General features: G+C 33.2%; 1 protein-coding gene across 1 annotated transcript; it reads right to left on the bottom strand.

Annotated features, from left to right (window-relative positions):
• Window positions 1–17824: 17824 nt before the first annotated feature.
• LOC148274723 (uncharacterized) lies at window positions 17825–116468 on the bottom strand. The gene is made up of 6 exons (XM_088236741.1): window positions 115042–116468; window positions 72608–73333; window positions 45826–45937; window positions 37693–37946; window positions 32974–33141; window positions 17825–18054 (listed from the first exon to the last, which is right to left on the bottom strand). Exons 1-6 carry the CDS (start codon window positions 116078–116080, stop codon window positions 17825–17827), a joined length of 2529 nt encoding a protein of 842 aa, XP_088092867.1. The 5' UTR covers window positions 116081–116468.
• Window positions 116469–126740: the final 10272 nt, after the last annotated feature.

The raw sequence follows: 126740 nt of genomic DNA, 5'->3' as shown, positions 1-126740 counted from the left end.
TTTAAGTGAAAAAAAATTAAAATAGTTTTTTTATTACTTAAAAAAAAACTTCAAATTGGCTATTCTGTAAAGTTGGCTACATGTCGCTTAGGAATTTTTTGCTTTCCACCGTCTATATTTCGTCGATAAAACCTTTATCGATGTGGGTGAAATTCTAACGAACTATATCACATACTAGAAAGCGATTGAAAATTGTTTCAAGATCAATATGTTACAACAGAGACAGAACATATTAGATAAGGTAATGAAGTCCAGACAGTCATATTGCCTTGTTAAAGTGGCCTTTTTATATAATGTGTAACATTTACTTATCTACTTATGTTTGAACATCCATATTTCTTCAATTCAACGGATGGAAGAATTGAAGAAATACAGATGCTCGAACAAAGGCGGTGAATCTACACAATACCACAGTCCGGCCCATGACAGGTTTAAAGCCCTGTAAATACCTTGACTTTCATATTCCTTCTCTAAAATGTTCTTCATCTCTGTCGGTATTTGTACCACTTAAAAGTAACTCCGAAATTTTATTGGAAAAAAGTCTTACCTATTTAATTTATAGCGTAGTTAGAAAAAAATTATTTCTTTGTGAGTCGATCCCTCTTACGAACAAACATATTTGTATCCATATTGTATGTAAAAATCTAGATTATTATTATTTGAATGTGTAATTAAAATACTTAATTTTAAATAATATTTATCGGAATTTAATAAAATATCGTGTTGTTTCCTTATATTTAATAAAGGTTATTAAATCATTATAAAAAATAATGTATTTTATTTTATAAAAATACTTTTTAAGATCATAAAAAAAAGTCACTTATTTATTAATATTTTTTATTGTATCGTTTTTTTTTTTCAAATTTTAAACTAAACACCAAAAAAGTAAAACAAAATGGTAAAGCTTATATGCCATTCAAAAGATATTGTGTTTGCTTTTACGTTACATGCATTATTTATTTTTATTACAAGCCTCAAGTAGTAGTAGATTAAAGTGAGCATTTTTGACACCTCGTTTTGTTCGCGTTCAATCTAAAGATGAAAGGAGAATACATTATCGACGAATTTGTTGGAAAATAATGAAAGATATCGGGGTTATAATAAGTAAAATAAATATATTCTTCTTCATTCTTTTACAACAAATTAGTCAATAATGTATTCTCATCATTATTTTACAACAAATAAGTCAAAAATGTATTCTACTTCATTAGTTTACAAAAAATTAGTCAATATTGTATTCTCCTTCATTATTTTACAACAAATTAGTTAATGATGTATTCTCCTTCATTATTTTACAACAAATCAGTCTATAATGTATTCTCTTTCATTATTTTACAACAAATAAGTCAATAATGTATTCTCCTTTATCATTTTACTACAAATTAGTCAATAAGGTATTCTCCTTCATTATTATACAAAAAAAATAGTCAAAAATGTATTCTCCTTCATTATTTTACAACAAATTAGTAAATAATTTATTTTCCTTCATTTCACAACAAATTAGTAAATCACGTATTCTCCTTTATCATTTTACTACAAATTAGTCAATAATGTAACGGGAACAGAAATAGGGGTCGAAAATGCTCATTTCTTGACATTCCGTTTTGAAGGTTTTTTATCAAATGAAATAATATATGTAAAGTAAAAGCAGACACAATATCTTGTATAACAGAAAATTGTCTTTCGAAGTATATACAACCTTTACGATTTTCTTTTGGTGTTTGTTTTTAAATTTGAAATAAAAACTGATACAACTCGTGTTAAAATCTAGTATTTTGTAATTTATTTTCTTATTTCTCTGGTGTTTTGGTTATTTTTGTGTATATATTATTTTTCCTTTTCTTTCTATTGTCTGCACTCGCTGGGATGGAGGATAGACGGCCATGTTTTCACTTAGCTTCCCGCATTCGCTTCATCACACTGTTGGACATTTATTGTGTTATATTGTCTTATATCATTCGTAAACGGTTACCTAGCTACATACACGTAAGTAAAGTAGAATTCCAATAATCCGAACTCCGATTACCCGAATCGCTGATTATCCGAATCGCTTTCGGAATGCTCAAGTTCAAGAAAAGGAAAGAGAAGAGACAGGAGAATCACTCGATGAATGCAGAAACATTATTTTAAAAATTCCTGGATGTTTGAAAGTTAGTGCTGAAGATATAGCAGAGTGGATGGTGTGTGATTCGTCAGACCCTGGGTTTCAAATTCTAAATGATGATGAACTCATTGAAAGCTTTCTTTCATTACCGCATGGTACGTAATACTGTACTGTAACGCTTAACATGTAAAAGTTTTGCCTTTTCATTTAATCAATTAAAAGCTCCTTTTCTTTAAAAATAGTATTTTCTCCCATTTTCAACATACATACATACTGTAACTAATTAAAATAGACCATTTTTTCGGAGAAAATAAAATTTTCCGAAGTTTTGACTATCCGAATGGAGTCCGGTCCCAATTGATTCCGATATGATCCGGAAGCAGCTGAAACCTTTATCATGTGTTTGAGATTCATCCAGCTGAACCAAATCACTTACTAGGCAACGCCTGAAAATATTATTCCAATTTTTATATTTCTTCTTTTACCGGTAGTTAATTCAACAATGTTTGAGTATGTCCAAATGCTTGCAGACTGGTTGGAATTCCTCCCTAGGGAGTTATTGAACTTCCTTTACTTCATAAGAGACAACAGATAGAAGAGTCGAGGAAATGTGGATGTTTAAACATGGGCAGAATGGTAGATGTTACACAGTGTGTAAAGTGCCACTTAAGCCAGTCAATGACAGGTCATAAACCCTGTAAATGCCTAGACTCCCATATTCCCTTCTCAAAAATGTTTTCCCTCTCTGTTGCGACAAATTTAATTATGAACAACTCCCTAGGGAGAAAATCCAGCCAGTCTGCAAGCATTTGGACATACTCAAAACATTGTTGAATTTATTTATTATTTATCACGCTATTTATTGCATTAAGCCGGCGGTTGGCGAGCCAAATGTCAAGAAAAGCAGTCGCCATAGTAATTGTAATTTAAATTTCACTTTTTTGAATTAGATACTCGTTACTATTTTGCAAATGCAATATATTGTATTATTTTTTATAGTAAACGCCGATTTTTCGCCAGTGAACTGTATTTATTTACGAGGAAACAAAAAACAAACCGACACACGTGTTGACTTAGAGATTACACACGCGTCGACTTACGACTGCGATAACTTAAGCATGCTCATTATTGTTCATTGTGATCGCTCAAATGCTTAGCATGTTTTTAAGCACGTCGATATGTGGTGGGCAAGTTGTTCTAGTGGGATAACCCAGGGAGAAAATACGGGGATTCGTTTGTATGAAGAATTGTCAGACCGCTTTTCCTCTTAAGAATCACTCGTCTTACATTTCTGCAATAAATCGCAGCGAACTCTATTTAAAAAATAAAATAAGCAACAATTTGAAAATTATTTTACGTAATAACCATAATTATATTTTTTCAGACACGCCTCTAGAATTCATTACACAGACATTTGACACTGCGGTGGATTCGACAATTGTACATAATCTTCCTCTCTCTACACACAATGGTACATAAGGCACTATGTAGTCTTCGTGGAAGCGTAATAAGCATTGAATTTGTGAATTCATATTGAATTTACAAAATCAAAAACTGCTAAATATGTCAATTTTTATAGTTTGTAATAAAATTTTATTGTGACGAATGAGGAAGTTCAGTGGATATTTATATATTTTTTATTTCTTAATGGACTATTAAACTAAGTCAACTTTTTTATGGATGTAATGACTATGGAATTCAACTTCCAAAAGCATTTTATGGTGCTTATACCTGATAGGGAACAATGGCTGTCCAATATCCCCCTACCAGGGGCGAACCGTGTGAGAAGCGATTATGCGCAGCTATTTGACCATCCATAATAATGTTTTAGGGTAACTTTGTTTACAGAAAAACAAACAAATAATTACTGTTTCTTATAAATCATTGCCACCATTTGTATTTTTCTCCAAATATAAATAAAACTATTAATAAAGCACGCCCAGCGCCAGCAATGAGCCAAAGAACTTGTCAATTACTCCAGCTTATTTCTTCATACAAATAAGTGTACTATATTTTGAACATTTAAAACCCAGTGGCCGGATTTTTCTCCCGGAGTAAACTTGCATATTACAAAAATTCTTTGAAGATTCTTGATTTGGAAAACAGTATTTCTAACATTATTTCTTAAGGACTATTTTTCTTTGAGATGATACTTTTGACATATGACTCGCAACACTCGTGGCGCTCGACGCGGCCGTTTTTGGCACTATTCATTTCTAGAACAAATCGGCCAGTCGACATTTCAATCGTAATGAGAATACGCAATACTAACTAAAATAATTGTGCTATTTTTTATAAACTTTTATGTAAGTTGTATGTTAAATTAATGGATAATATAACTACACAATATAATATATCACGAAGTTACGTCGTTTGAGTTGATTTCATAGATGAGAGTTGTTGTATCACACAGAACCACAGAAAAAAAGCAATTTATAGTATACCTATATACATTATATTATGTACCTAAAGTTATTATTTTTTATTGAATTTTTCTAGAAACTTCGCGCTGCAATTAAATACTCCTTTTTTTAAAACTTTGAAAACATTATTTCTATCAAATTTTCCGTAACACTGAACTTCCTCGTCAGAAAAACGATGATAAATGTAGGCTGAATGCTGTCGAAATGCGATCTCTGTGTGGTCAAACTATGTGCTGGGCTCAAATGTCAAGTTTGAGTGCATTATGTAAGGCTGAGACGAGTACTATCGACAAAATCAAGAAAGGCGGCGAAAGAACGGCTAAAAAGATTTACCATGCGAATGTTGGTGGATGCAGAAATCGAGGAAGACCGAGAAAGACTTGGCATTACCAAATCCAACAAATACTTAAAGATGGACGTGTCAAAAGTAGGAATAATCGGCGCGCGTGCTTGAGAAGATGTATGCGAATAGAAGACGCGAGGTTTGGTGGGCCGATAATTTTTTTTCGAATTTCGAAATGAAAGGGGTCTAAAAAGTTGCATTTTGGCTTACTCGGAATGCAAAAAATATTTAATACTACTTTTGGCCCTCAACCAGAGCTTAAAGTTATCGAAAAAGTCAACTTTTTGCGCTAAACCGGCTGTCATTTCGTATTTAAGTAACCAAATCAGTCCAATTAAATTTTAAATTGTGCATTAAACCTTATCAAATAAGCATCTAAGGGCGTGAGTTGCACTTTGTTTTGTAATAAATGGGTAGCATTGTTTTAATTTCGTCAATACTAGCCAGGCGCTCAACGGAATCAGTTCCGCGGAGTGTAAACTTTTTGCATTTCGGTAGTTTTAAAACGTGTTCGAATTTGTAATGTGATTAAGTTATATCTTTACTAACAAAAACTAATTTTATCTTCATAGATAATTAACAAAATATTCAGACAGTTATAAACTTCAAACCTCGGAAGAGGGCCAAAAGTAGCATGGAATATTTTTAAAAATAATTTTTACGTTTAATGTGATCCAAAATGCAACTTTTTAGACCCCTTTACTTTGATGTCTAAACAAATAAGAAAACTTCATACATCATCGGCCCACTCTAATGCGAGGTCTATATGCAAAGACGGTCTGGCGTTCTATCCTTTCTGTCTATCCTTACGCGGAAACGAAATGGTTAGTTTGTTCACGAATAAAACTGAAAGATTCTTATGAATATCCTAAAAATGTTTAGGATTTCCCAAAAAATACCAAATTTAATTTATTTATTAAATAAGAAAATACAAACAATTCCGTTCTGATTTTTTATTTACCCTATCTCTGTCCAGGCGGATGAAGAATACAGTTCTGAGTGTGAAATGGCGGTCTCAGGTAAAAATTCCAAGAATGGAAATCATGTACAGGTAAGTCCGCATCATTGTAAAGTAGTTAGCGCGTTAGTCCACCATTATTGAGGTTCTGGGTTCGATTCTTGGCAAGGTGGACCGGACCGTGAGACGTCGATTTTACAGGTTGTTTAAATAGTTACATTTCACTTTTCCCGGAATGACATCTTAAGCAGAAGACTTTATTTTATTTATTCAATTTTTTTTTATTTATTTAATTTTACAATACGCCCAAGGGGCATTTACAAAAATTATACTGGTAAGTACAAACATAGTAAGTAATAATTTTAAAAATAAACCATACATAAAAAATACATACATGAAACAATAAAAAGCATACTGCAATGAAAAATAAAAAGTGAAACTTTGCATAGTAAAAAAGATAAAAAATATGGATATAAGAAAAATATTGGAATTAAAAAAAAAATCTTTAATTTAAAGAGCTCTTTAATTAAAGAGAAAGAAACCCGCTGAGCCTCTATTTTGAGGCCTGTCAGCAGGTGGGATAGAGGGGATGTGGAAGGAGGTAATGAAAAATACACCATAACACCCAGACCAATCGAGGAAAAAATCTTTCTTGGATTTTTTTCTTGCAACTGGCGGGAATCGAACCCGCGACGCCAATTTCACAGTTGGCCGTCTAAACAACTACGCCACGGCGCCTGTCTTGGCGAAAATGAAAAAGAAAGTTTTATTACGACTTTAATAATTAGTTTTAAACAATGCATTTAAGAACGTTTTAAAATGAATAATTATTTTATTAAAAATGTCCACATCACAAGTAAATTTGTTGGCTAAGGAATGTAAACGCAGAATAGGCGAGTGTCGTGCATAGTTAGTGCCTATTTGTGTAGGGTCAAAGCACCAGTAGATGACCACCCCCCAGTAAATCAACATTGGTTAATAAAACACAATATAATAAGAATTGCTGCAAGTGTCCAGTCAAAAAACTTTTAACACTAGAAACTATGACAAAAACAGTAGACGGACACATCTTTAAGTAAGAAACAAATCTACCAGTTTTGAACTGTAAGTTGTCAAAATGTGATAGTGCGTCTTCCCGTTATTGTTCTGAGATTGATAGTGTTTTATAAGGAAACATGTGGTAAGTGTTTTGTTTGATGCTATTTTTTATGCAATTCTATAAATATATATATATATAGTTGGATAATTCATATAGCGCCATTTTTGTGAAAATCACCTCAAGGGCGCTGTACAATTAATAAATATCCCAGTACGTCTTGCAGCTACAGAGCGCATGGACGGTTGGGATTCTAGTTCCTCGTTTTCAATTAAGATCAATCAAAAATTAAAACAGATAGGAGCTAGATTACAGGACGTCTTGCAGCTACAGAGCGCATAGACAGTTAGAAATTTAGCCCCCATTTACACATTAAAAAAATTGACAAATAAATTTAGTGTATTAATGATTCTAAAAAAATAAAAATAATATGAATAATAAAAAGGAGTAAGATTACAACACGTCTTGCAGCTACTAAGCGCATAGACGATTGGAATTCTAGACCCCATTTACAAAATTTAGGTATTTTGAAGTTGATATATGAAAGCTAGATAACCAATCATCGTGCAGCTACAAAGCGCATGGACGAGTGGAATTCCAGCAAAGTTAGAATGATATCAATAAAATTACAAAAAATAGAGCATAGTAGTAAGTTTGTCAAGTGTTCATGCCAATAAGTAAGCAATAAATATATCCATATTCTAATGTGTTGGGTGTTTTATAATGTTATGATGTAATTATATCTGAGTATTATTTTTACTGAGATATTAGTGGTCATTCACTGGTGATTCTGCTATTTTTTTAAAAGTAAAAGTACTTTATTGTTTTCTTTTATTTTGTACGCTTATAATAATGAAATTTATACCTTTGATGTGGATTTTACTACAAGCTGAACCTTGAATGGTCATTCATTGGTGCTTCGACCCTATTATAATTTTTAAAATACCTATTTTATACATATTTTGATTTCACTGCACAATTATTTTTTTTAATTTAAATTTTATTGATAAACCTTTACGGGTTACATACATTTAACAAAATATTTTCACTTTTAAAATTCACATTCTACTGTTAATAATAATATTTTTAACATCTTTTGTAAAGGTTGTCTGAGTATTTTGTTTAGTTTTGTCTGGTAGTTTATTGTATAATTTCAGTCCATGGTTTATAAGTCTCGATTGTCATTTTCTCGTTTTAAAAGATTGTATATGATATTTTTCTGATATTCTCGTATTGTGTTCATGTTTACTACAGTTTTTTTCAAGTTTTAATTCTTCGTCTACAATTACATCAGTGGCTAATTTATGAATAAATTTTAAAGATTCTAGTTTAAAGAGTTTAGTTACATTTAATTGTTTAGTTTAATAATTGTATTCAACACACTATAATAGGCTTGTTTTTGCGTTTTTATATCAGTTTTTGGAAACATAGTTTCACGTTTGCATTAAAAAATGATGAAATCGGTACATGATCAGTAATCAGTAATTTCCCATCACTAATGACATTAGTTTGGCAGCTGTCATTTTAATCAAGCCGTATTTCAAGGACGATAGGTTAAGGTTCTCCTGAGGCGTCCTCATCATGTGTCCAAGCCGGGTTCAGCGCCACGCCGCACCCTTCAGCTCATTAGGAGGCTGCTAAAGTAAAATAAATAAGTAATAAAAACGCTTTCGACATTTTCAAACATTTATTGAAAACTAGCATTTAAAAAAAACTACAAAAACATATTTACATAGGATTTGCTACAAAGAGGTAAATTTATAAAAATATTCTATTAATTTATGTACAGAATTCCTTAAATTACATGAAAAACACTTAAAATACATTATTTACATTAAAAATATTGATAAGTTATTTTACGTTACATTGGTCATATTATTTTTTCATAAAATTAAATACAATAAAAATATTTTAACTGAGATGGAAGAATTTAATATGGAAATAAATCATATCAATGACGTATAACTCTTGGGAATAATTTGACGCCATTGTGAGTTAGCTGACTGTTGTGTATGCTTCGTGGTACTTGTTTGAAATGCCGAATAAGATTGGAAATTCCGCCGCTTGAGAGATAAGGTCTATTCGGATCCTTAAAGCGAAGAAAAGTTTCCTTGAGGCCTTGTCGGTCTCGTGATGTAGTGGTCAGCGCATTTGTTTACTATGCGAGCGGTCTCGGGTTTGATTCCCGGCATGGTTGATGAAGCATTTATTTAAAAATATTTTTTTCTCTAAAACATTTCATGGTCCTTGGATTGGCACCCGAAGCGTGAGACTGATCATCTTACCTTCATATAACAAAAAAAATTCAGGTAAACTGCGATTGGTGTAACAATGTAGTGCCCTATGTATCATTAGGTGCGGAAAAGAGAATGGTGATGAAAAGCGGAGAACGTTAAATCCGTCCTCATTCATCAACAGATCTGTGAGGTGTATGTAGAATGGGTGAGACAGTTCAACGATGGTCGTGATAATGTCCACGACGATGAACATAGTGGGCGTCCACTTTGATGAAGAGGGCGGCACCCTTTTATGAAGAGGGAATACAAAAGCTTGCGCCACCATAGTGCGTCATAACAATGTCATGACGAGTACATGCAAAATAGTTGTTGTTTAAATTAATATGTATGAATATGCACTTGTTTTTTGTCGAATTGTCAAATTTTGCCGAATTTGTTAAATGTTGGCTTCGTGGTGTAGTGGTTGGCGCGCTTGCCTACCTTGAAAGAGGTCTCGGGTTCGATTCCCAACATGGTTGACGTGAAATATTGATTTAAATCGCCTCTGTTGTATACACCATGATTTGGTTTGACACACGTTTTGTATATCCGAATTATGTTTCCAATATTCATGTGTTCATTGTATTATACGACATTTCTTAGGCATCCAGATGTTTACTAACTGAGATAGATATGTTCTCATCATCACTATGGCAGCATCATCTGCATGGCATGTGATGTTAATGACCTTATCTCCCTTAGTGGATTCACTACTTTTTTTATTCTCAAAAGCGTTTTTTTTTATATATATTTATTCTGCTTGTGTAAGAAACGGTTTTAGGCGTATATATTGTTGTTGTATATTTAGTTATAAAGGTGCTAAACTTTCTTTGTTTCTTTGTTGTTCTCAATATGTGTTATTTTCTAAATGCTAATATTATTTATGTCCCGAATTGAGTTGTTGTAACTCCTGGGAATGTAATTCAACGTATTATACTTGTAAAATACTTTGTGTTATATGATTTAAAAATTTAAAAAATGGGTGTTTTTACACTAGAATAGTTTATAGTCCCTGGACTGGCACCTGAAGCGTAAGACAGATCACCTTTTCTTCAAGTAATAAAAATAATCCCGTCACACTGCGATTGATGCACCAATTCGGTGCACTATGCTCCATTAGGCGCGGAAAGAGAATGATGACTCGTCTAAACCTGCCAAACGGGACTTCATTTCTAGAACCTCGTATTATGCTCTTTATGAGACACAGTATAACTTCGTTTACCCAAACTCCAGTCATCCGTGTTTCCAAATATCCAGTGGTGATATTCTAAATCTTCTCTACCCCCTAGAGAGTGATTAATTTGAAGATTTTTTTTTAATGCGACGATACTTTGCTTCATATAATGGCCACCCTGATGATTAAACGTCAAATGGTGTATAAAACTGTTTCAAAAACGGAAATAAAACTAAAACGCTTAGGTCAATTCAACCTAATTTTGTGTTTTGGTTAATGCTTAAGGTCGCAATGATGTTCTAAATTAAAATTATCATGTTTGATTCTACGTGTTCATATTTTTTGACGATTGATCATCAGTGTGGCCATATATGAAGCAAAAATAAGTCTCATGGAAAAATAAATATCCCTAAATTACCACTCTCTACGGGTAGATAGACAGAGAAGATTCATAATTGCACCCCAGATCCAGGAAATAGAAAATAAAGGATCTTTTGATTTTGATTCTTCGTCATCTTAAGATATCCTCAGATCTGTGTTACACAAAACTAGTTGTTCTCCTGAGATTATGGGGTCCAACTGTTCCTTCATCTTTTGGGTGGTCTTCCAGGCGGACGTTGTGCAGATGGGATTTTAATGGCTGCAGTGTACACAAGTCTATCGCTGCTCATTCTGTCCACATCGTCCCTCTAGTATCTTTGTCTAGATCTGCTCCATCGAATGATATCCTCTATTTCACACCTATCTCTAATTATAGTAATACGGATTCGGTCTCAGAGCGTTTCTCCAGTAATGAACCTTAACACCAAAGCCTTGCCAAAAGTGCTATGAGTAGGCTAGTGAAGATTGGAAAGAATTGCAGTATAACCAAACCAAAAAAAAACTGGTGAAGGCATTGGTTTTCTCAGTGTTCATGTACGGTGTGAAGTGTTGGACACGGAAGTAATCTGAAAAGAAAAAAAAATCGAAGCTTTCGAAATGTGGCGTTGGAAGCGAATGCTGCGGATTCCGTGTACGGCCAGACGTACGGATGTATCTATACTCCAGGAGCTGGACATAAGAGAAAGACTTACATCCATGTGCCAGAAAAGAATCCCGCAATTCTTTGGACATATTTCCAGGGGGAATTCTGATAGTTTGGAGAAAACTATTCTTCTGGGAAGTGTCGGAAGTGACAAGGTTGCGTGAACGTCAACAGACAAGATGAAGCGGCCTAGTCACTGAATTATCAGCATTATCACTGACGATTGCCTATAGAAAACCACAAGACTGTTCCAGATAGAGGGAACTATCCAGGCATGGTCCATACCTGGAGTCAGGCGTAATCACGCATGCAAATGCAATGCAATCAAGCATGGATTGAAGAGAGAGAGACCTTAACACCTTCATTTCAACAGTTCTGAGTAGTTTGGTACGAACAGTGTCAGCCCGCCTTTCCACAGCATACGTCATGTTGAGTCTCACACGTGTCCTGTATATTCTGACCTCGCTTTCGATACATATATCCTCATTTCTCCATGTTACATTCCTCAGACACCACGACAGATTTTATGCTTTGTTGACCTGTTCTCGGTTTTCAGTATACAAATCGCTTTGACTTAGTATTTCTACTCCCAGATACGAGTATCTGAAACTCATAACCTGTTCCAATAGCTTGTTGTCAATAGTCAGCTTAGACTTAATAGGCTGTCTGGATACTGTAAGATTTTTTGTTTATCTGACTGATATTTGCGATTTTTGGCCTTTGCGATACCAAAATGAACTTATACAGCATCCATTGTAAGCTATTTTAATTTCATTGTGTAATTAACTTTGCTGGATACGTTTAAGTTAGTTTTTAATGTGATTCCAATTCGCTGTATTATTCCAAGATTCATCTTAATTTTTTATTTATTCTTAGTAAAATTATTAACAATATATTATAATTAAGAAATAACTAACGATAATTGACTCATTGTAATATTTTCCATATATTATATTATAAAATACGATGAAATAATTCGTTACCTACCTATTCAAAACATAAAGATACATTTTCATACACCTTACACTATTATTTTCCACGCAGAAAAACATTGATAATTTTCTAATTAAAACCAAATATTTATTTTTATATGCCCGTATTTCAAAATATTCTAAAAATCAACAATAATATTTAGAAATATATCCATCTTTGATAAAATCAATAGACATTTTCAAAATTTAAAAGATTCACTAATTCAATTAAAGTTTGGGAATATTTCTAAAAGCTTAAAATGTCTGCTTCCATACAAATTTATTACACGGCGCGCCGTGGGATTTTGAAATAATTCCAACGTATTTGTCTGCTTCGTGATGTAGTGGTGAGCGCGTTTGGTTACCATGCAAGAGGTCACGGGTTCGATTCCCGACATGGTTGACATGAAATATTCATTTAAAAAAATGTGTTTTGCACTAGAATATTTTATAGTCCCTGGGCTGGTACCTGAAGCGTAAGACTGATTATCTTACCTTCACGTAACAAAAATGATCAAGATACGCTGCGATTGGTGTACAATGCAGTGCCCTATGCATCATTAGGTGTGGAAAGGGAATGATGATGATGATTAATTTATTTATCAGTTCGTAGACGAACTTTGACTGGACGCACGTCGGTTTGAATTAAAATTTGTATAGGGCGGGTTGGAATGTTAAAAAGCCTAGCATTGCCAGCGGCCCGCTGGATTGTGTTTTAGACCTTTATACTTATATATTTTTTTAAAAAAATAATTGTGGAATGCGGTAGAATAAAAAATTGTGTAAATTATTTAAAGTATTTACACTTTTTATTTCATCCACCTCATATTAATTTATTAAATTTATCGACAAATAAAAATATTTGTTGAAAGGCAAGTCGTGTTAATGTAATTTAAAGTTAGGTCCGCAGAGGGACAATACAATAGACAGCACAATGTTGTACTGTCTCAGCTTCGTGAAGAGTTACGACTACGCAGGACAGAACATTGGGACAATATAAACATTCTGTCCTAGTTCACACGTGGAACGCTGCGAAAAAGAATATAATATTATTGAATAATTTTAAATTCCCGCCAAATCGGTTTATTGCCACGTCACTAATACGTCACGTTTCGGTAAAATTTTGAACTTTGTTTGTGACCGCTTAAATTTAAATAGAACATCGTAACGAATCTTGATGTCACAATTCACAATTGTCAAGACCAAACATCTCGCGTTTTTGTAAAAACATATTTTTTTAACAATTTTATTTTTAAAATCATGCATGAATTGATTTTAAAAATACAATTAATTTTTTTAAATCCATTTTACATGGTTTTATCAGTATTCGTAGTGTGATATTTTCGTATAGAGGACGGACTCAATAATAAAAATGCATTTTTCTGCCACATTTTCGGCAGAAGAATGCGCGGGAGCGACACGCATGCGCCAAGCAAGCAGTTATTGTCCTACTGTCTTGTCCGTGCATGTTTAAAATCTTCAATCTAATCTGTAAAAAAAAGTTAGGACCATTAATGTTTTATTCCTCGACCTACATGATTGCATTCGACAATAATGCACATACTAAAAAATTGGGAAGATGTAATTTTTTGCTAATAAAAAAAAAAAATTCAATGTTTACAAACGGCATTCGCTCTTAATATATCTCAATCAGATTCTTTCCTTAAATTCCTTATAATTTTTACTGGATTTTTGGCAAAACTAAAATAATTTTAACCGAATTTTTTAAAAATCGCAATCCTGAATGTACGCCCCTGTTTGAAGAGCTGAGCGTGACATTTGCAAATACAATTCTGAATTTAAAAAATGATAATTTTTTGTTTTGGAACTAAACCATTAAAAAGTACCTAGGTACCTACTTAAATTCAATATTTAAATATTAATAATTTTTACTTTTGGAATTCAATTATTAACAAGTACCTAGGTACCTACTCATCAATGAAAAGTATTTTTCCAAGCTAATAGCAGGAAAACCACCGTTCGGGCAGGACAACGTCTGTCGGGTCTGCTAGATTAACATAAAATCTTAGATTATCACCTTATTATTTCGATTATAAACAGTTTTCAACGCTATAAAAAATTGAGCAGATCTGCCATAACTAAAACGCGGGCGCCGCCATTTTAAAATGTGCCTTAAACAGAGGAAATGCGTCTAGTTAACTTATGAGATTTACAAAGATTGTAAATTTGATTTTTAAACTTAAAAGCGATTTAGCAGGACTTAAGCTAATCAGGATTTTCAATGAGTTGGTAAAATACCCCCTTAGGGTGAAAACTTTCGTTTACACTTGCAACGCTTAACAAAGTTGTAAATAGAAAGCACGAATGAGGTAAGCAATGCATGAATTCATTTCAAATCTTGAACATACATATTTACAAAATCATAACTTAAAAAATAAATCATTTCATCGCCTCTTCATCACCGGATTTGTTCACTTTATTGTTTCTGAAAGATTACTAACGCACTGGTATTTATTGCTTAAGTTTCTTAACTTTCACTGGTGTCAATTACTGCTTATTCTACATTAAAATAATCACTCGAAAAAGTGACTTTTAAAGAGATATACAATACACATAAATATGCAGAATTTGTCTCTATTTGGCACTTAAAGTATGACTTAACCGAATTTATAACATTTTATTAACACAATATAACGTGTCCTACATAATATTATATACAATCCATCGCTTAAATCACTTTAATTAATATATTTTATGAAAACTGCGTAATTTTTACCCTTTACAAATAAGTTTCAATTTTGCTGGTATAATTTTCATTTAAGCTTTTAAATTGATTCATTTTTTTCACCCTATGAACTTTCTCATTAAATCAATTTGTTCAATCGTCTTATCTAATATTTGAGCTCATTTTACGAAGATACCAATTTTAAACATGTTTAAGATCTTGGGACGGTTTCAAACACGATTGAGATCTTGGTTGTTTTAAAAGTGCCTAAGATTCTGATGATTCAACAAGCGCTTTTGTCACACATGCTTTAGATCCTTAAATCCTGACTCTGATAACGCTGATTTTGCACTTTCTTACGGTTTTCACGGCTTCAAACGTGCTTTGTTTAAGATCTCAACGAATACGAAGGTTGATTGATACGATCCACCTCTGACCAGTGCAGCTGATGTGTATGCATGATGTAGTATAATATGGCTGTAAAGTACCGAGCGACAAGTTGAAAGTTGAAACCTGTAACGGTTTAGTTACAACAGGCCGCTGACCACTGCAAAATTCTGGTCAATGCTCCAGCACACAAAGCGTTAGTGTCAATGGCTGCTACTTACGAAGCTGAATTTGAATTGGTTGTACACCTTCCATATTCCCCTGATCTAGCTCCCAGTGACTACCGGCTATTCCCGAAACTCATGGAACATTCGCAGGGAAGTAAATTTTTAGGCGACAATGAGGTCATGAACTGTGTAGATGAGTGATTGGTAGGGTTCATATAAATGTTCTACCTGGAAGCTAAAGAAATGACGGAGAATCGTTGGAGAGGTGCATGCAAGTCCGGAGGAAATACGCCAAAAGTAATAAGGCATAAAAAAAATCTCATGCACTTCAAAATAGTTCGGGGGTCAATCAACCATATCAATCAACCTCGTACAGACATGATAATTTGATGCTAATTACAATTCCAAACGCATTAAAGATCTTGACAATTTTACGGAAGCCTATTTATATTATTGGCAATTGCCGACATGCTTAAAATATTGACGATTTCAAATGTGCTTCAATATCCTGAAGAATTCACACGTATTTTCTATTCAAGATTCACAGGTACTTTGAGTTTAAAGTGTTGATGATTTCGAAGGTGCTAAAATCTCGACGATTTCACAAGTTCCACCAAAAATTCCGACAATTTCACATGCTTAAGATCATTAGAATTTTACTTCACGAGAGACACAAACAGATCCGTGACCCCAGATACTCCCTTTACATCCATTGGATGGCTTCTTCGATACTGGTATTGATAAACACTTATAGAGGATCTGTAGAGAGAGGAACTGCGATAGGGTCTGGATATCTGAAAGCGCAAATACCGTACACAGTTAAGACTTCCCTATGCGGAAAGCTCTGAACAGACTGAGCATAGGGGTGACTAGTTGCAAAAATAATTAACAGAGGTGGAGTGGGCTTTCTGGGGGCAGATTACTCGAGCTGCGATTGCGGGGAGGTGCAGGGTGATCCTCATCTGCTGCGCTGTCCGCAAATGTGGATGACTTGTGGATGGCAAATGACAAAGCGATATCCGTCGCTGCATACTGGAGTGGCAATGTCTGAGGTCCGTATCAGTTTTGTAAATAAGTAACGTCACACGTACTTAAATCGCAATTTAGACTGCAAGAAAACGGTTTGCTTTTGACGAATTCTCATCATCAGTGGCGCTACAGCTCGTTGTGGGCCCTCCAGAATCTGTCTCCATTCCTCCCTGCACCCTGCGGCTCTTCTCCTGTTCTTCGGGCAATTGCTGTTACTTTCTACGTCATCCAGCCATCTTCATTTTGGTCCGCCTCTGCTTCGTTTGCCTTCCGGAGTGGTATAAATAATTTCATTGGCGGAACGATTATCATTCATTTTGTGCACATGGCCCAACCGTCGTAATCTTGTTATTTTTGTGAATTGTACTGGTTACGCCACATTTAATATATGTGTTTGTATATAGCACATTCACTAGTTTGCGGCGTTAGATTTATTTGCTACCTACTGGACCCTGGTAATAATGTTGTAATTCCTACGGTATATAATAACAACCGAACTGTCACCGAGTGAACACGTTCTTTCAAAATCCCAGCGCGATCGCAAATAATTTATTTTAGCGATCAATAATCCACTGTGTCTTATCGAATATTATAATCAAGAAACGACAAGTGACTTTCTTGACCATAGGATCTGACCCGTGAGAGAAGTTCCGAACAATAAGGGGCCAGAACCCCAGTACAAGGTAGGCGATTGCATTCATTTGTATTAGGGTTCGGTAGCAAACGGAGTAAAGATAACGCAATTCCGCGAACCTGTAAGTCGAGTGTCCACAACTTCTGGCTAGTGGCGCGATCAGTACAATGTTGGGTTCGCCTTAAAGTGCCTTTAATTCATGATTCTCGTCTCCTTCACACTCCATTTTGGTTGACAGTCCAAAGATCTCCCGTCCAAAACCCAAATTGATTACGAAACCAGAAGAAAAAGAATCCGGACGGAACTTCAAAAGACTTGGCAAATAGAATAAGGATAATGATTGAAAATTTCTCACGTGCTCAAAATCTCGACATTTTCGCATACTTAGTTAATGACTTCACACGTTCAACCCTTAATTCTACACAAGACGATTCCAAGTTCACATGCGCGTTCATCGCAATTACGAATCAATGCATGATACTTGAAGAACGTTTGCTGCTTTATGAATGTCTTCGATAATTTTCACTTCAAATCCCTTCGCGTCTTTGTCTATTACTGTCCCACTATGTGCGATATCCAGTCAACCGTGTGGGCGACCCTGTGGTAGATCCCGGGCTGCTGCCTGTTGGCGCAGGAGTAGCCCGCGGAGACCACCCCAGCGAGGTACCATCGTCCGCTCCTCTCCAGCATCAGCGGTCCCCCGCTGTCTCCCTGACAGGAGTCCTTCCCCCCAGCCCTGTAGCCGGCGCAGAGCATCTCGGGGTAAATCACGACGTTGATACCTGGAAAATCATTTGAATTATCAGTATGATGAAATTAAAGACAATGAAATAAAGAAAAATGCGACTGCGCGTGGTTGATGTAATTCATTGTCATGCGGAGATAACCTGCCCGCCTATCTCTGGGACAATAAAGAAGTTGATTAGTTTTTATAAAACTGTTTATTATAACAAACTAATAATAATGTATATAATTTCTTGAACTTTTTTCTTCGTAAAGAAAAAATAAAAAACCTGCTGATAAGCCGGTTTCGCGGTTTAGTGGGTTTCATTATTTTTCCTTTTATATTTTCTGTTTATGTTTACCTTTTTAAATAATAAAAAAAAACTATGCCAAATAAAATATTTTTATTTTAACGTATCGCATTTTTTTCCATACATATATATACTGTGACGAATATATTTAAGTACTTCGTCACATTTTTTTTGTTTCTTGCGCTGGCAATACTGTTGGCGGTGGACTAGTCACGCCGCACGATTTACTTCTAGAAAACAGATCAAAATGGCGGACACGTAATACGACGTATATCGGCCGAGACAAGAGAGGGATTCGGTTAATCCGGATCTCTTCTCCCTTATCTTACAATATATTCTTTAGATAGAACTGTTATTTTATATGACCGCGTGAGAAATTAATCTATCAGCGTGTCTGCCGACAGCGTATAAAATGTCTGCTTGCATTTTCTTAATACACGCGTATTCCTTCAAGTCACTGATACGATGTTCATCGGGTTATTAGACTCTTGATTTATTTGTTCGGAAACTACCAACAGAATTTGAAGACGCAGAGTAGTGCAGTTCATCGCCATATTGGTTCTTGACGGAAGTTCTGGTCTTGCGTTTGCAAATAATGACGAGAAAAAAATATAAAGAACACGAGGAATTCACTTTCGTCCTTTCAAATCAAGATGCAGACTTTCTTACGAGATATTGGTGCTTTGTAAATTAATCTAAGAACCCGTAATAAAGTATGTATTTTTAAAATATATTATTAAAGTAGAATTGAATTATATCCAATGATTTTTTAATATTAAATGGAGAAAGTGTTGTATAAGATTTTTACATACTTTGTGAAAATCTAGAAATGTCACCAATAATCTTGGAAATTAAATTAATTAATGTTTTTGTTAAAATCATCACACTTATATTCTATGCAAATCATTCGAATCATAAGTATGTATCTATTATATTGAAATGTCTGACTTGACATCAAGGAAGATTTTGTTTCCAGAACTAAGTATTAAAAACGTTGGATTAAAATAGTTATCGTAATATAAATTTATGTACTTTTGTAATCAATAAAGCAATAAGCTTTATCTACTGTATCTACATTGTGATGCTTCATTAAGAAGCAATCAGGGTTATTTTTTTTATTTATTTTTTATTTATTTACAATTTTAAAAAACCCGTTAGGGTTACATTCGAAATTCAATATTGTCTAGTCATTTTATGTCTCGTCTAGTCTAGTTAGTTCAGTCATTATGTGCTTTTTCAGATGGATTTTAAATTTGTCTCCAGTAAAAGTTTTCAAGTAGTAAGGTAGGTCGTTGTAGTGTTTAAGTCCATTATGTAGTATTTTTGACTGTCCTGTGTTTGTCTTTGCTTTTTCAATATGATAGTGTTGTTGTTGTCTGGTGTTATATTTATTAATAAACAAATTAAAATACAATATTACAACCAAATACAATTGTTTTACAATAATCACATACATATATTTACATTAACGTTTCCCATTACGTAAAAGAAATAAACAATTCTTGTGAACATGTGAGTATTGCTCAAATAAATGATGCATTAGGGCTTTCAAATTTGAATATAGCATTAAGTTATCTTTGTCTCTGTCGAGGTCTATATCTTGTGAATACAAGAATAAAATGAGTTTGAATTTAAAAATGTATTTCAATTCGAGAATTCGGGTGGTGCATAGGTCACTTGGGATGGAAGGGATTTGCCTGGGTAGAAGGTTTTAATGGTCTCATGTTTTATTCGGCTCTGCTGGTCGGTGGATGAAAAGGCTCAGGTGGGTGCTTCGCCCCCCGGAACTTCTACATCACAATACAAAGAATTTGCATTACAAAAGTATACTTGTATAAAAAATGCATCTTAAAATTAAGCTATACCGTAATTTGGAAAAAATGCTCTCAAAGACTTCAGCGTCTGAACGTGGGCCATTCGTTTTTTAATATTCATTATTGGCGCTATGATTTTTTTAAGTTTTGAAATTTTGAATTTACTCCGCCTATGACGTATTAAGTTCTCGTCTGGCAGTTCTGCCGATCAGTTGGCTTCCCTGAAACAGGAAATCTATCACATCGCTCTATTATTGGTTGATTTCGGAGGACTAGTGACGTTGTTCAAAGTAGTTCTCTTTATAAAATCGTTTTTATGAATTTTTACACACATTTCCGAAAAACTTAGCCGTACAATAACTTTTACCAAGCGTAAGAAAACATTATTTATGTTCAATTTCCCGTAAAAATGAACTTCCTCATACTCGGTATATTATCCTGTCCTTCAGATTCCCGTTCACACGAGGATAACGAAGACAACGATAAAATATTGTGTTGTCTTCGCGTGAACGCTACGCAACGCGCTCTGTATAAACTTATCACAATAAGTTAGTCACATTTGTCAAAACCTGACAGTAGCGAAAACTTTCTTACATCATTATTTAAAAAAATATTAACAACGGGTATTACGAACAAATTCAAGTAGGGCCGAACAAATGTTGCCCGGTAGGCATAATTACCATAATTTAGTAACAGTATACTGTCGATGTAAAACTGTTAACAAACAATTAACAATAGTTGATAATGAAAGATAATTTGTTGTTATTTCTGTCTGAATGTCTGTAAGCATAATTTGGAAAATAGGTTATTATGCCTTATATTTGACAATGTATTATTTTTGTCATTGTTAACAATAATTGCTAAAGTAGGTGATAAACAATTTTAAACTACGTAAGCCAGCGGTTTCTAAAAGGTGTTCCGCGGAGCCGGGTGGAACCTGGCTTGCTTCCTCATCCGTCTTGTTTACCATCTACTAAGCTATGATACATTCCCACCTGTCCTATCTATCGTGTATTTGAGGTTTCGTCAGCAAAAATCAGATCTCAGATATACAAGTTAAATATGAATACTATAAACTTAACGATAGAAGAAAAATTATAGACCTTTTAAATTCATTCAAAATTGTAAATTGAATATGGGATTGCCCTGAACTATTATCTCTCATCAACTTCAGGCTGCTTGGAAGAATGACTAGACAGGTGCCACCGTTTTGTAGCAACAATTCATGGACAGTGTATACTTGTAATGCCGTATTAAATAGACTTCATGAACTCGGCAATAGTTATTCCCACGTATCCGATATATTTAGTGTAGGGTATTGTTCTTATATAACAAACCTTTTGAACTTTTTTAAAGATGGTGAATGGTAATTATATTTATTTATTCATGCATTTCATAATACATACAGTTTTTTGTTCACTTTGCCCAGCTGTATGAAACAGTACTTATGATTTTCTTGTTGTGTTACTGTAGAATGTTTAATTAATTAAACTTTCTACTGAATACGCTGTATTATTTTTAGGTTAATTTTTAAAATATAAATCTTGTACAATTTTTAGGTTTAATTTTTTTTTATAAATCTCGGGTATACCCAAGGAAATTTATGTTTAAATTTTTTTATTTATATACTAAGCAAAATATGCTAGTATTTTAAATGTTTGTAAAACACAGATTTGCCGTTTATGTTAATAAAATAAAAAAAACCTTGCAGTCGTTGAGAAGTCTTTAGTGGTTCTGCTTCCGTTTGTATCGGCTTACCGATCCAAGACTGACTTTTCAATTTATTATTTAAGGTGGGGGTCACTCCTCTATCTCCTTTACACTAAAGATATAGAGAACATTATCAAAGAATGTGGATTGTGGTCTCACTGCGAGGCAGATGATACTCAGATTTATTTTTATTGCAAACCAGGCGAGAGTGCTTGTCAATTTAATTGATGGATGCATCGAGAAAATAGGAAACTGGATGGCTGAAAACAGACTAACATTAAACCCATCAAAAACTGAACAACTATGGGTCGCTTCAGCCAGACGACAGAATTTGATCCAGGATACGGCCCTACCCAATGTAGGGAGTACCGCTTTACCCACCGTTACTAAACTACTGGGAGTTTTACTCAATTCTGACCTTTCTCTTGACGCTCAAACTAGTAGAACGATAAGTTCATGCTTCTACCAGCTGAGACAAATTAAATGCATACGCAAAAATTTGCCGGTTGATGCCGCCCGTCAATTAATAAATGCGTTTGTAGTGTCTACAGTCGATTATTGTAATGGTATCTATGCAGGTCTACCAATGAACAAAATGACTCGCCTACAATCTGTATTGAATGCCGCAGCGAGACTTATTTTCGGAATCTCTAAGTTCAGTCATATCTCTCCACTACTTCGGGAACTACACTGGTTACGTTTTCCACAGAGGGTCGAATACAAACTCTCTTGGCTTATGTATAAGTCACTGCACAGCTCTGCTCCGGAATATCTAAGGGAGCTATGCATTCCAGATGAACTAGCTGACAGGCGTCTAACGCTTAGATCAGCTACGTCTACGGCGAGAGGAAAAGTTATTATACCTCTACGCAAACGGCGCACTAAATTTAGTGAACGCGCATTTGCGGTCGCAGGCCCTATGGCATGGAATGCTCTCCCAGCAGAGTTGCGAGGCTGTGAAAGTGGAGTGATGTTTTGGAAAAAGCTCAAAACCCACTTGTTCTCTAAATCATTTGAATAAATCCGTGGCATGTGACAACAAAATTAATTATTTTAATTAAATATTAAATTAAAAAGAATCACTATGTAAAGCGCCCTTGAGGTATTTTGTTACGAAAATGGCGCTATATAAGTTATCCATAATAATAATAATAATCAGTGCTATTTAAGCATCTGACGTCAATGCGACTTGTGAAAATCTATTGTGACGGGTCCCCGTTAATAGTTCTCGTCCTCCAAACCCTGATCTTTAAAGTATCGGGCTATTAGGAAGGGGGCGAACTCTTTAACATCCTCAAGTTAAACCAGTGGTCCCCCGAGGGTGCGGCTTTTTTGTGATGTAAAGCATCACATTCAGGGGTGGGCTACAGGGACTCGGAGGGGCTCGCGCGAGCCTCTTGTTAAATTTGACTTGGGCCGGCGAGCCCCCTGTTAAATAAGGAGAAATCAATATTCTCAGATCAAATCAGTGCATAAATGCAATTTCAGTGGATGGTGTAAATGTATTATGAAACATAAAATGTCGTTGCCTTTTGTAATTTGTCAAGAAATATAATTATTAGGGATGCGCAATAAAAGAGACCTATCCGTTTTTTGTCTATACAGAGTGTTATATAAACCCTGTCACATCCGAAACCACAATGATCAGGATGGGCAAAAAGACATATTATTATATAAAAAAAAATATTTAGGGCAAAGAATTTTTTTAAAAATAAAATATTTAAAAAAAACAAATGGTTGCTTACTTCTGCAGGGGAAAAGTTAGGGAAGCACGGCACAGTATCAGATTCCCCCCCCCCCCTCCTCGTTTCTCCCCTGCAGAAGTAAGCAACCATTTGCTTTTTTTATATTAAAAAAAAAAAAATTGTTTTAAAAAAATATTTTAATGTGCCAATATGTCTTCTTTCTCATACTGATCATCGTGGTTTCGGATGTGACAGGGTTTAATGAACACCCTGTATAGTGTAACGATTGCCTGCAATCGTCTAACAATGCTTTAAAACGCCGATGCTAGATAAAACACTATATTGCTTCCATATGTTCTTAGATGTTCAACGCAACATTTTTGCGATTCTTTGAACGATTATCCGTCCAGCTTCACACGTGCACATTTTTCTTCCCTTTATTGTAATTGGGCACTGTTTTTGGGCACAAATGATTACACACACATATATATATATATATATATATAGCATTTAAGTTAACACTTAATATTTTAAGTAAATGTTATAAAAAGTATTAGTGTTTTGGATAGTTAGGACAAAAAACTTGGTTTTTCGTATTTTTTATTTTCTCACTATCTATCCTCGCCTCTGTTATACACCATAATTTGGTCTGACACTCGTTTTGTATATCCGAATTACGTTTCCAATAATCATGTGTTCATTGTACTATAAGACATTTCTCAGGCATCCAGATGTTTACAAACTGAGATGGATATGTTCTCATCCTCACTATGGCAGCATCATCTGCATGGCATGTGATGTTAATGACCTTATCTCCCTTAGTGGATTCACTACTTTTTTTTAAAACTTAAAAGCGTTTTTTTATATATATTTATTCTGTTTGTGTAAGAAAAGGTTTTTGGCGTAAATATTGTTGTTGTAAATTTAGTTATAAAGGTGCTAAACTTGCTTTGTTTCTTTGCTGTTCTCAATATGTGTTATTTCCTAAATGTTAATATTATTTATGTCCCAAATTGAGTTGTTGTAACTCCCGAGAATGTAACTTAACATATTTTTATTTTTGTTATTTATTTAACTTTTTGTACATAATGTTATTTGTACATTGCAGGGCTTATTGCCAAATGGCAATTTCTTCCAACCAACCAATAAAATAAAAGTTTTATTTTTATAATTCAAGTTACAGAACATATTCAATAGAAAAAAAATTAAAAAGCTAAAGATATATAAAAATAGAAATAAACGTATTTGTTTATAAATAACGTTAAATCAAAACTATTTCTCAAGGAGAAAAAGGAAAAAAAAGGAAAAAGGAAAGGAGGAGAGATTCAGGAAGAGAAAGGAGATGTTTCTTCAGACGTGTTTAAACAGAGATAATGTAGTAACATCTTTGATGGTGGATGGGAGATGATTCCACAGTCGAGCCGCATGAACACCACATGAGTTAGAGAAGAAAGAGGAATTGTGGATGGGTACTAAGAGAGTGCCTTGAGAATTAGAACGAAGAGGTAAACCATGAACTGATAAGCGTTGAAATTTTTCACGCAGGTATATAGGAGCGTTAGGACTATGAAGTACATTGAACAGAAGTGAAAGGGAGTTATAGTCTCTCCGCTGTCTAATTTTGAGCCGGTTCAGTTGCCTACGATCAGAAATGTGGTCATATTTCCTAAGACCAAAAATGTACCTTATGCATGTATTCTGAAGTCGTTCAAGTTTATCGCGTTTCTCACAGCTTAAATCAGTCATGGAAACATCAGCGTAATCTAGAATGGGTAGTAGTAATACTTGTACAAGGGTGCATTTATATATATAATGGTTAGTTACTGCCAGTACTGAAATGACTTAAGATAGTACTGATTTAAGATAGTGGCGGTAACGCTGTTTTGCTTAGCTTAAAAATAATATGTCAACATATTAAAAAAAAATTAAGAGTGGAATGATGCGGAGTAATACATAGAAAACTATGATTTTGGTTTATTTGTAAATATTGTATTTTTTGTTATTATAATGGCTGTTGTTTTTTTTAATAAATAAAATAAATATCCTTATATGTGGCAGGAGAATTTTGTAGAGCTATGATGCTTTTAACACTTGCGTAGGGGCCAATAAGGAACGCTTTCCTTAATAAAATACAATTTGCCAAATATGTCGCTTACGTTGTTCTGCCGATTATGGCTCGATATTATCTTCTTTTTTTTCTCCTTCTCTATTGAGATTTTTTTATTGTTAAATTTCACACCTGTTACACTCTATTTACAATATTGACTATGCATTGTGCGATTTTTTAAACACGTCAGCGACGTATTCATTATAAATAAACATAACGTCAGCACGCTGCAAGAAGTCACTAAGTCACGATGAGGAAAATGAGTTTTTTTTCAAATTGTTTTTTTACAAATCGTAAAATACAAAGTATACTTCGTACGCATTACATTCCCAGGAGTTACTTCAACTCAATACAGGACTTAAATATTTTTATCATTTTTTTTTAAAAACACATATTCAAAACAACAAAGCAAGTTCAACTAAATATATAAGCCAAATAACTTTTCCCACGCAAACAAAATAAATATATGTAAAAATGCTTTAAAAATGGAGGATATGGTAAATCTAGAACTTAGAGAGATAAGGTCGTTAGCATCACATGATTCAAACATGTCTATCTCATTACAATATTTGATTTTGTCCAAATGTTCGTAGACAAAATACTGGATTTCACCCCCTCGGGGGTCATTAAGATTAACAAATTACAACAGGGATGGAGAATACCTTAAATAAATGAATATGGAAGTCAAGGCATTTACAGGGCTTATGACCTGTCATTGGCTGGTTTAAGTGGCCACTTTACACACTGTGTAATATGTCTATCTCAGTTGGTAAAATAAATATTTTTAGTATTTTTCAATATTTTTGTTTTGAAATCTTGAACCACGGCGTCCTAAACTCCGAAGCAAACGAGTAAAGCCGTGGCAACACTTAAGAAATATCTCATTTAAAATTATTGTACACGAGCGGAACCCGGCAATGCTTTGCTATTGCTAGATTTAAGTACATACTCATTTATATATTAAATTAACACAATCAAAAGTTTGATATCAATTATTGTATTTAGTCCAAACTAAATACGCATGTATACATGATTGTTTTTGTGTTTCTGGTTAACATAAATTGTGAGGACAGAGAATATTGATAAATAGGTATTCGAACATTGTTTTCCTGTCGGCCTCGTGGTGTAGGGGTCAGCGCGTTTGCCTACTATGCAAGAGGTCTCGGGTTTGATTCCCGACACGGTAGATATGAAATATTTATTTAAAGGGGAGTTTTTACACTGGCATATTTCATAGTCCCTGGACTGGTATCTGAAGATTGATCGTCTTGCCTTCATGCAACAAAAATGATCAAGATAAGCTGCGATTGGTGTACCAATGCAGTGCCCTATGCGCCATAAGGTGCAGAAAGGGAATGATGTTGGTGATGTTTTCTTGTCGCTGTCTTGCAGATGCCTCCCCGATACTATGCGAAAAAGTGACAAATACTCCAACTTTGTACAAAATTTAATGATATTTATTTTACTATTTAATGATATTTATTTAAACTGTACCTTCTGGATTTACAAATTACAGCAGGGATGGAGAATGCCTTAATTCTCCATCCCTGTTGTAATTTGTTAATCTTAATGACTTCCGAGGGGGTGAAATCCAGCCTTTTGTCTACGAACTTTAGACAAACTCAAATATTGTAATGAACTTTCTAGGTTTTTTATATTGTTTGTTGACTAGTGACAATAATGTTGGTAGCTGTATTTCTGAAATGTCAGTTACGAGCTGTCAACTTATGGCTATCGATATAAACTTATATTTACGTTTCTGATGTTTTTATTGTTATGTCAATTTATTCCTTGTGTGATATTTTATTCATGTCAATTTATGTCTTAATCTTTATGTCTAAAAGTATCAATAAACTAATGGCTTTCAATAATGGCCATGAACTAAATTTAACTGACAATATTTTGAATAAAAAACTTAAATTAAACTATATGAAAAAATACTTATACAGTTCCCAAAATATTTCCAATAAAAATGAGAACTGGCGTAGAATTTTGTAAATTAATTCATTTTCTAATAATATAGCGCAAATTTTACCTAACAATATTAGGCCAGCTTTTTATACTAATAATAACAAAGGTAAAATATTAACAAATTGTAAAGATAAGGAAGATAAATTAAATCATTCGGGAATTTATAAATTCAATTGTTTAAATTGCCCAAATTTCTATATTGGAAGAACTTCACGTAAATTTGAAGTTAGAATCAAAGAACATATAAGATGTCTGAGTAATAATAATTTTTCGGAATTCGCAAATCATCTTATATCCGAAAACCATGAATTTAATCAAGAAACGTGTGTAGAAATTTTGCATGTCAATAAAAATGGTTTTCGTTTAGATAATTTAGAACGATTAGAAATTAGTAAAGCCATTAATTAAAAACTTCAAATAATAAATAATCAATTAAATTTAACTTCGAGTCCTCTTTTACAACTATTCCCGTTATGATTTATTTTATCTTCTTTCTCTCTTTCTTTCAATTTTCTGTCTCTTTCATACAATATTTTATTATATAAATAGCAACGCGTGAAATTATAAGTTAGTAGTAACCTCGAAACCAGTCGAAGTGTAATTAAAAAAATTAAGTGGTTTATACAAATTTATAAACAAATAAGTGTAAAATGTCATACTACAAAATGATTAATGTTTTTGATAACAATAATGTATTAATAAACCACTAAAGATGTACCAAAAAAGTTGTTTGATGTGGGTTTAAATTAAAACCACGAAAACGAGGTCTATTTGGTCTTTATTACGATTGATTTCAGAGGTCTAAGTTCACACGTGGTTTACACTGCTGGATCCCGCTAATGCCTGGCTCCAGCGGGGCTAAGATGGCTCGGTCCCGCAAATACCTGGATTGAAATCATCTTACGGGATTGCATTCCCCAGTAACACCTAACATATCTTTAAAAATCGATTGAATTAAAAAATATAAATGAATTTATTAGTTATCGTCTTCTTGTACTGAACTGACAATACACGTATACTCGCGATTTAATGTCCCAGATTTCGCTTGGGACACAATAGGACATTGTTTTGAATACAGAAAGTGATCATTATACTGAACAACTACTCGGCGCGAACAATTCAACAACTCTCGCACTCAGTCAACAAAAAAAAACAATAAGTTATAAACGCAAACAGTTGAATAGATACAACATTCTTTCATAGGTACATCAAATCCAAAGATGGTATGATATATTGATTTGGTTATTCATATTTTTCTCTTACAAACTATAATTAATAATATAAATAATGTAACCTCACTGGGGTTACCCGTGCCGAGGACACTTAACAATATACTTTTTTTTAATGTTTTTACATTTTTTTTTTATTTTTATTCCAGTAAAATGGCTATAAAGTGCAGAGCCAATTCTACCATATAAACATGAACATAATTATAAATATAAACAAAAATATAACAATAAACACAAATATAAACATAAAATAAAATTTTATATTGCAGCACTTATGGTGGTCGTAACATATCGCGCCATCGCTCGAACAACGGTGAATGGATCCACCCTGCAGTGGCTTGGAGAATTTCGTTATTAGAGTTTTTTAGGCGTTCCCATAGGCTCCAGGCTTTTTGGCGAAGCAGGGCAGCGAAGGTGTTTATTCGTCCAGCTGTAAACATTTCAGAGGCACTGCAGTACCTAGGCAATCCGAATAATTGTCTGTATGAGTTGTTATACGTGATCCTTAATTTATTCCACGCTCCTTGCGTATAGTTGTTCCAAAGTTCCGCTGTATACATGGACGTCAAATACGAAGTAAATATGATTTTCTTCACTTCGTTACTGCATTGAAAGAAGCGTCTCGCTAGCATAGAGGCCCTGACATTGATGGCTCTTCTCTGTCTCTCTATGTCCTGATCGTCTTTACAATTGTCAGTCAGTATGTGCCCTAGATATTTGACTTTTGCAGTTACCGTTAAACTGTTGTTGTCTAGGAATACAGGTGGTGATGGGTGCACGAACTCAGAAAGTGACGTCTTGTGTTTAAATATAAGTACGGCAGATTTTTTTGCATTGTATATCATATTGTGGTCAATTGCATATTTTTCGCAAATATTGAGACAATCTCATACTATTAATAGATGAAGACATTTGAGAATTAACAAAGAAGACTGACTTAATAAACAGAGATAATTAACAAAATATTTAGACAGTTTTAATAGTGCGTATTTATGTACATCTATATTATTTATATTACAAAACGCACAATGAAAATAACAAAAACCTAACATAAGCTATACACTTGTGGGGCGGTTGATTCAATATTGGTTTGGGCGAATGAGACAATCCATTTTACTTCTACCTAGCTCTACTATCCATTTTTTTATAGCCCTTTTAAACATTTTCTCGTAGGTACCAGTGTAGGTACCAAGGGATCTATCTGCTTCTTGGTAATTTTGTTAGTTATATTAGACGCATGTTTTCCGCTTGAAATTTCGGATTATTATTTTACTTTGATTAAGATGTCAGATAAACATGTGTATTACTTTTGATATTTGAGTAATTTTACGTGATACAGGAAAAACGGTGTCATTTGTATTTTTAAATGAACGTAGATGGGTAGCACTATATTATACAGAAATGGTTTTTTAATAAATTGTTAGATTTCGGCACTTGATCTTCACAAATGAACACATTTTTAAGCAGTTTTAACAGAAGCACAGTTATAAAATCACGATAGTTTGGGGCGTTTGAATATATTTTGCTTAGAACAAAGCGTTGAATATAATAACGTGTATAAAACAATGCTTTAAATGAATTATCTATCTTCTCACTCTTTGTTTATAGCATGGCCACACTTCCACCTTAGCGAATTAACTCTATGTTTATAACAATTAAACACAAATTTTTGTATTTTAAACTAAAGTTGCAGAGAGGAACTATATTTCACACCCAGCCCGCTCGGAGGCTGGGTGTGATATTATAATATTAGTCTAATTTATTAGTGAAAATAATAGGGTTGTGGTTATTTTAGGAAGAGAGATGTATTTTAAGTAGATGCGTATTTTTTTCCTGATTCCGAATATGTATTTAACTCATTTTCGAAAAAAATGTTAGATGCGTCTTTCTTTCTTACGACGGCAGTATAGTGACAAGCTACTGTGGTAGGCACCTTCACATCGGTAAGTTCCCGGTAACCCAACATTCGCACAAATGCCGAACATATATGTAAATGCCATTATTTTGTATATTTGATTATGCATGAATCTAAATTTGTATAATTTATATTTTAATATTTATATCTTTTTTCATTCTATTCTTTGGAATTTTATTATTTATTACTTATACCTTGTTTTTCTAAATTGTTATTCTATTGCATCACATGTCATTATAATTTAATCCAATTAATTTTCCAAGTATTTTCACTGTTAATTATTATGGCTTGACCCGGGCATAGCCTAAAAAGCCTTAATAATTTCATTTATATTTAAACGAGTGTAATTTTAAATGAATAAATAAATTAATTAATATATATAGTTGGATGATTTATATAGCGTCATTTTTATGAAAATCACCTCAAGGGCGCTGTACAATTAATAAATATCCCAGTACGTCTTGCAGCTACAGAGCGCATGGACGGTTGGTATTCTAGTTCCTCGTTTTAATTAAGATCAATAAAAAAATATAACAGATAGGAGCTAGATTACAGGACGTCTTGCAGCTACGGAGCGCATAGACAGTTAGAAATTTAGCCCCCATTTACACATTAAAAAAATTGACAAATAAGTTAATTGTATCAATGATATTTAAAAAAAAAATAATATGAGTAGTAAAAAGGAGTAAGACACGTCTTGCAGCTACAAAGCGTATAGACGATTGGAATTCTAGACCCCATTTACAAAATTTAAGGATTTTAAAGTTGATATATGAAAGCTAGATAACCAATATATGACATGTATTTATCGAGACACGTGTAGATACAAATGCAAAACATTTAATGCAAAAATAATTTTATTTTAACAAGTCTACTGCTTTGGCGGGGTGACTATCTCGAGACAGTTCACGGGACTCGGGAATTAAGTTACGAACGCGGAGTAAAGTTGCAGCGTCAGTTATTGGTTGAATTCGATCATATGACGTCAGATATGACAAGTCGGTAGAGCATACCGAAGTAGATAGAGATAGAAGAGAAGTAGAGTCGACCGTCTCTGTATGTAGGGGGAGGCGGGGCTAGTTGTTACGGAAGAGAAAGAGCAGCTAAAGAAGTAACAGAAAAAAATATCTATTCGAAGAGCTGCCGAAGCATACAAAGTAAATTTTATCACATCACAGCGTTACATAAAACGTCAAGAGAATGGTCCAACCACATCTAACATAGTGGGTGACAATAAACCTCAGCCAATATTTTCTGTCGAACAGAAAAAGGAACTTACAGCATACATAAGCGTATGCTATTATATCATTACATGCTATTATATATTATTGTTAACAATTACATATATGTTTAACAAATTACAACAAGGATGGAGAATACCTTAAATAAGGGAATATGGATGTCAAGGCATTTACAGGGCTTATGACCTGTCATTGGCTGGTTTAAGTGGCCACTTTACACACTGTGTAACATTCACAATTTTGCCTATGTTTGAACATCCATATTTCTTCAATTGTTCCATTTGTTGATTTGAGTGAAGTTAAATAGCTGAAACCTTTATTGTTGTGAAGAGATCCATCTGACTGAATTATTTCCCATACTAGGCAACGCCTGAAAACAATTTTTCAATTTTTACACTTCTTCTTGGACCAGTTGGTTTCATTACAATATTTGAGTTTGTCCAAATGTTCGTAGACAAAAGACTAGATTTCACCCCCTCGGGAGTCATTAAGATTAACAAATTACAACAGGGATGGAGAAAACCTTAAATAATGGAATATGGATGTCAAGGCATTTACAAGGCTTATGACGTAACAACATGCCTCCATCTTGTAACAACTTGCCTCTGTGTCTTCTTGCCCCTACATTGTTACAGTTTTAATATATTTTTAGAAATACTATATTTTTTTTGTGGACTTTGTATGAACACATGTAAATTGTTTTATTATATTTTAATATATGTTTATTAATATGTAACCAATATGATGTGCCTCAAAATAAAAAGTTGTCAGATATTAATTTTTTTCATAACAACTAGCCCCCCCTTCCCCTACATATGAAGATAGCGTTTGTAATTGCCCCCCAGGGTTGATTTTAACGCAATCTGTTTCCGCCCTTCGCATCCATTAAATATATTTCTCAGTCTTTCCATTCCTAGTAAATTGTTCTACCCGTTTCAGAATATCTCGTAATTGTAGGATGTGCAGTTGTGCCATAGAAAGATAATTGGGTTTACCGTTGGCTCGATGCCACCTCTCGCAGGCTCTGTTGTCCAGTACGGGGACGTCGACCGCTTGCAGCGTCTTGGGGCGGAGGCGAGAGCCAGGGCTCAAGGCCCCCCAACCCGCCGCCCATCCGAACTGGCCGAGGAAATCGGCCCCCTTCTCGGGAAGGCAAATAGGAGCTGAAAACAATTTATTGATCTATTACTTGTGATACACTTGTTTTATTTTTTTATTTTTACATACACATTTTTTATTTATTGAAAAAACATGTGCCTATAACATATTATACTCCCGGAGTAATAAAATATCTCCTTTGGGACTGTACATAAAAAAATCTTTTTTATCGGTAGAATTCCATATTAAAATTTAATTAGGTGTACAAAATAAAATACTTGGTGTACACCAATTTATTTAAAATTACTTTACCTATCTTGGTTTATATAGAAATCCTTAATACTTGCTAAATACCCCTATAAATTATTATATCATGCACCTATATCATTAAACAGCAATTATTGTTAGTTTATAAGGAAACTTTGTAAATATGTAGAGCGAATGCACAGCGAAAGAACGGCTAAAAGGATTTACGATGCGAATGTTGATGGATGCAGAAAACGAGTAAAAGACCGATAAAGACATGGCACGATCAAGTCCATCAAACACTTGAAGATGGACATGTCAAGAGTAGGAATGATCGGCGTGCGTGCATAAGCAGATGTATGAAATGAATATAGAGGAAGCGAGGTCTGTATGCAAAGATAGAGTGATATGGCGTTCTATCCTCTCTGCCTACCCCTACGGGGAAACGGCGTGATGGTTTGTTTGTTTGTTTGTTTGTTTGTTTGTTTGTTTGTTTGTTTGTTTGTTTGTTTGTTTGTTTGTTTGTTTGTTTGTCTGTCTGTCTGTCTGTCTGTCTGTTTGTTTGTTTGTTTGTTTGTTTGTTTGTTTGTTTGTTTGTTTGTTTGTTTGTTTGTTTGTTTGTTTGTTTGTTTGTTTGTTTGTTTGTTTGTTTGTTTGTTTGTTTGTTTGTTTGTTTGTTTGTTTGTTTGTTTGTTTGTTTGTTTGTTTGTTTGTTTGTTTGTTTGTTTGTTTGTTTGTTTGTTTGTTTGTTTGTTTGTTTGTTTGTTTGTTTGTTTGTTTGTTTGTTTGTTTGTTTGTTTGTTTGTTTGTTTGTTTGTTTGTTTGTTTGTTTGTTTGTTTGTTTGTTTGTTTGTTTGTTTGTTTGTTTGTTTGTTTTTTTGTTTGTTTGTTTGTTTGTTTGTTTGTTTGTTTGTTTGTTTGTTTGTTTGTTTGTTTGTTTGTTTGTTTGTTTGTTTGTTTGTTTGTTTTGTTTGATCGTTTGACTTCTTTATTTTTTTAAATATATTTGAGTTTGCCGAAAGCAGCCTAACTTAGCCATTTTCTTCTTGACAACTCCGCTGTCTGGTTGTCTTTACCGTGTTTGACTTTGTGTCCTAGATATATGTACTCATCAACCACTTTTTTATTATTCAAATATTAATATATCACTGTCTACGCATAATTTGCTGCGTAAAAACTACAGTAAGTAACTCGATTATATCGTATCATTTAAACTTAGAAGGTCAAATAAGTGCAAGACATATCTTTGTATTAAATTGTATGGAGAAAGTTGATACAATTTGTCTCGCCATCAGCCAGTGTTGGTAGGTATATTTCTATAGGTATAGGTAGAGCACACTCTCACACTACATTATTACCCACACACAAACGCTCACCTACACATGCGAGCGGTACATAGCAGATAATGACATTCCTAGAGTGTGATTTCGTTGCTGATTGCATGAACACCTAAGGCCGAAAGCAGACGGAGACAAAGAGAATCGCTACTTTGTGGCGCTTCTAAGAACTCTATCCTCAAAAAAAATCTACTGTCTGCTCATTATTACTATGTTCTCCTTTTCCGCACCTGCTCCTAAGTAGAGCATGTGGACATCACCAGTTGCCTCCAGGGTCCTGATTACAATGGGAAGTTAACAGAGTTATCTTCGACTTTCTATAAAGAAAAACCAATGTTTGTGTACGAAAATAAGTATATTTTCGAGGACATTTAAAGTACCTTTGTCTTTAACTCTCATAATTGAACAAATAGGCTTGATTCATGATCTTCATTCATAATTCATTAAATCATTAAATCAAATGCAATTTTCCACTCTTACCTTCCTTCAATCATCATTTACAACTCCTTATCAAATTCATTATTTTCCTTTCCATTATCTCCTTGTTCTGTCTATATTTATCTTATTTTAATATAAAGTATATTTAATATTTTTATAGTTTAAACTTTAAGCCGTCGTCGTTTTATTATTTAGTGAATACATATAATTGGATGGCAGGCCCTACTATGTATACATTTTATATTGTTTTTATAAAATCTTATAAAATGTTTATAAAATGTTCATCTGTATTCGAAATAAAATAAATAAAATATTTAGAAGAAAAAAGTAGGGTCGCCGTGAGTCACATCTTGGTGGCGGATGTGATTTTTTTAAATGCTGCGAACGCCTAGTTGCATTCTACCGGCAACACTACTGACTAGTCATACTCGTTAGCGTCCACGTCGCGAACCCCGGGCAATGGGATCACACTCGTAACGGTGTGATCACAGCAGATAACAAGAGGATGAAAGGCGAGTTTTTGGCGCCTCAAACCAAAACCAACCAGCTAAGGGAAGGTAGCCCCAACAGAAAATCCACCAGAGAATACAACGGGAAACCACTCTGGTCATCTTTTTCCAGGAGTCACTACGGTGAGCACATCAATAAGGAGTCGTCCTGGCTGCAAAATGTAAAATTAGCGCAGGACAGATACATATGCTTTCGCTGTAGTGATCGCCAACGTCAAAAGGCACCGGCAAGGCAAAGGCACAAGAAGAAAAAGAAGATAAAATTGAAGATAAATTTTAACCTCCCATTGTAATCGGGGCCAAGGAGACCCTATCGCCACCCAGCACTTTCGCCTCCTCCCACGTCAATCTAAGATTTAATGTCAAATTAGGTTGGTATCCTATCAACAAAATACAATAAATCTCGATTAGAGCTTCTATAAGTAAAAATCATATCCACACGATTTCGTAACCTAGACGAGAGGTACCTCGAGTTAACAACTATCAATAATCAAGTTATAGCGATCTTCTTCTTTTCTACATCCGCTTCTAAATGGAGCATGTGGACATCAGCAGATGCCTCCAGGAGACCGCATCGCCAGACAGTACTCTTGTCTCCTTCCACGTCAATACAGCGCCCCTGAGTTGCTGAATAACGGTGAAAGATTGTCGTCGACGGCCGTCTAGGACGGCGTGATCCCGCAGGTTTAAAGAAGAGGCAACTTGGTTTTAAGTTCTCCTGAGACGTGCGCAGGTCCACCGTCACATCTTCAACACGCTCGTTATTCGTTATACGTCTTTCGGAAGAAAATTTTCTGCTCTACAATAAATTCCTTTTACGCTACAACACGACGCTACTAACATAGCCTCTGTCACTCCAAAACATTTTATTTTTTGTCTGCTTTTAATATGTCTTGCATGCTAAAGTTATGTGTTTGAGTTTTTATAATTTTTTTCTGTGATTCCTCCTGAATTTTTTTGTTTCAACAACAACAATAACAATAAACTATCACGCCGTTTCCCCGTAAGGGAAGGCAGAGAGGAAATAACGCCACATCACTCTATATTTGCACACATATCTCGCTTCCTCTACATTCATACATCTTCTCATGCACGCGCGCCAATTATACCGACTTTTGACATGTCCATTTTCAAACGTTTGTTGGATTTGGTCATGCCATGTCTTTCTCGGTCTTCCTCATTCCTACATCCATCAACATTCGCATTGTAAATATTCCTAGCCGTTCTTTCGCTGTTCATTCGCTCTACACGTCCAAACCGGCGCAGAGCTTCTTTCTTGATTTTGTCGATAATGCTTGTCTCAGCTTTACATAATGATCTCAACATTTGCGCATCTATCGTACATAGTTTTACCACACATTCACCCGAGAGATCGCATTTAGACAGCGTTCAGCCTACTTTCATCCCTGTTTTTCTAAGAAAATAGTTATTTATTTATTTATTTGACACTTCATATACATATACAATATATATACATATACGAGCGGGTATATTGCCTTAAGGCAATTTCTTTCTACCTACCCAAACCGTTCAGTTTGAGAAAATTATAAATACATGGACATAGTGAATCTTACAATTTTATACAAAAATTAAAAGCAAAAATCAACAAAAATAAATATATACATAAAAAAAAAATAACACTCTACTATGAAGAGAGGAGAGGGGATGGGAAGGAAAGAAGAAGGATAAAGGAACAATTTAAATATTTAGATGGTGACATTTCAATCTTGACTTGAATGTAAATAAAGAAAGGGCGTCTCTAACATTAGTGGGTAGATTATTCCACAATCGAGCGGCTACTACTGTGAAAGAGGAGGCAAGGAAATTAGAGCGATGACAGGGTATTAAAAGGGTTCTCTCGTTACTAGAACGAAGAGATAGTCCGTGTTGTGAAAGAGCTCCCATACATCAGGGTCGGGACCAGGACTCTGTTGTGAACTGTTAATTTTGCCTCAATTTTTTTGGTTTCATTTTGTTTACTTACACATGTTTTAATTTGTAAAGTATTTTTTTTTATACTTAAATTGTGTTTAAATTTGACAAAAGAATGAGCCGTCGAATACGTAAATGAAACCAATATTCTTACCAATATGCGGCATATAGTGTACGTTTCTATCCAGCGTCAGGACTGCCACGTCGAATCTGTCCGCCTGGGGTGTGAACTTGAAGTAGGGATGCACGTTTATCCTGCCAACCCCAAAGGTGTACGCTGGGAGGGGCTCCACCGCCGAATTGATGACGTAATCGCCCAGCGTGACGTGCACCTGACGCGGCGTGGCGCGCGCCACGCAGTGGCCGGCCGTGACCACGTGACGCCGCGACACCAGCGAGCCGCCGCACCTAGTGTGAAAAGGGGTTAATTTGGAGATGTGGGGCGGTGCGGTAAATTTACGGTAATTTAACATATTACAACAGAGATGAAGAACTTCATTTCAACAGAGAGGGAAAACATTTTTGAGAAGGGAATATGGAAGTCTAGGCATTTACAGGGCTTATGACCTGTCAATGGCTGGTTTAAGTGGCCACTTTACACACTGTGTAAAATTCACCATTTTTCCTATGTTTGAACATCCATATTTCTTCAATTCTTCCATTTGATGATTTTAGTGAAGTTAAAGAGCTGAAACCTTTATTGTTGCGAAGAGATTCATCTGACTGAATTTTTTCACATACTAGGCAACGCCTGAAAACGAATTTCCAATTTTTAAACTTCTTCATGGACCAGTTGGTTTCATTACAATATTTGAGTTTGTCCAAATGTTCGTAGACAAAAGACTGGATTTTACCCCCTCGGGACAGGGATGTAGAATACCTTAAATAAGGGAATATGGAAGTCTATGCATTTACAGGGCTTATGACCTGTCATTGGCTGGTTTAAGTGGCCACTTTACACACTGTGTAACATTCACCATTTTGGGTATGTTTGAACTTGTTTATTTTTTGAACATCTATATTCCTTAAATTCTTTTATCTGTTGATGTTCGTGAAGTTAAAGAGCTAAAACCTTTATTTATGCGGGTGAGACTCATCTAATTGAATTATTTCACCTACATACTAGGCAACGCCTGAAAATATTATTTTTTCAATTTCTATACTTCTTCATGGACCAGGTAATTTATAATCCCTGTAGATGCCTAGACTTCTATATTACCTTCTCTTAAATGTTCTTCATCTCTGTTGTAAAATGTTAACATAAACAGCTCCCCAGGGAGTTGAATCCAGTCCTTGTCTACAAAAATTTGGACAAACTCAAAATATTGTTAAAATAAACCTAATTATTAAGGACGTTCTTACAAGGTTACATCATTTTGCAAAAAACATTAGAGATGGGACAAATTGATAAATGTAATTTTATCGAATAAAAAATAATTCGTTTGATAATGTTCACGAAAAAGGTATAAATGTCTTTTTTTTGTGAATAATTGTATTCAACACACTATAATAGATTTTTGCGTTTTTATATCAATTTTCGGAAACAGAGTTTCGTGTTTGCATGAAAAAACTGATAAAATCGATTTGATCAGTGATCAGTAATTTCCCATCACTATTGACATGAGTTTGACAGCTGTCATTTTAATCAAGCTAAATTTTAAGGACTATAAGGCCGAAACAGAATCTTCGGGTCGTCACTATAAATCGTGTTCTAATGCAACCGGTAAACACGGAAAAGTCGGTACGTGGTTATCTACAAATATTTTTTAATATTTATTAAAAAATGTAGCATTAAATAATTTGTTTTATAAACTTACCATTTTCACCTTATTTAAAAAAAAAAGTTGTCACTAAAAAAATGTTTTTTTAAATAATTTATTTACATAATTAATGTGCGACCGAAGGCGAAGCGTGTTGGATAGAAGAGATACTTCTACTAAGTAGTTACTACCACTTAAGCTCTACAAGAAAATAAATAAAATAAAATAGTAAAACATTTAATAAATACAACAAAAAAAAATCATGTGATTTAAGAGTGCTATTCTTTTTTCTTACTAATAATATGTAATATAAATTATTAGATAACAAAAGGGCTTAGATAACAGATATAGAAAGCTTTCAGCTGGTTGAAAGGTTTCAGCATGTGAAGGAAAAATAAACAAATATTTTACAAAAATATAAGACAGATGTTTTTTTTGGTATGAAATATATTTACAAGTAATTATTAGATCAATCAGCCACTTTACAATTATGGACAAAGGATTGAGAAAGTTGACAGCTTTAAATACTTGGGAGTTCACATAACTGAGGATGAAAGCATGCACAAAGGGCTCGCAATCTGCCTAGGAATTGCTGGAACAACTTTTATCATGATGCGTGTTGTCTAGAATTCTAGTCTATACTCAGTTGAAAGAAAATTCTGATTATTAAACTCTTATATAATTCCAGTACTCTTATATGGGTGCGAATCTTGGCACCTTACCAAAGCTCAAAACACCAAACTTCTGAGTTTTGAGAGTAAGTGCTTGAGAAGAATATTAGGTATAAAATGGTTCGATTTTATAACTAACATTGAAGTCCGAGAACGGACGCAGTAGCCTCCTATAACGAGCGTCTCGAGGATGCGGCGGTGGACCTGGCTTGGACACGTGCTGCGCATGCCTCAGGAGAACCTAAACCCAAGTTGCATCTTCTTTAAACCTGCGGGCTCACGCCGTCCTGGAAGGCCGTCAATGACGATCTTAACACTTTATTCGGTGGAATTAAGGGGCGCTGGATTGACATGGGAAGAAGCGAGAGTGCTGGCTGGCGATAGGGTCTCCTGGAGGCAACTAGTGATGTACACATGCTCCACTTAGGAGCAGTTGTGGAAAAGAAGAAGAAGAAGAATTATTAGAAAACAAATTGAAAATAAACGTGACATTGAAGCAGTTTTTTTAAGATTCCTGAATGCATAGGAAAGTATTAAATATTGTTGATGAACAACACATGTCCTTATTTTTGAAGATCCTCATTTCTTTATATTTTTGTTTTTTACTGCGTAAATACTAGGTTTTTAAATAAATCTTTTACTTTGTTTCTTACTGTGTATTTTGTTTTTACTGTGTATTTTACTGAGTTTTTAAATACGTTTTTTACTTAGTTGTTTACAGCATATTTTACTTTGTTTTTTACTACATTTTCTATTTATTTTTTCTATGTATTGATTACTGTTTTTTATATGTTTTTTTTTACTGGCTTAGAACAGGGTAAATAACCTAAGTTAGATAGTCAATGCAACTTTGTATAAAAGTATAATTTATGTATATAATATGATAATAAATAAATAATACAAATACATAATAATAAGGGCTTCCGTTTGAAATCCAGGACTTTCGAAATGTCGAGAATCTCGAGACATTTTCGATATCGAACACTGATTTAAAGAGTGTATGTATTTTCAAAATTCGTAAGCATTGTCCGAGTCTAATTTTCGTATGAAAATGATACAAGATCGCGTGCAAGATTTGACCTAATGAATATCGTGTCATGCAATACACAAATTAGGTGAAATCTTTGGTCAAATTCATAAAAAATAGAATACGTCATAACGTTTCCAAAAACATTTTTGTACCGAGATCTGCGCGCGGCCTTCCATTCGGGATATTTTCAATACATATGCTCTCGAAAAGCTAGATCGAAATTGATCTGAAACTCTGTCTTTGCAAACAGACCTCGCTTCCTCTACATTCATACATCTTTTCATGCACGCGCGCCGATTATTCCTACTCTTGGCATGTCCATCTTTAAGTATTTGATGGAGTGATCGTGCCATCTCTTTCTCGGTCTTCCTCGTTTTCTGCATCCATCAACATTCGCAACTTCGCTCCTATACATTAGAGTTGGCACTAGAACTCCATTGAGAACTGCCAGTTTAGCCTCCTGCGATAAACATTTGTTTGCCAAAGTAGATTTCAGTGCATCGTTTACCCTGTTCCCGGCACTCACCCTCCTTTCCATCCCTAGTAAACATACTTCCTAGGTACTTAATTCTTCTATCTGATTCAGAATATCTCCGTTCACACTGATCTCACATTAAGTTATATTTTCATCCCTTTCAAAAACCATCACTTTAGATTTATCGACATTCATTCTCGAACGGTAGCTCAATATAACTCACCTATTGTTAGATTACAGAATACCGGGAATGAATATGCATCACATTTTGATATATTTAGTTTATCTCTGCCTAACTTAAAAAATAAAGTGACCAACATATTTTTATCAAAAAGAGCAAATCAACTTCAGAAGACTGGGTTGGAATAGTTATAATTTGATTGATTTAAGTATTTTGTTATTGTATAATTTCTTTAAAATATATATATGTATTTCAAGTAATTAATAATGTGTACAGTACGAGTATATTAATATTTCATACTCGATTTTTTTTTAAAATTATATTTTTAAGCACTCTTTATACCACATATATGTAAATGGCAGAAATGCCGTATATAAATAAATAAATAAGGAAATCGCTTTTCTTGCACACATCTTGAATAGCGGGTCTTATTTGCTGCTAGCATGAAGCACGCCATCATCATCATACAGAAGACAGTTAACCATGCTTGAATCGGGCTGTGGTCCTGTGGCTAGTGTCTCGGACTCACGGACCAATGGTCTGTGGTTCGAATCCCACTCTACTCCAACTTTATTTCCATTTTCTAATAGTGAGTTATTTACAACTCGTTGAAAATGGCCCTAAAATAAAATATCTGGGTAAATCATACGAACGCAAAGGTTTCTTTAAAAGAAAAAAAACATTTGTACCACTCATTTTCGCTCCTATTTTTAAATCTTTCAGTTGTTTCATGTATTGATAACTGTAGTTATCAATGTTTATTTTTTGAACAACCATGGTGACATTTCACATAACAGGATGCTATGATTTAATTTCTTGACTACATTTACTCTTTTTTTGTACGAATTATCGTTAGTATTAAAAAGTTTCGAAGTCTCGAAAAGTCTAGGTCTAAGCAAAGTTTCTCAGTGAGACTAAAATTTGTGTCGAGACAGAAAGCCCAAATTATAATAAAATAACGTAAGATTACGTGAGTCTAACGAGATTTTTTCCTCAGCCGTATTTCCTACTCGAACAAGTTAGTAAAATAATATATTTGTAGCAAAATAATAAATGAAATAAATAAATAAAGGCCATAGTCTGATAAAAAGTATGGAAATCAACCATTTCAAAATGCCGCCCTTTCAGAATCGCACTGTTAAAAAAATAAAGTAAATAATTAGCATTAGATCGCAAAAATAATTTTCTGTATTTCTCATTTAAAAAATGACTTATAAGTTTTATACAACCGTAAAAATTAACACGTTTTATTTTAAGTGAAATTTGTAATGATATTTTGGTTCGATGAAATGAATTGTTTAGTTTAAAAGCTTGTGCAGTGAATTTTTTTAGCTTATTTTATTTAAAAAATAATAATAATTGTGTACATATGATTTAGCCCAATATTTTTATTTTGGAGGACATTTTAAAAGAGTTCCACTCATAATTTTATGTGCGATTTATAATGTAAATAATATAGGTAAACATATATTAAATATTAACATACATATCAGTACACATAAATTAAATATATGTAATGTTTAAAACTGTCAGAACATTATAATAATTTGTATTTTTATTATCTTCAGTTTTTGATTTTGTTTGTATCTTTGTATATTCTTACATAAAAAAAGCATATTGTTAAGTGTCCTCGGCACGGGTAACTCCAGTGAAGTCACATTATTTTTATTATTAATCATTGTTTCTAACGGGAAAAAATGAATACATCAAATAAATAAGAATGGAACTCAAGTGGTGCGAACCTCGGACCTCTGATCCGTGAGTTCGCGACACTACCCACGGGACCAAAATCCAGTTCTGTAATTTTTTCTGTCATCTGTTATATATGAATGAAACTGTGTTTAATTATTTAAAAAATGAAAATTTGAAAATCTTAATTGATTAGTCGTTTTACGAAGTGAAGGCCAGTAACCGGTTTTGAGTATCATCCTAACTGCCTTATTCTGTGGAATTTTTTTAGATTACCCTTTCATTAGATAAAAACAGTATCGACAAACAGCAATCATTCATATAAATCAAAACGCTTTATTGCTCAACTGTTCGCCCTCTTCTAGAATATGCCTCCGTGGTCTGGTCTCCATTCTATGTCAATCGCATAAGTCACATTGAATCAGTCCAACATCGCTTGCTTCGAAAAGTAGCGTGGATGCTTGGACTAGAGAGAGGTAATTATTCTTATGCTGATATAGAGTCAATGTTAAATATTTTTAGTTTACAAAAACGTAGAACTAATATTGATTCCATATATATGTTCAGCATACTAAATGAGATAATCGATGTTCCATCATTACTGGGACAAGTAAAATTCAATATCCCGACTCGTAGATTGAGAATTGTCTTGATGTCCCTTAAGTTTGTCAAGGTTTTTTTTTATGTTTTAAACTTTTTTTTTATTGTAATATTTAAACCCTATAAATTGTTTACATGGACAATGTCCGTTTATAAACAAATAAATAATAAATAAATCATTTGCTTGGTGGTTGAAAGATTTAGATAAGTCCTAACTTTAAGTTATGTAAAATAGGGATTAAATACACATAAACAGTTTAATAAATTGTAAGAAATACAGATATTTAAAAAAGAATAAATCGGTGTTGTAAAGATTTTAAAAAAGACAGTTCATTCTAGAAGTTTTTTTCCTGCCCGAAGCTCAAAATTATACAGATATTTCATATCAAGATATAGAAAGATGGTACTGGAAGTAGGAAAATTCTACTAGATTTGTGGAGCCTTGTTCTACTGTTCTTTTACCTCTCTATCCAACACTGCCGCCATCCAATAAGCTCGAATAGTGACATTAGAGAGTTGCACCTGAAATTGTAGGAGTAGAAATTTAAATAATACCTCAGTGATTTGCCAGCAGGATAGGCTGACACAAAAATGTGTAAGGCTGTCCCGCTGTATTTTTGAGGGCATATAAAAAATACAATATTTAAATTTAGTGTAATTTTTTATTGTACCTTTAAATAAAGATGTATAGTGTTTTTAAATATAAATTTTTGTATCAGAAACGTGAATGTTACACGTTATTTTTCAGAAATCACTCTGATCAACTTCTTTACGTAAAAAAATTACCTTCTCTGGTCATTTTCAAGAAACGTCGAAAACATTTCTTTACATCCTTAGAACTGTAATCTCTTTACGTTATTTTTTTATTTATATTATTCTCTTTCCTGGTTTCCTGGTCAGCGTCTTTGCCTACCACGCAAGAGGTCTCGGGTTCAATTCTTGACATGGTCGACATGAAATATTCAATTCGATGTTTGTTTTCACACTAGAATATTTCATAGTCCCTGGACTGGTATCTGAAGCGTAATACAGATCACCTTACCTTCATGCGACGAAAATGATCAAGATGCGCTGCGGTTGGTGCACCAATTTAATGCCCTATGCACCATTAAGCTTGCAACAGGAATGATAATGATGAATATTTGCAAACTTTATCTCCCTATTAAAAAGAACAGCTAAACATTTTAATTCATCAGGTTTTTTTGGGTACGTATTTTTTTTCAGCAAAAAATTTTTGACCAATCATATTTTTTCGTCAGTTTTTGGATTGGCTGTACTTATTTTTTGTACTTGAAGATTAAAAACAAATAAATTAGGCTTTCACTAACCAATAGCTTTGTAAATGCGTAAACTTTCAAAGTCCTTACATTTATATAAATGTTCTCTATCTTTGTTGTAATATAATTTTTAAGTATATTTTTTAAGGGTCCCTTAGTTTAACCGACGTTTCTCATAAAAGTCGCCAAAAACAGTATAAAATAAATCAATATTAAGAGTACTCTCTCCACACACCCGAAAACCGTTTTAAAGACCGAAGGACTTTCTATCGGTTTCGCTCATATTAAAAATTATTTTCGGCCCAAACTTTTCACATTTCAATTACATTTACCGCGATTGAAATCAATTTAACTCTACTGGTTTCATTGCCCCTTTCACTGCAAGTTTATCTACTTGTATGGAAGGACGACAGGACATGTCGGATATTGTCACAGACTGTGCCAATTCATTTGTGTAATAATCCAGTTACAAAAATCCATTTTATTTGTGATATTTTATAAATGAATAATTATCAATTAAATTTTTTGTCATCATTTTAGAAGATCATTTAACTCTACTGACGCTCTTCGTACAAGTCATAAAATAAATAGTAAGATGACTAACCTGGACGATCCTATTCTAATATATGCTTGCCATGGGAAGGATCCGAACCCGGCATCGTCTCCGCCAACTATTCGCCTCTGGGCAGCTTGCTTGGCGACTGATATTCCGCATCCTGATTATAAAACAAACAAAAAATATTAGAAATAATGCTGTTACGTGCTGAAAACAAATGAAACCAAAAAAAACATGGCGTAATCAAGTTTAACAAATAATATTTTTGATTTTTTATTTGTGTTTTGTCATTGCTAAATGTATTTTTGTTATATTTCAACCTAGTAAAAGTTAGCTAAAACCGAGTGACGGTTATTACAAGACCCCTAACCAGGCTCTGCGGATAAAATTAGCCTTTCTGAAACTTCCAGATAGGTTCTACAGTTCAGATGATGAAACACCTACACATTATATATAGTGTAAATGTGATGCTTTATATCTTAAAATAAGCAACATTCTTAAGGGATCACTTTAGCTAGGGTTTTCTAGGACAGCGGTGTCCATAAATTATCTGAGGACATAAGTCTCCTTGGCGGTTTATTTCCGTAGACCAGTGACTTTGATAGGAAATAATCCAATGGTGTCAACTAACAGGATCACGTAAGCCAATAAATAGAATCATTTCTGGGAATAATGCTGTCGCCAAACTTGTCGCTTAGTAAAGTCATGGTTTCACAACGAGCGCTGTAAATTTGGCGAACGAACACTGATTTTTAAAGTTAATTCTCGCAATGTGCCAGCGTTGTTCGTGTATAAGGTGTTCCATCATCGATTTGAGTATTGTTACGGAGCACAAATCGTCGCTTCAGTTCGTTTTTGTCCAACAGACTAAGACACAAATCTGCAGAAAAAGAGCTTTAAAGTTTTTTTTCCGAAATAGGCATAAACAATGACCTCAATTTAAATCATAATTCAAACTTAACTTAAGCATGTTCATTATTGTTCATTGTAATCGCTTAAGAGCAAAGCATGTTTTTAAGCACGTCGATAATTATTTGTGATTGAGCTATAGAAGTTTAAAGACTATCATAAGCGAGGCAATGCATACCAAGCATATCTAAAATAAACAATTGTTTTCAGGCGTTGCCTAGTAGGTGATTTGGTTCAGCCGGATGAATCTCACTCACGTCATAAATGTTTCAGCTCCTTTACTTCACATAAGTCAACAGATGGAAGAGTTGGGGAAATGTGGATGATTAAAAATGGGCAGAATGGTGAATGTTACACAGTGTGTAAAGTGGACACTTAAACCAGCCGATGACAGGTCATAAGCCCTGTAAATGCCTAGACTCCCATATTCCCTTTTCAAAAATGTTTTTCCTCTCTGTTGCAACAAATTTAAATATGAACAAATCCCTAGGGAGGAAATCCAGCCAGCCTGCTAGCATTTAGACATACCCAAACATTGTTGGACAATGATAAGTACTGCAATGGGTAGTATCCAAACTCTCTCATGTAGAGAAAACGAAAAAATTTCTTCTGTGTTCTCTCAATCATTAGTGAGTAAATAATATGCATGTGTTTATGACACAAATCAAAAAAATATAGATCCAAGGTACTGGTTTTGTGCCTTGTTGGTTAATTAAATTTCAACTATATGTCGTTATCATGAATCAGGTGTTATAATTATTTGATTTTTTGTTTACTTTTAAAAGATTACAATAATTATACTGTTCTCAACTAACGCAGAGCCACATAGTTCTTGAACTGGCAGTGTTTTGAGTGATACTCGTATATACAGGAGGCATTTGATATCTCTCCTTTTGAATAATTCTACCGGTACAACTTTTTATTGACGGAATATTTTAGACCCAGCATCATTGTAATATTTCTTCTGGTTGAATCGTTCAATGAACCTAAGATTTTATAGTGTACATTAATTATAGACAACTAACCAAAAAATAAATAACCCCCAGTGTGCATTTTGGCAAAATAAAACAAAATTCATTATAGGTGGTGAAAATTAATGGTTAATTAAATATTATATTCGCTTTATTAATACCAAACCACATCGCAAATCGACATACAATTAATAAAATCAATGGTTAGAATTGTTAGTTTTAATATGCTGTTAATTATTATACAAGCTTTGATTAGTTTTGATTTATATTATAAGAGCTATTTAGAAATTTATACAGCACATTCCTCCTCCCACCATTTTATTATTATATTGTTATTAATAATATTTTTTATATGTCTAAAGGCCAATTGCACGAAAATAGTTTAATGACTGTTGAATTTTCGTTAAAATGGACAAAATTAGTTGCACAGTAAAAATAATATAAAATAATAAATATTATTTAATATTCGAATATAACCACTTACCGACTTTTTTATGTCTACCGGTTTCGAGACGTACCCGTCTCTTCGTCAGGACACCAATTAAACCTAATATACACCTTCACCACAGTTGTTGCACTAAAATATAAAACCAACACGCCATGCATTTTTTTTTGCACCACAACAGGCCAGGAGGCCCAATTTTAATAAACTAATAGGAAAGCTTTAAAAAATAATGTTTAAAAAAAACAAAAAAGTCCTTTATACAATGTTCCACTGCAATGGTCACCCTTTTAAACCTATTAAACTTACCCCCTCCCTCCATCCCCTCTATTTTTTTCATTTATTTCTAAAACAACAGAGATTATTTTCAAGATTTAATCATTGCATGTGCTTATTAAAATGCATGTCTTGTTGGTTTTATATTTATGTGCAACAACTATGGTGAAGGTGTATAGAGGGTTTTGCATGTTGGTTTGCACGTTGGTTTAATTGGTGTCCTGATGAAGAGACGGGTACGTCTCGAAACCGGTAGACATAGAAAGGTCGGTAAGTAATTATATACAAATATTTAATAACATTTACTAAAATGTTTGACCACAAAGTTAATGCTTTAAATAATAATAAAATAATATAAAATAATCCAATAAACGTTTAAAAAACTATTAAAACTTATAAATCAGTAAATAAATTCCAAGTAAATTTAAATATTTTTTTTGAACCCGAGTAAAAACAGCTGTGTATTTTAATTAGTATTACTGTATTAATATTATCTATTTTTTTTTGGTATAATTTTAATTTTTCATGTATGTTCAAAATAATACAACTTTAAATTTCTTAATAAATATAACAGTGTAAGTCACTCTCCAAGCACAAGAGCTAGTATCTCTTTTGAAAAGTAACAGCTATAACATTAAAAAAAAAATATAATCGATTTTTTTTTTTAAATAAATATTTGCGTTCTTATGATTTACCCAAATATTTAATTTTGAGGGCCATTTTCAACGAGTTGTAAATAACTCACTATTAGAAAATGGAAATCGAGTTGGGGTAGAGTGGGATTCGAACCACGGACCTTTGGTCTGTGAGTCCGAGACACTAGCCACAGGACCACAACCCGATTTTAAATATACCCACACACATGCCATGGCTATGTGGGATTTTTTTAGTTTTATAAATAAATTATATATTATGTACAACAATATTTTGAGTTTGTCCAAATTTTTGTGGACAAGGACTGGATTCAACTCCCTGGTGAGCTGTTTATATTAACATATTACAACAGAGGTGAATCCAGGTGTTACGCAGTGTGTAAAGTGGCCACTTAAACCAGCCATTGACAGGTCATAAGCCCTGTAGATGACTAGACTTCTATATTACCTTCTCTTTAATGTTCTTCATCTCTTGTAATATGTTAATATAAACAGCTCCTCAGGGAGTTGAATCCAGTCCTTGTCAACAAAAATTTGGACAAAATAAAAATATTGTTGATAAATCCACCTGGTCCATGTAGAAGTATATAAATTGAAAAAATAACATTTTCAGGCGTTGCCTAGTATGTAGGTGAAATAATTCAATTAGAAGAATTTCACCCGCATAAATAAAGGTTTCAGCTTTTTAACTTCACAAACATCAACAGACGAAAGAATTGAGGGAATAAAGATGTTCGAATATGGGCAGAATGGTGAATGTTACACAGTGTGTAAAGTGGCCACTTAAACCAGCCATTGACAGGTCATTAGCCCTGTAGATGCCTAGACTTCTATATTACCTTCTCTTAAATGTTCTTCATCTCTGTTGTAATACGTTCATATATTATGTAATAAAAAATGGACTAAAACGTAAACAAAAAAAGGTTGAATAAATAATTAAGTAGATACTTAATCAATGGTAAAATTTTCTTTTTTTTTTTTCCCCTGAAATTTTATTTTTTTATTTTTTATTTAAGCGTGTACAGACGGATGCATTACAAAACCATTATTCTTTCTAGAATATTCCCTTCTCAAAAATGTTTTCCCTCTCTGTTGAAATAAATTTGAATATGAATAACTCCCCAGGGAGGAAATCCAGCCAGTCTGCAAGGATTTGGACATACTCGAACATTGTCAAAGTAATTTGATTTATTTCTTTAAAATAGATCTATTTTGGGCTGAGATATACTAGGTGATCTAAAAACTGTTTCAACCTATCATAAATGGTTTACACACTCTCATATTTCATTCTTTTTATCGTCATGTTCCTTTTTTTCACAATGTGGTACATTTATAATTTACAATTTATAATAAATAATATTTCGCTACCTTCTTTTGTAGAAGTCAATCGACTTCCAGAAGTTTCCACGCCATGTTCTTTCCTTAGCGAATACTTATATCTATCTACGAGTTTGTTACACTTAACCACAGAACACATTTCTAAAATTATCACTAGTAACACAGATATATTCGTTTTACACATTATTAGCTGGTTTTAAAGCAAGCCCAAAACACTTTTAAAAAATTGAAATGTTGCTGTAATTGAATTAAATTAATTAATTAAAATTAATAAAAAGATCCGATCAACTAAAATTTCAAGACTGGTCATCTTAAAAATAAATTATAAAAACAATCTGACTTAAGAATAGAACATGTCATCCAATAGCATAATCCCCCAGTCTACACACGTGCGTTTCCAGAAATTCTCCAGCAGCCTAGTGGACCACATGGTGACGATATCTACCTACTGTCTACAAAAGATTCTCTTCGGACATCTATCTCCCTTTGTTAACCATGGAGTTGATACAGTGCTTTATTTATTTAGTTTTTATTGCTTAGTTCTTGGCATGAACACTTGACAAACTTACTACTATGCTCTATTTTTTATAAATTTATTGATATCATTCTAACTTTGCTAGAATTCCACTCGTCCATGCGCTTTGTAGCTGCACAATGATTGGTTATCTGGCTTTCATATACCAACTTAAAAATACCTAAATTTTATAAATGGGGTCTAGAATTCCAATCGTCTATGCGCTTAGTAGCTGCAAGACGCGTTGTAATCTTATTCCTTTTTATTATTCATATTATTTTTATTTTTTTTAGTATCATTAATACACTAAATTTATTTGTCAATTTTTAAAATGTGTAAATGGGGGCTAAATTTCTAACTGTCTATGCGCTCTGTAGCTGCAAGACGTCCTGTAATCTAGCTCCTATCTATTATAATTTTTTATTGATCTTAATTGAAAACGAGGAACTAGAATCCCAACCGTCCATGCGCTCTGTAGCTGCAAGACGTACTGGGATATTTATTAATTGTACAGCGCCCTTGAGGTGATTTTCACAAAAATTAGCTCTACATAAATTATCCAACTATATATATATATATATATATAATAGCGCCATATCACAAGCCACGAATATCGATTATAATATTATGTGAAATGGATTTAGAAAAATTAATTGTATTTTAAAAATTAATATGGATATTGCGAAGAAATGTTTTCATACATAACTTTTAAAATAAAATTGTTGAAAAATACGTTGACAAAAACGCAAAATGTTTGGCCTTAATAAAAGGGAAATATCACGTACTACGAAACCAATAAAATATATATGAAATGGATTTAAAATAATTCATTGTATTTTCAAAATCAAATATAAAAAAATATGTCTCTCGAAAAACGCGACATGTTTGGCATTGATAGTTGTGACGTTAAGATTCGTAACGACGTTCCATAAAAATTTTAATGGTTGGGGACAAAGTTGAAAATTAACATGAATCGTGACGTATTAGGGGCATGGCCAATGCAATGACCGTTTTTGCGGAAATTCAAAATTACAAATTTTAAAATATTGTTTATGCTATGGCAAACAATAAGTAGCAGAAATGATTTATTTTACCCGACAGTATTTTATACACCCTTATTTCCATAAATTGAAAAAAAAACGTGATATTCCCTATTCTAAATCAAATTATTTGTACTCGATAAAGGTCGAAAAACATGGGTAGAAAACGGAAAATTGTTTCCGGTTGGCGTAATAACACCATAACTGATTGGTTATTGTAAACACGTGTTTTCATGAATCTGTGACTTTCAAAGAGTTCATTTTTATTAATTTTTTTATGTATTTTGGGGAACTTCGTCGTACAAAATGCTCCAATTGTTACCGCGTGTTAGAAAACATTTTTCATATCCAATTTCTCGTAGTTTCTCATTGAACTTGAGCATCCCTACTCGAACGTACCCAATATGGGCACTGGCAACGCCAAGTGCCAGGCCCACTAACAAACCAACCTAACACGGCACCAACTGCGGCGAGACGGAAACGTAAATCAGACTCTCCGTTCAACGTTAGTACCGGTCGATAGACACGACACCGCTAACGCTATTTATCGTAAACGTAAATTCAATTCGCGTTCATTGAATAATGCTAAAATTAATTCAGTATTGTCTTCATCTCTCGTTAATTATACTGCAATTTTTGTTACAGCAATTAAGCCTCAAAATTAGTAAACAAAATTCTACATTCTATTGAAGGGAATCTTTTATTTTAATGCCATCCATTCGCCTTACTTCACCAACATTCTCATTTCAAATGAACATCCTAAATCAGACACACCTAATGTATTTAAGCAATTTAAATTAAGAGACTAATACGTCATTCTGTCACCTGTTCGGAACAATATAAAAATGCAAATGTCCTTTATTTCTGAGTACACCTTGTAACAGGACGTGACATCGTGAAAAAATTCGTGAATTTGAGATAAAAAGACGATTTCAAGTTCGTTTCTGTGATAAATTAATCAGATCTTCGATCGCCACGATCAAGGATGATCCTTGATACTCCTGCGCATTCTAATTAGCTATTTCCGACGGGCAGGCAGATAAAATCTAACCAACACGATATAATCATTGACTAATGATTGAAGAAATACAGATATTTAAACATAGGCAAAACGAATACATATTACACAGTGTGTAAAACATGCCTGGGTTTACAAATCGATATAGCTAAAACCCATGTACTGTGTAATACTTCGTGCCTTGATGCTCAAAACCCCTGACTCTGTCAAATCAAATCAAATCATCAAAGGGTCGAGAGTTTCAAATACCTGGGAGAATATGTTACAGAAAATGGCAGCTTTCAAAAATAACTGGGAGTGCGGTTAAGAGTAGCAGGCTCCATATTCAACAGTATGAAGGCTGTCTGAAGATCGGATATTTACTCAGTGAAAACCAAATCCCGCGTATATAACGCCTGCATAACACCTATTCTCCTCTACGGATGCGAATTGTTGGACCTCATTAGCGCCCAAATACCGAAAATCTGAAGGGGAAGATTCCCATCGCGATTGCAAAGCATCAAGAAGAGCATTTAACGCCTTTTTTTTATTCGATTGAGACATTCCTTCAGTTGGAGTAGACGGAGGTCACCAATAACAGAGGTACGCCTTCTTTCAGGTGGAAATTTGCAGATCGTCGCTGAACTTCCAGATCCAAACGAAACAAGCCCGTTAGAACCGGAAGTGCATCCGTCGAGCATGTCCTATATGCTCTAGCAAAAGCCATGAGAGGTTGCATTTGTCCGCTTAAAATAACAAACACATTCAACAGTATGAAGGCTGTCTGTAGATCGGATATTTACTCAGTGAAAATCAAATGCCGCGTATATAACGCCTGCATAACACCTATTCTCCTCTACGGATGCAAATCGTAGCACCTCATTAGCGCCCAAATACCGAAATTCTGAATTTTGAGAATGGGTGTCGAGGAAGAGTCTTGGGTGTGCGGTGGTTTGACTTTGAGAGGAATGAGGTAATAAAAGACTCCTGTGACAACTGTCATCAAGCGGAGGCGATAAGGTTGGCTAGGCCATATACTGCGGATGCCTCCTGAGATCCTTGACCACGCTTGCCTACTTTACAAGGCATCAGGTTCTTGACGTCCTGGACGTACACTGCTGACAGTTCGCCGGCAGTTTATGTCAGAACTTTGGAACGAGAACCCGACATTGGCAACTGACAGAGATGCATGGAAGCTCTTTGCGGATACCATATGCTCCAACTCGGTTGCGAACATGGAATGATAATGTAAAGTGGCCACTTAAATCAGCCAATGACAGGTCATAGGCCCTATAAATGCCTAGACTTTCATATTTCCATCTCTAAAATGATCTTTTTCTCTGTTGTAATTTGTCAATACCGATAAATTTTTCAACAGAGGCGGAGATCGAAAAGGTAATATCGTCTACACATACATTCCTTCTACATTCATACATCTTATCTTTCATGTTCTTCGGTTGTGTCTGCTTTTGACATGAACAGACTTGCGATTTTGATTTATCTGACCATACCACCTCTTTCTTAGTCGTCCTCGTCTGACGTTACCATTCATTCTTACCATTTATGTATTTTCTGCCATTCTTTCCTCATCCATTCATTCTGTATGACAAAACTATTTAAGTTATCCTATCTTAATCTCATCAATTACACCTGCCTCATATTTGCACTCTCGCCTGATTTTATTATTCGTAACTCTGCACATTCGTCTTAGAGATTGCATTTTGGCCACATTCACCCCGCTTTCATCCTTCCTCAGCCAGATCAATGTTTCACTTACACACATAACTTTTGTGACTAAAGCTCCATTGTGCACTGCCAGTCTAGCTTTGATTGACATACTTTTGGCAATTACTTCACGTTTTACATTTTTTTAAATTTTGGGCATTTGTTAAGACTTGTGCTCGTGATGAAGATGTTCATGACCGTACCAATACAGCGTGATTAAATTAGAGATCGCTTTCTGCCGTACTCTGCGATAAAACGATGCCTTTTAATATAAAGGCAAAGTTTACAAAACAATGGGAAGATCCGCATTATTGTACGGTGCAAAAAGCTGAACAATATCCAAAAAGCAGGAAAAACAGCTGAATACAACTGAAATGCACTGGGCAGGTGGTGTAACACGCATGGAGAGGATCCGCAATAAGTATATCAAAGGGTCGTTCAAAGTGGCACCGATAGCTGATAAGCTAAGAGAAAGCGGAATGAGATGGTATGGTCACATCATGCGTAGAGATGAAGATAAGAAGAGCGTTCAACATCCTAGCTAAACCTAGAGGTAGAGGCAGACCTCCAGTAACATGGAGGTCTAGTATTGAGAAGGAGTTGACGGCACAAGATGTTCCTGTTGTATTCACCTTGAACAAAGGATCCTGGCTCTTGCATACATGGAGGCCTGTCCCTGGATGAACATTCCTTTCAATATCTTTTTCTACTGCTCCATCTCATGAGATCATGCAATCGATATAAAAAAAAATCTACTCTTCAACACATTCGTTGTTCACATTTATTATGCACTCAGTAACCTCATTTCCCCTTAGTATTAAAACAATTTGAAAAAAGTGTAGAAGGTGAACTTTCTTATTTCATCATCATCATTATATTTCTACACCTCATAGTGCATAGGGTACTGCATTGATACGCCAATCGCAGTGTATCTTGATCATTTTTGTTACATGGAGGTTAGATGATCAGTCTAAGGCCACAGGTACCAGTCCAGGGATTATACAATATTCTTGTTTAAAAACATATTTTTAAATGAATATTTTATCTCAGCTCTGTCAGGAATCGAGCCAGAGACCTCTTATGTGGTAGGCAAACGCCCAGATCACTAAAATACGAGACCAATAATTTCTTTCAGATAAAGATTATTGTAATCTATATAATACATGGGGTTCAAACTGTCAGTAGGGTCGCAGTGAGTCACATCTTGCTGGAGGGTGTGATTCTATAAAATGCTGCGAACGCCCAGATGCATTCCACCGGCAACACTACTGACTAGTCCTACTCGTTAGCGTCCACGTCGCGAACCCCGGGCAATGGGATCACACTCATAACGGTGTGATCGCAGCAGATAACGAGAGGATAAAAGGCGAGTTTCTGGCGCCTCAAAATCAGAACCAACTAGCTAAGGGAAGGTAACCCCGACAGAAAAATCCACCAGAGAAGGCAACGGGAAACCACTCTGGTTATTTTTTCCTAGGAATCACTATGGCGAGTACTCCAATAAGCAGTTGTCCTGGCTTTGGAATATAAGAGTAGCGCAGGATACAGATTCTTTCGCTATTAATTAATTAAATTAATCTAAATGTCCCCTTCCGCGTGACAAGAAATAAGTATTTATTCCATCTGCCAGTCTGTAGCACTAACTACGCACAATACTCTTTCCTCTATCGTTCTTGCTCTAACTATAATGCTTTTTTTTCATCTATTGATATATTTTACATGTCCCTCATATTAGGAATTTGCTGGAGAGACCACATCACTAATGACGAGGTTCTTAACAGAATCAAAGAAGGTAGGCACCTTATCAAAACTATTTCAGAGAGGCGAGCCCGATGGATCGGCCACATTATGCGCCATAAGGGTCTCCTGCATGGCATCATAGAGGGAATGGCTGAGGGGACAAATTATAGAGGGCGCCCCGGCGGGAATATTTGGAGCAAGTGTGCAAAGATTTTAACTGCGCCTCATATGTCGAGCTGAAGAGGGCTGCAGAAAATAGAGACCAATGGAGGACGAGATGCGGGACTTTGCTGCAAACCAATTCCTAGGATTGAGACTGCAAAGAAGAAAACATGTCCCTTAATTTATTTAAAAATAAATTAAGACTCATACTTTCTGGCTGCGATACGATCCCACTTGCTATTTAATGATGCTCACACTTACACACACTTGAACACTTACTTCCACACAAATACACACAAACACACCTCTACACTTACTCTCATACAAATACACAAAAAATATGTATTATTTTCATTTAGAAACTTCGCTGGTCTGTCTTTAAACCGTATCTTTTTTATGTTATTATATCATTGTCGACTGTTTGTTTCTGTAAAGTAAAATAAATAAATGGTGATCAGAGAGATCTGATGAGGTACCGCAAGAAGAAGATAATAAACAAAATAAGCGCCCTTGAGGTATTATATTACGAAAATTGTGCCATATAAGTTATCCATAACAATAATAACCATGATTTTCAAAATTGTTTTACAAATAGACGCTGCTTTATGACACTAAACGGTACTCAAATCACTTTCGATCATCGAATCACTCACAAATCATTAATATTTACACCAAGTACACATTGATTAAGACTCGCGGTCGGAATAACTCTGTTACTTGGAACTTCTGTCGCGTACAAAAGTACTCCGCGGCTCCTAATTGGTACCGGTCACGTAAGGAAGGCGGCTGAAATCGAACTGAGATCCAAATGCCTGCCTCTGGGTTGGCGAACGTAATCGACTCATTAATTGCTAAAAAGGAAATTTAAATGGCAAATGTGTAAACTTGATTTTTGACCCGTTCGCGTCAGGAAATACCATATTTTTTATTTATTTTTTTTACAATTTTAAATTAGTAATAATAATAATAATCAAGGTTTATTGACAAAAATACCAAGAACTTTATCTACTACATTCAATTCAAATGATTTATTTTAAATATAACGTATACATTACAAACATACAGGGTGTTCTTTAAACCCTGTCACATCCGAAACCACGATGATCAGTATGGACAAGAAGACATATTAGCATATTCAAAAAATATTTAGAACGCAGAAATTAAAAAAAAAAAAAACTAAAAAAAACAAATGGTTTCTTACTTCTGCAGGGGAGAAGCGAGGGGGACGTGGCCATGTGGTTGACGGTGTATCAGACTCCCTCCTCCCCTCTCCTCAATTCTCCCTTGCAGAAGTAAGCAACCATGTACCATTTATTTTTGTACATATTATTAGTTCTAAAAATGTATTTTAATGTGCCAATATATCTTCTTGCTCATACTGATCATCGTGGTTTCGGATGTGACAGGTTTTAAAAAACACCTGTTTATTCAACCCGTACATATTATCAAAAAGAAAAAAATACATGGAAGAGATTCATGTCAAAGTAGCAGGAGAATCCTGCTCCGGAAAACCCCTTCGGATACATGAAACAGATCAACATCCAGAGCGATTTTGTTCAGCATAGTGGTAGCCCTTCCAACGGCAGGGTGCTCCTGTATATCGGAATATGAAACAATCTAGTCTGACGCTGTCTTAGATAATTATCAGGAACATACAAAACAATGCTCATCATAATCTCAGAATTATCGATCACGCCGTGCAACAATCGATAAAAATGTGTAGTCAAATACACATTCCTTCTAGTCTCTTAATTGTTGTAGCCAACACACTTAGGTATTGAATTTCTCTGGATCAAGTCTAGTCTGCCTAACTAGGTACAACCTGTTTTAAGGCAGACATTTTAATGCAAAATAAACAATTACATTTCTGCCTACTAGTTAATTTATTATACAGTTATACAATATTAATTGATTCCATTTATAATTTAAGAATGTTTTTCAATAAATTTTCAATTTTTTCTCTACCTAAACCCAGTAACCATTTTTTTTACAAATGTATTTAATTGAATCCGGGTCTCGGGTAGCATATTGAATATTTTGGGGCCCAGAAACCTGAAATTTCTTTGCCCGAATTCAGAGTTTGCGATAGACCCCATGACCCATCCTCTAGTTTGACTTCTGGTAGTGTGGGAGTGTTCCTTTTGGGATTTGGTAGAATAATTTGCTTTCACGAACATTTAAGATCTCAAATTCTTCAAATAATCGTCTAACGCTTCCGATTTGACAACAATTTCACCCAATTTGTGTATTAGACGACTCAATATTCTTTGCTTCAAATCTTTTCTCATCCATATAATATCCGCTTAAGACTAAAGCAAATGTGTAATCAACAAATTAAAACAGAGATAGAATACCTTAAAGAAGGAAATATGGAAGTCTAGGCATTTACAGGGCTTTTGACCTGTCGATGGCTGGTTTAAGTAGCCACTTTACTCACTGTGTAACATTCACCATTTTGCCTATGTTTGAACATCCATATTTCTTCAATTCTTTTATTTGTTGGTTTTAGTGAAGTTAAAGAGCTGAAACCTTCTGAAGAGATTCATCTGACTGAATTATTTCACATACTAGGCAACGCCTGAAAATAATTTTCAATTTTTTAAACTTTTTCTTGTTCCAGCTGGTTTTATTACAATATTTGAGTTTGTCCAAATCTTTGCAGACAAAAGACTGGATTTCACCTCCTCGGGAGTCATTAAGATTAACAAATTACAAAAGGGATCAAACATAGGCAAAATGGTAAATGTTACAAAAGGTGTAAAGTGGCTACATAAACCAGCTAATGACAGGTCATAAGCCCTGTAAATCTCTAGACTTCCATATGACGTTATTTGACGTATAATCCAACCCTGTTGTAATTTGTTAATCTTAATGACTCCCTAGAGGGTAAAATCCAGTCTTTTGTCTGCAAACTTTTGGACAAATTCAAATACTGTAGTAAATATGTAATTAAACGAAAATAGCAAGGATTGAGAATCCAAAATTAAAACAAAAGACTGGAGTTGTAAAGCTCTTTAATTTCAATAAAATCAACAGTGCTCAAACATTGGCAAAATGATAAATGTTACTCAGTGTGTAAAGTGGCCACTTATATCAGCCAACGACAGGTTATAAGCCCTGTAAATGCCTAGAATTCCATATACTCTTCTCTAAAATATTTTCCATCCCTGTTGTAATTTGTCAATATTAATTGAATTGGTTATATTTTTATTAAGATACCAGTTTTAAAGATGTCGCGAAAGCGATGAAATCGGTCGCTGGTTATTCCATTTTTTTAGATTTTATTATCACTCGTATTTTATATCTATACGAGCGGACCCGACAGACGTTGTCCTGCCCGAGAGTTGGCTTGCCTGCCATTAGCTTTGGAAAAGACTTTTCATTGTAAATAGGTACCTAGGTACTTGTTTTTGATTGAATTCCAAAAATTGTTGATATTCAAATATTGAATTTAAGTAGGTACTTATTTATGGTTGAATTCCAAAATATAATTTTTTTTTTTTCAATATGGCATTCTTATAGCAAACGTCAAACTTCGGTCTTCTCACCAACAGAGGGGTGTACTTATGTAGGAATACGATTTTTTTAAATGTATTGAATTTAATATTATTTTAGTATTACCAAAAATCCAGTAAAAAGGAATAAATGGGTAGAAATTATAAGGAATTTAAGGAAAGAATCTGATAGAGGTCCACAAAAAATAAATGCTGTTTGTAAACATTCTAAAACAAACTTTTTAGACAAAAAACAACATCTTTCCATTTTTCCGTAATTGCATTCTCCTCAAATGTAACCGTGATAGATCGATGAATAAAACATTTATGCTCTTTACTTATTTTTTACATATTAGATTGAAGATTTTAATATCTACGAACACGCACAGCGCAAAGATCTATATTTCCTTGAAAACCGCACGTAAATCGGTTGAGCCGTTTAGGAGTTCAGCGACATCACACGTACAGAGAAATGATATATATATATAAAGAAATATTAATCATTTTCATTCATAAACTTGAACAAGACAGAGGTTTTCAAAGGGTTAAAACTTCTAATATATGATTATTTCCTAGTTGGTCGACTGATATTATGAATAATTTCACTTTTCTCCGGATAATCAAACAGATTTATAGAAAATACCTCTTTATTTATTTAACTTTTTGTATATAATATTAATTGTACATTGGCGGGCTAATTGCCAAATGGCGATTTCTTCCAACCAACCAATAAAATTAAAAAATATTTTTATAATTTAAGTTAAAAACAAATTTAATAGAAAATAAAGACAAAAAAAGCTTAAGATATTTAAAAATAGAAATAAATGTATTTGTGTATAAATTACCTTAAAACAATACCATTGCTCATTAGGAAAAAGGAAAAAAGAGGAGGAGAGATTAAGGAAGAGAAAGTTTAACTCTCATAGTTTAACTTCCCTTACTAAACGTAAAAGCATTTCTGATCTGTCTTTCCTCTTCAAAATTTTGAACAATTTTATCGATAGTCCATATCTCTCGGAGCGTATTTCAATCAATTGTCCCGTAAAGTCAACACAAGTTCATTTTTTTATAATTCATTGCCCAAAAAAAAAATATGTTCAAAACCCGTTTATTTATCGTGGCTGCTCCAAATTTAATTTACTTTGTCCCCATTTAGATATTTTAAATACAAAATTTTGTGACATCAAAAAAATCTTTTTGAAACACTGTAAAATGAAACATTTGTCAGTGTGTAACAAGTTTATGTTCCTTTAAATATGTTTATTTTATTATAATATAAAAATTTTGAATTTGTCAACTTTATTATGAAAATCCCTCTCCTCCACTCCTCCACTCTATTTCCTCATCCCTTAACCTTCTTACGAGCTCTTTTTTTTCTCATGTCTTATATAATATATTATTTTTCTCTTTACTGTGTAACATGTTCTCTCATTATATTTGTGAAAAACTATAACTGGATGGATGTACTATTTTTTATATTTAGTATTCTTATATAACAGGTGAGGAAAGAGGTGGAGGAGTGAAGGAGAGGGATTTTCATAATATAGTTGACCAATTCAAAATTTTGATATCTAAATTTAGTAAATGGGGTCTAGAATTTCAACCGTCCATGCGCTCAGTAGCTGCAAGACTTGTTGTTATCTAAATTCTAATTTTATAAATTTGCTTTTTATTTCGTTTTTTAAAATATCACTTAAACTCTAAACTTCATTGTCAAAAAAAATAAATTCAAAATGAAAATTTACATAGGGGCTAGATTGTCCATGCGCTCTGTAGCTGCAAGACGTTCTGTTATCTAGCTCATATACATCATAATTGTAATATATCATAATTGGAGACGAGAATCCCAACCGTCCATGCGCTCTGTAGCTGCAAGACGTGTTGGGATATTTATTTATTGTACAGCGCCCTTGAGGTGATATTCACAAAAATAGCGCTATATAAATTATCCAAACATTATTATTATTATTAAAACAACTGTTGTTTTTCCTTAATAAATATTTTAAAAAAGGAGATGTTCCTTCAGACGTGATTTAAACAGAGATACTGTAGCAAACTCTTTGATGGTGGATAGGAGATGATTCCACAGTCAAGCGGCATGGACACTATATGAGTTAGAGAAGAAAGAGGAATTGTGGATGGGTATTAAGAGTGCCTTAAGAATTAGAACGAAGAGGTAAACCATGAACTGGGAATGGGAAGATAAAGACGTCGTACCTCCACCTTGACGGTTTAGTTAAAGATAAATTCCCTCTAGCGATTATAAAGATATACTACTGACCCCCACCTTCAAGTTTTGGTTAGGTAAATCGATATGAAACAAGGGGAAGCGTACGTCACTGTACACATATCTTTTTTTTTGTATTGATTTTTATTTAAGACGGTAAACATGAACAGAAAATATAAAAGGAAAAATAATGAAACTCAATAAACCGCGAAACCGGCTTGTCAGCAGGTTTTTTTATTTTCCTTTACAAAGAAAAACGTTAAAGAAATTTTATAAATTTAAAAAGTAATATAAAAATTATTAAGAACTACAAAAATTGAAATAGATGACTGTTAGCATTAAATAATAAAATCAATACAAGCCTTGTTACATATTAGCCATTTAATTATTTTTTTCTACGCTCCAAAATGACATAGCTTCAGTATGACTTCATAGTTGAAGATCAAATTCTCCCGACCGACTACAAATATATACTACCGATCCCCCCACCATCAGGTTTTGATGTAACTACATCGGTTTGTATCGACGTGTCTAGAACCCCTCGATACGTTTATCTACGCATTAAAAGTTACACAAATTTTGTTCCACCGAGCAATTTTTAATTAAGTTACGATTTATTTATATTTTTAAACGTTTTGAGGTTGGCACTTTTTTCTTAAAGGCCTATTCAAAATATGAGACAGAAATAAATAAATTTTGAAGTCGAATTAAATTCCGACATAACTGTCAGCTTAATAAAACGAACGCCTAGATGCAAAAAATAATGTCGCTAGGTTTTGCTCTATTAACATATAAGAGTATCTAGGCGTTAAAAGGTTACCACTGTAAAAAATAAATTTAGTTGTTATATTGTTTCTATCTGTTTTACTATCTTTCGAAGAGAACGTATCGAGAAACGGCATTGTAATCGCTCAGTTCTACCTCAGTAGATAAATGCAGACGATCGTTAAGCATATCGTTTTGGCAATGGTTAAGAGTCATATAAAAATCAGTTAGATTAATTGGAGTTTATAATTGCTTTGAAGTGGGTACTTTCTATCACAGAAGCCTATTTAAAATAGAAATGAGTACTATTTTAAATGTTTATGAAGTAAGTAACGCGGACTAATTTTTGCGGTCATTCATTGGTTTGTTTCGATCATATGATGTCGAGATGACAAATAGGTAGAACATACCGAGGAAGATACAGATTGTACGGAAGTTGAGTATACCGTCTCGATATATGCAGATGAAGATAGCGTTCATAATTGAGGCCCAGGTTTTGGACACTCCTTATTCGTTCTTGCAATTAATGATTAATCAACCAGCAGTTATCTCGTTAGTTAGGTAACGAACAAGTGTTTTACGCAATACTTCCTCTCGAATATATCGTAAAAGGATTTTTCATACAAGTATCAACTAGTTATTCTTAAAATAATAATAATAATAAATCTTTATTGATCGTAATATACAATGTGATAAATAAAATAAAATGTATGCATGGTTAAATGGCGGCCTTAGTGCCATTAGAAATTTCGTCAAGCTTAACAAAAAACTAATAATAAATACAATAATAAAATAAACAAATTACAACAGGGATGGAGAATACCTTAAATAAGGGATATGGAAGTCTAGGCATTTACAGGGCTTATGACCTGTCATTGGCTGGTTCAGTGGCCACTTTACACACGGTGTAACATTCACTGTTTTGCCTATGTTAGAACATCCATATTTCTTAAATTCCTCCATTTGTTGATTTTAGTGAAGTTAAAGAGCTGAAACCTTTATTGTTGTGAAGATATTAATCTGACTGAATTATTTCACATACTAGGCAACGCCTGAAAACATTTTTTTTTAAATCCAGTCTTTTGTCTATGAACATTTGGACAAACTCAAATATTGTAATGAAACCAACTGGTCCAAGAAGAAGTTTAAAAATTGAATCATTGTTTTCAGGCGTTGCCTAGTATGTGAAATAACAGAAAATGTCACAAAAACGTTTTTATTTTCTTGTATTTCTTTTCAAAAACAAAAAAATATAATTTTGCTTCGGCCACTTTCATGTTCAATTTAATATCTTCAAACATTTTTTATTTTTTTTATTTCAATACTTAGTCTTTATTGAGATCCCAGATACCTAAGTTTAGTCTAAATTTAAAATGGCGTAATCTGCCAATCTTAAAGTAATTATATTTTAGTTACATAAAACTTTTAAGTATATTTTTCAATTAAAATTGAAAATATTTATTTTTATCTAATTAATTTGTTTTTATTTTTTTATTATTGCGGGATTGAAAAAAAACATTTGTTTTAAAATGGTAAAATCGTATGATTTCCTCATTTTGCGTTCGTTTTACCAGACTTTAAGGTACATATATGTTTATACAAAATCTTTTATTTTTTCTTCTGCCAATAATTGAATCGTAAATACTTTATAATAAAATAAATAAATATTTTTATCTCAAGTAATGTATATTGTTTTGCGTGATGCGTTTATTCAATTCCCATAATGATCAATTAACTCACTGTTATTATGCACTTTGAGTATGTTCGCAAATGCATTATGCATTTTTTAATGTGCGTGGTATAACCGAATAATTCAACTTAAGATGATGTTAGAGTTTTTTAGATAATAAATTAAATTTTAAAATATTTTCGAACCATAAAATATGGACGTAAATCTTCTTATCTGCTGGTCATAACAGTATATTTAATTTATTGATTGATTTGGTGTTTATTTTGTAGAACTCCATATTTAAACTTATAATTAGAAATCAAACACTGATTTGAGTCTACTGAACACTTTATTTTATTTTTACAAATATAAACATATAAAAATAAAAACTTCGTGACAGTTGTTTCGCCTTATTAGGGCATTTTCAAACGAATGTGAAGATTATTTGGACTGAATGTCCTTATATAGTTATATAATTCAAGGTACTTAAGTAGAAAATAAAAATAACCTTATGAACTATAGCATGTAAATTAATCATAATTGAGGGAAAAACCAATGGTTAAGGGTGAGGCTAAGTGTTCAATAGGTAATGGGGAATTTAGGTATTTATATTTGAATTTCGGGGAAAATATAACAAAGTAAGTATACATACCAATAAACGGTGTATAAAAGTGATTTCAAACATGTTTATCAAGGCTAATTTTTTGAGATTTTCAGTTCAAATAGAGTGAAAATAAAACGAATGTACATTAAAAATAATTTTGATTAATTTTTTGGGTCGAATTCGCCTCTTCGGCGGCCAGCTGGTTTGTGTTTTGGGCCTCAAATCTATCTGTCAGATTTTTCAGTTCGTTTTATTTCGGCCGTTGTCGTGCATCTCCGTCTCGCGTGACGGGTTCGTGACGGGTCGCGAACGACAATAGGCGTCATAGAAGATCAGAATGATCGTAATATGACAGAGGAGAAACTCTTGGAAACGAACCACGTGAGGATCGCAAAAACTCCGGCTTGGCACGCCACGCGCTCAGTGGAAAGTAAAATGGCAGACCAAACACGAAAGGTATCTCTCAGACCGATGTGCATTTAATTTGGTCGTATTATACAGGAATGATAAGGCTGTTATACGTATCAATGATAGCAGAACATCAGAAACCCAATTCCAATGGAAAGCTGTATGGAAGAACTGACAGATTTAAGAATTGGAGCAAAAATAAGTAATATACCTGTTCTTTGAGAAAGGAATATAAAAATCTAGACATTTACTTATTTCTGTTCCCTAGTTCGCCCGCACCTAGAATATTCCTCTGTTATCTGGTCTCCATATTATGATGTTCACATCAAGAATATTGAATCAGTTCAACATCGATTTTTAAGAAAGATAGGCTGGAGGTTGGGCTTATCCAGAGACCTATACCTATACGTATAATGAGTTAAAAACTACCTTGAATATATTTTCTCTTCAAGACCGTCGAAATAAATCCGACCATATAGTCCTATTTAAAATTCTCAACTCACCCTTTGATGCGCCTGAACTACTGAGCTCAATTAAATTAAATATCCCAACTAGAAACCTCAGACAAAACGTACTCTTTCATACCGATAACCATAGAACTAACTATGGTTTTCATTCCCCTATGCCCAGAATTCTTAGGTCTGCCAACAAACATACCAGTCTTGATTTCTTTGAAAACAAGTTGTCTTCTTTCAAACGATCACTAAATCTAATTCAATTATAAACACCTCTCTCCCGCTTCCACTCCCACAAAGTCTACTATAAACCATTGAGTCTTTCTAATTTTGTTACAATAATTTTCTATGTATAAATGTGTCCATAAAAATGCCCATTGGGCGTATGTATAAATAAATAAATAAATTTACAGGGCTAATGGCTTGTCATTGGCTGGTTTAAGTGGCCACTTTACACAATGTCCAAGTCAACAGAGTATTTATTTATTTAACTTTTTTTTATTTAAATTTCATTGATAAACCCTTACGGGTTACATGCATTTATCGAAAAATTTTTACTTTTAAAATTCACATTCTGCTGTTAATAATAATATTATTAACATCTTTTGTGAAGGTTGTCTGAGTCTTTTGTTTAGTATTGTCTGGTTGTTTGTTGTATAATTTCAGTCCATGGTTTATTAGTCTCGATTGTCCTTTTCTCGTGTTAAAAGGTTGCATGTGATATTTTTCTGATATTCTCGTATTGTGTTCATGTTAACTACAGTTTTTTTCAAGTTTTAATTCTTCGTCTACAATTACATCAGTGACTAATTTATGAATAAATTTTAAGGATTCTAGTTTAAAGAGATCAGTTACATTTAATTGTTTAGTTTGTTTAAAAAGTTCTTTAGTTGCTGTTAGATAAGAGGAGGTCATATGCTAACTTTAATATTTTATTTTGCTGTCTTTGTAGTCTGTTTATGTCATTTTGATTTCCTGTTCCCCATAGTAGTTGCATATAACATATTTTAGTTTTTACATAGACTTCATACATTACATTTCTTTCCTTTTATTTGTACATTGGCGAGTTTATTGCCAAATGGCAATTTCTTCAAACCAATCAATAAAATAAAAGTTTTATTTTTATAATTCAAGTTACAGAACATATTTAATAGAAAAAAAAGATTAAAAAGCTAAAGATATATAAAAATAGAAATAAACATATTTGTTTAAAAATTACCTTAAATCAAAACTATTACTCAATGGGAAAAAGGAAAAAGGAAAGGAGAGATTAAGGAAGAGAAAGGAGATGTTTCTTCAGACGTGATTTAAACAGAGATAAGGTAGTAACATCTTTGATGGTGTATGGGAGATGATTCCACAGTCGAGCCGCATGGACACTATATGAGTTAGAGAAGAAAAAGGAATTGTTGATGGGTATTAAGAGAGTACATTGATAATTAGAACGAAGAGGTAAACCAGAGTGTTCGCGATCTTGACCCGTTAACATTAAACATTGAATGTTAACCGGAGTTAACTTTTATCTTTAATTTTATCTATTAATCAAAATTTTGTGTATGACAAATATAACATACAAAAATGTTTTTTTTCTAAACACGTTCAATTACAGGTTACCGGCGAAGATACTTTAAATGTTCATACAAATATACAGTATTTCATATTTAACCCTCCCTCCCCGGTGACGTATAGCTAGTAAACATTGCGTCTAATAACTATAATATCTTTATAAATATAATCAATATTGGGTTTTGATCTTAAATGTATTTTCTCTTCAAGCCCGTCGAAATAAATCCGACCTTTATGTCCTATTTAAAATTTTCAACTACTAAGCTCAATAAAATTAAATATCTCAACTATAAACCTCAGATAAAACTAACTCTTTCATACTGATAATTATAAAACTAACTATGGTTTTCATTCCCCTATGCCCAGAATTCTCAGGTCTGCCAACAAACATTTTAGTCTTTATTTCTTTGATAACAAGTTGTCTTCTTTTAAACGATCACTGAATCAAATTTAATTATAAACACCTCTCTCCCGCTTCCACTCCCACCAAGTCTACTAAATACCATTGTGTCTTTCTATTTTCCTTTATATTAATTTTCTATGTATAAATGTGTCCATAAAAATGCCCATTGGGCGTATGTATAAATAAATAAATAAATTTACAGGGCTAATGGCTTGTCATTGGCTGGTTTTAGTGACCACATTACACAATGTCCAAGTCAACAGAGTACTAGTGGCGAGCGGTGATTGTTTAAAATAAGTTATCTAAAAAAATGTTAATTAGTTTGTACGTACATGTAAGTAAATAATTTGTAAGTGATATAATTATAAATGGCTATTTTTTCTGTGATTCTGTAAAAATAAACTCAAAATACAATTTTTAGGAACCACACGATATATGTAGATTTATTTTACACTATTTTAATACACTGAGTCCTTTAGAACTAATGTTGGAAATACTTGTTTCCAGATAGTAAATCTATAAAAAATGTTTGCAATCTGCAAGATTGTTTTCGTACTGAAAAAACGCGACTGGGTTAGCGATGTAAAATATAGTGAACTTTTTTGTATGGAGTAATAAGCTGAGGTAATCGCCTAGTTTCATCGTTCACTGAGAACGGACTGGACGCTGCTCTGGGCGCACTTCATAGATATTTTTTGTAGGAAGATATAATCGGTAGAGGTAATTTATAATAAATAACAATTATTTTATTTATTTTCCCCTAAACTTAGTTAGTATGAAACATTTTTATAGAAAGTAAAATATAATGGTAAACTGTGCATAATCGCTTATTTTGACGATTCGCCCCTGCAGAGTACATTCCTCCACATACGCGAAACCGTTTTAAAGACTATGGGCCTTCCTGTCGGCTTTTCTCATACAAAGAAACGATGTTTTTTTTGTCATAAAAATAAGTTACACTTTTAAAATTTTTCAATTTCACATATCGCGATTTGTATTGAATTTACCTCTACTACTTTCACTGTGGGTTTGGCAAATTATATCAAAGGCGTTTGTTAGATATTGTCATTCATCCTCATGACAATATTGCAAACACGTATGGTAGCAAAAATTGCATTTACTTGTACCAAAATAGCCTTCCTGTCCATCAAAAAGTAGAGCCCAAGTCAACAGACGGAAAACATTGAGGAAATGTGGATGTTCAAACATGGGAAAAATGGTGAATGTTACACAGAAAGTAAATTGGCCGTTTAAACCAACAAGTAGAACATTAATTAACTCTGTAAATGCCCAGGCGTCCATAATGCTTTCTCTTAATTTTTTTTCCTCTCTGTTGAAATAATTTTCATTATTAATAATAAAGTTACAAAAGTAATGTTAATAATTTTAGTATCTATTCTACTAATATAAAGTTCATAACTACATAGTTTAAAATCCAAAAAAGTACAATTATATACACAAATGCGTAATTTTTACAACTAAAATACACAAATAATCATACAGCATCAATTGAATTGAAATTTTAGGACCTAACTTATTTTTATTGACTATAGGATCCTTCGTTTATGTGTGATACATGAGAGGCTGAACCAATTTACACCTTTAAAAAATATGCTAAAAGGTGGGTCATAGAAATTGACGTTCTTGATAAATTTTGCTGAATTGCTAGTGAAATATGTTACGTTTTTGTTTTTATACCAAAATATTTTTATTGTGTATTTTTTATATCTGTTCATGTATATACAAGTATGTGTGTGTATGTAAACATGTATGTTGTGTATGGATATGTGTGTATGCATGTATTTTTTAGTATATATGCGTAATTTAGTTCAACAAATCGTCAAAGTAACACCGCTTAAATCAGAATACCAGCACAGGCTTTAAAAATGTAGGATTTTTTTCGTATCATTTAAATCTATTTTTATTCTCAAACTAAACCTGTGTAATTATAAGTAAAAAAAATCAATAAATTAATATTTTATTTTTATTTTTAAATCATTGGAAAGGAGTAAAGGTAAACGACACTCTTTTTATGTTTGAACAGTAATTTAAATTTTTGAGAACTTAAGAAAATCATATGTTCAAACATAGGCAGAATGATGAATGTTACACAGTGTATAAAATGGTCACTATAACCAGCCAATGACTGGCATAAGCCGTGCAAATGACCATAATTCCATATTCCCTTCGCAAAAATGTTTACTCTCACTGTTGAAAAAATCATAATCGAAATCCGGCCATGTCTACAAACATTTAGAGATTCTCAAAATATTGTTTATTAAACTAACTGCCATAAAAACGAGTGTAAAAGTATTTTCAGGTCTTGCTAAGTGGGAAAATAATTAATCTAGATGAATCCTATCCACTTCAAAAGGGTTTCACATTTTTCACTTCACAAATGTCCACTGATTTAAGGAAATGTGGGTGTTTAAAAATAGGCGGAATGGTGAATGTTACACAGTGTGTAAAGTGGCCATAAAAACCAGCCGACGACAGGCCATGAGCCCTGTAAATGTCTCGACTTAGTTGCAATAAATTTCGAGCAATTTCGTATCTAGCCTGCTTTTCGAATTATAACCCTCGTGTAATACAATCTGACTCAAAACCTGCCTGAAACACGCAATAAATACGTGTAATGCCCAATTGGGCGTACGCGCGCGCAGGTTCTAAATAAAAAAAATAATCAAATCGTCGAGAGAATTTATTTTCAACAATACCGTCGCGGTGAAGGTATGACGTCCTTTACTTCCGATTGTAATCGCGACCCACGGGTGGTATTCTAAATCTTCTCTGCTTCCTAGAGAGTAAAAAAATTCGGGGTATTTAAATACGACGACATTTTGCTTTATGTAATGGCCACACGTCAAATGATGTGTCAAACTGTTAAAAAATGGAAAAAAAAACTAAAACGGTTGGATCAATTTAACCTAAACAAGTGTTTTAAGTACCACTTAAGGTCCTAAAAATGTTTTAAATAAAAATCATCATAATGATGTAATAACTTATATTTACATATAAGTTATTAATTTTAAAAATACTTGGTACACTTCCACTTATTTATGTTGACTAATTACTTGCAATAAAATACAACAAGTTCTACAAAAAAAAAATCTTTTAGTTTCATTTTATAATAAAAAATCTTTAGGCCAAACATTAATAAATAGGTCGACAAATTTGAAAATAGCGGAATATATGAACTAAAATGTACTTGTCCTGGTTCATATATAGGACAGAGCGGGAGAGCTATTAAATATAGAGTGAAAAAACATTTTGCTTCACATAGATTAAATAACGACTTATCAAACTATGCATCACATTTAAATATATTTAAGCATACTTTTGATAAAGCAAAAAACATAAAAAATTTACATGTAGGACATAAAGGTCAAAAGTTAGATAGATTGGAAATTTTAGAAATAAATAGGATAAAAAATAATAGCGATAGAATTTTAATAAATCAGCGGATAGAATTTAAAAACTCATCCTTATTAGCCTTATTAGTTAGACCCTGTACATTGTAATAAAACAATAAATATTTTTCATATAATAGAATATTCTCTTAAAGTACACCGTCAACACATGTTTCAATAATTTGTCTCACTCTGTTCCATTGAAATATTGCATATAGTAACTTTTTAAACTTATTTTTAAATGTACCAACGCTTAAGATAATATTTAGTTTTGTATAAATTATCCTTACACTGTATAATATTCACCAGTCTGAAGATGCCCATTAGAGGGTGAAAGCTCTAATTGGTCAAAATAAATAAGTGGAAGTGTACCAAGTATTTTTTAAATGAATAACTTATATGTAAAAATTAGTTATTACATCATTACAATGGAATTCCATCAAGAATTGTCAATAAATAATTTAAATGAAAAATCATCGTGTTTGATTTCACGTGTTCATATTTGTTTCACGTTTAATTATTCGTGTGGCCAGATATGAAGGAAAGTGTAAACGCATGTAACAAATAAAAATCAACAAATAAGTCACTCTCTAGGGGGTAGAAAAGATTCAGAACACCACCCCTGGAGGCTAAAGAAATGTTGGTGAATCGCTGGAAGAGTGCATACAAGTCCAGGGGAATTACGTTGAAATTTTTTCTCCATCACTTCTAAATGGGTCAAAGAAGCACACCAATTAACCCTCGTAAATAATTTATTAAGTAAAAATGTACACAGTTTTTTTATCTATAAATTTAATAGAGCTTCTTAGTACAGATACTTAAGTTACGTGCATTTTTTTGACAAAAAGTAAATTAATTGTATATACACTAAAATAATTCTTCCATGCTTTTAATAAAGAATCATTATATATTAAGGACAAACGTAAATAATTTACCATACAATTTAAGTATTTTACATAATCCAAAAACAATACTACTAAAGACATCACTCTTAGTACCGATATTAATTTGAATCAACCACCAATCATTACACGTTCATTCTCCATAGTTTGTTCCACTTACTGTTATCATTGACGACGGGGCCGAATTCTAGTGGTTTTAATTTGTCTTCATCAGAGGATTCGAGAGAGTTAGAATCCTGGACGCCCAGAGCCCCCGCTTTGGCCAGTCTGTGACAGCATCCCTTAAGAAGACCACCGCACCCCCCGTCCAGAAGCCCGCCGCTCATCCAGCAGTACAGGAAGAACTCGCATGTCCCTCCCTGGCTGCATTGAAGATCCTGCTTCGTGGTCAGCTGGCTTTCAGTCGTAAATTCAACTGCCTCTTCAAAGGGTGGATTCGGCGCCAAAAACTTTGATGAACCAGCGTCATTTTTGGTCAAAAAAGGCAAGAGATATTGCAGGGTTTTCGGAGTCCTTGATCCAGGTATATTTAAAGGTAAAATCGCTCTGTTTGGCCGTTGAATTAGACCAGGGAACCTTATATCACGATTATAGCTAGTTTGGAAGTAAACTGGATCACCATTGTTAAACTCATCAGATCTTGAAGACATCTGCTCAGAGTTCTTTTCGAATGTTTCAATATTTTTACTCACATTGACTGCAACGTTTTTGAGTTTTATATTTCGTATTTCATTATTAAATTTATTTGTTCTTACTTTAAAACTATCGTCATTTTGTTTCGTGTCATTTTCTGTTGCTTTTTTGGTCGTTCTTGGTCGTGTGTGTGTGTCGTGTTCAATAGTTTCTTGGTGTTGTGGAGTCGTTGCTCTTTTGTCATCGGGAGTTTCTGGGAGTGGTAATTTAAATGTGTGAGTAGTATTTAAACAAATATATCCTAAAATAAGTTAAAAACTAATAATTCATTTTAAAATTTCGTGTCTAACCTTCTTCTTATGACTTAAAAATACTGAAATTAAAACAGCTTGAAAATAACATCAACAATATTTTGAGTTTGTCCAAATTTTTGTAGACAAGGACTGGATTCAACTCCCTGGGGAGCTGTTTATATTAACATATTACAATATGCTATATATGTTTATATGCCTAGTATGTAGGTGATTTAATTCAATTAGATGAATCTCACCTGCATAAATAAAGGTTTCAGCTCTTTAACTTCACAAACATCAACAGATGAAAGAATTGAAGGAATATGGATGTTCAAATAAAGGCAGAATGGTGAATGTTACAGTGTGTAAAGTGGCCACTCAAACCAGCCATTGACAGGTCATAAGCCCTGTAGATGCCTAGACTTCTATATTACCTTTTCTTAAATGTTCTTCATCTCTGTTGTAATATGTTAATGAAAACAACATTTTACAAATATCCTTTACAGGAGGCACCTATGTTTTTTTTCTGCTGATGTTCTTATTTAAATATATTTTTGTAATACTTTAATATCAGAAGATGTTTTTTAATTTAAATACAATATTTTTTCATATTAGAAAGAAAAAACATTCAGAAAAACATTAAGAAAAAGAAATTAAATTACTCATTTTTAGAGCTCTTACCCCTGCAAGGCACTGCAGATTAAATAAACATTCTGGAATGAACTTTTCTGGAACTTCTAGATCTATGTATGTTCTATAGTGCGGATGTTGGAACACCTATACACATTTCATGTCAATTGTGATGCTTTTTTTCTACAAATAAAACCGCATCTTCAGGAACACACTGGTCAATCTTACATCTACTACCACTACTACCATCACGCCATTTCCCCGTAGGGGTAGGCAGAGAAAATGGACCGTCACACACGTCTATTCTGGCATACATTCCTAGCTTCTTCCACATTCATTCATCTTGTCATGCATTCCCTTCGGTTCTGTCTGCTTTTTACATGACCAGACTTAAGATTTTGGTTTATCTGATCATGCCACGTCTTCCTCGGTCGTCCTCGTCTCATGTTGCCGTTCATTTTCGCCCTATATACTTGTTTTACCATTCGTTCCACGCGACCAAACCATCTCAGAGACCCTTTCTTAATCTTATCAATTATGCTTGACTCAAATTTACACTCTCGCCTGATTTCATCATTCGTAACCCTGTCACACATTGCTTTCCCAAACATTCGTCTAAGAGCTTCCAGATACTTCCCAGATACTCAGATTCGTCTACCGGATTCAGAATATCTCCATTCACACCTGCAGATTAAAAAAACAAATTAAAAAATATGAAAACTCATGGTTTGTCTTTCTATTTGGCTCCAGGTCAAACAAACTGTAATTAGTTTATGGTAATTTGATTCATCAACCCATCTTTTGATTACAAAATGGAAATTGATAGCGCCCCAAACTATAGGTTATCTATTACATAAATATTACTAACGATTACAGAATTATTACCTTTGCGTATAATTTATTGTTCGCCTAATCAAAACCCCCTTTAATTGGATAGTAGATAAATACATTAAATCACTTTATTAATTTTGAAGATAAAACATGTAATCAATTCGATTTATTTATTCATAAAAAGGTATTTACATTCACATAATACAAGGCTAGCACAACGTAAAAGCTTGTCAGTACCGAGGTTTGTAAACAAGTATGGCTAAAGAACACTTCATTATACAATTAACATACTACAACAGAGATGAAGATAATTTAAGAGAAGGTAATATAGAAGTCTAGGCATCTACAGAGCTTATGACCTGTCAATGGCTGGTTTAAGTGGCCACTTTACGCACTGTGTAACATTCACCATTCTGCCTATATTTGAACATCTATATTTCTTCAATTCTTTCATCTGTTGATGTTTGTGAAGTTAAAGAGCTGAAACTTTTATTTATGCAGGTGAGATTCATCTGTCATTGGCTGGTTTAAGTGGCCACTTTACACACTGTGTAACATTTATTTATAAAAACGAACCATTTATTCATAAACCATGCCAATCCAACTTCAATTCAATCCCACACTATTTAGTCACGAAGAGATCTACAAAAAGCCTGAAGATCTATCGTAAAGAATTCCAAGTCGTGTGATGAATTGACTAATCTACACATTCTGGACATTGGGGCATAAAAACAAAAGTTGCTCTTAGAAGATTTAATATATGGCAGATTATGACTTCTGGTGACACGGTTGAGAACATGAAAAGAAATTGATTGCAACAGAGATGGGACATCACTTAAAGCATAAAGTATTTTGAAAATGCATATAAGGTCCATCTCAGTTCTACGTCTCTCCAATGAAGACAGATTAAGAGATTGCTCTATTTCAAAATAGGAATAATTACCCCTTTGTAATCCAAGCAACTATGCCACTTTTCTTAGAAAACGGTGTTGGACAGACTCGATATGGTCAATATGAGTCCTGTAGAATGGAGACCAAATAGGAGAAGCGTATTCTAGATAGGGTCGAACTAGTGAGCAATAAAGAGTTTTCATGGTATTAATATTTTTAAAGTATTACCAAGTTATTCATTAAAAATATGACAGTTTTTATTGATTTCTCACACTGTGAGTCAATGGACTTTGCGGTCGTTCATTGGCTTGTTTAGATCATAATATGATGTCGATATGACAAGTAGGTAGAACATACCGAGGTAAGAGACAGATAGTAGAGAAGTTAAGTATACCGTCTCGATATATACAGATGACGATAGCGTTCATAATCGAGGTACTGGTCTGGCGACTGAAGCTGTCATTAATAAATTTGCCTACATGTTCATTGTTCGTGGAAAAATGATTAAGGCTTGCTGCGATTGGAGCACTATCACACCAAGATTATGCACCTGCTGGAGCGGATAAGGGAACGATGATGTTCATGATAAATTTATGAAGTTTTTCAGCAACCTCAGGAAATGAATTCAACAACATGTCTTCCGGAAGCGGTAGGCAGCCATTTTGCCGGTTCTAAAATCAATTTTCCGCTTTTTGCCTCCATTTAACACGCAACCTACACGAACGCAACTCGCATCAGGAAATCGACAAACAAACGATATGTTTGAATGTTTGAAATTAGAATAGATTGCGAGTTTCAAAGGAATTCAAGCGAAAACATATCATTTGTACGTCGTTATTGAGATTTCATGTAAGTTTTTTTAATGAAATGTTTCATAATAAATATTGTAATCTTGACATATGCAATAACTGCGAAAAAATTAAGTCTGAAAGATGCATAAAATACTCGGGAGTAATCATTGACTGTCAACGTAAATGGACTAATCATCTTGACATAATTGTTAATAAACTGAGATATTTAACCTAAGTATGTGTTCGAACGGCTAAGTATTTACGCCCAGCTAAATACTATTAAAATGGTATATTATGCACTTGTACAGTCATCGCTTTCCTATGGAATAATTGGATGGGGGGGAGAACTTACAACAACCATGCTAAACCATTAAAAACTGTTAAAAAAATAATGCTTTACAAAAATCGCACTTTTCCCTCTTTCCAATTGTTCCAAGAAGCTAAACTTTTAGGCATAAGACAAATATATTGTTTTCAATGTTTAAATATATATTTTAAACCCAAAATTTATTTAAACAAGTAATTCAAATAGATCAAGTCAAAGAAAGAATCGTGTGTTAGAAATACCACATTGTAAAACGAGGCTCGCACAGAGACATGCATATTTTATAGGTCCAAAAATTTTTAATTATTTTTTTACCGATAATATTTCATTGCTTTCAAAGTTTCAAAATTTTCCTTCTTTTAAAAAACACGCACTATCCTGGATTCAAACTAAAGATATGAATTCTTTTTTTCTAAGATATATTTCGTTGCCCTTTAATAATAAGAAATATTTTTATGTTTTTTATTTTATTTTTTTTCTTTTTTAATTACTAAAAATAAAAAAAAAACCTTATAATCTTCTACAGAATATTTTGTTTTCTTTTTCTTATGTTACACAAAAATATTATAACTGTCTCTTTATTATAGGAGCAAAAATTCATTAACATTTTCTTGTATACCCACGAACAGGCCATGCCTTTGTGGGATTTTTCGTTTACTATTTTTACTATTAATATGTATTGTATTGCCATGAAATTATCCTTTTTTAATGCACTGTTTTACCTCGTATGTATATTGTAAAAAAAAAAACAAAAAAAAAATAAATACAAAGACGAATGAGAAAGTGGCAACACCAACAAATCATATGGCTCTTCTGGTCTCCTGCCACACGTAAACCTTTATTGTTCCTTATCAGACTTCTTCCAGTAAATATTATTTGCATGGAATATTATGAAAAAAAAAAAATTTTTTTTACTGAGACACTGCAATATTCATAATTAATATTTGCATTTGACATAACACACATCTACATGTGATTAGAAATATTTCATATTCGTTTAATGAATTATATTAACATTGTATAATGTATATCTCAAATACGTATTTTGACATTGACGAGCGATACAATAATTTTGAAATCATGTTTCTAGTGAAACTTCATTTCATAAACAGTTGTTTCAAATTAATAATTCCTTGTCTTCTCCATTCACTGTTACTTTTGGAGTACCTCAAGGAGCCCACCTTGCTCCATTATTATTTAATATTTGTATAAATGATATTATCAATGTTTTTCGAAATACAAAATTCTGGCTTTTTGCTGATGACAACAAGGTACTTACACTGATTGAATCTCCCAATGATTGTCTTCTTTTTCAACATGATATGAATTGTTTTAATGAATGGTGCGACATCAATTGTCTTCAACTTAACATTGACAAATGTAAAATTATATCTTTCTCGCGACGAAAAAAACCTATACAATTCAACTACAAACTAAAAAATACTTCCCTTTCAATGGTTTCATCAATAAAAGATCTTGGCATTACTTTAGATAGTAAACTCTCCTATCGTGAACACATGGATAATATTGTAAACAAATCTCTCAAACTTCTCGGATTTATCAATAGAGTGACCGCGGACTTAAAAAATATTAATACCATCAAAACTCTTTGTTGCGCTTATTACGATTCTCCTATTTGGTCTCCATTCTACAGGACTCATATTGACCATGTCGGGTCTGTCCAACACCGTTTTCTAAGAAAAGTGGCATGGTTGCTCGGATTACAAAGGGATAATTATTCCTTTTTTGAAATAGAGCAATCTCTTAATCTGTCTTCGTTGGAGAGACGTAGAACTGAGATGGACCTTATATGCATTATCAAAATACTTAATGCTTTAAGTGATGTCCCATCTCTGTTGCAATCAATTTCTTTTCATGTTCCCAACCGTGTCACCAGAAGTCAAAATCTGCTATTTATAAAAACTTCTAAGAGCAGCTTTGGTTTTTATGCCCCAATGTCCAGAATGTGTAGATTAGTCAATTCATCACACGACTTGGAATTTTTTGGGATAGATCTTCCGGCTTTTCGTAGATCTCTTCGCCACTAAACAGTGTGGGATGAAGTTGGATTGGCATAGTTTAGCTCAAAGTTTTAGGTCTTTCGTTTTTTAAAATATATTGTATACAATTATTGTTTTGCCCTTGTTTGTCTTTGCTAAATAGTTTTATGTTTTTTTTTGTTCAGTTTCTTGCATTTATGTTTCTTCATGTAACTGTTGTAATTGGCTTAGGGCGTATATATAATAAATAAATAAATAAATAATGGATTTAAAATAAGTACAGTTATATTTGTTGCACATTTGTTGATACGCCATCAGCCTAACATTGATCGGTGTTGTAAATTTTAAGTTAAAATACAACAAAAATATCTACTTTGTTTGCCAAGTTTTACAAGAGGGAAGTTTGACAGCTGAAGTGACGTTGTCGTATTCGATTATTAATGTCGTGTGCTTTGGAGCACTCGAGATAAAGTCGATTGGTTTTCAATCGACTGCATTCGTTTGGGCGGTTCAAGAATGCTGTCACCCGTCGAATTACGGAAGTCGCATAAGATTCTAAAGACGAATGAGTCCAGCATAAGGCTTCTGTTGTTCTTTTCTTCTCGTCTAGATACATATAAAGAATACAGTTGTGTGTAAAATAGAACCAAATTTCTAGACAAGTATTTTATGATTTCATGACTTTTCTCAGGGCCTCATTTACAATGGGATGTTAGAAGCGTTATCTTTGATATTTTCTTTACAGTAAAAATGCATTTACTCAAAGAATACGTGTAAATTTGTATGAAAATTGGAATTGAAAACCTGTATCTTATTTCAGTTATATACGGAAGTTGTGTAAAAAATAAGGTTCTTAATTTTTTTTCAGGTTTAACGCATTTTTTATTTGAAATAAAAAAAACATAATTGGAAAGCTTAATTTCTCAACTATATTTTAAAATAATCATCAAATTTTTCAACGCATTTTTGTTGACGACTAATCCACTTTTGGAATCCAGATTCAAAAGTGTTCGCCGCCAGTCTGTGGAGGAATTTGGTGACCGCTTTCTGGACTCTTTCATTAGTCTCGAAACGTTGTCCACCCAAGTGTTGCTTCAATTTTGGAAACAAGTGGAAATCACTCGGTGCAAGATCAGGGCTGTAGGGAGCCTATTCAACGAGATCCCAGCTAAAATTTTCGATTAAATCCTCGGTTTGGTTCGAGACGTACGGGCGCGCATTGTCGTGGTGCAGTCTAACGCCTTTCGCCAGTCTTCCTCTCCGGCGATTTTGGATGGCTCTTCTGAGTTTTTTCAAGGTCTCGCAATAATTTTCCGAATTTATTGTGGTCCCTCGAGTCATAAACTCAACAAGCAGGACACCCTTACGGTCCTAAAAGACAGAAACCATCACTTTCCCTGCGGATAGCGTTTGCTTGAACTTCGTTGGTTTAGGCGATCCGGTATGGCGCCATTGTCGTGATTGTTGTTTTGTTTCCGGGGTGACGTAGTGACACCACGTTTCATCCCTTAACTTTTCAGCGTGCAAAAATAGGATTACTGTACGAATTTCGCACCTGGTGGTGACGGCGATCAGGGGTTCCATCGCGGATGGCTGTCAGGCCGGCACTGAACGTCGCAGCGAGTTTTACTAAGGCGAGATCTAGAGTGGGGGAACCAGCGCACACAGCGGTGTTGCCGGATTTCGTCTTGCATTTCACGCGGTGAGTTTACAGCGTTGGGAACCTTATTTTTTACACAACCCTCGTATTTGTCATTTTCAATGTCTATATTTATGATATCGGTCAATGATTCAAGTTTACACAATTCAGTCTTTTTGCCGACGATTTATGATGATGTTAATGATTATCAAGACATTATAAATCTTCAAGAAGACCTTAATAGATCAAACACATATTGCATTTAAAACAGATTGTCCACACAGAACATTCAAAAGTGTCAGAAAATGTATTTTTACCGCATTCGTTCTAAAAAAATAAGCTGTTCATATAATATCAACGAGTTAACTATAAATTTTTTTTCGGAAGTCCGTGACCTTGGTTTTGTATTTGATAGTAAACTTACATTTAACCAACATATGGAAAATACTGTAGAAAAAGCTTACAAAATGTTAGGGTTTATCATACGATCAACCAAACCTTTCACAAGAACTGACGCACCAAGAAAACTTTTTTTTGTATTTTTCGCTCAGAGTAATAATGCGTAACCTAGAGAGACGCCCTATCACAATGTTTCATAGAACGCAAGCGATGTTGGTTTGTTGGTTAGCAACCAATTGGTGGCCATTTCGTTTTATTTGACAACATAAACATAACGTTTCGATCGGATGCTTTTGTAGCTGTGCTTGGCTTTGTTTGTAAATAACTTGGATATTTACGTTATAATAAATAAAAATCGACTATGGTGAATTGCAGTATGTTTGGTTGCAGCAGTAGGAGCGTCAAAGGTGTTAAAGCAGTCAGTTTTTACAGGTTATTGATTCCGAATATTTTCCACAACTTACATTGATTTTTGGCATTTATTGTCCCAACATCAACACGTGTATCATGTTGCCAAAAGTGACACTGTTTTTTCTTAATTTAGGGGATAAATTTGTAAATTAAAATATGTTTACTGTTGATAATGACAGTTTATTATGGACAATATGTCAGAGCCGCACTGGGCCTCCACATAAAGTAGTTTTTATCGAGTAAAGGTGGATTAAAATTTTACCTACCAGGGTTACATTCGACGAGAATGCATGTACAAAAAATGGAAGGATATTGTTTTTTTGTGTTTAAAAAAGTTTGCCTTTGAATGTTTACAAACATAATTTGCTCTCTATGGATCCCTATCAAAATCTTTCCTTAAATTCCTTATAACTTCTTCTTATTTATTTCTCTTTACTGGATTTTCGGTAATACTAAACTATTATTAACTCACATTCAATACACTTTTGAAAATCGCATTTGTGAATAAAGTGCACCTCTGTTGGTTAGAAGAGCAGAGTTTGACATTTTCAACAATAATTATATATTTGAAAATGGATTATTTCATGTTTTGGAATTCTACCAAAAACAATTATCAAGGACCCTACTTAGATTCAATATTTGAATAGTAATAATTTATAGTTTTGGAATTCAATCATTGTCAAGTACCTAGGTACCTACTAATCAATAAAAAGTCTTATTCCAAGGTAATAGCAGGCAAGCCAACGTTCGGACAGGACAACGTCTATCGGGTCCACTAGTGTAAAATATTAAAAAACAAAAATACAAAAATATAAATAATATGTGTACCAATTATATAAAGTACTACGTTTATTAATCTACATATATTTTTCGAAAAAATCTCGCGCTACACTATTTATTTGTGCAGCCATTTTTTTTTTGGTTTTTATATTTGATATTAAATCACTAAATATTTTTGGAGCAATTACATTATATTGCTTTTGACCAAAGGCGGTTGATACAAATGGGACAATACAGTTAATTTGTGTTGCTGAACGAGATTATTCACTCTTTTCACAAAAGTGCTATTTTTTCAGTTTCACCTTTCAATGGCTGGCTGCTTTCTTCATAACTACGTTCAATTGTAATTAAGTATACGTATTTTTAGTTTTTTTTATTGATTGAATTTTCGAAGATCCTCATTACATTTAAACTGTTTTCACTATGTTTTTTACAAATATGTTTTTGCTATGCACGTATATTTTTTTTACTGTCTTCAACTACGAATTTTGTTTTTACTACGGATTTTATTTTTACTAACTATTATTGTTTTTTTTTTGTTTTAACTTAATTTTTTACCATGTTTTTTTGACAAATATTTTACTAAGTTTTCCACTAGGTTTTGTACCTTTTTTTAAAAAAAAATTTTTTTTATTAAAAAGTACATATTTTACTCCCAGGAGTTATTAAAGAAACTCATGTGGGACCGTACATAAAAAAAAACTTTTTTTTTTAACAATACATAAAATCATACAAAGTCAATACCTACGAAATAGAAAAAAAACATTATTGTATAAGAATCATAAAAAAACACAATACTTTACACCATCTATATAAATTACATCAAATAATTTGTATCAACCGCCTTTGGTAAAAAGCAATACAATGTAATTGCTCCAAAAATATTTAATGATTTATTGCCAAATATAAAAGACTTAAAATGTAAAACAAATTTTAAAACAAAAATAACTGCACACATAAATAGTGTAGCGAGCGATTTTTTTGAAAAATATATGTAAATCAAAAAACGAAGTACTTTATATAATTGGTACACATATTATTTATATTTTTTTGTATTTCTCGCTTTATATTTGTTTAATTATAAATTGTTCTATATTATTTATGTTTAAGTAACATGTATTCTTGGCACATATATTCTATTATTATATTATATTACCTATATTATAATATATTATATTATATTATTTTTGCACAACAGGCCAGGAGGCCCAATTACAGTTGTGAATTACACCACAGAACACCCAGGCTTGAGAAAAATCACTTTTTTTTTGTGTTCTCACCGGAAATCGAACCCGGAACCTTCCATGTGTGAGTCAAGCGTCTTGACCACTACACCACGAAGGCCACCTTTATATTTGTATAATAACGATTTTTAATTTCTTACATTTGATTAGCTAGGCATTTATAATAAAGTAGTTTTAGTTTTTCTTTTTTATGTTATTGTTTTATTAGTATAGGACTACTTATGCTTTAAAGATAGAAAATCTCCATCTTAGAACAGGCTGTGCCATGTTAGATGGAGACTATCATAAACAGAGAACACTCCGTATTCATTTTACATTAATTGGTTTTATATAGATTCCCTGTTATTAAGCATGTATATTATTCTTTTGCAATAAATTTATAAATAAATAAATTATATCCAAAAGATTTAAGAAATATTTTTTAAATGTGACACTTCTGGATTTTTTATTCAATTTTTTGTTTTATGTATTGATTACTGTTTTTTAGATATTTTTTTGACTAGCTTAGAACGAGGTAAATCAACTCTGTATACGTGTTTAATTTTATGTATGGAATATGAGAATAAATAAATAAGTAAATTGTATCGTAATTTTTATTATTTTACACAACGTAATGAGCGCTATGTACTGCACTTGACATTTACTGGCAATCGGAAGACGCGGAGAAAGTTAGTTACAGTCATATACGCCGGAAACTCCAGGCGTTGCGTCACAGAACTGCCGTGTAACTCAAGCTCGTTTAACATGCATCAAAAATTATTTTGGTAAAAACTATTTAATGTAAAAATATTTTTCAACAGAGATGAATAACATTTTAGAGAAAGGAATATGTAAGTCGAGGCATCTACAGGGCAGGGAAAGATGACATGTGCATGTGGGCAAAAAATAAGTAAATTGCCTCAAATTGCTCACGATTCTATAATAAAAATTTATTAATCTATTATTTTTATCAAACAAAGAAAACATAGATAAACTAACTGTATTACAAAATAAAGCCTTTAGAATCATTTTGAAAAAAAAACAGATATACGAGGGTAAAGTCGATGGTAAATGAAATGAAATTATTAACATATAAACAAAGAATATTTTACAATACAATGATATTTGTTCATAAAATTATAAACTCTAATAAAAAAACAGAATTTTGGAAAAAAATTGATCGGAACCAGCATGAACACAATCACAATACTAGAGAAAAGAACAAAATTAGACTTCCATTTAGGAAAAAGGCAAAGTCACAAAATTCAATTTTATTTAAAGCAATTAAAAAGTATTACGAAATGGAAAAAAATATTTATGAAGAAAAAAACATATCAAAATTTAAAATAATAGTCAAGACATATGTGATAAACAATTTATAAATTAAATATATTTGCAATGTTATTATTAGAACACACATAACAATATGTACGATATGTGTGCCCTATTTTAAGATTTAAATAAAAAAAAAATAAAAAAGCCTTTTGATATTCGGGCCTTGTCAACAAAGACACTCAAGGATGTTGTCAATTACAGGCTGTGTTGCTAAAGGGGGTTATTATAGAGTTGGAGTATTTGCAGGACAATATATCTTGGCAGTAGATTCGTGGTTTCCCATTTAAATTAATTTATTGATTTGTATTATATTGCCCATTTTTATTTTATAATTTTTGATTGAATTTACTGACTGTTAAATAAGATTACATGGTTTTAAGTCTTTGACGTTTACAAGCGATTGGGGGAATCCTATGTTAATGAATAAAAAATACCAATCGTAAAAAAATTGTGCGTTTTTAAAATATTTTTTAATAACTGCAAAAAATATTTGTACGTACAAGAGTAATTTTAGAGTCTTTTCACTAGGGAAACCTGTTCTGAAAAGGACTTTGCAGTGTTCAAAATCTCATTAAAATATTTTTTTTATTAACATTTTACAACAGAGATGAAGAACATTCAAGAGAAGGTAATATAGAAGTCTAGGCATCCACAGGGCTTACGACCTGTCAATGGCTGGTTGAAAATATTCAATTAGATGAATCTCACCCGCATAAATAAAGGTTTCAGCTCTTTATCTTCACAAACATCAACAAATGAAAGAATTGAAGGAATATAGATGTCCAAAAATAGGCAGAATGGTGAATGTTACACAGTGTGTAAAGTGGCCACTTAAACCAGCCATTGACAGGTCATAAGCCCTGTAGATGCCTAGACTTTTCTTGAATGTTCTTCATCTCTGTTGTAAAATGTTAATATAAACAGCTCCCCAGGGATTTGAATCCTGTCCTTGTCTACAAAAATTTGGACAAATTCAAAATATTGTTGATTTTTTTTTATTGTTTTTTATTGGACACTGTGCAACATTTACTATTCTGCATGTATTTGAGCATCTATATTCCTTTAATTGACCAGTATGTTTTTATTAAAATTTTTGTAGACAAGAACTGGATTCAACCCCCTACGGAGCTGTGTTTTTTTTTTTTTTAGTTAAGTTTTCCCAGAATTCTGACCAATTTTGACGTGAATGCAAATAAGCAACTCATGGTTCGTTTCCGATGTCATGTAAGGTTTTGCCACAACCAATGTTTAAGTACTTTTGAGGGCCTCGCGTGCAAAAACTACAAAAACTACAAAATTTTCAGAATTTCTAAAACTATGAATAGATATCCGGGTTTGTCTACTACGGAAAATAGTTTGTTTCGACGGGGGGTGGGAGGTGCGGTTGACGTCACAGGGCTGCGCGTGGGGGCCTAAATTTGGGCTGGTTCGTACGTCAACTTAGTCCGACAATTCAGGGCATTGGAAGCAAAGATTTTTTGGTTATAATGTGATTCTGTAGTTTACCAACTTTTCTATTAAAAATCACGAGTTGAGTTGCAAATGTATTTCAAAATGTCTTCTTCTGATGTCAATATTATGTATCTTTTTTGGGTGATACCGTGTATGTTGGATTTGATCCGACGTTTCGGCTACCATTGCAGGAGCCATCTTCAGGGAAAACTGTGTGTTTTATAGAGAAATGTAAGTGTTTATGTACTAGTAATTTGTACCGTGTCACAGTCAGCAGTAGGCACATTTCTAGTTTTGTAGGAAAGAATAATTATGTTTAAGTACTAGTAATTTGTACTGTGTTGCAGCCGGCAGTAGGCACATTTCTATTCGTTTTTGTCATATGTAGTGCTGGGAACCATGTTGAATTTAATTTAAGCCCGTCGTCTTTGTTTATATTATTTGGATGTCTGTGTATTTCAATTGCCTCTTTTATTATTCGTGCACTAAAATTACTAGGTTTATGTAGAATTTTTGGTTCAAAGGCAAAAAAATGTCCTGTGTCTATAAAGTGTTCCGCTATTGCGGATTTGTCTGGATGCCCAAGTTTACACTCTCTTTTGTGTTCGTCAATTCTCTTCTTTGCTGTGCGCCCTGTTTGTCCAATATACACTTTATCACATCCTTGGCAACTAAGTTTGTACACGGCTTCAGTTTCCAGAGGATTTTTATCTTCTGGGTTTACTAAATGGTCTTTTATTTTTCCCACAGTCCCAAACGTTGTTGCAATATTTTGTTTCTTCAGCACTTTGGCCATCCTGCCAGTTACATTCTGTACATATGGCAGGTATGCAGTCCCTCTGGTAATATCTTCTTCCTTGTTCTTCTTTGTTCCTTCGCACCTATTTATACTTCTGATGGTTTGAAATAGTGTTTGGAAGCAAACATAGCAATATCCATCATCCATTTTATTCGACCAATGACAGGCCTGAGATTTAAATTTTTAAAACGGCCGTGCCATACTTAAATTAAAAAAAGTTTTTTGAATTCGTGTTTCTATTAAAGCTAATTTATTAGTATCTTAAAGTTTAAGTTCTGTGGAAATTACATTTCTAACATGACTCTTTGGCATTAGTGTATTAGTTTTTGTTATTTTTCTCGAAAACATCAAAACGGGAGTTTGCTATCTTTGCTTTCAATGCCCTGAATTATGCCCTTGGTTTCATATTTTAGTTACCATTGACCAATTAATCATTGGTTAGCCATTTGTACTAATGATTTCGATAAATAAATTTATTTTTCTCTCTTTCATTTCGACTTTCTTTCTAACAAACAAAACAAAACAATCTCCCAATGATGAGAGTTACCTATGAAATAAGGAACTTTGGCCCTTCGGGAAATTGGATATTTATTTTTCGTAGGCGCGGAAAAAAATAGAGCATTAAATCATATATTTTTTATCAATATCCCTACAGAGATGAGGTAGAATTTTTTCAAATTCAGGATTATGGATATTCGAGCGTTTACAGGGCTTATGACCTGTCATTGGCTGGGTTAAGTGGCCACTTTACGTTTTACAACATTCCCCATTCCGCTTATTAGCGAATATCGACACAGGTAACATTTTTTTGATTTTTGTATATATATATATGTTATTAAATGAGAAACCATTCACAAGCGTATTGGAGCGCCATCTATGTATTGATATTGAAGTTAAGTATTTTTAATTAGCATATTACTTTATTTTTATGTATTTAAGACTCTTCCGAGTTAAATTAAGTACTAGTAATCAGTTGTGTATGTACAAAATACACGTACCAAAATAATATTAAATCATATGGCAAAAGTTCTTCAAAATGTAGAAAAAAATGTTAAAAAATATTTTGATTTAAATGAACTACTTTGAACGACGCCACTAGTTCATATGAATTGATCAATGATAAGAAAGTTGTGGAAGGTTTCCGGTTTACCTTCCGTCAACGAACCAAGAGGCAGAATTGACTGAGAAGAAGCGGAAAAGAGCTTGAGACACTTCATCATCAAATCATAGCGCTGATAAAACGATACATGAAATTAAAAAAAACTTTTCGGCTTAATTAAGTAGTCTATTTATAGATAATGGCAGGTGGACACCCAGAATAATAAAGTGGAGACTATGGGCAAACAAAAGAAGTGTTGGAAGGCCACAGAAAAGATGGGTCGACGACATTGCCTCTATTGCCGGTAAAACGTGGATGATGAAAGCGGGTGTTAGGAAGGAATGGCGATGTTTGGAAAAGGCCTTTATCCAGCAGTGGAGAGAACAAGGCCGATAAGAAGAATAAGATTTAATGATTAAAAATAAACCACTGGACTTCCTAATTTCGCATTCACGAAATAAAGATCCGACGGGAGTATCAAGAACACTCCCTGTATTTTTTGCGCAGTTTGCTGGTACGTGTGAAACGATGTTGATGGCAAGTAGACTCGCCATGCTACATCCTGTTAGGCTGTTGGCTATTGGCTACCACAACATTACGCAATGCCAGCAGCCTGCGTGGAAATCATACCCCGGTTGACACCAGTTAGAGGTGATTTAAATTCTAATTTTAAACTTACTTATTCATAGCATATTGCGTCACATGACATATAAAGATTACTAACGATATATTATTTATTTATAAATTTATTGCAAAAGAATAATATACATACTTAATAACAGGGAATCTATATAAAACCAATTAATGTAAAATGTAAACGGAGTGTTCTCTGTTTATGATAGTCCCCATCTTACATGGCACAGCCTGTTCTAAGATGGAGATTTTCTATCTTTAGAGCATAAGTAGTCTTATACTAATAAAACAATAACATAAAAAAGAAAAACTCAAACTACTTAATTATAAATGCCTAGCTTATCAAATGTAAGAAATTAAAAATCGTTATTATACAAATATAAAGTATACTTATGTGCCAAGGTTACATGTTACTTAAACATAAATAATTTAGTATATAAATAATAAAACAAATATAAAGCAATGAAATACATAAAAATATAAATAATATGTGTACCAATGATATAAAGTACTACGTTTTTTAATTTACATATATTTTTCAAAAAAATCTCTCGTTACACTATTTATATGTGCAGTTATTTTTATTTTGAAATTTGTTTTACATTTTGAGTCTTTTATATTTGGCAATAAATCATTAAATATTAAACGTATCTAATTGACATGTTCTAAATTTAAGACATTGGGAAGTTTACTTAACCCTAAATTTATTTATTTATATGTTTATGCTTTACGTAGTAAGTTCATAACATCTTAAGAGCTAATATAAACTTAAAATAATATTTATATATTTTTTTTTAATTCTCAATAACATATTTTTTAAAATTAATTAAAAATATTTCGATTTTTTCTATTTCCTTTACTTCTTCAGGAAGTAAAAAAAATCTGTTGCAACAGAGAGAAAAAATATTTTTGAGAATGGAATATGGAAGTCTAGGCATTTACGGGGCTTATGTTCTGTCATTTGCTAGTTTGAGTGGCCACTCTACTCACTGTGTAACATTCACCATTCGTCCTATGTTTGAACATCCACATTTCCTCAACTCTTTCATCTGTTGACTTTTGTGAAATAAAAGACCTGAAACCTTTATCATGCGAGTGAGATTCATCCGGCTGAACCAATTCACCTACTAAGCAACTCCTGAAAATAATTTTCCAATTTTTACACATCTTTTACCAGTAACTAAATTCAACAATGTTTTGAGTAAGTCCAAATACTTGCAGACTTCTCCCTAAGGAGTCAAAGTGTTTTTGCTCTCTGTTGCAACAAATCTAAATAGTACAATTAATTATATTATAAAGATACATAAGTCTAAAATCTGTCGCCTAACTTTCATTTTATCTAGACCAAAAGGTTCTAGGCGCTGACAATGAGACTAAAGGGTTCTGCCCAGGTTACATTTAAATGGTAATTTACGAATATATTTTTTTGCACGCATTTAATTAAATTGATGTGAGTTGTGTAATGTGGTAACCAGACAACTCATTTAAATTCCAAATTACTACGAACTAATTAATTGTATGAACAAATTATGGATGAAACCATTGCCCTATGCACCATTAGGTGCGGAAAACGAACGATTATAATGGAAATGACGTATATATATATTTATTTATTTATTTTAAAATTAAACGAAGACCACTTATCGTTCATACGTTATCGGAATATAAATTAATTTTTCGATTTGAAAGACATCAACGGTCGATTAAGAGCGAAACCCGGAATCTCCAATAACTTATACAACACTTTTGAACGCAGTAATTTGGAGTTTGCATCCGTTGTGTGGAGCCCAAAATACATAACAAGCATAAAAAGAATTGAAAATATTCAACGAAATTTTTTAAAATACCTAGATTATAAAAACAATAAAACGCTTTGTACTTACAGCCAATCTGCCAAACATAATGGATTTTTTACCTTTGAAAATAGACGCACTGTATCTGAATTATGATATTTACATAAATTATTAAATAATAAAGTGGACTCTTTTAAACTACTCTCCAAAATAAATCTTAATGTCCCCTTTCGCGTGACAAGAAATAAGTATTTATTCCATCTGCCAGTCTGTAGCACTAACTATGCACAACACTATTTCCTGTATCGTTTTTGCTCCAACTATAATGTTTTTTTTCATCTATTGATATATTTTAAATACCCCTTAATTTATTTAAAAATTAATTAAGACTTATTATTTCTGGCTGCGATACGATTCCACTTACTATTTAATGATGCACACTCCTGAACACTTACTCCCACACTCATACACACACATCTACGCTTACTCTCATACAAATACACAGAAACACATCATTTTGTTGTAACACAATTTAATAATATGTATGATTTTTATTTAGAAACTTTGCTAGTCTGTCTTTAAACTGTATTTTTCTTAATGTTTTTATATCACTGTCGACTGTTTGATTCTTTGAAATAAATAAATAAACTTAATGCCTAAGGGAGGTATCTAGAGTCCTTCCGAGTCAAGTTCGCGTCCCGTGGTTCTGACATGACCTACCGACGAACAGTTAGCAGAGAACGTCCAAGACGTCGAGGACCTGATGCCTTGTAAAGTAGGCAAGCGTGGTTAAGGATCTCAGGTGGCATCCGCAGTATATGGTCTAGCCAACCGTATCGCTTTCGCTTGATGACAGTTGTCACCGGAGTTTGCTGCGTCCGTTTTTTTATTACTTTGTTCTCAAAGTCAAACCACCGCACACCCAAGAATCTTCTGAAACACCTATTCTTAAAACTCAGTAATTTTTTTTGGGCCCTTGTGAGGTGCTACGATTTGCATCCATGGAGGAGAATAGGTGTTATACAGGCGTTATATAGGCGGCATTTGCTTTTCACTTAGTAAATATCTGATGTCCAGACAGCTTTTATACTGTTGAATGTGTTTGTTATTTTAAGCGGACAAAGGCAACCTCTTCTGGCTCTTTTTAGAGCATATAGGACATGCTCGACGGATGCACTTCCGGTTCTAACGGGCTTGTTTCGTTTGGATCTGGAGGTTCAGCGACGATCTGCAAATTCCTAAAAAGAAGGCGTTCTTCTGTTATTGGTGTCCGTCTACTCCCAACTGAAGGAATGTTTCAATCGAATAAAAAAAGGCATTAAATGCTCTTCTTGATGCTTGGCAATCGCGGTGGGAATCTTCCCCTTCAGGGAGGGTTACCTTTCTTTTTTTTCTTCAATCCGTCAGCGCATAGAATCTTCTTGGGCTATCCCCGATCACTGAACTACGCAGTTTTTATCAGGTCATGGTAAATTAAATCAAAAACGATTTGTTTTTAATATTGTTGTCTCCTCTTCGTGCTGCTGCGGATATCCTAACCAATCTTCTGAACACATCCTGTGGTCTTGTCCCTTTCCCCTTCTCTATGATTACCGAATAGAGCTTCTTGCTACTATCCGTGGCCCTTATATATATATAGTTATAGGTCCCGTCGGGTATACAGATCTGGTGGCTTCCAAAAAGAATTTCGAGGCTTTTAAAAAGTTTTTGTAATCATTTCGGCGAATTGATCATGTCCAATCAATTAAATCCCAGTCAGTAAAAATTCACTTTCCCCTTTTCTCAATCCAATGAAGTACATATTATGTACTTCTGGATTACTTTGGAAAATTACCAGATTTCAGAAAGCTCCTTCGGGCAGCTTTTCTCGTTTAACAACGAGCAAATTTTTCGTGTATGTGGGCACCGCCAAAGAGACTTATGTCCTCAGATGCGGTGCGCGGTATGTGGTGGGCAAGCTGTTGAATGTGGAGCCACTCCCAGTGCTTTTTGAAAGATGCCATTTTCTGTAACATATATACTTCTAGGTGTTTAAAGCTCTCAACTATGTCGGACTTGGCTTGACAAAGTTCCGGTTTACAGAAAGCCAATTTACCCAATATCAGAACTTACCGTAGAGAAATTGTTACGTCACAGGCGGAGTTATTTCAAAATTGCAAAACTTAAACAAATCATAGCACTGATTACACGATACATGAAAGTCTTTCAAACAGTATTCAGAATAAATATTTATTATTTAACCTGTTAGATACGAGTAGACGACATAACTCGATGTTTAATATTACTCAACTCAAGACTCACTTTTTCCAATTAACATATCCTTAAAGACCACTTAGTAAACTCTCGCTTAATGTACCGCCAGATCTGAACAGATATTTCCCAATAAAAAATATCCAAAATGACGTGTTACTGAATAATCAGTTATAATTTTTCATTTTTTTCATTTCATTTTTTTGCACCACAACAGGCCAGGAGGCCCAATTACAGTGGTGAATTACATTACAAAACAACCAGGCTTGAGAAAAATCACATTTTTAAATTTTTGTGTTCTCACCGGGAATCAAACCCGGAACCTTCCGTGCGTGAGTCAAGCGTCTTGACTACTACACCACGGAGGTCGCTATGTAACACAATCACTGCTTGGCCATAGTGGCGATGCATTTGCGGGGTGGCGTGGACGCGGGCGCAGTACGCGGCGACATACCGTGCCCGCGCGCTCACAATGGACACTATATTTATTTGCCATATGTTTGAGTTCACCGCGCCCTTATTTTTTTAGAACTGATGAATATTATCATGATTATTATTAATATTTTTATTTTTATTTGTTTATATTATAACGTAATGCCTAGTAGGAGACGTCCCGCGCTGAGGCAGACTAACATATATTATGTTTATTTATATATCTCCATATACACACACACTCATACGTGTGCACATATACATGCATATATACAAACATACATATATTTATAAATACATATACACATACCGACATACACATATATGCATATATACATACACATATACACCCTCACACTTACATACACATACATATATATGTATCTATATATTAAATTTGTACTTCTTGTTTTTTTTGTATGGTGTTTAAGTTGTTATGGATAATATTACCTTACATTGTAGTTTTCAAAAAAGCTTTCTCTTTTTTTTCTTCCATTTAATGAACCAATGGGCTATTTTATTTTATTGTAAGGTAATGAGGAACTTCAGCCCTACGGAAAATTGAATACATAAAGTGTTTTCTTGCGCGTTAAGTGGCCACATTACACACTGAGTAACATTCACCGTTCTGCCTATGTGTAACCATCCACATTTCCTAAACTCTATAAGAAGAAGTATACAAATTGGAAAATTGTTTTCAGGCGTTGCCTAGTAGGGGATTGGTTCAGCCGGATGAATCTCACCCACATAATAAAGGTTTCATCTCTTTTACTTCACTAAAGTAAACCAATGGAAGAGTTGAGGAAATGTGGATGTTTACACGTAGGCGGAATGGTAAATGTTACTCTGTGTGTAAAGTGGCCACTTTAACCAGCCAATGACAGGTCATAAGCCCTGTAAATGCCTAGACTTCCATATTTCCTTTTCAAAAATGTTTATTGAAAATATTTTTGAAAAGGAATATGGAAGTCTAGGCATTTGCAGGTCACAAACGGTGTAACGTTCACCATTCTGCCTATATTTAACATCCACATTTTCTCAACTCTTCCATCTGTGGACTTTTGTGAAGTAAAAGACCTGAAACCCTTATCATGTGGGTGGGATTCATCCTGCAGAACCAATTCACCAACTTGGCAACGCCTCCGATTGTTGTACTTCTTCTTTTACCAGTTAGGGATGTAAAGTGACCACTTAAATCAGCCAATGATATGTCATAAGCCCTGTCAATGCCAAGACTTCCACATTTCATTTTAAATAGGGAGGAAATCCAGCCTGTCTGCAAGCATTTGGAAGTTCTTAAAGCATTGTAGAAAAAAAAATGTTTCTAATTTCTGGTAGCACTGAACTTCCTCATTCTGGAGAAATTTCGCAAAACGGAAAACACGATTGCAGGTCAGCCAATGGTCAGATTTCATCGAAGTGACGTCACGGCGTTTCGGTTTCAATATATTGACATAAAAAATTCATACATCCATACTAATATCATAAATGCGAAAGCGTGTATTTTTGTTTGTTTGTGTTTCCTTCACGTTTCAACAGAGCGACCGACTGACATATTTTTTTGCATAGGAATCTTCAGAGAGGTGAGACGTGAAGTATAATACGTATATTTGAAACTGTTTTTGAATAAACAATATTTTGAGTTTGTCCAAATTTTTGTAGACAAGGACTGGATTCATCCCCCTGGGAAGCTGTTAATATTAACATATTACAACAGAGATGAAGAACTATTAGTATGGATATACTAATATTATAAATGCGAAAGCGTGTATTTTTGTTTGTTTTTGTTTCCTTCACGTTTCAACAGAGCGACCGACTGACATATTTTTTTGCATAGGAATAGCCAGAGAGGTGAGACGTGAAATAGAATACGTATATTTGAAACTGTTTTTGAATAAACAATATTTTAAGTTTGTCCAGATTTTTTTAGACAAGGACTGGATTCATCCCCCTGGGAAGATGTTAATATTAACAAATTACAACAGAGATGAAGAACAAGTATTGTTGATAAATCCACCTAGTCCATAAAGAAGTATAGAAATTATTAAAATTAAACTCTCAGGCGTTTCCTAGTACGTAGGTGAAATAATTCATTCACTCTACGAGATTTTATTAATAATCTAGTAAAATTATATTCGATTGTATAAATTGCATCTATCTTAAATTAAATTTTATTAATATTAATATTATGTAAATTCTAATAAACTGCTTTAATAACATATAATGAAAACTAAATTTTGGTCTATATACAATTTTTAATTTTTCTTTTGTGACTTTTTATGTTCACATATAATTGGTGAAAAATGTTTTGTTATTATTTTTTATTTTATAAATTGTATTTATGTTGTGATATCTTTTGCTGTTTTTGAACTGAAAATAAATAAATAAATATATTAAAAAAAATAAAGAAGGCTTTATATGCTTAAAAAGACAAGTATATGAATCGTGCATATTGCCGGTGACAACATACGGACTAGAAACCATGTCTAGATCCATGGAAAGATGATGCTCGGTGTATGTCTAAGAGACAGAATGAGAAATGAAGAAATACGGCGCCGAACTGGAGTCGTGGATAACATGACAAAATTGAAATGGCAGTGGGCAGGACACTTGGCGAGGCAAAATGATGGCAGGTGGACACCCAGAATAATAAAGTGGAGACCACGGGCAAACAAACGAAGTGTTGGAAGGCCACAGAAAAGATGGGTCGACGACATCGCCTCTGTTGCCGGTAAAACATGGATGATGAAAGCGAGTGGTAGGAAGGAATGAAGACGTTTGGAAGAGGCCGCCATCCAGCAGTGGAAAGAATAAGGCTGAAGATGAAGAAGAAGTCCCTAAATAAATAATCAAAATATAATAAACAATATTTTGAGTTTGTCCAAATTTTTGTAGACAAGGACTGGATTCAACTCCCTGGGGAGCTGTTTATATTAACATATTACAACAGAGATGAAGAACATTTTAGAGAAGGTAATAAAGAAGTTTAGGCATCTACAGGGCTTATGAGAAGTGTAGAAATTGAAAAAATAACATTTTCAGGCGTTGCCTAGTATGTAGGTAAAATAATTCAATAAGATGAATCTCACCCGCATAAATAAAAGTTTCAGCTCTTTAACTTCACAAACATCAACAGATAAAAGAATTGAAGAAATATAGATGTTCTAATATGGGCAGAATGGTGAATGTTATACAGTGTGTAAAGTGGCCACTTAAACCAGCCATTGACTGGTCATGAGCCCTGTAGGTGCCTAGACTTCTATATGACCTTCTCTTAAATGTTCTTCATCTCTGTTGTAATATGTTAATATAAACAGCTCCCCAGGGAGTTGAATCCAGTCCTTGTCTACAAAAATTTGGACAAACTCAAAATATTGTTGATAAATTACCTGGTCCATGAAGAAGTATAGAAATTGAAAAAACAATATTTTCAGGCGTTACCTAGTATGCAGGTGAAACAATTCAATTAGATGAATCTCACCCGCATAAATAAAGGTTTCAGCTCTTTAACTTCACAAACATCAACAGATGAAAGAATTGAAGAAATAAAGATGTTCTAATATGGGCAGAATGGTGAATGTTCCACAGTGTGTAAAGTGGCCACTTAAACCAGCCATTGACTGGTCATAAGCCCTGTAGATGTCTAGACTTCTAAATCACCTTCTCTAAAATGTTAACCCACCAATTCTACCTTGCGGTGTGGATTTGTACGACCGGTGTGAAATTGGTCGATGTGTTCATTTTCTAGTTTGTTTGTTTTGTGAATAAATTTATAGCTGTAATAAGACCACGCGCGTTTTATCGGCGACAAAAAATGACGTAGGTAAATTTGGTAAGGAAAGTTTATAATCGATGTTTATTTTGCGAACTCTGGGTGTGTGGGAGTTCGAACCAAAAATTAAAAACTAAAAAATGGAGAAAGTGGTATGTGATTTCGCGCTTTAAAATAATGATTATACAACAATATCTGCCTCGTGGGTTAGTGGTTAGCGTTTGACTATCGTGTATAAGGTCCGGAGTTCAAAACGTCACGTCTTTCGCCTAAGTAAATAAGCGCCAGACTTAATTGTTTTTTATTATTTTTAATTTTTTAGCACTACAAAAGCCATTGAGGCCCAATTACAGTGGTAAATTGATGCAGAGTACACCCAGGTTTAATAAAAATCACAAGTTAGTGGGTAGATTATTCCATAATCTTAAGGATCTTATAATCAAAGACCTAAAGTGTTAGAGAATATAATAGCTATCTATTCTTGTATCCATTACTAATTTCTAGCAGAGATGGGGGAAAAATTTCAGATATGGCTTTATACTTTAGTTTTTCGCAAGTTAATAATGTCCTTAACCATAAAAATCGATTACTTGATCTCGTTTTTACCAACACTGATTCTGCCAAAATTACTGAATCATTAGATATTCTTTTTTTTTTTTTTTCGTGTAGTATTTATTTATTTATTTATTTATTCACACTCTTTATCAAAATACAATTCCCTGTTCACTTTGCCCAGCTAACAAGGGTACATACCCCGTTCCAAGCTAGGCAATTACATTTTAATATATTTTAACAGTTAACAAATTAATATAGAGCACAGACAAACAAAATATAAACTTATTCGGATACACATTTTGATTCATATACATACAGACATACACATATATATACATATACACATTTATACACATGTACATAAATACACACGTACATACACCCATGCGCATACACATACATACATTCATAAAAACATAGACAATTTATTTATGCGAAACTTCTTCAATTATTTATTATTTTTTATATGTTATTTTTGACATCCAGTAAGGTTCTCCAATCCGTGGCATGCATCAATCTTTCTGACTCCCTACGACCAATGTCATGAAAGAGCGAGGTCAACACCTTCCGTAACTTGACAACACTCCCGTCTTTCTACGATTCTGGCAAAAGGTTGAGGACCTTTTTGCCTACGTTATAGTGTTGTCTCGATGCCAGAACAGTGTTGACCCCTTCACTTAGTATCAGATTCCCATTAGAGTATCTTGTATTATGGTTGTGGTTGACGCTCGGGTAAATGTCTCTATTTATGTGTGTAACCACTACCGTTCTCAATATATACTGTTGAATAATATTCAGTACTCTGAATTCTTTGAAAAGCAAGTCACTTGGATAACGAAATGTTTTTTTTTAAATGACTCTTTTTGATGAACGAAAATTTTTACCTAAAATAATGAGAAGAAGAACAGAAGTCTTTTCAAGTCAGAATTTACCCATTATTAGGACAATTCGCTTGCTGAAAATGGCTTCTGCGGATAATATAGATCTATTTCTCTGTACGTATCGGCAGTTTGGCAGCTATCTGCTTTCTATTCATTAGCTTCTAATTTATATTTACAGTCTGAATTACGCAATGATTTTTACAGTCCGTAAAGTAATGCAGACTAAAATTCGTAAAATAAATAAATAATCGAGCAGTAACTACTGTGAATGAAGCGGCAAAAAATTAGAGAATAGAAATGAATTATATAATTTTTAGTTTTAATTGACTGACGTTAAAGGAGATTCCATGAATCCAATTAAAAAAAATTAAAAAACACAACAAAAATTTAGGTTCCATTTGTGGCCGCAAATTTGTGGAAAGTAATCGATGGATTGACTCAATTTTTTTACAAAACATTGCATTTTAGTAGAACAATGTTTCTAATTAATTTTTATTCGTATGTTTTAACGAAAATGGAACATTCTACGTGTTTTAAATTGGCGCATAATTTTTCGTAGTTAACAAGTTCTACATGACAGTTCTACACAGTGCTGCCATTTCATCAATTTTAGCCAAAATGTCAATTTTCTATTTTTATATTCTACAGCATAGTCACAAGCTACGCAAATTCATTTATTAAATTGAGCAATGTATTTTATCGGAAAATGTATAGTTACTAGACAATTTTATTTACTCCCCTAATAATGAATATCCGATAAAGCCACGGCGAAGAGTGGCCGGATTCAGCTAGCCTGTATATATGTAATTTATCTGTACGTATGATGTCACTAAACGGCTTAACCGATTTACGTGCGGTTTCCAGAGAAATATAGATCTTTGCGCTGTGCGTGTTCGTAGATATTAAAATCTTCAATCTAATATGTAAAAAAAGAAGTAAGGAGCATAAATGTTTTATTTATCGATCTACCAGGATTGCATTCGAGGAGAATGCATTAACAAAAAAAAAAAGATGTTTTTTTTTATGTGTAAAAAAAAATGTTTTTTAATGTTTACAAACAGTATTTGTTTTTTGTGGATCTCGATCAGGTATTTCTCCTTACTTTTTTTTTCTCTTTTCTTAAATTTCTTGTAATTTGTTTCTTTTAACTGGATTTTTGGTAATACTTAAATAATATTAAATTCAATACATTTTAAAAAATCGTATTCCTACATAAATACACCCCTCTGTTAGTGAGAAGACCGGAGGTTTACATTTGCAAAAATAATTTTATATTTGAAAATGAATTATTTTATGCTTTGGAATTCGACCATTAACAAGTACCTACCTAGGTACCTACTTAAATTCAATATTTGAATATTAATAATTTTTACTTTTGAAATTCAATCATAAACAAGTGCCTAGGTACCTACTTATCAATGAAAAGTCTTTCTCCAAGCTAATAGCGATCACGATCACAATACTAGACAAAAGAACAAAATTAGACTTCCATTTTTTAGGAAAAAGGCAAAGTCACAAAATTCAATTTTATTTAAAGCAATTAAAAAGTATTACGAAATGGAAAAAATATTTATGAAGAAAAAAACATATCAAAATTTAAAATAACGGTCAAGACATATGTGATAAACAATTTATAAATTAAATATATTTGCAATGTTATTATTAGAACACACATAACAATATGTATGATATGTGTGCCCTACTTTAAGATTTAAATAAAATAAAAAAAATAGCAGGCAAGCCAACGTTCGGGCAGGACAACGTCTGTCGGGTCCGCTAGTATTAAATAAAAAATAAAACCATATTTTAAGTCAGTTATAAGACATTTGAAAAGTGGTTGGTCCATCCGCAATCGTAAACATAAATAATGAATCGGTAATTTAATCTTGGTAATTAAAAATGAATAAAATTAAAAAAACTCGTTTGTTCATTTTTATTATGATCTGAGGCTCACTGGCGCTATAGAACTACATAAATAATATTGGAGAAAGTTGTTTTATGAAGTAATGAAAAAAATATGTTTGTACTGACTCATCAAATGATACGATGCATGCAAGAGCTGATCATGAATTATTCTCATTTGTATATAAGCTAAGGCTGGTTATTGATTTGTGTTACTGGTTTTTGGTAGGCCAGGCTGTTCTCAGGATAAATATATTTATTCTGCTTGTGTAAGAAAAGGTTTTTAAATTATATATCGTTAATTTGTGTATCTGGGAAATATGTTGACTGGGGATGGAATGACAAATTCTTCCATCGATATATTGCAATGGATGGAACATGGCTCCAGTACTCCACTCCAGAGTCCATTCAAAAGTCAGGCCTAGTGGACTGCACGCGATGAACCAAATCCAAGTGTGGAAAGACGCAACAGTCAGCTGGCAAGGTTATGTTACATCTATTCAATTTCATACCATAAAATATCAGAAAATTTCATTTCGCTTTTTGTGCAATGTCTTTTCTAACAAGCGCATGTCATAATTGTTTATTGGATGTTAAATATCTCGATCAATATCGATGTAGAATTACAAGTAAAGTAAGGCCCGGTTTTTTTATCGTTGGTAAAAGTAGAGTTTTGCTATAGTTTAATTAACCAACAATTTCAGATTAATTATCGTTGTATTTATTTGATTATTAATTATGAAGTGAGCTACAGTTTACAGCAATACAACGGGCCGTAGATACTCAGGTCAAAAATAACAAGCACAAACCGTCAGTTATACATTTGTTGTTAAACCAAAAAATTGAAACGATATTGTTCAATGCAACAGAGCGAGAGAGCATCTCTTTAATCGAGAGCGAATTATTACTCTGAGGCATAAACATTATAAAATTGCAAAATTAAGACATTCTAAGAACTGTTTAATAGAGTAGGGTACATAAACCAACAAGAACAAGAGGTGTTTGTTCAATCTGCAGTGCCCTGTAAAGGCTTTAGTGATAACCTTTACTTGGTTTCAACTGAGCTTTATTAGTTCAAAGGAAAACCTTATTATTAGTTCCTTATGGTGCTGACCAGGTGGTTTTTACCAAAGCATTACTCTCTGCTTTTTGGCCCATGACCTAAGCTTGTTACGAGGAGTACATTTAGGCAGGCCACAGTTGGGCTCAGGGCCAATTGGGGCTGTCACAGGCTCTTTATACACCTGGGCTTGGAGGGCGAGAACTATTCACGGGGATCCGTAATAATAGATCTTCACAGGTCGCAGTAACGCCAGGAGCTTGCATACAACAGACCCCCACCTCTAAGAAAAAGAATAAGAATCATCGTTAAGTATTTCATCAACGCGGTTCAAAAAGTTTTTTTTATCTAACATCATATCGAATTCGCTAGTGGTATCAGTTTTTTGAATAGGTTGTTTTCCAATATGATATTTAGAACGATACATTAATATTTATAAGGTTTTTTTAATAATATTCAGATATGCGTGTAAAATCATCTTGAAGCTTATGACAAGCGATAAAATTTTGGAAAACTTATGTGTCGTTTGCGAACATAAAACAAATTATATTAATGTCATAAAGATACGCATTGTACAATAAGGGACCCAAATGTGATCCCTGGGGAACTCCGGATACAATGTCTATAAAATTAGATCTAAAACTACTTAGCCCAACAGACTGGCTCCTGTTGTTAAGAAAGGATGAGATCCGCCTTGACATGCTGAACTGGTCTCAGGCGAAAAGTTTTTTTCAGATAGATGATGTGGTCTACTCGATTAAAAGCTTTTTGAAGTCAGTAAAGACCACATCCACTCTTAAGTTTATCTATATTTCAATACCAATTTCAATTTTCTTTTTTTTTCAATTTGATTTATTAATATATATGTTCATTACAAAATGAAATATCTTAATTTATATATACAGAAATAATTAAAGTAATAAGGTAAAATTAGATATATATGTATAAATGACACATAAGTATATATGATAATATACACATTCTGAAAGAAGAACTATTAATAATCTCACTGTACTGTATAAAATTGTAAACACTCTTTTTGACGCACCAAAAATACTTGAATTGATTAATTTTAGAGTACCTGCTGTCAACACTAGGAGTACTTTATTGTTTCATTGCTCCAGTACTTCTTCCAACCAACAAAACAATTCGTTGATACCGAGACTGCATAGGTTAGGTAACACTTATGGAACGGCTGCAGACATTCCGTCCAATTCTTTACTATCTTACAAGTCCACAATATCAAGTTTATTTGTAGCTGCTCGTCAAACTATTATTGACAATTCAATTCCATAAATTAAAAAAAAATACTTACTTGTTAATTTTTATTACCTTATACTTGTTTTTTATTTTTTACTATTATATCAAATTGCATTGTAGTATTGGCAAATACGCATTTCATAGATACATATTTTTATTTCTTATTTTTTCGTGATAATATATGCTCGCTTGTTTATTAATTTAACTTAAAAATGTCTTTCTCGCTTACCGTAACACGTTATTTATTGTTTGCTGTACATAATTTATTTCATAAGCTTATATCTTTGCATTTTTTGTTTATATGCTTACTGTTTTGTCTTGCATACCTTTGTTATTATTGTTTTTTTTTTTAGTTTGTAAAACTTTTTATTATATCCTTTTTAACTAATTTCACATATTTTTTCTGTATATTCTGTGTTTATTATTTAGTATGTTAGCATGTATTTCATTTTTTGTAAATGCCTTTTGGGCGTTAATGAACAAAATAAATAAATGATATCCAGATAATATCATGTTAAAAAAGTAACAATCGAAAGAAGTGCGTAATTAAATACACATTCCTTCTGGTCCCTAAACTGCTGTAACCCAGCATACCCTGGAGGAACTCAGTGAGATAAAGCCATGGATAATATCCTCACTACGTCATGTAAAGAAACCAAAGAAACTTCTTCTGAACCCTCTCCACCATAAGAGAGTTCTTCAGCTCACACGGTCCCCAAGTCATCGAGCCACTCTCGAGTCTACTTCGCACCAACGAGTTAAAGAATGCTCAGTACTCGTGTACTACCAAAAACCCTAGCAGTACGCAAGACGAATCCTAACATCTTCAACGAACTACTACAAACAGTTTCGATCTGATCTTGAAATGTCAGGGAACTCACAAAAGTGATGCCTAGATCTTTATCTAGATATAGCAGAGTACAAAGTTTGCAAACTCGATCTGGTTAGAAGCGGTGGATCTGCTTTTGACAAACCCATGTTATTGGGGAGGCTTACCTTTTACTATTTTATTTTATTTGGGAAATCAACAGTTCTTCATACATATTTTTAGTAAACAAACAGATATAGTGTATAAACTCAAAAGTAATAACAGATTTCCACATAGTATACAAAATTAGTACAGATAATACATTACATATCAAATAAATACACACAATTTATACATATAAAAATGTTATTTTCATGTACTCAATAATCAAAGATTTTTTAAATATTTATTTTAAGAACATTAAGTTACTGTAAATTGGGCGGGATAAGGACGAGAATGCTTGAAGAGAGGATAAGGAGGGGAGGGAAGATGTACATATTTATTATTATAATGTCTACTAAGTTACGTAATAAATTTTTAGTGTAAATTTTAAATCTGACAGAGTGATGTTTGTGTAATCTATATTTTTAAATTTTGTATTGTACATTGAAAAAGTCCTACGAAAAAAAGCATTTTTAACATACGATGTTTTACTTATTGGTACATGAAACAGGTGGTACCGTCTACAAATCCTGGCTGGCACATGTATTGTTTTTAAACTAAGCAGCTCTGTACAGATAATCAGATAAATTTTACTGAAGGTATTTTGTTCAAGCACTTTGCTTGATGTTTTAAGAACCTTATTTAAATGGACAATTTGGACATACCACGGTTTTCTTCTGGGATGCGATTTATAAATTTATGATTGTATTCCGTGTAAAAGCATTGAAATGGTGATACAGCGCGCTAACCACTGAACCACGGAGTGCGGTGTCAGTAACATAATATAAAATAGCAAAGTGAAGTGTAGGTAGCCAGCCAATGTGGTTTTATTGTAAAGAATTTTACAGTGAAAGTATTGTATGTACCAAGATTCAATCTTCACAGGTTGAATTACAAAACACAAATATTAATTTTGTTTTAAGTACAGAAACGCATTTAATTTATGTGCATATATTTAAAAAAAAAGGTATATCAAATTAACCCTTGGGGATCGTTACATAAATAGGAATGAATTAATAAGACGTAAAAAAAAGTATTTTGGACATATTTTATTAAAAAATAAATATTTGCGTTCTTATGATTTTTTTTATTTTTTTTTTTATTTATTTGATTTTACAATACGCCCAAGGGGCATTTATAAAAAATATATAGGTAAGTACAAAAAAAAGTAAGTAATAATTTAAAAGATAAACAACGCCTTTTTGTATACATGTAGAAACAATAAAAAGCATACTGCCATGCAAAATAAAAAGTGAAACTTTACATAGTAAAAAAGAAAAAAAAAATATGGATATAAGAAAAGTAATTGAATTAAAAGGCAAATTGTAAATAACTTGTAAACATTAACAAATTACAAGAGGTGGAGAATACCTTAAATAACGGAATATGGAAGTCAAGGCATTTACAGGGCTTATGACCTGTCATGTATGTTCAAACTAATATGGATGTTCAAACATAGGCAAAATGGTGAATGTTACACAGTGTGTAAAGTGGCCGCTTAAACCAGCCAATGACAGGTCATAAGCCCTGTAAATGCCTTGACTTCCATATTCCCTTATTTAAGGTATTCTCCATCCGTGTTGTAATTTGTTAATCTTAATGACCCCCGAGGGGGTGAAATCCAGTATTTTGTCTATGAACATTTGGACAAACTCAAATATTGTAACTTGTAAACAATTTAAACAAATATATATATACTTATACGTATAAAAAAAGGTATTAACAAATTATTGTTAAAAACAAATAATAAAAATTAGTTTAAAGTAAGTATATATAAGATACATTTTATGTACCAACTTGTAAAAACAATTATACCTCGAATTCATTCATTAGACGTACCTGTAGAAATTATAACGGACTCAGTATTGATGTAGACATTTTTAACTGCACGTTGCATTTGTACAGAAAATTTCTTCATGGGGTCGATTATTTGGGATAGTTGCTGAATGTACATCTTGAGTGGTTTATGCTATGTATATGTGCCGCATGTAATGTATATGTTTGTGTATGTTTTATATGTGCGTTCATGTGTGTGTGTGGATGGCTCGGAGTGTGCATTCGGTATTTTTATTTATTTTAATTTATTACCTCCATGGAAAACGCAAATGTCAACAATTATCCTTTTTTCACTTAAAATTCTTATTTATTTTTTATTTTTTGTCACATTTAATGTTTATATCTTTTTAATTTATGAAAACTTAATTGGTCTTTTTATGTTAAAAAATTGTTGTTTTTAGTACTTATTTTGTATGACTGTATGTTTTCTAAATAAAATAAAATAAAATAAAATAAATAAATACATAATAACATAATATCTAGTACACAAAAATTTTTAATACATTAGTTTCAGAAATAGATAATAATAAATAATAATAACACATCAAAAACCGAAAAAAAATTGTATGAAAAAGACAGTTTTATTACGACATTAATAATTAGTTTTAAACAGTGCATTTAAGAACGTTTTAAAATAAATTATTGTCGAGATTTACCGAAATATTTGATTTTGAGGATCATCTTCAAAGCGTTGTAAATAACTCACTATTGGAAAATGGGAATCAAGTTGGGATAAAGTGGGATTCAAACCATGGCCCTTTGAGTTGTGAGTCCGAGACACTAGCCACTGGACCACAACCCGAATCGTTTATAGTACTAACTTTGTGAATCATTGTAACATATTTATTTATTTATTTATTTTGTTCATTAACGCCCAAAAGGCATTTACAAAAAATAAAAACGAAACACATACTAACATACTTAATAATAAACACAGAATATACAGGAAAAATATGTAAAATTAGTTAAAGAGGATATAATAAAAAGTTTTACAAAGTAAAAAAAAAAAAACAATAATAACAAAGGTATGCAAGAAAAAACAGTAAGCATATAAACAAAAAATGGAAAGATATAAGCTTAAAAAATAATTTCTGTAAAGCAAACAATGAATAAAGTGTTACGATAAGCAAGAAAGACATTTTTAAGTTAAATTAATAAACAAGCAAGCATATATTATCACGAAAAAATAAGAAATAAAAATATGTATCTATGAAATGCGTATTTGCCAATACTACAATGAAATTTGATATAATAGTAAAAAATAAAAAAACAAGTATTTGGTAATAAAAATAAACAAGTAAGTATTTTTTAATTATGGAATTGAATTGTCAATAATAGTTTGACGAGCAGCTACAAATAAACTTGATATTGTGGACTTGTAAGATAGTAAAGAATTGGACAGAATGTCTGCAGCCGTTCCATAAGTGTTTCCTAACCTATGCAGTCTCGGTATCAATGAATTGTTTTATTGGTTGGAAGAAGTACTGGAGCAATGAAACAATAAAGTACTCCTAGTGTTGACAGCAGGTACTCTAAAATTAATCAATTCAAGTATTTTTGTTTACAATTTTATAGTCCAGTGAGATCATTAATAGTTCTTCTTTCAGAAAGTGTTAAAGTGTTGTTCAGAACATATGATATTTTTGAGAATTAAAAATACTTTTTTGTCAACCCCTTGATTTGTTTACAACCGACGAGAATTTGTTTTTTTTTATTAATTTTCTGACAGAACGCAACACGATAAAAAAAACTGCTTTTAATAATGAGTATAACTCGCTCGCTCAGATGCTTAGCTAAAAACATGCTAAGCATTTGAGCGATCACAATGAACAATAATGAACATGCTTAAGTTATCGCAGTCATAAGTCAACGCGTGTGTAATCTCTAAGTCAACGCTCGTGTTGGTTTGTTTTTTGTTTTCTTCGTAAATAAATACAGTTCACTGGTGAAAAATCAGCGTTTACTTTATAAAATAATACAATATAATGCATTTGCAAATTAGTAAAGAGTATCTAATACAAAAAAGTGAAAATTAAATTACAATTACTATGGCGACTGCTTTTTCTTGACATTTGGCTGGCTAAACGCAATGAATATCATGATAATTAATAAATAAATAAATTTAAAAAAATGGCAGTTTCGGAATATTTTCCAAATTTATACCGGTGAAATTCAAATATGTGATTGCGCAGGATTGTACGTCGCGAAACGTAAATATTTTGACATTTAATATTAGGTGTTCACGGATGTTCCGTTGTGATCGCGAATACGATAAACAACCACGGTGAGAAATTGTTATCACGTCGATAGTTATTTGTGATTGAGCTACTGACTTCGAACGTTGCTGTTTGAATATCGTTTTGCAGTTACGGCGCGTTTGCTCAGTGGTGCTTGCAACAAAAATGTATTTAACGCCAACTGGTTGAAATATTTGCAAGAGCGCGTGCGCAGAGTTCAAGATTACTGCTTCTTACTTTGTAAGGTCGTCAATTATTCTATTTATCGGCAAAACGAATCAAAATAAATAGAAAATAACACTTAATGATTCACTATTTGTTATATACTATTTGTACCCTCAATTGTTATCGTCTTTGTCTTTAAACACCATTTTTTTTTTTTAATATTTATAATTCTTCCGTTCGTGTGTATGCCACTAAACTCTTCCTAAACGGTTGGTCCAATTTTGATGATTTTTTTTGTGTTTGCTCCCTGGATGGTTTAGATTCGCAATTGGACTCGGTTAGTAGAGTGAAAAAGATTGAAATGCTAAACTCAAATGTCACTTAGCATATAGCATTCGCATTTTACTGAATTTCAAAATATTTTTCTTTACACATTTATACATTTTTAATGGTTTTTACTATGTTTTCACAACATTTATTCCTTTGTTTTTACTATGTTTTTACTACATTTTACATTTTATTTTTTTATTTTTTATTTATTATTTATTTTTTCTTTTATTTAGGAAACATACAGTACGGTTACACAGTTTTATATTTTACACAGTTAGACTTAACTCTAATGGACCAGTGAAGTTTCCATATTATATAATGATTATATTTAAGGTTATTAATTTAAGTACTAAAAAGAGAAGGAAAATAAACATAAATAGAAGTTGTTTAAAAATTAAAATTAAAGTAAAAAATGAAGAATATTTGTAAAAGTAATTAAAAGTTAAGAATTAAAATAAAGAATGAAAAACATGCTCAGATGTAAAAATAAAATAAAATAATAACATTTTTTTAAAAAGGAAAAACATAAATATTCACATACATATTTTAAGGGATTCAAAGAAACGATGAGAAGAATCTTTAAAGAATCTTTATATAAGAAAATAAATTTATGTCAATTTTATGTCAAAATTAATGACACATAGTAAGAGCAGCAATATATTGATTTCATATACATATACAATATAAGTAATTAAAAGTAGTTTAAAAGTATAAAAACATGTCAATGCAGCAGAGAAAAAAGAAGGAATAACAGGTATAGCAAGTTATATTTAAAATTTGAAAAAGCAATATAAGAAGAAGATTTTAAACCAAAGGTAGTTGATAAAATTTCAGTGAAGCGATTTTCGCAGTAATACACATTTCAGTAGAAAAAATTGATTAAAATTAACAATTAATTTATAAATGTTTGGAATGTGAAGTGATGTAAGAGAAAAAGTACGTATTAACTACATTTTTAATAAATTTTTTACCATGTTTTTACTCCATTTTATACTTTGTTTTTCACTTTATCCTGTATCTTTATAACTGTTTCAATATATTGATTACCGTCAAACGTGACAATTTTGCCCAGTTTTAACAAACTTTTACAATATCTTTTTTTTTTTGTATCGGACTACTCCTATCCATTTTGTTGAATGGTGATATTTATTATTCTGAGAATGTTTACAAGTACAAAACGTTTGCTTTTCTTTTATTTATGTAATTTTATAAGACAAAACATGCTGGGCAAAATTATCATATTATTGAATATTATAGATATTCTTACATTTTTTAAAATAATAAATAATTTTTGAATGGTTAAAATTAAAATTGGTTTTTGTATAACAATTTTTAATTTACTCACAAAAAATGACTCAACCTTGCAGTTTTTAAGATTTACATTGAATTTATGAAAACTTTGACGCAAGATTACAGGTTAAGGTAAAGACTTTGATGGTGGATGGGAGATGATTCCACGGTCGAGCGGTATGGACACTATATGAGTTAGAGAAGAAAAGGAATTTTGGTCAGCCAGACTTCAAAAATCCCTAAAACTCAACAATGTTTAAGTATGTCCAAATGCTTGCAGACTGGCTGGATTTCCTCCCTAGGGAGTTATTCATATTTCAATTTATTTCAACAGTGAGGGAAAACATAATTGAGAAGGGAATATGGACGTCTGGACAACGGATGGAAGAATTGAGGAAATGTGGATGTTTGAACATGGGCAGAATGGTGAATATTACACAGTGTGTAAAGTGGCCACTTAAACCAGCCAATGACAGGTCATAAGCCCTGTAAATGCCTAAACGCCCATATTACCTTCTCAACTATGTTTTTCCTCTCTGTTGAAATAAATTAAAATCCTTAAAACTGTTCAAATAAATATTATATCCTTTTTTCATTATAAAAAAACGAATGTATGTATTTGTCAAAGTAAAAAACATTCCAACAGTTATGTTGATTTGATTATTAATTCTTTTTAAAAAATGCTTTTATCTCAGTTTATTTTTTTTATAACTGCCAGCTTTCTGCATAGCTACGGTTATTTGATGCCATTAACGGAGATGTCTTTCTCATTTTTAGAAATTTTGTTACTAACTTGTTTTAGAATCCCGGCAATATTGCCTTCTGTAACATGTTCTTCATCTTTGTTGTAATACGTCAATCAATTATCGGTTTAATTGTCAAGATTCATATCATGAAATGGCGTTTGAAATGCATCAAAGGCCACATAATTTCATCAGCACGAAGCCTTATTGATAATTCTACAAATTGCTAATAAATCGGACCAATTAGAAAAGTGTAAACCGTGAATTGTTTTAAAGAATAATTTGCTAAAACCGAATATCATGCTAATGGAGAAAAACACAATTTATTAATTTGATTAGACTAGACTAGATTATGTATTCTGATAAAAAGGAAGGGAGTTGTGCGATTATGGGCCTAACTTATAAACTCGGCGGATTCCAGAAACTATCTACTAGCCAGCGGGCCACATGGCGACGATATCTACCTACTGTCTACAAAAGCTTCTCTTCGGACATCTATCTCCCTTTGTTAACCATGGAGTTGAAACAGTGTTTGATTTATTTAGTTTTTTATTGCTTACTTCTTGGTATGAACACTTGACCAATTTACTACTATACTATATTTTTTTAATAAATTTATTGATATTGTTTTAACTTTGCTGGAATTCCTCTCACCCATGCGCTTTGTAGCTGCACGATGATTGGTTATCTAGCTTTAATATATCAACTTTAAAATACCTTAATTTTGTAAACGGGGTCTAGAATTCCAATCGTCTATGCGCTTAGTAGCAGCAAGGCGTGTTGTAATCTTACTCCTTTTTACTATTCATATTATTATTATTTTGTAATACACTAAATTTATTTGTCAATTTTTAAATGTGTAAATGGGGGCTAAATTTCTAACTGTCTATGCGCTCTGTAGCTGCAAGACGTCCTGTAATCTAGCTCCTATCTATTATAATTTTTGATTGATCTTAATTGAAAACGAGGAACTAGAATCCCAACCGTCCATGCGCTCTGTAGCTGCAAGACGTACTGGGATATTTATTAATTGTACAGCGCCCTTGAGGTGATTTTCACAAAAATGGCGCTTTATAAATTATCCAACTATATATATATAAAGTTACACTTAAGTATAGTGGTTTAATTCGAATGGAAATACCATTCTTATTACAGTAGTAGAATAAGGTTGGTATTCCTATCCGAATTATACCACTATATTTAAGTGTAACTTTACGCCGATTTTATAAGTATTTATTTGTTTGACAGTTTATATACATATACAATAAATATACATATAAGGGCGGGCATATTGCCTTAAGGCAATTTCTTCCTACCTACCCAAACCGTTCAATGTGAGAAAATTATAAATACATGAACATATTGAATCTTACGATTTTATACAAAAATGAAATAAGTAAAATTTAATAATAATAAGTAAGGCCCTTAGACATTTTAAAGTGCCGTTCTTTCAAAACCGCGCCATTAAAGATCCCCTTCTTTCGCATGCGCAGGGTGTACAATAAGATTAAAAAATGTAACGCAAAAAATATGAATATTTTTGGGAATTCCTTAAGTCAATTTAAAAGGAATTTACTATCTATTAATATGTAATTTTTAGAAGTAACCATAATGTAATTTTTTCTACCCTTTCTTTTTAGTATTTTTTATTCATTTTCCTAGTTTTTATTAAGAGTTTTATTACAACTTAAATTTTCTTTAGCATCGTGGTGTAATTTTTAAAAAAAATGGTTTTTATTTTTTTTTTCAAATGTACAAAAATAATCAAAATCTAGATCGCGCCAAACGAATAATAAATAAAAATTTACCAGCGCGTTCCTAATACATTTTTTCCCCTCACAATAATGCTGAATTGCGAATAAATGGTCAAAGAATCGAGAGAGTGACTAACTTTAAACACCTCGGCAGTCAAATCACTTCTGATCTGGATCCGGATAGGGAAATTAGATGCAGAATAGAGATAGCACGATCAGCATTCAATGGCATGAAATCATTCTTCTGCAGTGATGGTCTTAATTCAAAATTGAGACAGAGGATGGTCAATTGCTATGTGTGGTCAATACTGCTCTACGGGGTTGAAACATGGACTCTCAAGGTGTTTCGGATTCATTATCTTTTATTCAAGTGTCAAGCCATTCCTTCTTTTGATTCCGGTGGTCCTTGTTTTGAATCCCAATGTACCTACTCCTCCCTGACGGCGAGTCAAGGAAACAACGCGCGACAACACAACGACGAAAACCGTACCGCGAGCGTGACAGTGATTTCGTATCACCAACATTCAAGGAAACGTTCAAAGTGACCAGTGCAAATGATAACGGTGTTTTTCTGGACCAGTGCCAAACGGAGGAAATCGTAAGTCTTTACTCCTTTCATTAATTCCATGATTGACACTCAAAACCATAACGTCAATTAGTTTACCTAAAATCAAACGTTCCCTGTTTTCTTAGAACACGCGTATCGCGAGAGGGCAGACCTTGTTTACAGTCCCGAGGTCGAAGGTATCGAGCTTCCAACACAAGGTGAACTTCATGAACCGATTAGAGGTTTTTGAAATGTGGCTTCATCGGAGAATGCTGAGAATTCCGTGGACAGATTTAGTGACCAACGTGGAGGTGCTGAGACGAGCCAGTGCCGAAGAAGAACTACTGTCCTCAATAAAACAGAGAAAACTCGCATATCTGGGCCATATCATGCGCGGAAGCAAATATGCGCTTCTACAGCTGATCATGATGGGAAAGATCGAGGGAAAACGTGGAGCTGGAAGGCGACAGATGTCCTGGCTGAGAAGCATCCGCGACTGGACGGGAGTGCGCGGGGTCGAGGCGCTGTTCCAGTTGGCGCAGGACCGGAATGCCTACTCTAGAGTGATCGCCAACGTCGGGGAGACCTGATATGGCACAGAAAGAAGAAAAATATCAACTTAACTTGGTGTACTATGATTGGCAGAGAACATTCTAGAATTCTTTCGCTGCACGTAAACGTATGTTTTGCAATCGATCGTTACTAGGGTGATATCGAAGGTTTCCAACCCTCTAGGAACTCAGGAATTCTCCGGGAAATATTTTTCTAATCTTCCGACTCCCGGGATGCAGCTAAAATCCCCAGGAATCGATTTCTATACGACAATTAATATATGTTGCAAAAAGTAATATAATTATAATTTAGCCAAATATTGCAATTTTGGCGTCCGTTTTCAACGAGATGTAAATATGTGACTCACTATTGGAAAATAGAAATCTGGTTAATCTTCATAAAAATTCAACTTTTCCCTCCATCCAATTATTTCAGGAAGCTGAACTTTTGAAGCTATTCGAAATCTATTGCCAGCAATGTTTGAAATATGTTTTTATGCCCCAAGATTTTTTTATTTAATAGATCTAGTCAAATATTGAATAGTTTACTTAAGTTCCTAATTGTAAATCCAGACTCGGGCAAAGACACTCATTTGTCATAGGTTCAAAACTTTTTAATGCATATCGCAAGGACAATATGATATATTTTGTTGCCCTTTAATAATAAAGAATATTTTTATGTTTTTTTTTTAAATAGAGCTTTTAAGTATTTTTTTACGAAATACGCATAAATAATGACCACCAAACAAAATTCTTTAAAAAGTAAATTTATTTATTTATTCATATTTTTCGCTTACAAACTATAATTAATAATAAAATAATGTGACCTCACTGGGGTTTCCCGTGCCGAGGACACGTAACAATACACTTTTTTGAAATTACATTTGAGAATAAACAAAGAAGACCAACTTAAAAAACAAGGTATTTATGTACATCTGTATTATTTATATTAAATTAAGCTATTTAATAAAATAATCTTTCTAAAATATTTAACATGTTACCAAACAATATTAAAAATACAGAGTTAAATACAGGAGTGAGACGTATGCCCAAATTATGGCTGATCGAAAAAAGTTTTTTGTATTAGTGATAGTTTTTAATTTTTAATAATGTTATAAAATACGGTATAACATGTAATGTTTTTCAAGTACAATTATTAATAATGTTTGTTAGTATGAATAATCGAAGCAATTTACAAGAACTCGCTGACGAGTTGTATGTATGCAATTCATCAGGACTGCAATTTTAAGACTATTCGTGTAAATATATTTTTTTAAATTTGAAAAATAATGAATTAAGTCTTTCTCAGAACTCCTGTACTTAACACGATTTCGTTACAAATTGTCTGTTGGACAAAAACGAACTGAAGCGACGTCCTGTAATAGTAGCTGAAACATCGGAGCGAATCCAAACTACACGAGATCACCCAAAAAATACGGTACATGTGAAATATCATATATTCTGTACTATTTTCTAAATAAACTGTAACGTGTAAACACGTGATTGTATACCCATGCGTTGTGTCCCGGTCCCGTGTTTTCACGTGGTTTACCTGCTGTCTAAAAAAGTGCATTTTATTGACATCTAGTGGCTTTTATTAGTACTTTTCTGCTGCTGGTAAACCACGTGAAAACACGGGACCGGGACACAACGCATGGTTATTATAATCACGTGTTTACACGGCTCCGAGATACAAAGCACAAACAAAGGAGTAAGACCCTGTATATGTGCGAACATTGCAATGCGCAATGTGGCTCTTCATAAAGGCCAATGTGGGCAACACTATCATACAAAAATTACTTATCAAATTGTTTAAAATAACTATGAGAAGTTTTAATTGATTTAACCCAGTATTTTCATAATTATGACACTTTTAAGAAACCCTTCACAATGTATGAAATTTCACAAAAATGGGCCGGGCACAGGGTAAACTCAAAGTGCTGAACAAGAATTTTAGGTAATATACGAATATTGGAGAGTAGAATTTATTTAGCCGAATTATTTTTTTGCTTTCAAACACCGTGTTCAACAAACTTTAGTGTGTAATTACAGGTAATTATATAAAATGTTAATGTGTTATTGAATTAGTAAAACTGTCTTACCTCTGTCCTTAAGAGCATCGTCTCCTGTTGCTCCTATGTCCTGAAGGTTAAAATCATTCCTTATATCTTGGATGGAAGAAAGATCGTTAAGACCAAAGTTTTGATCTCTAAATACCACGTTATCATTATTGTAGTTGATTCCGTTGGCCAGGGAGTTTCCTGTGCCTCCTTGGTGAGAGTTTGATTGAAATGGCGGCCCGTTGTCGTTGGAGTAAGGAAAAACGACCCGAGGAGTTCTGGATTTCCACACAGGAATCTGTGGCGACTTGGGAGCGAAACCAGGATTAAAATACCCGTTTTTTAAGTCAGGGTTTTGGAAGTTAGCGCTGTAGTAAGGATCGAAGTCTGGGTTGCTGAATGACTTAGGCGGCGCAAAGTACGGGCTGTGGAAAGGGTAACGAGGGTGGAACGGCTTCGTTACTGCAAAGCCAATGTTCGAAGGGTGTCTGCGAGGTCCCGGAGTAAACTCGGGGAATCTCGTTGGATTCGGACTGTAATCATCTTGGTAGCCTCTTTGACTGTTTTCTCTCTGCGGCACGAAACCAGCATGAGGCGGGCTAAAGCCGTCTTTGAACGATTTAGAATTGTGATCTCCTTCGCTTTCAGACGTGCTGAATTCTTGCTCCGGAAACCCGTCTTCGTAGTCGGAATCCTCGTCTTGGAACGTAACTGGGCTCCTCGCCTGCGTGTAATCGTCGCTAGGCAGCGATTGACTAGGTTTGAAATCTTCTCTGTAATCGTTCGGTTCATCCCTAAAGGTAATTTGGGACCTGCGCGCCCCCGTCGCTTCGTCCGGCGGACCTGTCAAACCGGTTTGCGCAACGTCAGCTGTCAGATCTGTCGTTTCTTCGAACGACCTCGCCGCTCTCGTTCGCTGTCTCACGAAAGGGAATTCCTGCCTATACGATTGCAGATTGATCCTCCGTATCTGCCTGATATCATTTAGTTTCGGGGATCCTCTGCCAGGGCTGTCGATGGCCTGAGCGAGTAGCAATCCAGCGATTAATACAAGGACCTTCCATCTGCTTTCTCCCAACATCCTACAAAGAGTATCTCCTTCGTGAAGCGTGCAAATAATATTTTAAATATTCGCTTCATCCATTGACCCCGAAAGGTTCAGACTTCGCAGTGATTTTAATTGAGCTTTTCTCCAGGTTTTATGAAGAGCTTTATTTTTCTTCGACCATAATCTCCCTTTCGTTCGGCTTCGGGTTTAGGAATCTTTATCAACTTGTATCCTTCTTTTCGTTTGTCCTGCGTTCGGGAACTTGGTCGGCGGCGTTACGCAACGGACGGATCGTCGTGAACTTTCTTTATTTCTCGACATAAACATTTGTTAGCACGACACTCACTTTCGTTTCACTTTCGCTTGGGTCTCCGACAACTCACGGCACATCCGCTCACCGCGACGGCTTGCTTCGACTGCCGGTAGCCGCTTTACTTTCGATTTCTTCAGCACCGCGAAAGCGATGGAAAGCCGAGTAAGTTCGTTGTGCAATGTTCGGATGATCGTATAGTTACGGCACTTGGAACATTATACGCTGTGTAATATGGGTGGGTTTCTTAGCATTGACAATCAGGAAACGTAGCATCGCTTCCATAACTAAATTGTCTGCTTCATAATGATGCATCACAACTCCAATCGCTAGAACCATTTAGTCAACATGAGTCGATTACTAGTGGGGATGTAATACTTACATGTTTATTTATTTATTCTATTTTTACGGCCTAAGCCAATTTACAATAGTTATATGAAGAAACATATGCACAAGAGACTGAAGAAAAAGAGTAAAGTGGAGAGGAAACTACTTAAAACTCTTCAGGAGAAGCCGGCCTGTTGGCAGCAGTCAACAGGCCTTCCGTTCCCCTAGAGGAGTGTTCGGCATTTTGTTCCCTACTTTGGTTTATTTTACCAATTGCCTGCACTATATTGACCACGTATGATGGACTGGCATCTAACCTAATTGATAACCTTATTTATTATTTATTTATTCAACACTTTATATACATATACAGTTTATGTACATATAAGGGCGGGCATATTGCCTTGAGGCAATTTCTTCCTACCTACCTAAACCGTTCAGTTTGAGAAAATTGCAAGTACACGAACATATTGAATCTTCCAATTTTATACAAAAATTAAAAACAAAGATTTAGAAAACAAAAATACACAAAAATTTACCACTATACTATGAGGAGAGGAAAGGGGATGGGAAGGAAAGAAGAAGGATATAGGAACCACTTAAATATTTAGATAGTGACATTTCAATCTTGACTTAAATGTAAACTCTAACATTAGTGGGTAGATTATTCCACAATCAAGCGGCTACTACTGTAAAGAGGGGCAAGAAAATAAGAGCGATGAAAGGGTATTAAAAGAGTTCTCTCGTTACTAGAACGAAGATATAGTCCGTGCTGTGATAGAGGTTAGAAGAGCTCTCTCAGATAATAAGGCGAAGTGGGATTATTTAAAATATTGTGCCTGATACTGAGCCAGTGTAGTTGCGTGCGATATTCGGTTATGTGGTCGAATTTGCGATGATCAAAGATACCTTACCGAATGTCATTGATCAAAATACACTACAGCCAGTTTACCAATACAGTATCCTTGTCGGCCTCGTGGCGTAATGTCTCGGGTTCGATTGCCGACAAGGTTGATATTAAATATTTGTTTAAAAGGGTGTTTTTTCAATAAAAATATTTCATAGTCTCTCGACTGGTTCCTGAATCGTGAGATCTTCTTACTTCCATGTAACAAAAATGATCAAGATACGCTGCGATCGGTGTACCAATGCAGTGCCCTATGCACTATTCGATGCGGAAAGGGAATGATGATTTTATTTTATATCTATTTATATAAATATACAATGTAGGTGCACATAAAATCCCAAATAAAATGAATAAAATAAATGAAATATGTAAATGAAATAAAACAAATAAATCAAATAAATAAAATAAATAAAATTGATAAAATAGATCAAATAGATAAAATAAATAAAATGAACAAAATGAACAAAACGAAAAAAATGAATAAATGAAACAAATGAATAAAATGAATAAAATGAATAAAATGAATAAAATGAATAAAATGAATAAAATGAATAAAATGAATAAAATGAATAAAATGAATAAAATGAATAAAATGAATAAAATGAATAAAATGAATAAAATGAATAAAATGAATAAAATGAAAAAATGAATAAAATGAATAAAATGAATAAAATGAATAAAATGAATAACATGAAAAAAAAATAAAAAAATGAATAAAATAAATAAAATATATAAAATAATAATACAAAATAAATAAATTATTATGATGATGTGTCCTATGGGTCTGGATCAGGATATGATGATATTTCATAAATAAAAAAAAATGGTGGCCTCCGTGGTGTAGTGGTCCAAGACGCTTGACTCACAAATGGAAGGTTCCGGGTTTTGATTCCCGGTGAGAACACAAAAATTCAATGCGATTTTTCTCAAGCCGTCAAGTGCAAAAATAAAATAAAACGCTTTTTTCATCCATAGGAATTTATTCAGGTCTAAAAGCGTTAGCAAAAAATGCGGTTTCGATACGTCAAACGGAAATAATTTTCAGGAAATAGAAGAATATTAATTGGATTAAAAATAATTTTGTTATGTTTGAGATGGTTGATTGAAAATGCATGTAGAACTGATACAATTAATCCCTAGTTTATAGTAACGGAATTTCACTTGCGTGTCTTAAAATTTTTCATATTTGTGGGTACAACGTCCATAAATCGATAATACACACATGCCTAGTGATTTTATCACGGCCCGTATTACAAAAGAAGTTATCTTTATTTTTTTAATCGTATTTATTTGTTAAGGAAATCATGCAGTCTTTATATAGATGCAAGGTACAAAAGAACAATGAAAAAAAGTAAGACCAATTAAAGATTTCACATTAATTTATTATGAATGCAGGTAGAGAGGGGAAAACATAATTAAATTCAAAATAAAAAGTACATAAAAGGGAGAAGGCATTGTAAAGCTCCAACTCTACTTTCCTCCCTCTCTCTCTGCTTCCATGAACATTTATATTTCTCAGTAAAAATTCACAACCAACAATAATTAATTAGATGCGGGTAGTAGATGTACATTTGAATAAGTAAAAATTAGAAGCTGAAATTAAAAGTAAAAATTAAAAGTAAAAATTAAAAGTAAAAATTAAAAGTTTAAATTAAAATTTAAAACTAAAAGTTAAAATTAAGAAATAAAATTAAAAAGTTAAATTGAAAGATGAAATTAAAAGCCAAAATTAAACGTTAAAAGTTAAGTTGGGGATAAATTTAAAATGTCTTTAATAGATCTGATAAAAATATGGTATTTACAGTGTAATATGTCGATGTCACTAAAACTGTCCTTATGTTCCAAGAAGCTAAACTTTTAGACCTAAGACAAATATATTGTTTTCAATGTTTAAAATGTATATTTAAGACCAAAATTTATTTACAAGCAATTCAAATAGATCAAGTCAAAGAAGGAATCGTGGGTTAGAAATACCACATTTTGAAACGAGGCTCGCACAGAGACATGCATATTTTATTGGCCCAAAAATATCTAATTCTTTTTTTACTTATAATATTTCATTGGTTCCAAACTTTCAAAAATGTTCTTCTTTTAAAAAACATGCACTATCCTGGATTCAAACTAAAGATGTAAACTCTTTTTTTCTATGATATATTTTGTTGGCCTTTGATGATAAGAAATATTTTTGTGTTTTTTTATATTTCGTTTTTTAATTACTATAAAAAAAATAACATTTTTTTTTTCTTTCTTATGTTACACAAAAATATTATAACTATCCATTATTTATTATAGGAGCAAAAATTCATTAATATTTTCTTATATACCCACGAACAGGCCATGCCTTTCTGGGATTTTTTGTTTACTATTTTTACTATTAATATGCCTTTCATTGCTATGTAATTATGCTTTATTTTTTTGATACTCTGTTTTACCTCTAATGTTTATTGTAAAGAACAAAAATATTTAAATAAAAAAAATTAAAAAATGTCATGTGTATTCTTCGAAGAGTGCTATTTTTCATATAATTAGTCATAGAATAAGGAATGTAAGAAGAGTATAGATTGAAGAGTCCTACGATTTATTTGAATTAAAAATAGTTTTGAAGTGAACACTTTTGATAAAATGCCTAATTGGGGATAAAAAAGCCTATTTAATAAACAAAAGAACATTATTTAAAACATTTAATTTATATGTGCTTAATTTTTTTCTTTTATTTAAAATATATTCAAGTAAACTGCTATTAATTGTATTATTTTACTCTGTCTTCTTATTTAAAAAAAATATATACATATGTATATTTCTTTAAACAATTTTGTATGTTTATTATTTTAAACGTATACAGTATTATGTCTGTATTATTTTTATTTGATTATTAATTCAAACTAATGTCTGAGCACCCGATGACAAACTATACATTGACTCTTTGTTTTTTTTATAATGTATTAATATTGTAATAATGTGTTTATTTTTTTAAACATTGAAATACAAAAAAAATATGTACTAAAAATGGGAATCTTCCCGGTATAAATAAATAAACTCTAACTATGAGAACATTTTCGCGTCATAACTTTACAAAATATTTTAGTCTGTAGGTTTAATTGGTCGATGGTATAGAAATATAGACAACTTTTGAGCATTAAATTCTTTAAAACAAAGATTGTTTTTATGATTATGAGAATAGTTCGCTCCTATGCTGAAGCGTGCTAAGAGTATTATTAAGAGGTGAAAGTTTTTATGTACATAAGCATCCATGTATATTTGATCTTCGTGTAAAATGTTAATCTTTTCATTTTGCAATATCGAATCGAATAATCGGCAGCGTGATCTTTTTTTTTCGTAAGAACGGGATAACCTTCAAATATATATCGCAGCCAAATAGTTAAATTTGCCACTCAACTGAGCGGCTTTTGTATTTATATATTTATTTAAACACTTTATATACATATACAGGCCTTGGTATTTGCAAAGTTCATGTACGGTGTGGAGCGTTGGACACTGGGGGAATCTGAAAAGAAATGAATCGAAGCTTTACAAATGGGGGCGAATGTTGCGGATTCCGTGGACGGCCAGACGTACGAATGCATCTATACTACAGTGCCTCGATTATGAACGCTATCTTCATCTGTATATATCGAGTATAAGCAGTAGCGGCGTTAGGGTAGGACGCCAGATATAAAGGGGCGCTGCAGGCGCCCAATTTTATCCACTCGCTCATCGAGCGAGTTCAACTTACTCGTAAATTTCTTAAATCTAGCAACAAACTCGTTATAGTGACCCACGATGAGACTATAACTACTTCAAAAGAGTCATTTGAAGTTGAATTTTTTGCAGCCATTTGGACACTACCTGAATTTTACGCAATGAAAGATTTGAAAAGTTAAATGAGTACTCAAAATCTTGGTTCAATATAAAAAAGATTCCGAAAAAACCAGACCTTCTCAAACTTTGTGGTAATTTCCAATTGAAATTAAAAGTAGATTCTAAATCCGATATAGATGGTTGTATATTGTGTGAAGAACTCATAAGTCTGAAATCGTTTTTGCCTGATCAGAATGTGGTAAATCCTGTCATTGTTTTGAATTTTATCAAAGATCGTAACTTACAAGAACTGTACCCAAATTTATGGATAGCGTTGCGAATATTGATCACTATACCCACCGTAACGTTTGCTTGTGGGGAAAGGATTTTTTTTTAAAGCTTAAACGGATAAAATCTTATCTATGATCGACAATATCTCAATCTAGATTTACAAACCTGGCATCTTTGTCAATCGAAAATGAAATTGTGGAAAACATAAACTCACGTACGTATAAAAGAGTTCATTGATAGAAAGGCCAGAAAAATAAAACTTTATTAGATTTATTTTTAATAAATGGTTATTTCATTATAAACCTTTTCTTTTTTTGTAAGGGCTTAAAGGGGTGGAAGATAGGGGGCGCCGTAGAAATCCCGCCCAGGGCGCTGGTAGTGCTAAAAAACCAGCCCTGAGTATAAAAATAGGAATTCAGTATTATGACGAGAAGTAATTTCGTCTGAGTTCGATAGGGATCATGTTAGGATCTGTGTTAGGATTTTGCCAGTAGTGTCTTGATAATTTGATATTCCTCTGTGATTTGGTAAAGATACGTATTGTTTTTCTTCTGTTGCTTGAGTGCATGTTGTACGGGGCTAATTATTCTAATGTTTCCTTTATGTATTTTAGTTTTGTGACGTTCTTTGATTTGTTTGTATTACTACGTTCTTCTTCCTTTCCGATCTGGAGCGAGCGGCCGCGGTCTCAATTTAGAAATAACACTGTATTCCTTCACTGTCATACTGGGAAATTAGAAAAAGGTGATTGTGCTGAGCATGTGTATTTGATTGATTACAAATTGACAATACTGCAGTGAGGGGTACAACGAAAGCTTTTAAAGATTCTTTGTTTTGTTATTTCTGCGGTTTGATTGTAAAGAAATATTACATTTTCGCTAAGTGAGTTTTAAAACATATTAATATTGATATGTGAAACTGTAGAAATACACAAGTCTTTATGAACAGTTTCGGGAAAGGGGTGGATGCTTTCATTGTATATATCGAGACGGTATACTTTATTTATTTATTTATTCAAACGCCTTTTAGGTTTTACATGTTTTTACATACATATATACAAATAAAGACATATATTTTACACAGAAGTAGCAAAAAACAAATAAATGTTTTTTAGAAGAAAAAGAAAAATATCAAAAATATCATCTTTCCATATTAGTATAAAAGTGGTAAGAACAGAAGTGCATTTTTAATATGAAGACAGAAATGCATTTTACACAAAAAAGGAGCAAAAAATAAAAATGAATTAAGAAAAGAAAGAAAAATTTTTAAAAAGTTGAAAAAATAAAAATCATTACATATTCGTAGAAAATATATGAAGATACATAATAATACATATATATATATGTATATATGTACTGCAGTGGAGAACAGGGGTACATTTTTTCGTATAGGTTATATTAAAATAATCTTAAAATTAGAAGAAGTTAGAAAAATACTAATTAAGAATACAGATATAAGTCAATAAATGGTAAACAACTAAAATCAAAATAGTATTATTTAGGTATTACAATTTAAAGATAGTAAATTGAAACACTGCCTTTTAAAATTCAAGTGTTAAATAAAATATATATACGAGTACGTCATTTGCGTATTCATTTGCAAATGTATGAATTCTCCTTATTGGCGAGTGTGCACTGTAGTTTTTGTGAATACATTTACATAGCAGAGTTTATTAAATCGGGTAACCCGGCCCGGAAAATTAGTTGTAACAGTTTGAAACAATCATATATTGAATTTAATATTTTGAATAAAAATAACAGATCATTCGATTTTCTTCTATTTTCTAATGTTTGTAAATTTAAATATATTTATTTAAGTATGAGTAATTAATATCTTCAACTGAAATACCTAATTTGAAATTAACGAAACGTAAAAAATTATGTTGAACTCTTTCAATATTTAGATTTATTTCAACAGAGAGGGAAAAAGTTTTCGAGAAGAAATTTGGAAGTCTAGGCATTTACAGGGCTTATGACTATTATTTATATGTACTTTATACTAATATGGTTAACTTCTATATCTTCTGTTCTAATTGTATCTTACCTCGGTATGTTCTACCTACTTGTCATATCAACATCATATGATCGAAACAAGCAGATAATTGACCGCAAACAATTAGTCCGCTTTCCTTACGTAATTAACATTTAAAATAGTTCTCATATATATTTTAAATGGGCTTCTGTAATAAAAAGTGCTCACTTCAAAGCGATTATAAGCTCTACTAAATCCCAATTCACGCAAAAAATGCTCGCTTGAACATGAATTTTGTATGACTTTTGGAAATCACCTAGACGGTACGCTTAGCGATTGTCTGTATGTATCTACCGATCGACTACAAAGCCGGCTCCTTTAACGTCTCGATACATACACTCGAAAATATAGTAAAACAGATGGAAAAAATATAATAACTTAATATTTTTTTTAGGGTGGTAACTTCCTAACGCCTAAATACTCTAATTTGTTAATAGGACAGAACCTAGTGACATTATTTTCACATCTAGGCGTTCGTTTTATTAAAGTGACAGTTATGTCGGAATTTAATTCGAGTTCAAAACTTACTTATTTCTCTTTCATACATTTAACAAGCTTTTAAGAAAAAAAGTCCCAACCTCAAAACGATTAAAAGTTTTAATAAATCATAATTAAAAGAAAAATTGCTCGGTGGAACAAAATTTTTGACACTTTAATGCGTAGATAAACGTATCGAGGAGTTCTAGACCCGTCGGTATAAACCGATGTACTTCCATCAAAACTTGGTGGTGGGGGATCAGTAGTGTATCTTCGTAATCGCATGTTTAAACACGGGCAGAATAGTGAATTTTACACAGTGTGTAAAGTGGCCACCTAAACCAGCCAATGCCAGGTCATAAGCCCCGCCTGTTTTCCATCTCTTTTGCAACAAATTTAGATCTGAATAAATCTAGGGAGGAAATCCAGCCTGTCTGCAAACATTTGGACATACTCAAAACATCGTTGGATTATGAAATTATTCAAACATGACTAATATACTTGATGCAAGTTGTATAAAAATATTTCATTAATGGAAAATCCAACATTTGGGTCAATTCCAAGTTAATACGCTGTGAGTGTTATTACGAAATATGGGTATTCACCATATCTTGACTCATGGTTGACCAGTCGATTGTTCCAGTTTAAAAAATCATCCGGCTTGTAGTCAGCGCGTTTATTTTGTGTTTCTCTGTGTCCGAGTCGATGAAGAATAGAGTTGTGTGTGAAATAGATCCAGAATTATGAACGAGTATTGGGCATTGGTAGAGTTAAGTAATCCTCCAAAATAACTACCGTTTATACCATCACGTTATTTCCCCTAAAGGTTCATGATGAGATATCTCTGCATGAGAGAGTGGTATTATCCTCGGCTCTACCCGACCGAGTTTCTCCAGGGTATGCTCGGCTACAACAGTTTAGAGACTAGAAGAAATGTGTATTTGACTACACATTTTTATTGATTATACATATTTTAAGATCTTTTTCAATTATAACTGGATGGAAGAAAATGTGGATTAACATAGGCAGACTAACATACTCAAACATTGTTGAATTACTACCTGGTAAAAGAAGAAGTATAAAAATTGGAAAATTGTTTTCAGGCGTTGCCTAGTAGGTGATTTGGTTCAGCCGGATGAATCTCACCAACATCATAAAGGTTTCAGCTCCTTCACTTCACAAAAGTCAACAGATGGAAGAGTTGAGGAAAATTGGATGTTCATACATGGGCAGAATGGTGAATGTTGCACAGTATGTAAACTGGCCAGGTAAACCAGCCAATGACAAGTCGTAAGCCCTGTAAACGCCTACAATTCCATCTTCCCTTCTTAAAAATGTTTTAATTTAGTTGTTGGGTTTCATTATTACAAAATCATTAGACTATTACGAACAACAACAACAATCACACAGTTTCCCCGTAAGGGTAGGCAGAGAGGATAAAATGCCACATCACTCTACCTCGGCATACAGATCTCGCTTCCTCTACATTCATACATCTTCTCATGTACGCGCGCCGATTATTCCGACTTTTGACACGTCTATCTTCAAATATTTGTTGGATTTGGTTATGCCATGTCTTTCTCGGTCTTCCTCTATTTCTGCATCCATCAAAATTCGCATTGCAAATATTCTGAGCCGTTCTTTCGCTGCCCATTCGCACTACATGTCCAAACCAGCGCAGAGCTCTTTTCTTGATTTTGTCGATAATGCTTGTCTCAGCCTTACATATTGTACGGATCTGAACATTTGTGCATCTATCGTACATAGTTTTACCGCACATTCGCCTGAGAGATATCATTTCGACTTTAAATACGAGAAAAACACTCTAGAAGCGTAATAACCGTAGCGTTTTTCTGGATATTTTACTAATTGGTTAAAAAATATCGAATAAAAATATCCTCAAAAAAAATTGTAGAGATACATACGTGAATGGTCTTCAAAGAAAAAAAAAGTGGTTAATCTCCACTCATGACTCAATACACCCAAATCTGGACTCAAGAATCGCGCGATTTCTTTTTATGCACAAATAAATAATTAATTTGCTTTGTCAGATGTATAAATTAAATCACATAATCAATTATGTCTACTCCATTTGGGATTGAATGGTTCCAAATTCCGAATTCAAATCAAACATCATTACGTTGTTTCTATTGGCCGACAGGTGGCGTTCGATCGCCTTGTAATTACTGTAGAAAGTCCAACGGAAAATTATTTCCGGAAAGGTCAAACTGACAGCAGCTGTCAAACTTGAAAAAATGCTTCGTTAATCAATCGATCAATTGTTGTTATATATTTTATTGTTGATTTTCGTTTATTTTAAAATATTTCATTTGAAAACAACAACAAATTTCACATAATATTCAGACAGATTATGAAAATTATAGTTTTTATTTATTTATTTAATGCACAAAATACACAATTTTATCATAGAGCACAAGTTTTATTTTTTTTTGTCCCGACTTGTTAGATTTAAGGAAAGAATCTGATTGAGATCCACAAAAAACAAATTATGTTTGTAAACATTCAAAAACAAACTTTTTTTATACACAAAA

Source organism: Micrasema longulum, unplaced genomic scaffold, assembly GCF_059751315.1.
Source record: "Micrasema longulum isolate JH-2025_06_02 unplaced genomic scaffold, ASM5975131v1 h1tg001600l, whole genome shotgun sequence".
Lineage (NCBI taxonomy): Eukaryota > Metazoa > Arthropoda > Insecta > Trichoptera > Brachycentridae > Micrasema > Micrasema longulum.
The sequence above is the reverse complement of the archived record's forward strand: the minus strand, read 5'-3'. Positions and strand labels throughout refer to the sequence as shown.

Bases quoted from the DNA above. Each gene is read 5' to 3' on its own strand.
- LOC148274723 (XM_088236741.1), bottom strand. From the start codon at position 116,080: ATGTTGGGAGAAAGCAGATGGAAGGTCCTTGTATTAATCGCTGGATTG. The intron at 45,938-72,607 runs GTAAGTGGAACA...TTTTATAATCAG, and splicing joins CCCCGTCGTCAATGATAACA to GATGCGGAATATCAGTCGCC. The intron at 18,055-32,973 runs GTAAACCCAATT...ATGATTTTCCAG, and splicing joins GAGGTGGCATCGAGCCAACG to GTATCAACGTCGTGATTTAC.